The sequence below is a fragment of the Rattus norvegicus genome, chromosome 11 (genome assembly GCF_036323735.1).
Source record: "Rattus norvegicus strain BN/NHsdMcwi chromosome 11, GRCr8, whole genome shotgun sequence".
Taxonomy (NCBI): domain Eukaryota; kingdom Metazoa; phylum Chordata; class Mammalia; order Rodentia; family Muridae; genus Rattus; species Rattus norvegicus.
In genome coordinates this window covers 43,755,992-43,866,811 of record NC_086029.1, presented here as the reverse complement: position 1 = coordinate 43,866,811, position 110,820 = coordinate 43,755,992, and the positions used below count along the sequence as shown (strand labels likewise).

General features: G+C 44.7%; 2 protein-coding genes and 2 long non-coding RNA genes across 12 annotated transcripts; 2 read left to right on the top strand and 2 right to left on the bottom strand.

Moving 5' to 3' along the window:
* Nucleotides 1-3,402: 3,402 nt before the first annotated feature.
* LOC108352305 (uncharacterized) lies at nt 3,403-10,005 on the bottom strand. Of its 2 annotated transcripts, none has more exons than XR_010056257.1 (3): nt 9,688-10,005; nt 5,321-5,414; nt 3,403-3,965 (listed from the first exon to the last, which is right to left on the bottom strand). It is a non-coding gene; the product is annotated as an uncharacterized LOC108352305 (long non-coding RNA). The 2 variants fall into 2 exon arrangements; XR_001840460.3 differs by having other exon boundaries at nt 9,621-10,003.
* Nucleotides 10,006-24,247: 14,242 nt separating this feature from the next.
* LOC102554018 (uncharacterized) lies at nt 24,248-29,893 on the bottom strand. 7 transcript variants are annotated; one of them, XR_010056253.1, is made up of 6 exons: nt 29,563-29,893; nt 28,953-29,156; nt 27,480-27,717; nt 25,709-25,896; nt 25,013-25,227; nt 24,248-24,481 (listed from the first exon to the last, which is right to left on the bottom strand). It is a non-coding gene; the product is annotated as an uncharacterized LOC102554018 (long non-coding RNA). The 7 variants fall into 7 exon arrangements; XR_010056254.1 differs by having other exon boundaries at nt 25,709-27,717; XR_001840458.3 differs by lacking the exon at nt 25,709-25,896 and having other exon boundaries at nt 29,563-29,692.
* Nucleotides 29,894-55,423: 25,530 nt separating this feature from the next.
* On the top strand, nt 55,424-72,888 carry Epcip (exosomal polycystin 1 interacting protein). The gene is made up of 2 exons (NM_001109052.2): nt 55,424-55,543; nt 68,032-72,888. Exon 2 carries the CDS (start codon nt 68,096-68,098, stop codon nt 68,729-68,731), a length of 636 nt encoding a protein of 211 aa, NP_001102522.1. The 5' UTR covers nt 55,424-55,543; nt 68,032-68,095; the 3' UTR covers nt 68,732-72,888.
* A 6,299-nt stretch (nt 72,889-79,187) lies between these two features.
* Paxbp1 (PAX3 and PAX7 binding protein 1) lies at nt 79,188-108,696 on the top strand. Of its 2 annotated transcripts, NM_001426992.1 has the most exons (18): nt 79,270-79,710; nt 81,008-81,136; nt 85,892-86,068; nt 86,955-87,176; nt 87,691-87,794; nt 88,647-88,864; nt 89,373-89,562; nt 93,271-93,394; nt 96,659-96,758; nt 96,840-96,955; nt 98,309-98,508; nt 98,693-98,837; nt 99,841-99,962; nt 100,518-100,594; nt 101,132-101,198; nt 104,010-104,156; nt 105,910-106,064; nt 107,562-108,696. In NM_001426992.1, the coding sequence occupies exons 1-18, from the start codon at nt 79,365-79,367 to the stop codon at nt 107,677-107,679; spliced, it is 2,757 nt and encodes a 918-aa protein (NP_001413921.1). In that variant the 5' UTR covers nt 79,270-79,364; the 3' UTR covers nt 107,680-108,696. The 2 variants fall into 2 exon arrangements, 1 of the variants encoding a protein (NP_001413921.1); XR_005491197.2 differs by lacking the exons at nt 98,309-98,508; nt 98,693-98,837; nt 99,841-99,962; ... (3 more) ...; nt 105,910-106,064; nt 107,562-108,696 and having other exon boundaries at nt 79,188-79,710; nt 93,271-93,411.
* Nucleotides 108,697-110,820: the final 2,124 nt, after the last annotated feature.

The window sequence follows — 110,820 nt, the reverse complement described above, 5'->3', positions numbered from 1 at the left end:
AGTGTTAAAGTCAATGTTGTAAGTTAAACAAATACTGTCCCCATACAGATATGCAGAACTACAGTTCACAGTCACAGGCAGATCGCCAATGGCTGCTCCTGCAGTACGCTTATGTTGCCCATCTAGAGACGTTACCGGGGACGATGCAAATGGACGAGTGCCTCAACATGCACAGATTTGGGATTGACTTGACTGCAGCGAGAACAGAATGAAGAGAGGACAGACACGCAGAAACCTACAGAAATGCTGGAATCTGGTGGGCTATGCGCTGTGACGGAGATGCAGCAACACTGACCAGAAACGCAATGTGTTTATTTCACACATCTGAATGGAGGGGGCAGATTTGCTGTGTCTGGCTGAGCCAGGAGGGCAGGTTTAGCTCCTCTCCGGAGAGATTGTCAGCCTCTGGTTGCAGTCATCTGGTGGGAGAAGCTGTGGTTGGTAGTTTCTGCACACACCGTCAGAATCTGCTCGGGCACCACAGAAAGGCTTTATTATTTTCTGAGTCTGGCTCTGGAAAAGCGTTGTCACTTCTCTGAGTCAGAAGCACTCAGGTCCTTGACATGGCCGAGCTCATATCAACAATATACACTCACACAGGACTTGGCCTGTCCCTCACAGATGAGCCACAGGTACACACGAGGCTACGGAAGCCATTTGCACTAAAAATAGTGTTGTATTCAGGCCCCACTTGGGAGCCACTACATAAGTTTTGTTCTTTCCCCAACCTTCCATTCCAGCCCCCAAATCCCAGGCTCCTGGCAGTTAGATGCTCGGCACCATGGTTTGGATAAAGAATGTGTCTCTTGCCTTGGGCATCTGAACACCTGGTTCTCAGTTGTGTTCTTTGGGAAGTTTTCGAGGTACAGGTTCGCTGGAAGGGCATCACTGTGGGTGGGTAGCCTTTGAGATTAGAAGCCTGGAGCCACTCCCAGGTCACCCTCACTGCTTTTGCTCCTAGCTGAGGATGTTTGCCCCCAGCGCCCTGTTCCTGCTGTGCCTGTCATCATGCATTCCTCTTCCCCTGGAACTGTGAGCCCAAATAAACTCTTCCCTCTATAGGATGTTTTTGCCAATGGCATTTGATCACTGTATCAGAAAACTAACAACCCCAGAGTAATTGCAAGCCATCAGAGACTGGTCCAATAAAGAGCAGTCATGGATTAGAGGGACTGGGGAAGGGAAATTAGAACCCTCCTTAAGGCTGGTTCAGGCTGGCCTCCCTTCCCTCAGATAGCTTCTCCCACAGGAAGAGACACTCACATGTTCTGACATTGTTCTTTCCCTCCATCTTTCTCAAAAATTTTTGGATAGTCAGATGTTCAGACCAAGAAATTCCAAGTATCGACTGATTGTTTAAATGTGGTGCATATCCATGTGGTGTGTGTGTGTGTGTGTGTGTCCGTCCCTTGAACATCACATTGGGTCCTGATCTGGGTCCCCACACATGCTGAGCACATGCTACAGTCCTGAGCCACACCCCCAGTCCCGATGGAATCTTAAGAATCTAGGGGTTGTTTATATTTGGCAGAACATTCTTGGAAAGTTACCAGGGAAAGAAACCATAGCAGCCTCTCATGCTGAACAGCGATGGCTGAAGGAATCGGGAATGGATCTAAATGGAAGGGAAATGAGTTGAGTCGTGTGTTGATCACGTCCAGTCTGAGAGAGTCTTCACAGACGAGATTCTTGAAGGATCCTGGGATGCTATCACACGAGATTTAGAGCAGGACTTGAAACCAGTCACTGCAAGCCTTAGTATACAAGGAGGTAACCTTGTGAAGACAGAGGAGACCAGCTGCACACCAAGCAACAATGATTGTCAGTACCTAGAAGAGGCAGAAAGCATCTCCCCTCACAACCCTTGAAGGAAAGCTCCTTTACCGGTCTAACCTCCAGACCATTTAAGAAACAGGCCATTTCAGACACTTTGTTATGGTGAAGTAGGAAAGTCATAGAGGGGAGTTGAATTCCCACTCAGATGTGGAGGAGGGCTTAAGAAAGAGGCAAAGCCAAAGGCCGTTAGTCACACTGACCTCTGCAGACCCCACTAATGCCTGCCTCACTCCCCAAGACCACAAGTTAAACACTTCCAAGACAGGAAAGTCTCCACGTTCCAATACGACTGATTTTAACTTTGCAGTTTTTCTAACCCCAAATCAATCCTTAGAGATCCCCCTGATGACTGCTTGTCCCTCCCAATGTACATATCAAATCTCACACAAGAAGAGACCTCCTGTGTTCTTTCTCTCCTCCCTTCATCCCTTCCCTTCATCTCTCTCACCACAAGTTTCCTTCCCGTGAGCATCCAAACTCCTCACCCCTTGGACACGCCCATTTCTTTCCTTTTTTTTTTCTTTTCCCACTTTTCATGTGTATGCATATGCACGTTTGCACGTGTTTGAGTACCCACATGTTTGTGTACACGAGTGCACATGTGCGTACATACCTATGGAGGACATTAGAAGCCATCCTCAAATGCTCTCTCGCCTTACTCAGTGACATAAGCGCTTTAATCAAACCCAAAACTTTCTGACGTGGCTAGTCTCCTAACTAGCTAGCTCTGGAGATCTCGCCCCTCCTGAGGCTGGAATTGAAGGTAGCCACCAGGAATTAGGTTCTGGTAACCCAAACTCCAGTCCCTAGGCTTGCTTGGTGTGTGCTTGATAACTAAGCCATCCCTAGCCTGTGTTCATTCTACTCCAGGCATGGCTTGACCTCCATGGGGTGAGAAGGGGTGGGGGCGGGGTTTGAGCCATTCCACTTCCCCTGAGACTCACGGTGGCCTGCATGTATATGAGCAGAGTGCCCTGAGGGTTCTGCACTAGTAACTTTTCCTATTGCTTCCCCGAAATTCTCACACCAAATCACCTTAAAGAAGGAAAGGTTGGTTCTGACTCGTACTTCAACGGTGTTGTCCATTAGGAAGGGAGGCAAGGTGGCAGGAGCTTGAGGCGGACGGTCACATGCAGCCAGGGAGCAGAGGTGATGGGTCCCTGCCCAGCTTGCTCTCTCCTTCTTTAGTCCCCACCCACCCCCACCCATGGAATGCCTCTCTCACCAAGGCTGCATCTTTCTGCCTCCATCAACCATCCAGAAAACACTTCACAGACTTACACAGAGATTGGTCTTCCAGGTGATTCTAGAGCCCAGGATGCTGACGATCAGGATTAACCAGCATGGAATCCATCCAGTTCCCAGAGGCAGCTAGCTTAGCAATCGTGGGACTCTGCCATTTAGGCAGAAGACAGCCTAGAGTGGAATCCCCCAGGGTAGGCAGGGAGAGTGAAAGGACCAGACCAGGGTTCCAGGGCTCCATGACAACTCGGGACTAGAAGGGTATTGTTTTATGCTCACCAAAGGAGAAGAGAGACCCCCTAATTCCCCTAGAAGGGGAATAAAAATTTAATTGAAATAAGTCTGAAATCATTTATACAGTTTGGAATCTTCTCAAACAGGTGCTTGGATAGAGAAAATATAATAGTGTTGATGCTAAGCCCCGTCTTAACCAAGACCAGACTCTGTAATTGCCAGAGAGTCTTTCCCCCTAACCCTGTATGTGTCCTTAAACAGGGAAAAGTAAGTCCTTGGCGATGGGCACCAATAGTCACCTGGCATTCATCCACAGTGAGCTCTCCAGTGAGGCTTCTGTTCACTCATGGTGTTTCCTACCGAGTTGTGTTTTGTTTGGTGCAGGCCGGATTAGAGGGTAGTGGAGATCCTTGTTGGCTCAGCTCTTCGGTCTCCGTTTGCCTGCTGTTTGTGGCGACTGTCCTTGCCAATGGCTTTTATACAGTTTGGGGGGGGGGGGCAGGGGAATGGATTATAAACGCAGTGGCAGGGAGCCATGGGATGAGCTATGCTGGATCCTGTCGGTCCGTTTCAACAGTGGTGTTGATTCCTGTCTTCATCGCCGCGTCCGCTTACCAAGTGGAATCTAGTTCTGATTCCCTCCGGCGCCTGACCTGGGGATGCAGAGAGACAAAGACAGAGACATAGCTCTCATCAATCCATGTGGAAATAAAAAAAGATCAGGCTGCCCAGGCCCTGAGGACCCTAGGAAAATGACAGAAATAAGCGTCGTTTTGTGCATCTGGTTTTCTAGAGGTGGGGGGTGCGGGTGGAGATAAAGCCTTAAGTCTTTAATAAGGCTAGAAATTAAACTGGGATTAACAGCAAGATGAAGCATCTCCAAGAAACTGCACAAGGACACACCTGCTTGGGGCTTTTTGGCCTGGTTTCCAGAACATTCTCTATTATTTTAACTCCAGCTTTTCCCTGGTTGAAAAATTAGTCATTGCCCATCGGTTCCAGGTTCACAGCCCGTTCTGCAGATGGGCTCCGCTTGCTTCCAGGGGGTGCCGCTTCAAAAGCAGCCATTCTGGGCTGGTTCCAGTTTCTGCAGTTTCACCAGCCTTGACCTGTTAACTGAGGAGGCTTCTCACAGAAGGTGAGCGAGGACCCACACAAGCCCTGGGCTGGTGGGAGAGGTGCAAAGCGGAAGGGTGAACACTGTGCTTCGATTTTCTCAAAGTTTCTGAAGCCGGAAGTCCAAGAGCAGGGTCCAAGTGAGGTGGATTTCATTCTGAGACCTCTTGGTTACATACGCTACCTTTTCACTGGAGGGACAGCGGGCAGGAGAAGGGAGGGGGAGGGAGAGAGGGAGGGAGGGAGCGGGTACACAAGAGAGGCTGAATTTACATCTCTTCTCTCAAGGGTGCTGAGAAGGTTGTTACCAGGACTGTCTGTACTCTGTGGCCTCATTTTAACCTGAACTCTTGCTTCTCCAAGCACTAGAGGCCGCAGCTTCTCTGTAAGGAATTCTTACTCAAACATCTAGTTCACAGCAGGCAGTGAGTTGGAGTAGGACTTAAAAGCAAGTTTAGGTCCATCATAGAAAAGCAAACATTCTGGCTACATCTAGTGCCTAGCTGATAAAACCGAGGCACTGCCAGACCGGGTGGCCTATCTCTGCAATCCCATTAATTGGGAAGCTGAAGCAGGAGGCTGAAGACCAGCCTGGATTACACAGCAAGACCTTGGCTCAAAAAAAAAAAAAAAAAAAAAAAAAACAGAAACGACAATCCCCAAACCCAGCACCTGATGAAACACATAAATATCATATCGTAGATCGTGTATTATTTTTTATATTTGGCATGGTTTTATTTTATAATAGAGATAACACTAAAAACATAGACTTGCTATCATCTATCAAGAGTAGGCAAATAAATAAATAAATAAATAAATAAATAAATAAATAAATAAATAAGAAATAGTAAGCCTGGGCCAGAAAGATGGCTCAGCGGGTAAAGGTGCTTACAAGCCTGAGGTCCCCTTCCCCTGGGAGCCACGTGGTGGAGGAAGAGAACTGACCCCTGCAAGTTGTCATCTGACCTTCACGTGTGCGCTGTGATCTGTGGATAAAAAATAAAAGAAAGAAATAAGCAACAACAAAGAAAGAACAGGAGACGCGGGAGAAGGGGGATTAGCCTCTTCCTTACTGGTTGTCTAATGTGGAGTCAGTCTTGAAGCCAACAGCAAACATGAGCTCTGACAGGATGTGCTTGTGTGTGCGTATGTGTGTGTGTGTGTGTGCGCGCACGAACGCACATATATACATATATAATATATGATATATATCATACACTATATTATATGTCATATATAGATATATACATATATCTATGATCGTAACAAAAGTAATCAATGATAAAGAGGCTATCTGAGAATGGGGGGACATGGTTAAAGTCTAAGGAAGGACAGCTGGGAGGGGCTGGAAGGAGGAACACACACATACACACAATCTGTAAAACAAATGAAAATTATCGATTGTGATAAAATCCAATGGGCAATGTCTTTCTCATTGTTGTTGATACCTGTTATGATTTTATTTTCTTTTTCTGTCTTCTTTCTTGTTTGTTTGTTTGTAGGAGAAAGGATCTTAGCACTGGAGCAGCCTCGAATGGCCTGGAACTCTCTATGTAGACCAGGCTGTCCAGGCCAACCTTGAATTTGTAGAGATCTCCTGACTGGGATTAAGGGCCTGTACCACCTTACACAGCTTTATTCTGATTCTCTGAGCAGTCTTTTCCTGATCTCAATAAAGAAAACATTCTCCTTTGTGTTCAGCACTCAAATTCAAATCGACTTATGTGTGTTTCGAGTAGATGTCCAGGTTACCTTTTTCTATACTGATATCCAGTTTTGTTTTGTTTTTTTTCGGAGCTGGGGACCGAACCCAGGTCCTTGCGCTTGCTAGGCAAGCGCTCTACCACTGAGCTAAATCCCCAACCCAGATATCCAGTTTTTTACATCACTTTCTTGACACTCACTAACATATGAATTATTTTTCTTTCTAAGTTAGATCGATTTTGCATTTTTGTCACAAGTCGATCTCTGTGTTGTTCAGTATATTACATAGTTCTATTTTAATCTTCATTCCTATTTTATTTGTAAATAAATAGTAAGCACCTATGTATGTATGTGGAATTGGGCATCAGATCATCAGACCCCCTGGAATGCGAGTTAAAGACCACTGTGAGCTTTCTGACATGACTCAGCAACCCACACTCAGATTCTCTGCAATAACAGCAGGTGACCTCAAACACCTTAATCAGTTTTTGATAAGTCTTTTTAAATTTTAAAAGAGACCTTTTTCATGCGATATATTCTGATTATGGTCACCCCTCTACCCAGATTCTCTCAGCTCCTCCCCACCTGTTTTCCCATCTGGATCCATACCCGTTCTGTCTCTCAAAACAAACAGGTATCAGTGTAATAATAATAATAATAATAATAATAATAATAATAATAATAATAAAAAACAAAAGCAAGTTGGAATAGGACAAAACAAAACAAGGAACACATATTTGAACACAGAGAACACATTTGAACACACAGGAATTCCATAAACACACAAACCCTGAAGCTATAATGTAGATTATCTGTGAGGTTAAAAAACAAAATCAAAATCAAAAAAATATTCCTGATGTGACATTATGAGAAAAAGAACCTTTAAAGATGCCGTTGAGCTCAATGCATTATGGAGCCCAGAACTCACAGTGGACTGGGCCCTCCCCTGTTGATCACTAACTGAGAAAATGCCTTAAGCTGGGTCTCATGGAGGCATTTCCTCAGCTGAAGCTCCTTCCTCTCTGATAATCATAACGTGTGTCAAGTTGACAACAAACAGCCCATATATCGGTTCATCATCCATTTTTGCAAAACGTCCTGTCAGGATTGGACATGAAATGGTACTGAACCTACAAACCAATGTGAGGAAAGTTGAAATCTTAATGTTCTCAGCTTTCCAGTGCATGAGCACAGTGTGTCTTCTCGTTCATTTAAGACATTTTTTTTAAAGATTTACTTTATTCATTATATATAAGCATATCGTGGCTGTCTTCAGAGGGCATCAGATCCCATTACAGGTGGTTGTGAGTCACCATGTGGTTGCTGGGATTTGAACTCAGGACCTCTGGAAGAGCAGTCAGTGCTCTTAACCACTGAGCCACCTCTCCAGCCCTTAAGACATATTTTTAATGAATCTAATGGTAGTTTTAACATGTTGGCGTCAGCCAACTTGATTTAAATAATTCCTCATTAAGACTCTTCCCAGAGGATTCTAGATTGTGGCGAGTCGACATTTAAAACTAACCAGCACACCAGACTGAAACCAAGTTTTTCTACTGATGTAACAGATCATATGATCTGCAAGTAAATCAAACAAGATCTCTGCAAACTACCGAGGAGGGGCTTGCATCCCACTTGATGAGCACTGTGGTACATACACAGTCACCAATCACAGCAGCCCCGTGTGGCGGGAAAGCTGGCAGACAGCGTGCAGACGAAAAGATGCAGGTGGAGAACCGGAAGTTGGCTGTGGTGCCGGGGCCTGGGCATTTACTTGAGTAGACTGGGTTAGGCATTTCCCCCTACCTCTCACAGAAACATCCAGTCAGATAGTCTCTGAGGTACTGTGACACAGCAAGAAGGAGTCGTAAGGCTGGTGGAAGACAGACTACGTCTGGCTGTTGACAAGTGGAGCTCTGAAGCAAAAGCCACGGGTGTGGGCTGGTGGAGACAAGCTCTGCAGAGAGGAAACTGCAAGACCCGCAGAAGGGCTGAGACGGCAAGAAGTGGGACAGGGGCTGGGGAAACCAGCAGCTGATGAAAGTGGTCAGTAGGGAAGTCATTGGGGGGTGTCGGGGGAGGGGTGAGGGCTGCAAGGCATCCCACACCCAGCCCAGCCCTGTTACTTCTAAGACAGGAAGGGAAAGAAGAGACACAAGAAGGCAAAAGGCCAAACTGCAGAATGGCTGTGAAGAACCCTCGATGTCTTAGGTAAGGTTTTGGCATTTTGTGGTTAATGTGGAGGGATTCGTGGTTTAGCCAGAGGAATGAGAAGTGGAACATAATCATATTTGCATCCCACAGATGGGACAGATACTTCGGTGGCATGGATGACAGTTGTGGCTGACATACTAAGAGAGGGGTGGAAGACAGCTAGATGGTCAGAAGACAAAGTAGGAGGACAGACCAGGCAAACGGAGATATAGGGTTGCCTCTGTTTCTTTTTCCATTCCTAGGCTTGAACACCCTGACAAAAGCAACATGAGGGAGAAAGTGCTTGCTTTAACTCACAGGTACCGTCCATCATAGCTGGGGCATTAAAGGTGAAGGAACTGGAGCAGAGGTCACGTCTTACCCACGAGTAGCAGCAGTGCACTCTTGGCTCGATTTCTTTACATCATACAGTTCCCCTCCCTGGGAACCGTCCTGCTCACAGTTGAAAACAGGTCTTCCCACATCAACGAACACACTTAAGGCAGCAAAGACAATCCCTCACACTCCCGGAGGCCGATCTTAACCAGAATAATCCCCACAGGTTTGCCCAGATGCCTGTCTGCCCAGTGATTCTCTCACATTGACTGTTCATTAGACATCACATATGATATAGACAGGTGGTTATGAATAACAGGGGGCTGTAAATCAAATGATAGCTTAGTTGGATAGATTATAGATAACAAATTGATAGCTCACAGTGAAGATGGTGCCAGAGAGCCATACAGAAGGACCCACGAGACAAGGATAAGATGGGAGGCGATGGGAGTTTTCCTGCTACTCTACAGATAGATACCTTCGGGCAGTTAGTCCTTGCCGACCCCACACAGTGACCACAGGCTGGAGGAAAGGCATCCCTGACACCTTTCCAAGACTCAAGCCTCCGTCCTAGTCCTGCCCTATTGCTGACATCCCTTCCTGGAAACAAGAGGGCTTTCTTTCCTGAAGTCTAGTCTCAGTCTCCCCTGGTCCCCTCATTGTGACTGCCTGAGAGATGGCTAGGAGGGGACAAATCCCACAGGGAAGTGCCACCTTGTCCATAAAGGCAGTGGCTGGAAAAGCTAAGCCCTTGCTTCCAACTCCAAGCCACCAGGGAGAAAGGATCGAGGTTAAGGTGGGGACTTGGGCATCTCGGTAGCCAAGCGTCTGCCCCACCTTCCTCCTGCTCTCGTGGCTACTTCTCACTGACTAGCAGTCCACAGGCTCTTGGCAAAGACAAAACGGGTAACACAGCCACCACTGGGGTGGGGGAGATTAAAGCCTGAACAGAGCCACACCTCAGATCGACCGCTTCCTACAAGAGGTGCAGTGCTGAGTGGCCAGGGCGCCCCATGGATGACTCACAGAAGAGGTGAAGGTTGCATGCAGGCAGAGACAAGTTTTATGCTGCCCCTCAAATCAGACTCCAATCCTCCCTTCTTGCCCTCCATTTCCCTTTTGTATCAAGAGACCTGGGCTAAGTTCCTAGGTCTCTGCGCTAAGTAACACGCATGCGCGACTCTGGGTGCTAACTGCATGAATTCCCCTACCAGCACCGCTTCCCAACCTGACAGTTCCGCTGCAGTCATTCACGCTGTGCAATCAGCTGTTAAACCATCCCACATGCTCATTTAAACTCGAATTGCTGCCCAATAACACATTAGACTGCCGCATTTACAAATCTATGCCAGGTATTTAGAAATTTAGACGATACAGAACGCACCGTGGAAGCCTCACTGGGGGCCGGTTTAAATTACTTAAGCCTATTTAAGTCAGTCAGCGATTCTTTACACATACTCCTGTTCTCCTGTCTATCCTCCATCAAAACTAATATACGTGCGTGGTTTTTTCCACTCTATTAAACCAATAATCTTCAGGATAGTTCTAAATCGGCAGTTGTCTCAATATGGGTCTTTTTTTTTTTAACTAATCCCTGCTGAATTAATTCTTGCTTCCTTTTGAGACAGATGCAGATAAATGGGGAGTAGGGGGCCCTCTCTGCAGTTTCCATGATAAATAGTAACTTCTAACCAATGATTTGTACATAGCAGGAAGGAAGGGAAAAAATGTTTTCTTTGAATGAGGGTAAGACCTAAGAGATGTACATGGTGCAATCACGTGCCACCTGTCATGGCTAGCTTTAACTGTCACCATGACACAGCCTAGAGTCATCTGAGAAGGGAGTCTCAACTGAGGCGTGTCCAGGATCAGATGGGCTTGTGGGCATATCTGTCGACAATAGTCTTGATTGTTAATTGATGAAGGAGGGACCATGTGGGAGGAGTCATCCTCTGGTCATCACCACCCCCTGCTCTCCCCTACCCCCTCAAACATGCTATGTAAAAAGACTAGCTAAGCACGAGCCTGTGAGGGAGCCAGAAAACAGTGTCCTCCGTGATTTCCACGCATGTTTTTCCTTGAGTTTTGACACTGACTTCCTTCAATGGTTGACTGTGATCTGGAGGTGTCAGTCAGCCAGACAGCCCTTTCCTCCTGGAGGTTGCTTTGGGTCAGGGAGTTTTATCTCTTTGATTGATTGATTTTGGAACTGAGGAGTAAACCCAGGGCTTTGCACCTGCTAGGCAAGCCCTCTACCACTGAGCTAAATCCCCAACCCCAGGGCCTAGGATGTTATCAGTCTATTTCCAGGATTCTGATAATGGGACTGCTGGTCTGGGTACCACATTGGATAGCAAGGTTCTAGATGCCAGGAGTATCCAACTGAGGTGGTTTGAGTGAGAGTGGCCCCCACAGGCTCACATGTTCGAATGTTTGGTTCCCAGTTGGTGGAACTGCTTGGGAAGGATTAGGAGGTGTGGCCTTGATGGAGGAGGTGTGTCACTGCGGATGGGCTTCGAGGTTTCAAAAAGCCCACGCCAACCTCAGGTAACTCTCTGTGTGTCCTTCCCTGAGCATGGGGTTTGGAGGGCAGTAGTGGATGTCCTTCAGTGTCAGAAGCTGTTGGTGGCCTCGTCCCCCAGAGCTGCTTCTCATTGTTTTCCTGCCAGACACGATCTTGACTTTGCTTTTGTTGATCCTGGTCACCTAGGTGTTTCAGCAAAGGCTGGGACCCTTGGGCGTGTGCCACCAGGAACTCTGGTGCTTCTGTGCTGTTCTGTGTTCCTTGCCAGTGACTGGTTCCAGAATAGTTGATGGATGGCTCCTAGGCAGCTCAATTCTATAGGCAATAGGACAGGAAGGCACTGGCTGAGGGGCTTCGAGGAGGAGTCCCCTGCTCATGAAAAGAAACACCAGGGAGGAGGCAAGGGGTGGCTCAGTGGGTAAAGACCTTGTCCTACGAGCATGAGGAACTGAGTTCAATCCCCAACACACACATAAAGAGCCAGACATAGTGACATACTCATGTAACCCTGGTGCTGGGAGGCAGGAACAAAAGGATCTCTGGAGCTGACAGGCCAGCCAGTCTAGTCAAGTAGGTAAGTCATGGCTGGGTCAGTGAGAGACCTGATCTCGGAATGTGGAGATGGGCACAGTGGGGTACATCTTTAATCCAAGCACTCAAGAGGCAGAGGCAGGTATGGAACTCTGTGAGTTTGAGGGCAGCCTTGTCTACATAAGCAAATTCCAGGCTAGCCTGGGTTACAAAACAAACTGGGAACTCAGACAGAGGTTAATCTCTGGCCTCCTTGTGTGCCCATACATACATGACTATGCATCGTGGTGGGGTTGGGGTACGTAGGTGTCTGTCTGCCTACAACATCATCTGTTTGGATGAGACACAGGAATGAGAACTGCCACCCTGACAGCAGACAGAAGATTAATGTGGCTCAGGAAGACAGTGGAGACAAAGAAACACAAGTGGCAAAGTAAAAAGACCAAGCACCCTACCTCCCCATCTCTTCAAGAAGAAAGTGCCCTGTGGGTTAAATGGGCTGGGTGGGAATCGCAAATCACCACCTTAACACATGGTGTGCTTCACAGGTACTCTGAGATTCACTAACTTGCATTCAAGTGCACGGGCTTAGGGGACTCTCTGGGCAGTGTGCCCATGGTCCTCCTGTGAACCACCTCCTGTACAAACAGGTATTTTCCAGCTGGAAAGGTTTCAGGACATGTGTGGTTGTCGTCCATTGGTTTGCTTTATCGAAGGTTTTAGGGCAAAATTTTCTAGGAAATATTTACCAAACCAACTCAAAAACTTCCATTTCGTTTTACCTTTTATAAACGCCTTACCAGAGTGGCATTGAGGGGCAGGCGATGAGAATGGGCTGGTGCTCTTCCTGAACAGTGACCATGCAGCAGAAGTCACAGGTCTGCCTCACAGGCGCTGTTGCTGCGATACAGTTCCTACAAGCTTTTCCTTTACAATGTGATGCTTTGATTTGAGAAGTTCATATGCCCAAGTGTGCAATATATTTTGACCATATACCTCCCGACCCTCCAACTCCTCCTAGGTTCCCAAGGAGTTCGATTTGTACTGCTCATATATTCTTGGATGTGAGACCACACCCTGGAGCAATGTCTACCCACCAGGGACCATACCCTTAAAGATGACTTCCTCCCAGGAGCCATCAGCTGCCAATAGCTCCCCAGTTAGGGGCGGGGTCTCACAAGCTCCTCCCCTCCTCCGTGCTGGACCATTGACTGGCTGGATCTAGTATGGACATCCACCACAACTGTGAGTTCCCGAGTGCAGCCGCCCAGTTGTGTCCAAAAGCCACTGTTCCCACTCCAGGCTTCCTCAACCTCTGGCCCAAACAGTCTTTCCGTCCTTGTGATGGTCTCTGAGCTGTGAAGGAGAAGGTGTGATAGAAGTGTCCCATTTGTCACTGGCCACTCCCCCAACTCTTACACTGCACTTTGACCACTTTCCACCCTGAAGAAACAGGGGCACAGAAAGTCTGAGTTGCTTGCCCAAAGTCACGCTGTTTATGTCACAGACCACTCAACTTAAAACCTGAGCAGTTGGCGCCTACCATTTGTGCTCTACGGTTACACTGTGGTTAGACACACTGTAGTATCCCCAGCGGAAGAACGCAGTGCAGCCTCTACCGGATGGTCAGGAAAGAGTTCAGGAAGTAGTCAAGTTGGCTCAGGACTCAGCCCGTGGTACCTGTCTACTATCAGCCCAACAGTGCATGCTAGTGAATAGTCCAAACGTTTCTCACAGCCCAGAGGCTCTACTTCTGCCCTCTGTTCCACCCCTGCGCCCTGCCCCCACCCCGGGAGCTGGACGCCCCTGCTTCTCTGGCCTCTCCATCCCATCACACCTTTGCAGCTCTTCGCCTCTCCTGTCCTTTAGCTCTGAGTCAGCATTTTCTCCACCTCCTCAGACAGATGGAACAGACACAGACACCCCTCACTCACCACCTCTTGCTTCTAGATAATTTCTGTTTGTGCTCCAAGCATCTCTTTAGAGGGTCCTGTGCTGTCAGTCTAAATTGCTTTCTCCCCTTGCTGGCCCTCTCTTGTTATTTCCTGGGATCCTACGGGCCCAGTGTGGAGCTTACAACACAACTTTCTTCCACCCACCCACATGGGTACCCAGGATGGGACTCAGGTCATCAGGCTTGGCAGTGAGTGCTTTTATCCACCATCATGCACACACCCGCGGGCACACACAGCCCCATCACCCCCCCACATTTTTTGCACATGTAGGTACACTCGTACAGCCACTCACGCACACATGCATGCACACATGTGCATACCTTGTCGTCCTCCTCCTGCATTTTTGCTCATGCATGCCACATGCATGTACACACACACACACACCCGCACACACATGTGCATGCATAGGCACATCGTCCCCCCACATCTTTGCTGTGACATTTATCAGAATTTATCGCTTTATGTGGTTATGTGCTTGGCCTCTGTCCTCCCCACGGACAGGGTCAGCTCCGTATGTGTGGAACCGTGGCTGCTGTCGCCACCGTATCTGCAATGACAGGTGCATCATAGCAATAGTGAAATAGTCACAGGAAGGAAGAAGGAAGGGAAAAAAGAAGCTGAGGGGAAGGAAAGTCAGAATGAAGGTGGGGAAGGAAAGCCAGGCAAGGGAGCAAGGAAGTGAGGGAGAAGAAAAGGAAGGGGAGGAGGAAGTGGAGGCACCCATGAGTTTCCAGCCACAGGGAGGTTTTTCTGATAGAAACTTCCTCCCCTGGGCAGCCTGAACGGACAAATGAGACCTTTCTTGGACAGCTTGCTCTTGTGCTGTCTGGCTCCCTCCTCCTCCCAACGTTCTTTCTTCTTATTTCTTTCTTCTTTTTAATGTTTATAAAAACCTGATGATTCAATAAAAGCAGTGTTTAAAAATTAAATTATCCTTCAAATCTAAAGTGAAGCATGTGCGCTTTGGATATGGTTTCCATTGCTGGTGCCCTGGGCCAGCCAGATACATACGGTTTCTGTTGCTGGACGGAGGGCCACAGGCGCCCCCAGTCCCCCATGCCTTCACCTTCTCAAACATTTGAATGGACCCCTCAACCCTCTGTGTCCTGACGTGGCCTCACTCACCAAACCACAGAGCTAGACATTCCAATCCTAGAAACACCAGCTAGGCAAGTACATGGATTTTCCTCTTGGGGTTAAGTGCCTATAAAGTCATATTGTGGATTCAAGAGATTCCCACTCAAATGGTTTGTTTGTTTGTAAGTGACTTAAGAAAGAACTGGAAATATCTGTGCAAGTAGTGAACTAATTTACACTGAGAACCAGTAAAGTATGAAAGCGCTGGGGAAACAGCAAAGCTCACTGAACTTGGTGTTTAAGAATAAACACGGTTGGGGCTGGGGTTGGGGCTCTATGACAAAGGCACTTGTTCTGTAAGAATGACTGGACAAGCTTCATTCAGGACCCATGAGCCCACATAAAAAGGCAGATGGAACCTTGCAAGGTCTGTAATCCCAGCACACCCCTCTAGGAGGATAAGGGGCAGAGACAAGAGAGTCCCCAGCTGGTCTTACACAGAGGTGAAGAGACCCTGCCCCAAATGAGATGGGAAGGGGAGGTACCACACTGAAGGTTGTCCCCAGACCTCCAGGCATGTGCCATGGCCTAGCTGGCACCTCCCCCGCCCATGAACAAGAACACATACACACAGAGACAAAAATGATGAAATAAAATGCTAAACAATCTTTTCAGTCCTCCCCCTCTGACTTTGTAAAATAATGGTAAATCATAATATCATTGCACAGCAAGTCCAGCTGCTTAGGCAATGGGACTGTATTCAATACGGTGTCCTGAGATTTATCCTGGAGAGCATTGCCTTAGGGGATATAAAACTAAGATGATATCCATTGACAAAATTCTAGTGTTGCAACCTAAGTATGTACTCAAGCTCCCCCAGGTAGACACAGTATTACAGACTAAGTAACGGATGAACCAGGAAATGCCTTGGCTGACCTCCGAACTAATACTATCATCCATTCATAAAATTATGCCACCTCCTCCCCCTCCTCCTCCCGCTCTTCCTCCTCTTCCTCCTCTTCACTATTCCTCAAATAGTTCTGGAAGTTTCCACTTGGGATCATTTTTGCTGTGGCAGTTTCTGGGCCATTTGTTAAACAAATGTCACATACCCTAATGAAAGTTCGGGCTAAGGGAAACTTAGAGGTCACTGAGCATCTACTCTATGAATAAAGGAGGAAGGTGAGGGTCATATCATTTAGGACACTGGGGAAAGTCACAACGTTTTCAATCACTTAATCACTAAGGAAGCAAGAAAGGGGTTTCCATCAGTTCTACACCCACTCAGTCCAAGTAGATTTATCATTCTTTTTTTTCCCATTGGGTTTCTTCATTTCATCCATCCATCCATGCATCCATCCACCCATCCATCCATCCATGCATTCATGCCACAGCGGCTGACCGAGTGAGTGCCCAGTAAGTGCCAGGTACTGTCATGGAGATGGTGAAGGAAAAACAGACAGAGATTACCACCTTCACAGAGTTTATGCGCCAGGAACTCAGAATAAATAGAATTCCTAATTCTACTTCCCATTTAAGGTTTTTGTTTGTTTAAACAATTCTCAGAAACTGCTTAATTAAAATCAAGGTGCTGAGCAAGTGTCCCAGACACAATTTGATGAGTGTGGCGACTATAAATATAGCTGGGCAGTTGCTTCCACAGAGAAATGGAAGTGTCTGGCACATCCACGATATTTTAAAGACAGAGACTAAGCCCCACGAGAAAGCAGTATCTTAGCACACGGCCCAGATTCAACAGGCTCATCTCCTGAAACAGAGAAGGTGTTAGAAGCAAGACAAGACAGGTTTTCTGGTAGGCGAAGGCTGGACCCTCATGCACTCTGCCTGCAAGTGGTTAGCACCCCGCTGTGGGAAATGAAGAATGTCAAAATACAGCAGCTGAGAATCAAGGCGCTCACATCAAAGCTGCGGGGAGAACCCAAGGGTTAAAACAGATCCCCAGAGCACAGGGGAAGCTGCCAGAAAGGAGATTCGGAACCACGTGGAAGACCTCGTGGTTTGATGTCACAGCCTGGCCGCAAATGATCTCCAGCATTTGGAAACACAGGTAGAACAAGAAGTCCACTTCTTATAAAGTTTTGCTCTCATCTTTGTTTCTCTTGTGGTGCCTCTTTTATTCGTTAATAAAATCATGGAAAATGTTCCCTATTGGCTTCCTTCACCTTGCTTCTTTCTGAAGCCAAATTTTATAATTATGACACCAGTAAAAAGAGTTGCTTTAAAGGAGACTGAACCATATAGAAATTTTGGAAGAAAATGTAATACATTTTAAGTCTAGACTAGTAATTTTTTTGCTTTGTCTCATAAAGCATTTCTTTTCTATTGTTGAATATTGCAAAAAGCAAAAAATTTAGATATAGATCAACAGCTTGAATCCCCTTTGAAAATAAATAGCTTGTGAGATGCCTCAGTGGTTCGGACTTACTGCCTGAGCTTGGTCATCAGGACTCACATGAAAGGAGAGAATGAACACCCACATGTTGTGCTGTCTGTCTGTCTGTCTGTCTTACATGCACATTAAGTAAATAGATATAAAAATTACAACAGCATGTATTTTATACTTTGTTTGAAAAATGAAACCTAATTTTAAAGTACCATAAACCTTGTAATTTTTTTAAAATTGAAGAGAGTACATTAACTAGATTTAGAATATTTAGTAGAAAAGAATTAACTATCTCAGTAGTCCCATTAACTATTATATAATATTGGAATATTTATGCCCACTCTAGTTAAAAAAATACTTTCTCATAATCACACATTTTATACTATTTAAGTAGAAGGATATATTTTTAAAAAATAGTATTTTAAAGGCTGGAGAGATGGCTCAGTGGTTAAGAGCACTGACTGCTCTCCCAGGAGTCCTGAGTTCAAATCCCAAAAACCACACATTGGCTTACAAACAGCTATAGTGTACTTATATATAATACATATTCTTTTTAAAAATAGTATTTTAAAAGGCAGTTATTTTGAAAGATTGTAAGTTTCTTTGTTTCCTTGGTTCAAGCGAAAGACTTGTGTTCCAGCCACATGCATATGGCAGAGCTTTGAGGGAACCTTTTCTTACAAGAGTGCAGGGTAGCCTTATAAATGAGGTGTCGGGGGAGGTGCCATAACCATAGGCTGTCTCCTTTTCCTAATTCATCTTTTTCCCCATACGTAAATACATTTTATTTTGATCAGGTCCACCCCTCCACTACCTCCACACCCCATCCCAGCTTCATGCACACGTTCTTTCCACATATATATGACCAGTGAGTCCTAATAGTATTGCCCACACTCACACATGGGAGGAGGGCTGTCCACCGTCACATGGACAACCTATCAAAGTCCCACTCCTGATGAAAACTGACCCCCTCCTTCAGCAGCCTCTCAAGTAGGGCTGGGGCCCTGAGAGGGCCTTCAGCCATTCTGGGATGTCACTCAGTATGGCTTTGTGCAGACCGTGGGCAAGCGGCTGTGTCATGTCCAGAAGATATGTTTCACAGCTGTCCTGAATCTCTGGTTCTTATGATCTTGTCCACCTTCCTTCCATGATGTTCTCTGAGTCTTAGGGAGAAGGGATCTGATATAGCTGTCCCATTTGGGGATGAACCATCTATCTGTGTTTTGACCATGTGTTGACTTCCTCCCATTGTCAACAGAAAGCTTCTCTGGTGAGGCGTGAGCCAGTCTAATCTATGAAGGTAGTTACCGTGTCAGTTAGCAAGATGACAGTAGTAGGCTCTCCCCTTGCGTCTATGACCTCCTAGCCATGGATTCTCCACCAGGCTAATTACAGCAGGCATGAGTTCCTTCCTGTTGAGCATGTCTTTCAGACAACTGTTGGCTATTCCCAAGACATTGGTGCCACGACTGTTATCACTGGGCACTGATACCTTTCTGGGAGAGTTATTAATGTAGCTTTCTGGGTTCACTGTTGGTACCCTTTCTCTCCTGGCAGTAAGACTAGCTCTTATAACACTGTGATAGGTAACCAACAGAGAGAAGGGTTCCAGTTCAATGTCACTTTGATTTCTCCAGGTTCTATTACCAGGATGCATCTTCAGTGACAGTGTCTGAATCTCTTCGGTAGTTTAAATGGCCCCTATAGGTGCATGAGTGCTTTGGTTGGAATAGTGTCATTTTCAGTTTGTTTCTCTCGGCATCCTGCTTGTGGATTAAGCTGTGAGCATTCAGCTGCTCCAGTCATCTATCACCACACCTACACTCCACCATCATGAGCTCTAACCCTCTGGAACCTTGTCTTAGTCAGGGCTTCTATTCCTGCACAAACACCATGACCAAGAAGCAAGTCGGAGAGGAAAGGGTTTATTCAGCTTCTACTTGGATGTTGCTGTTCATCGCCAAAGGAAGTCAGGACTGGAACTCAAGCAGGTCAGGAAGCAGGAGCTGATGCAGAGGCCATGGAGGGATGTTTCTTACCAGCTTGATTCCCCTGCCTTGCTCAATGGTCTGGGTCCTCCCACCTTGATCACTAATTGTGAAAATGCCTTACAGCTGGATCTCATGGAGGCGTTTCCTCAAGGGAGGCTCCTTTCTCTGTGGTACCCCAGCTTGTCTCAAGTTGACACACAAAACCAGCCAGCACAAACCTTAAGTCTGATTAAATGTCTTCTTTTCATGAGTTACCTTTGCCATAGTGTGGGCAACTAAGTGTACTGGCCATAGTCTGTACTGTGTTAAGGGTGTCTTGGAAGCCCTTCTAATTGTGTGTGCACACGAATGCCTGTGTGTGCGTGTGTTCACATATGTAGGTGTTTCTGTCTGTGGAAGCCAGAAACAAACCTCAGGTGATTTTCCTCAGGAGCATCCACCTTGTTCTTAAGTTGAGGCTCACAGATCAGGCTGGCTGGCTGGCTGGCTGGCTGGCAAGCCTCCCTCAGGGTTTTGCCTATTTCTGTCTCCCTCGGTGCTAAGACGACAAGCATACTGTCATGTCCAACTCTTCCTTGTGGGAGCTGGGGAGCCAACCCAGGTCCTCATGCTTGTATGGTAAGCACTTTATTGACTAAGTGTAGTGGTTTGAATGAGATGCCCCCCCCCCCCCCCAGTCTCAGGCATTTGAATGTGGTCAGTTGGCGGAACTGTTTGGGAAGGATTGGAGGGAGGGTTGACTGTAGGTAGGAGACTTAGTCTTTCATCCTGTCGGAAGCTGCTTGACATTCCACATTCTTCATGGATGGAAACTCTAGGGGAGAACTGGGGAAGACCAGTGTGACAGCCAAGGCAGACCCCTGGAAGGGGCCGTGGGGAGGGGCTGCGGGGAAGGAGGGATGATGGTTAAGTGATGCTGATGCAAGGAGGGAGCTGAAGCAGCTTATGGAAGGGGGAGAGGCTGTGACCGTGCAGAATTTCCACAAGATTAGGCAGGCTCTCTGCTTGCCAGTTTGCCCGAGATGGTGTGTCCTCATTATTATTCATGGAATTCTTGGCACAGCAGATCATAGCGGACCACTGGCGCAGTCAACCAGCAAGGTGTTTTGTTTTGTGGCGTGTTTTTGGTTAGCCTAGAACCTGTCAGCAGCAGCAAACATCAAGCTAATTTTCTCAAAAACATGCCAGTCTTTGAAGGTGGGGAATTGTTCCTAGTCCCCTAAGTATCTTAATTGATGGTTGCATTCAGCACTCAGATACAGCACATTTCTCTCTATTTCTTAAAGGGGGGGGGGGGCTGGAGAGATGGCTCTGTGGCTACAAACGCTGGCTGCTCTTTCAGAGACCAGGGTTCTATTCCTAGCACTCACTCACATGGAAACTGGGAATCCATAATTCCGGGTCCAGTGACTCTGGCGCCCTCTTCTGGCACATAAGTGGCAGACAGTTATATCTTCAGGCAAAATACCCATACACATAAGATGAAAATAACCATCGAAAGGGTGAAAAGACACACAATGGGGGCACCTCTCACTGTAACGCGAGTCCCTCGGAAGAGCACACCCCCCTTTGAGATCACCCTCAGCAGAGACCTGCAAGGCACACAGCCTCAGCAGGTACTGACAACCCGAGGCAGATCCCCAAAGGCACATATGTGTGGGATGAGAAAATCACAGACACACACACACACACACACACACACACACACACACACACACACATTTTTTTTTAACGTTTGGGAATTCTCAGAAACCAAAAATGAAAGTAACTACTAAGAAGTATAAACAGGAGAGTTAGTCAAACCTAATGTGCAAAATTAAGTATTTGTAAAAAATAGAAAACACGGGGCTATAATTTTAATTTAAAAATGAAAACAGAAGCATTTGCAAGAAGAAATAAAAAAAATAAAATAAAAGGACGTTGTAACACTCCAGAGGCAGGACGGGGAAGCATCTGGGTGCTAATGGCCGCCATGCCTGAGAAAATATTCTCTGCAAAGCTGGTGGACATAGCAAGCAACATCAAGACAATTAACTTCCCAAAGATGTCCATCTCGGTCCCGAGGCACTGCTCAGCGTTTCAAAAATAGCTTCCATCCCTAAGTCAAAATGCACAATAGAGAAACCCCGCCCAACACTTACCAAAGGAAAATGTCTTCTGATTTACCCCAAAGAGTTCTAATGTAAAGGTATAAGACACCCTGGTTCTCAGAGGCCTTCTCTAGCTGATCATTTTAAAGACTTCTAAACTTCAAAGGCTTCACATTGGGTTTACAAGCCCCGCCGAATTAAACATGAAGTGCCCAAAGAAGTTTAAAAGACAAAAAGAAGTGGAAAAGGTAAGAAAACCAGGCTGCAGGCAACGAAGTGTCCCGGAACATTTGAGGCTGCTTAAACTGTTCAGAACATCTCAAAATGAAAGCAAGCATGGGGTTAGGCCATGTTTGATGTTGCAACATTGATTTTCTATCGTGCACTTTGAGTTAACACAGAGATACAACTTAATACCGTAAGCATGGCCTCCCCCTTTAGGGTTGCAAAATCAGAAGAAATACTACACACTGGCTACTTGGTTTGAATTAGCAGCAATGGACAGATAGGATGTTGAGAGACTGAGTTGTTCTGTGACCATTTGCTGCTTAGTTTCCCCCACTTAACAGGATCCATACACTGGCTACGTTTAAAATGAGTGTTCTGTACAGGGAAGGGGAGGGGGAGGGGTTTTTATTGTATAATCTTCAAAGTGTTTAATTTGTATTAAAGCTAAATCCAGGGCCTCTGAAACCTCAGGAACTCTTGATGTGGATTTTGGGACTGGTTCACACACCTTGAGACAAAGACTTATAGTTAAGATATGGAGAAAAAGGCACTGTGTGTGTGTGTGTGTGTGTGTGTGTGTGTGTGTGTGTGTGTGGCATGAGTGAGTGTGAGATGCCGGGCAAATTTACTCTGAGGCAGGCGGGAATGGGCTTCAGAAAAAAGGACAGAGTGTCTTCCTGAAGAAAGGCCTCTAAGTAAACGCCACTGCCATTCAGAAGATTTGCTCTGACGCTTACCAAGTGGTGCTGGGAGAAAGGAAAATCTGTTGTCAGGTTTGGGGTGTTTATCAGCTCCCCCGTGAGACACTTGACCTAATGCTGTGCTCCCCCCCCCCACCTAATCCGCTGATCTGCATGCTGTGGCCTCCCAAGCCTCAGCCCACAACCGCTGGCAAAATTGCCTGGGACACTTATCCCGACGCATTGATCCCTTGGTATATTGTGCACAACTCACCTACTCCCCCCTTTCCTCCCACCCCCCTCTCACGCCTCCCCCGAAATTTAATTCTGCTCACAAATTGTGAAATAAGTTGTTTGGGCTGGATGTGTGGAGTGAATTGTCTCATTAATGAAACAGTCTGTTCATTATACGGTTGAAGGAGGGAAGACTTAGCGCTCCCATACCCCGGGACCCAGGCAGGTTAACGTTTTTAGACTGACAGTTGACAAAGGCGTGAATAGCTCTCTGCTGTCAAATCAGGCTTACAAACAGCTTGGCATACAAACAGTTACCGCTTGTGTGCATGCGGATTTAGGGTCCCCGGTCTGCTAATGCCCCAGATTTGTAAGTACAAATTGGTTAGTCTTCAAACTGTTTGCGAAAGGAATAAAATGACCAAAAATTAGTTTGTTTTTAGCCTTGTCCCCTCCCCTCCCTGCTCCTGAAAGTGAAACAAGAAGAAAGAAAGAAAAAGAAAAACCCGAAAAGACCAGGGTAAACTGTGTGTAATGGTCTGGTGGGATATGGTTGGGTTTTTTGCTGAAGGCGTTAAATTAAACAGGACTATTGTTTAGCAGGGAAACATTGTGTCTGCCCAGCACCCTGCTCCTCAGAAAGCAGCTGAAAATGAACAGGACTCTTTGGAGATGTGAGAGTTTAGCAGCAGAGCAGAGAGGGGGATCAAAAAACCTCGTCTCTATCCATTTTAATACCTGTTGCTTCCCCACTTTTAAATTGCCTAATTTAGACGTTGTCTAAAGTGCATCATTTAGATTTCTGAAACATTTCATAGGCAAATATGCTTAAATTCAATAAAGTTTATCTTTTAAGAAGTTTGGTGAGCAAATGAACACCAAAGCATCCAGGGATAGCACTCCGATGAAATTTTCTTTCCTTTTCTGTTTTTTTCTTTCCCCTGCATAAGTTTTAGTCTGAATGAGATGAAATAAGTTCTGTGTTAATTTATAGAGAAAACCACCAGGGTGATGATTAAAAGTTCCATTGCCTTCAAGGTTGTTCTAAGTCTCTCACTTAAGAATTCCTTTCTTCCTGGCCACAGGGGTTTGGCCAGGATGGCCACATTCCTTGTCATCCTAGAGTTTCTTCCCACATGTCATTAAGTACATTGCTACATTTTGCACTGCACCCTCAACACAGTCTTTTAAAAACCAGAACTTTGGGGAACTCTGCGAGCAGCAATTGTGAATTAACTCAAATGTCCTTCCAGACATGTCCCTGTCTGTGACTGGCCCTGGCGCTGGCATTTTGCAGCACAGAGAGACCAACAACAGTAACTTACGAATGTGCAAGGCCAAAGGCTATATACGCTATCTGAGTAAAGCAAGGGCCTTGGGCTGTAGGAGAGGGATCTGCGTCCCTCATCCCAAATAGGACCTGGCTTGTTTTTCTTAACGAAGCCATCTGAGCTACAGAATACGGGGCACCTGTAGACTTGTACACAGCCTCAGCCCCAAAAACTTTTTTTTCATAAAGTTATCAATTAGGCTATAACCACAGACTTTCATAGAGTCTTTAAACACGTCTGAAGATTGTAGCCTTCTTTTCTGTTGGGCCAGTTAAGCTGAGGAGAGTTGCACGACTTAATGACCTATTCAACACCGTGGCTCCGAGGGCCAGACCCCGTGGTCCCTGTTTCCCACCTCTCTCCTACTCTCAGAATCCCGCAGCCATCGCCTTTGTCGTGTCATTCCTTTTGTATCAAACCCAAGACTTTTTTTTTCCCCTACTTCATCACAATATCTCAGGCATTTCAATGTCAGAGACGGTAACTTCTGAACTGTGTTCTAAGAAAATACAGACACTTAGTAAAACGGCAAAAAGAGAGAGGCGTTTCCCTACGGGTTTTATAAAGCAGCGAGTGGCTGCCTTGTCAGGGAAAGCTTCCAGAGAATGTAGGTGTCTGCATCTTCCATGGCTGTGGAGACAGACACAAAGGTTGGAAAGGCGTGGCCGAACACCTACGCCTGCGCCTGCGTACTGTCTTGTTCTGAGGAATTGGAGCTGACAACCGGGAGCAGTGCTTAACAGCAAGCAGTATCTAAAACAACTGAAGAAAAGTTCTGAAGTAAAAAAAAAAAAAAAAAAAAAAGCTGCATCAGTAACAGGGACAAGCTTGGTGGGCAAGTCTGCGCAGAAGGAAGTGTCTTTTCACCTGAGACCCATTTCCAGAATGTCATTTTCCAGAATGGCAAAGCCTCCCTTGACCTTAGTTGGTCTCTGAGTTACATGAGCGCCTTCTCTCTGTCCCATCTATAAAATGGGAACCATGGCGTCTCTCGCAATTCTTGTGATGAATAATTAATTGTAACATAGTGCCTGCTCGCTTGTCCAGGAATCAAATACAAATATGCTTTCTTGTTACAAAGGAAGTATTTATGTGTAAACACACACACACACACACACACACACACAGAGACAGAGACAGAGACAGATGCATACACACATGTACTCTCCCCTATATCTGAAAGCTCAACCCCAGATTTAACCAACTTTGGACTGAAGATATTCAGAAAATGTCACCAGTACTGAGCACGGACACTCTTTCTTGTCATCTCTATACATCCGTGTCTAATAGTAGCATTAACAGTTACCTAGGCAGGCCTTTGAGTATGCAGGACAATGTCCACAGGTTCTTTGTATATACTGTGCCATTCTGTACAAGCGACCTGAACAGCCACATATCTCGGGATCCCCTTGCAGATGCTGAAGGATTCTTGTGTGTAACGTTCTGTGGTTTGTGAGCAATCTCAAGTGGGGACAGCAGGGGAAAAAAGACCTGACATATCTTGAAGTATCTAAAGGCTCGCTGGAAAACAGAGGTGAAGACTGTAACTCAGTAAATAACCTTATGGAAAATAAAATGTTGGGGCTGGAAAGGTGACCCGGAGGTTACACTGTGAGAACTGCTCATTGGAGAGGGTCTGAGTTTGGCCCCTTGCACTCAGGATCGGTGGCTCACGACAGGCCACAACTCCAGTTCCAGGGGAATCAGACATCTCTGGTTTCCCGAAGCACCTTCCCGTTCTCCTCATCCTCTGGCATACACAAAATCAAAAATATTAAATCTTTTTTTTAAAAATAAAATGTGTATGTCGACACATAACACACATATACCTGAATTTACGAGCTGTCTGTCCTCTATGCTGGAACCTTGGATTTGCCAGCGTAGAAGAGAAATGCCCACAGGTGTTTGCTTGGGTTGGATGTTTAGGGACAAGGCTGGACCTGAAGGGATCAGATTTCAATGGAGCGAGTCCCCGGCCTCCGACTCCCTGTAACACACTCACCTGAGAGGAGAGGCCGTTGCACAGCTGCAGCCATGCTTTCACCGGAACATGTGATTCTGAGTCCACGTGTGATTCCACGTGTAGAAACGACCATCTGGGTGAGCGTTACATGGCTTGGAGCTGTGCCTGTGAGCCTGTGACATTGCTCTTAGAAGCATCCCCTCAGTTGAATGCCCTGGTGGGGCCGTCTTACTCATGAATTATGGTTCATGAGGGGGAAAAAAAAAACAACTACTGGTCACGTTAACGCTTTTAAAAAATGTAACTGCAAAAAACATATCTTCCTTATGAAAATAGACTGAATTGGTAAATGTCTTAGGGTTTCCATGGCTGTGAAGACACACCATGACCAAGGTAACTCTTATAAAGGACATGTAATTGGGGCTGGCTTACAATGTTAGAAACTCAGTCCATTATCGTCACTGTGGGAAGCATGGTGGCATGCAGGCAAACATGATGCAGGAGGAGCTGAGAGTTCTACGCCATGATCCGAAGGCAGCAGGAGACTGCTCCACTGGCTATGGCTTGAGCATATGTAAGACCCCAAAGCCGACCTCTACAGTGACACACTTACTCTCCAACGAGGCCACACCCACCCAACAAAGCCACACCCACTCCAACAAGGCCACACCTCCTAATAGTATCATTCCCTATGGGCCTACGGGTGCCAATTACAAACTACCACAGGAAAACTACATGTAACCATGGCCTGAGGGTAAGACAGCAAGCAGACCAACTGCAACAGTTACGAAAACCATTCTACCTTCACTGGGACTTCCAGGAAGCTCTAAGGCCAGAAGCCTCTAGAAAGTGTTCAATTGTTTTACCCTTCGCTGTTATCCTTCTGGGAAGACAGGAGAGTTTCATTCAGATCACCTGTAGCACGAAGGGTCAAGGGGGCTGAGATATGACCAGACAGGGTTTGGGTTTAGATTATACCAGCTCAAGGCAATGGCTACATGTTGCTTTGATTCATGACTTCTTCTGAATTTCAATTATCATCAGCATCCCAGTATGGCTGAGATCTTCTTCTAGAGAAAAGGCTATAGAAACAGGGAGCTAGAGTCCATGGGATGAGTGGTAATTTGGCCCAAGAAGTGTCCCGAAGTCCCCATTCATTGAGACAGGGCCAGAGATCTGTTCCGCTGTTTGAAAGGACTTGGTGTGATGCTGAAAACAACCAGGATGATGCAACATACATGCACGGAATGTCATCATGAATCCTCTTGTCATGTGGAATAAATATGCACTAGTATAAAACTTTTTAAAAAAGCAGCAGGAGCAAAGAATCAAGCAGCTCTTATAGTTTCATGCCCATTGCTGTGATGAATTATCCTGACCAAATGTACCTTGGGGGAGGGAAGGGGTTCATTTCTGTTTTCAGTTCCAGGCTGCCTTTCTTTACTGAGGAGAAATCAAGACAGGGATTTAAAACAGCTATCCACACATACAAAGTTAATGTCAGAGAGAGCAAATGTCCTTGTGCTGCCCGCTTGCTTTCTCTAGCTTTCTCCTGTCCCATGTAGTTCAGGACTCCCTGCCTAAGGGATAAGTGCCGCCCACAGTGGGCTGTGTCTGTCAACACCAGTTAACAAACAAGACAATCCCCAGGACCTGCCCAGAGTCCAACCTAATCTAGGCAATCCCTCTCTCCTCAGTAGATTCTATGTCACCCAAGTCGGCATTTACAAAGTCATCAAAACAGTCGAAAGGACATGGGTTTGAAGTTTAACTACTTCTTACAGGCCGCATGACTTCCCTCATTACTTACTTTGTACAAGGCTGTCTTCTCCCTTCATGAATTCTAAGGAAGAGATTAAACAGATGACCGTATAAAACACAGGTACAGTTTCGGCAGCACAGTGGTTGTTTCTAGTTAAGAAGTGTCAGCTGCTGTTATTGGCTGCTGTCAGGTTTGTCTAGCACTTGGCTGTCTCGAATGTGCTCCTTGTGTGGACCAGTGGCCTCAGTGTCTCCTAGTTAACATATCTGGTCTGTGCCCCCACTCCCTAGACAGGAGGAAACAGAATTCTCATTTTAGTAAGGTCTCCTGACTCATGTAGCCATTAAACTACACTGGCTTCAGACACACTTTACACTTCTCCGGATGTCCCGGCCTCATCCCTCGAGGCCTTGGCTGAGTGTCGTGTGTGTGTGTGTGTGTGTGTGTGTGTGTGTGTGTGTGTGTGTGTGTGTGTGGTGTGTGTGTGTGTGAACTTCGAGTCTTCGGTCTGGATTCCTCCATATGCCAGCGTTCTGCCCAGCAGTGGGTGCTGCCAGGCTGGTTGTCTAATGAGTCTTATGATACATTAAATCTTCCAGACCTCACGGCAATTTGACCAATAGAGAAATAACTTTTTTTTAAAGGTAGCCCAAAACAAGCCAACTCAGGCGAGTAATGGGATTAGCATGGCGAACTTGGGGTTGGACCATGCGAGTGGCCCTCCATCCACCACGGCTGCTGTCCTCACAGCTGATTGTGACGCATTGTTTCATCAAATTAAGCACCAAAGGGATGTTGTAAGGGCAGCATATGGCCCCCTTTCAGAAGTAGTTAGCTTGGCACTGCGCAAGCAGCCTGTCAGGCTCCCCTGAAGCCTTCTAAATCCACACAGGGAAGCCATTTACTTTTGCAAACACTGTCTCATAAAAGTAGCTGCCTTTCTCTGCGGGCTGGCCATTGTTGCAAGGAAGGCCAGGACGTGGGCCTCAGTAGATTCGGGGAGGACAGGAAAAGGACCCATTACGTCCCTTTTCTCCTTCCCCCATCCTGGCAGAACGATCACTCATAGTAGAGGCTACACACTCATTCCTCCCACTGAAAAGACTCTGGATGCTGGCAAATCCATTGTCCCTCCTCTCTAAAGAGCAGAAGTGGTTGAGGTTAGGTTTAAAAACGAAGACAGGACTAACTTCCCGTGGTTAAGAGATCTGTTGTGAGGGGCAGTAGTTTGTCTAGCAATCAGGGGTGGACGTAGGGGAGGCTTTGTGAAGGAGCCAGGTGAAGGCACCAGGGTAAGCTGAGATGGAACCTGGCCTATGATGCACAGAAGCGCGGGTCTGGACGCCTGGAGAAGAGTCATTAGGCTTCTTCAGGAGCACTGTTTGGTTGCTATTTTGTACTGATGTGGCTTCCCTTCCCTCCAAGGAGCAAGGTGCTCACCAAGGTGTAATTAGCAAATAGCGATCCTCACAACACCCGCCCCCCCACTGGGATGAGGCGGGGCTGCAAAGGTACCATTACCTCCTCTCTCAAAGTGTCCCCCAAGTAAGACAGGTCCAGCAACCTCTCAGTGCAGGAGCTGGAGACTGCCATTGGGCGCTTTCCATCTTCCTTTGTGACTTCTGGTCACCCAGTTATCACCAGCCCCGGGGGAAGAAGTGACAGATTCAAAGTCTTCTTCTATCACTACTCAAAGTGGGATAGAACCAATAGCCCAAGGGCGACCTGAAACCAAAGTTGTTGTTGTAGTCATTGTTGTTAGAAAGCAGGGCAGGATCTGCTTTTTAACGGTTTAAAAAGATAGTTCTTAAAAGGTGAAAGTCACCGCAATTGATATCTTACCAATTGCCCAATAGTAACCACTAGTATTGGCATGTTGCCTCCCTGGGAACTTATCTTCCCAGGAACTGATCTTGGTATCTGATGGGCTTCCCGGTGGATACTGGGATCTTCTGGATGGTGCTGAGAATGACCCCAAATCCCCCTGATCCTTCATCGAGCCGGAACATCTGACAACCGACACGCTGCCATTGCTCTAATCGCTGGGGGACACCGACTTTACCCTGACTCATTGGCTTGCCTCTGCTAGGATCATTCAGTTTCAGGTTATTTTGTCCTTCATAAAGTGTACCTACGAGAGTCCTATGGTGGGAAGAAGTGGCAGCAAACAGCAAGCATGGCCTCAGGAACTGGATGCTGAGAGTTCAGGTCTCGAATGGTTACGCACAGGGCAGGGAGAATGAACCGGAAGTGGCGGAGACTGTTTACTCTCAGAGCCCGCCCCCAGTGACGTAACTTCCTCCAGCAAGGTTGTGTCACCTGAACCTCCCGAAACAGCACAACCGACTAGGGGAAGATCAATTGTCAAATGCTCAAGACAATGGGGGACCATTTCTAGTTTCAACTACTACAGTATTCACGGGTGTTTTTAAAGAAATACAATTTTAAGAAACTCAACTCACACTGAGTTAGAAATGCCAGCATGAAGAGATGTCGTGATCAAATAAGAGGAGCTTTTACCCCCAGCTTGAATAATGTGGGCGTTTTAAAGGAAAATATGTGTCTTGGAGAGGAAGCTGGGAATATATTATGAGTCTCTACCCGTTTCACTTTGTAGTAACCTAGTGTCCAGGATGCTTCTGGGGTAGATTCTGCCAGGTTGGTGCACACACACAGTCTTTACCAGTGGGCTGAAACGCCAGCTACACTTAGCGCTTAGCCGATTTAAATGACCTTAATCAACTCATAACCCTGACACCCTGGCCACTTTGGGACCTACTGGAAGTGAAGCTCAGCAAACAAGCCACCTGCCTGGGGAACACACCTGGAGCGAGCTATTTTTTTGGTATCAATTTAAGCCCAAACACTGATGCAATTTGGCCCTCTTTAGAGCCGGGCTTCATCAGCCACTCTCCGGTTAATTAGCTGGAGCTATAAGATGTTGCTAATAGCCACACAGCTTGTAAACATGTTGCACAGGCCCTGCCCCTGAAGATCCCCAGCTGGTAAGTGGTATCTCAGCTGGGGCTGGCAGAGTTTGGCTGTCCACCAGGGAGCAGCCACAAGGCACAGCCTCCGTTCAGAATCAAAACAGTGCACCCAGAGGGTTCCTTTTTTGTCTGCCTTCCCTGTAGCTCTGTGGCTAGGATAAAGAAGTAGCAAGGCCGCGTGGCTATGGCTCCAGGTCTTTGCTAACTCTATGTTTCTACCTTGTGTTCAGTCTTTGCAACTAGTGATCTGTTGGGACGGTGTGTTAGCCAGGATTCTTTAGAGAAACAGCATCAGTAGCCGGCTGTTACTTATGTAAAGGGGAATTTATTAGGCCGAATTACACAACTGGAGGCTGGGTAGTCCATCAGTGGGTGTCAGCACCAAGTACCTTCACAGTGTCTGATGCTGGAAGCCTTAGAACAAGAGAGAGCAGTGAGGCAGCCCCAGTCCAACTCTCAGGACTTGGAAGCTCCCTGGAGAACCACTGCTGTGTAAATATGTCAGAAGGCTGAGGAATGGAGTCTGTCCATGGGCAATGGGAGCGGTGATGGACACACAGTGGAAGGCTAGTGGGATAGCTGGTTAAAGAACTCACCACCAAGCCTGGTGCCATGAATTCAATTCCTGGAAACCACACGGTGGAAGGAGAGAACTGAGTCCCACAAAACCTGTAATCTCCAGGTGCATAGTGTGACACACACACACACACACACACACACACACACACACACACACGTAAATGCATAAATAATGTAATTCTTTTAAAAACGTAGAGCTTGGGGCTGGACACATAGGTACAGTCTGGTCACATGGGTCAAATCACCAAAACGCCTAAGTGCGAACCTGTCATACGACAAAGGACTGGCTCCAGAGTGAGACAGTGTCGTCGCTGGATGGAATAAACGTGACTCCCACTGCCAGGTACTAGACAACACCGATGTCACCCATCTGAACGATAGGATTTCATGGAGCAGTGTTATACCATCTAAGAGGTGAGGAAACCAGCTCACTGAGACCAAAGGAGTGGTCTGTGACATTGCACAAAGTGAGTCGTAAAGACAGGTTCCTCTTTCCAGAGAGCCCTTCACAGTGATCCAGAGCCGACAGCACATTACAAGTGCCTCCTGCTTCCAGCACTTGAAGAGTAGCAGCTAAAACAGGGTTTCCTCCCCTTCATGCAGGGGCATGATTGACAGCTGAGGGGCGGTACCTAGCCTCATGGCTAACCAAGCAGTTAGATTGCAGACACACAGGAGTTCTCCTTTCTAAGTTGCCTGTGTCTTGTTTCCACCAGAATCAGAATATGAACCCACAAGGGCAGAGATACTGTTCAGTACTCTAAGCCCGGGGCATAAATAGCTAACCCGTAATAGGTTTTCATTATATGTTTGTTAAATGAGGACGGTGAGGCAAGCAAGGGGGAGGAGGAGGGCATCCAAAATACCAAATAGAAGTGTTAAGTAATTTATATATTTTAATTTTGTGGTTTATGTAAAACAACCCAAATCCAGCTGAGGAGGAGGGAGCAAAAGGGGAATGAAGAGTTGCATCTGTCACAAAACTTTTAACTGGAAGAATGATTGGACAGGCTCCTAAGTAAATCTATACTTAGACTTTTGACAAATTAAATTCCCTTAGTTAGACTAATGGAGTGTGTTTTGTAAAGGATACTTTTGTGGTTCCTTTAACGAAATTCTTAGAAAAGCCATAGTGACCATGAAATCTTTTTTTTATTTCAAAACCGTTTGCAGACTGATAACGTAATGATGGTGCACTAGTCCAATCCACGTTCTCTCCTTCTTTGTGGATGTGGTTAATATGATGTCAAAAGCTCAAAACAAAATGGTTTTCAAAAGTAATGTATTAATTGCTGGTTTTGTTTCTTAAATTTCTTCAAATACTGATTGTGAAATTAATGCCAAATCACTCAGATTAATCACTTTGGTATTAATCTCGATGCTGATTTTCAGAATACATCTTTAGACTCATTTGAAAGGCATCAATATTTTGTTAAATTAAAAGCTTTTGTAGATGTGTCTCTGTTTGGTCAGCTTATATCACAAATGTTACTTTTTAATGTCATCAAACACAGCCTTAGTCCTTACAGCCCATTTTAAATAAAAAGTGAAGCATTGCACATCACAAGGCAACAGGCTGGATCTAGTAGCAGGTCAGAAGGGAAGCTTGCCACATGGAGTTTGAGTATAAACTTAATGATCCAAGAAGTAACTCCCTGCTCAAATGGTCCTGCCCTCCATGCTAGATGAGCTATTAAAACAATGATCAAATAGCTTCTTTTTATGGTTTCAAGAGGTTGAATACCACGAAGAACTGGTTAAATCTGTGACTGTTTCAAGACAAACAGAACCTTAAATAGCCATGCTGCCATTGGGGAAATGTGTCTAAGCCAGGTTAACAGATACACGAAGCCATAGGAACTCTGCCTCTCTGGGCTAGTCTCTATATCTCTCTAGAACTATGGCCAATCCTCTTGATTTGAACAACATGGCTTGTTTGACACACATGGCTCAAACAGAACAGGCACACGCTTAGTTCCTGCCAGCAGGTAATCGAAGCTACGAAAAAAAGAATTGCCCTGCTCCAAGCCACGACTTCGACTGATCCAAGAGAATCCTTCCTGCTGCAGTGCACTGCTCAGAGGCAGGAAGTGATCTAGCATACGGTGGGGTGTGGGGGAAGGGGAACAGTCATCTAGTGAATAAGGCTGAGAAACGACCTGCTTTATTTTGTATTCATATGCAGGAAACCTATTGGTAACTTTGTAACCAGGCATTTTTATTTAGGTTAGTTCCTAACATCTTTTCAATAAGCCTTTATGAATGTCAGGGATTTATAATGTTATCGTCTATAAGTAATTATCTGCCCACAGCTGTGGTGGGTTTCACTTGTCCAGCTGCAATGAACAGTACTTGTAGAACAACATCCAGCAGTCTCCACGGTGGCCAGTTTTATCTGACTAAAAGCATTTTCAATTCAATATGAAACACTGTAATACTTTTTTAATCAGTGTGTTTCCATGTGACTGTGCAGTGTCTATTCCTAATTGAAACATTTAAAATAAAACAAAGGACTATTGGGTTTGACCAAACAGCTATTTAATATATATAATATATTAATATATAATAATGAGATTTTCTAAGAAGGTGAGCGTCAGTGACAGATTTCACAATACTAAACAATTCTTGCACTCCTATGTTTTTTTTTTAAACAAACTTCTGACCAGTGTGCTTCTAGTATTTTATTTTTTTTCCTCTACTTGCAAATGCATAGTATGAAGACACAACAGAAGCGGTACCTCTCGGTGGTAGCAGGGGAATGCTGTGAAGAAGCCTCCCGAGTTTGCTGTAGGTACAGCTCACAAGCACCAAGCATCCTATGCCAGATGCTAACTGCAGTTCCGCATATGCAATGACCTTCATCCTCAGCATACCTGTAGGAGGCAAGTTCTCTTGTCTGTCATCATCTCATCGTTCAGTTAGGGGAATGGACCTTGTCAAGGCCATTCAGGCAGCAAGTGGCAGAGTCCAGGCAATCTAGCAGGACCACTCATACTCTGATTCCCTAAGTCACTCATTTGTCTGAGTACAACTATGTCCAGTGGCTGCTGCCTACTTTGAAAACACTACACGGTATTTTCCTTTTAAACCCCCAGTGAATACTTGGAAGATCAGTTTAGGAGAGTCATGGGAAGCATATGTCTCACGCTCTGGTAGCCTCAGCTCCAGGCACTATTTCAAAACAGGTTTCTTCCCAGCCTTCCAACATCCCTATCCAACTCACCATGATCCAGGATGTTAGACTATGGAGATCATAAATGTATCTCAAGGCGCTAACTTGATGTGATAGCATTCGGGAGGACTCGATATGACTGTGCCTGCAAAGGAACAAAGGACCAAAGAGGTGCTAACATCCATATGGGTTTGATGGTGAAGGCAGTGACACCACTGGGCCAAAGGGTCATGACTGGAAAAGAAAGAACACTAGTCATACTACCATGTGTAGCAAGACATAGCATGCTCTCTCAGCAGAAGCTAGAGGTCAGTGACAAGTGCCAGCCAAGACCCTGGGAGAGAAGCCACGATCTGGGGGGCAGGTTTCACACCATTCCTCCCTCGCCCTCAACCCAGAGCCCCTGTGGCCTCTTAGAAAGATTGGGCCTCAATTTCTCCCATTCCCTGGATTTTGCTAAATCCCCAAAGCCTCTTTGTGTGGGGTTGCAATGTCAGCTGTGAGAACAGTGGCTAGAGGCACCCCAGTTGCTACTTTTTGGAAGGAGCCTTGGGAATGCCCATGATGAGCTAAGACCAGGGATGGAGCAGCTGGGAAGAGGGAAGGGAAGTCTCCTCTGAGCTAGCATACAGTCTCTGGTGCAGAGAATGGTGGCAGATCCCCAGGGCCCAGAACCTCCAGCTGGCAAGCCCTCCTTTGTCAACCTCAGAAGGGAAGGCCATCTCCCAGGGCTTCACACAAGGTTGGCTTCCCAAGAACCACTAAGATGGTCCAAGCAGGATGTGGGCTGAGATGGGGGGGGGGGGGTTGGAGGGCAGCCTCTGCACCCAATGCCCATCTTTCATGGGCCTTTGTTAATCTACAGAGCCATAATCCTAGGGGGAATCTCTTAGTATCATGATTAGGTACTTTTAGAATTCTCACAGTGAGTAGACCCAAGTACACTTAACCCTGGAAAGCAATAATTCTAAAGGCTAAAGGGCATTAGGTGGCTCCCAGCAGTATGGAACTCTGAGCCCAAAGGCACCAAAGTAAAAGAAGGCTGCTCAGTTGCCTTTATCCCCGCCCTTCTAGTCCTCAACCCACACTGCCTTAGAGTCTGTAATAATTACAGCAAAGATGGGATCTTTTTGGGTGTGGTTTTTAATCTTAAACGTTTACTATTATTTAATCATTTTCATGTGTGTGGATGTCTTGCTCTTACGTATGTTTTGCCATGTGCACGCTTGGTGATCTCAGTGGTCAAAAGAAGACCAATAGGATCCCCTGGGACTGAAGTTGCAGATGGTTGTGTGCTGCCATGTGCGTGCTGGGATTTGAACCCAGGACCTCTGCAAGAGCAGCCAGTGCTCATATATATTGTTATCTCTCCATCCCAGCCCCCAAGTCTGTCTGTCTCTATCTCTCCGTGATTCTCTGTCTCTGTCCATCTGTCTCTGTCTGCCTGTCTGCCTGTCTGCCTGTCTGCCTGTCTGTCTGTCTCTATCTGTCTCAATGTTGTGTTACTTTTTGTAATGATTACTTTGAAGGGTACATCTTCATTTCATCAAGTTCATACAGTTAGCCTTTGCCCTACTGGTGGTGAATGTAAAAAGAACATGCAACACACACACACTCATACACACTCACACACTCACACACACTCATACACTTACACACACTCATACACACACTCTCATACACATACACACACTCACACTCACACATACACACTCATACACACACACTCACACTCACACATACACACTCACACTCTCATACACACACACTCACACACATACACACTCACACTCTCATACACACACTCATACACACACACTCATATACACTCACACTCACACACACTCATACACACACGCGCACGCACACACACACACACACACACACACACACACACACACACACACACACGGGCAGGGGGATAGCACAGCTTTGGGTATGAGAGAACTTGGAATTCTGTTCTGCTTTCTCCCCAAGAATGTGCTCTGTGTCCCTTAACTACTCTGAGCAGGAGCCTCTGGGTCTACAAAGTATGGGTGAGAGCAGCTACCTCTTGGGCCGCCACAAATCAAAAGAACTGTTGAGACAACTGATTCTGAATTGCTGAAACCATACAAATGGTACTTATCATTAAGCCTGTTTCCAAATTTCCAAGAATAAAAATTTTAGTGAGTATTTTCAGATCCATAGCATTCTGTGTCTTTGGATTCTGGCCAGGGCATCACTGATATTGTACTCGAGCTCAGCCAAAGGCCCGGAAGAGATGCCAGGAGATTACTAAACCAAAAAGCAAACATTTTTACGGTTCTTAGATCCAAATTTCTACTTGATTTTCAAATGGATTGAACTGATTTACATCACCACTGTCTGCATGTGGATGGAGCACTTTGCAAAAGATTCTCCAGGCCCCCTCTGGCAAGATCTCGGCATAAAACATGTCATCTAATTATATACATTTGGTCAGAGAAGTCTGAATATTGTGTTTCCTCATGAAAAATAAGTGAGCTTTTATACAGCATCAAGTTTACTCTTAAAAGAGGGCAACTTGCTGGGCAGTGGTGGCTCTCGCCTTTAGTCCCAGAACTTGGGAGGCAGAGGCAGGCAGATCTTTGTGAGGCCAGCCTGGTCTACAGTTCCATTATAGCCAAGGCTACACAAAGGAACCCAGTCTCAGAAAAGGAGAGTGGGGAGCAACTTTCCAAAGGTTGAGAGAAAATGCCACTCATGCACGAAACATTTACAGGGCTCTAGACCTGATGAGCTCTCAAAAGAAAGCATCTGAGTTCCGGCTTCTGGGTTGGGAACACATCTTTGTGGTACCATGCAGGACTCTGGCTTCAGTTCTGAGAGAGAGAGAGAGAGAGAGAGAGAGAGAGAGAGAGAGAGAGAGAGAGAGAGAGAGAGAGAGAGAGAACACAAAACCAAAATGCTTCTTGTCAAGTTTCAGAGTCTGCTCTGAAGTATATCCAGGCACAACGGTTTACACAGATCTTCCCATCTTTGATCTTCTTGTCGTGTGGATAATAGCTTCTGAAGAATCTGGAGACTGATATTGTTCCCATGAGAAGCTAAGGTTTAAAGGAGGAGGGGACTAGATTTCATCAGCATTAATGAGGAGAATTTATTGTTTTAAACTTTTGCTGTTCTCGGATTTTCCTCTCAGAGGAAACAGATGAGCTCATCAATCAATGACAGGAGCCCATCATTGGACAGAGGACATGCTTCAAATCTGGTGATGCAACCTCTGAGTGCCCAGGGAGATGAAGGAGTGCAGGACTGTGTGCCTGACTGGACTGAAGACGAAACCCTTTAAAGACGATGCAAAACGTGTCCTGTCTAGAAACAATGACGGCAGAGACGGGTGAACGGGCTGGGCCCTGTCACTGTGCACAGTGGCAGGAACTGATTTACAGAGGCCTGACTCGGAGGTACACGGTGGCAAGTCACAGAGCAAGGCATAACTGTAAGCAAGCACTCTTGAAAGAGAAATCAAGCTGGAACTGAGCTAGAAGCTTCCTCCTTGTTGGCTAGCTTTCACAGTACCACAGAAGGCGCTGTAGAGACTGGGCGGGATAGGGGGAGTCATCCGTGGTCTCACCCATCTGTCAGCTTTGAGCTCTAATACCAGCCCACCAGGCAAGGTAAGGTGTGCCTATTTGTGTAATGGTGGCAAGACTGTGTGTGGGGTGGCCAAGTGCGCTCTTGGACTTGTATGAGGATAGTGTTATTGTTACCACAGCTGAGTATTTGAAATTTTGGGTGGTTTCTGAGTGTGACAGAATGGAAGGTAAAGACCAGTAGCTTAGCACGGTTTTTGAGTGTGGCACTAAGATTGTGTAGCCTTCGAGCCTTGGCAGTTAGGTATTCTCAGAAGCAGCACCAGAATGAGAACACTTGGCTCGGGCCTCCACTCTATGACTCCGCCTTAACTTACTCCGCCTCAGCTACATCGCTTGTGGGAGTGCAGGATCTCCTTCCTTACCAGGCTAATGTGAGAAACAGAGCTTGTCAGCAGGTCTAACGCTGCACTTAATGCCTCAGAGAAATTTCAGTGTTCTTTTCTTTTTACTCTGCTTTGTTCCTTTTAAAAATAGAATTTCTTTTAACCGTGTGCACGCGTGCTTGTCTGGGTGTGGACGTGTGGACGTAGTGCAGGTGCCCCTGGAGGCTGGAGCCAGTGGATCCTCCTGGAGCAGGACTCACAAGTGGTTGTGAGCCGCCCCACGTGGGTGCTGAGAATCAAACCCGGGCTCTCCACAAGAGCAGTATGTGCTCTTGACCACTGAGCAATCTTTCCAGCCCCTTGAAAATAATTGTTTAATTTAACCCACAAAGTAATGGGTCTCGTTATAGCATTTTTCATAGATATGTCATGCACACAGGTCATTATATCTCATCGTTATTTGTCTCCTGCTGGTCTCCCGTACTCGACACCTTTTTCTTGATGGGGTCTTAATGAATCATCTTGCATGTAGAAATACAGAAGCCTTGGATGACCGAGTTCATGCTAATGGTGTTAGACCCCCGAGATCATCGAAGTCTACAAACGTGGGACCATATTTTGTAGGTGCAAAGATGGCTAAACAATGTCAGTTATTTTCCTTACATCTCACGTGACCCTCTAGGCCAGCGTTTCTCAACCTTCCTCGTGCTGCGACCCTTTAACACAGTTCCACATTTGTGGTGATGCCCCCCCAAATCATAACATTATTCTTGTTGCTATTTCAAAACTAATTTTGATACTGCCGTGAATCACACTGTAAATATGTGTCTTCTGATGGTCTTGGGTGACCCCTGCGAATGGGTCGTTTGACCTCCCATAGGTGAAATACCATGACCAAGGGGAAGGGGTTAAAGGCTTATCTTTCCATCTCTGTCGTCCATCACTGAAGGAAGCCAAGCCAAGAACTCAAACAGCAGGAACCTGGAGGCAGGAGCTGATGCAGAGGAGTGCTGCTTAGTGACTTGCTCAGATTGATATAAAATAAAAATTATATATATATATATAATTTTATAATTATATATAATACAAAGTATCTATAATGAAAGCATTTACAATAAAATTATGTATAATAAAAGTATATACATATACACGTACACATCAACATCATATACATATACATATACAAGTTTTCGAGGCAAGGTCTCACTATATAGCTCTGGGTGTCCTGGAACTCACCATGTAGGTCGTGCTGGCCTCAAACTCACAGAGATCCTCCTGCCTCTGCCTGCCAAGTCCTGGGATTAAAGGTGTGTACAACTATGCTCAGCTCTAGCCTGACTTCTTAAAGAACTCAAGACTGTCAGCTCAGAGATAGCCCCACCCACAATGAGCTGGATGTGCCCTCATCAATTGCGAATTAAGAAAGTGCCCTACAGCTGAATCTTACGGAGGCATTTTCTCAATTGGGCTTCCTTCCTTTCAGATAACTCTAGCTTGTGTCGAGTTGACAGAAAACTAGCCCGGCACTAGGACTCATAACTGGTCACGGTGTTTCGAATAAGTAACTGTTAAGTGTTTGGCTCTATCACCCACTTCGAGGCTCAGAGAACAACCGGAAGAGGAAGTAGAAGAGACAGTGAGGTGGGAGGATGGACCCAGTGCTGGCTTCTAGTCAGGGTGTGGCTGCTGCACTCATCCAATCAGCAGCAGCTGGATTCCCCGCGGAAGTGCTGCGCAAGGTGGATGGGGCAGGAGCTCCTGGGCCCTCCTCTCCTTGAAGAACCCTTGCCTTTCCTCAGTGGTGTAGCCGCTGGTAACTTGCTTCATGAGCTCCAGTAAACATCCCCAACCAGGGTTCATACAAGCAACCCTGATTGATTTCCGTGGGTCGCGGAAAACTAAAGAAGCAAAGCAAACAAGCAAGCAAGCAAGAGACACAAAAAATAGGAAAGGAAACCTTCTGGGAAGAAGAGAGAATATAGATGAGTTGAAAGAGGTTCGGGTGTGTGTGCGTGCGCGCGCGCATGTGTGTGTGTGTGTGTGTGTGTGTGAAGTTATCAAAATACACTCTATGAAAATGGTCAGAGGATTTTTTAAACACGTGACTTGTTTAAAAGGCGCTTCATACCCTCACCCGGTTTCACATTAGTTCGTGTTCTTCTAAAACTATGTGGCGATATCCTATGATCGGGAATCTTCCAGGCAAGCAGAGTATGTTTTGTTGTTGATAGATATTTCCGTACAGTATTAAGAAGGTCCTATTTGAGCTATGATTCTACATAGACACTTACTAGCCATGTGATTTAGAGCTTTTTCAAAACAGTTCCATGAGGGTTTTTTACATTTTTTTTTATTTTATATGCGTCCATGTGTGTCTGGGTACTGTATGCAGTACCTTTCCCACAGAAACGGAAGAGAGTGTCAGATCGCCCGAGACTAAAGTTCTGGGCAGTTGTGAGCTGACATGAGGATTCTGGAAACCAAACCTAAGTCCTCTGCATGAGCTGCAAGTGCTCTTGACCACTGGGCCAGCCCTCCAGCTCCACGCTCACGTTTCCAAAAGATGCCTTTGCCTCCTTACTTATCCCTGTGAGATGAGAGGCTCTCTCTGCACCGTACAAAGAGGAAACAAGAGTTAGAGCAAAGGAATTGGGAATGCGTTTACAGTGCAGGTTTTTATCTTATTTCTACCCCGCCCCTGAGTTTTGCCATCTCACTCTGATATTTCTCAAATCCTCTATAGCACAAGAGCCCTGCTGCTGCTCAGCCTGATTCTTAGATCCGCCAAGGCCAGTTGGTTCCACTAGTTACTTCATTAACAGAGCAAACTACGGCGTGCACGGCAATCCGACCTGTGCATGTGTGACTAGCTTCCAGTAAACAGGTAAAGATAGCAGAGAAGATTTAGACGTCTTTGCACCAGGACGAGGATATGAAGACAGCTTTAAAGCAGATGTCTTACATTTCCAACCACCACTGGAAGAGCATGCGCGCGGGGACAGGAGAGGACAGCCCCGAAGCCTACTCGGAGCAGCGAGATGCTCAGAAACATGTGGGGAGTTGGAAACAACGGATTGCTTACAGTCCAAACTTCTTTCCTCATACTTCAAGCGACATCGAATCACATAGAAAATAACAACAGCCTGTCAAGAAGAAGCTGGGCCATGCATGGGCATGTCACTCGAAAGACCTCGGGCTGGTTGCTGGGGCTCTGTGGGGGAAAGGTGGGAGTGCCTGTGTGTAATTACAGCCATATTGACAGCACTGGCAACAAAGCTCAAATACGAGAGCGAGAGCGTCCCTGAGCCCTCTAGGGAGAAATCAGAGCCCGAAGGGCAATCTCTCTTGCCAGCACGAGCTCTGCCAGGCTCACTCAGATCATTTGGCATGGAGCCCTTTCTATCCTCTGCCAAGAGGGGACTTGGCTTTCTGGTCCAGCTCTAGAGCTGGGATGGCGCTGAAGGACAAGCAACAGGTAAATGAGGTGATAATTTGCCTAGCTGTTAGACCTCCCCTGCTCCTGACAAATCTTTGATCTGGTATGCTCATGCCTAAATACCTTCCTGCCATTTTAAATAGGACTGCCCTTCTGTTACCTGTTCACGCCTTCTCTCTTACTTAAGCACTGAGTGCCTGCGGTTATGGCCCACCGGAAAAATCAAGGGGACAGGGATGGGCAAAGTAGCCACCCACTCTTACACCAAGCCTAACGCCTAATGGCATCCCAGGAGGGCTTCAGGGCCCTCCAAGAGTTAGTGCTGGGGTTGGGGATTTAGCTCAGTGGTAGAGCACTTGCCTAGAAAGCGCAAGGCCCTGGGTTCAGTCCCCAGCTCTGGGGGGGTGGGGGGGGGAGTCAGTGCCAAGGCCTTTGGCCTTCAGTTTTTGTCCTTGAGGCTTAGGCTCAGGACCAGGACTACTGCTGTTCTGCTGGTGAGTACTGGGCAGCACCAGATCCCAGATCCGTCTCCAGGGACAGTGACCCCTCTTTGTAGTGAACTAAAATCAGTTGCTTCTCTGGGGATTTCCTAGCGGTCACAGCTACTGCAAAATTCGAAGTGACCCCAAGCATGCGGTGGACGGAGGGACTTCTGGTTCCTTCTGAGTAACTGCAGGCCTCACGGAACTGGAGTGGAAATAGCTTTTCAGAGGGATGCTTCTGGAACTGTCTGCACTTCCGCCTCCCCTAGAATTAGAACATGGCCGTCATTTCCTCCGAAGCCTTACACTACGCCCCGCCCATCCTTGTTTATTTAACTTACTTCTTAATGCTTAGCTTCCTTGCCCATCTGGCCCAGTTGCAAAGTCCTCGTATTTATGTGAATCAATGGGGACCAACGTGAGGACCCCAATGTCATTTTCTGTTAAAAATCTGGTGAAGAAAAAAATTTATAAAATACTAATGCAATTAATTATCTTTCAGTTAATAAAAACTGTGTTTTAACATATGATGGGTTGGAGAGATGGCTCAGCGGTTAAGAGCACTGACTGCTCTTCCAGAGGTCCTGAGTTCAAATCCCAGCAACCACATGGTGGCTCACAACCATCTGTAATGGGATCTGGTGCCCTCTTCTGGTGTGTCTGAGGACAGCGATGGTGTACTCACATACATTAAATAAACCTTTAAAAAAAATAAGCGGCAAACAATAAAGTAAACTATGTTCTATGGCCCTACATAGATTAATTTTTAAAAAGCGTTACCCCCAAATCAGATCATGTCTGGGTTGTGACATCCTCTTTGGTAGTGAGGTTACACGTGGTTGTTTCCAGATGTTTGTTTTACTGCTATTTGGTGTTTGGGATGAGGCCTCACTAGACAGTACAGATGGATCTCAAGCTCATGATCCTCCTGCCTCTGCCTCTCAAGGGGCTGGGCTTGTGTGCATGCAGCCCTGGTCAGATGGACTTTTTACATTAGTTAACTTGTTTGCTTGTTCTGGTCAGAGGTCGATGTCAGAACGACTTTCCTTATTTGCTTCTCCACATCATTTTTTGAGACAGGGCCTCTCACTGAACCCAAAGCAGTGTGTTGACTATAGACTGGCTACTCCTCAGGGCCCTCCCGTGTCTGCCCCTCAGTACTGCCTCAGGCTGCTATGCCAGCTTTTATGTAGGTGCTGGGAGTCTGAATTCAAGTCCTCCCTCTTACCTACACAGTAACCGATTTATCCACAGAGCCATCTCTCCAGCCCCTCTGTTCTCAGCTTTATTTCTTGATATTTTCCAAATTTTCTAAGAACAAATGATTTCATAGTACGGGGAAGTGTTTGATTGATAATGATGACAGTAGAAAAACTAATCTTTGTGGAGATTTTTTTTTTCTCTCTGTGGTGCTAGGGATCGAACCTCAGGTCTTGTGAACACTAAACAGGGTTTTACCATGGAGTCACCCCTCCGAGGCAGTTCCTAGGTGCTTGGTTTTGTAGCAGACACACAGGAGACATTATCTCCCAACCAAGGCTACGAGGTAGGGCTTTATTACTTTACTTCTGCTGTGCAAATAAAGGAGCAAGCTCTTGGGCAGCTGAGACAGGAGGATCAGGAATTTGGCTACACAGGGAGACTCTGTGTTATAAAACAAACAGAAGAACCAAAGCCCAATGTTAGATACAGAAATCAAATCAGGCAGTCCTGCTGCAGGGTTTACTAATTTAAAGACCATTATTGATAAAGCAGAAATGTTCCCGGTAATTAATAACTAATTTTTCATGCTGAGAAAGAAAATTAGTACTAAAATGGTAGCTAGTGGCTGTGTTTGGGGATGGAATTGGAGGTTGTTTGTTTTTTTTTAATTTCTCCAATAACCATAGATTACCAGAATAATAAAAGAAAATAATCAAACGGGCAGTGATGTTTTGGATTAATTAAGAAAGCTAACAATCACATAAAATATTTTCGTTCTCAAAAAAATAAGGGCTAGAGATGGCTCAGTAGTAGGCCAGTTGGGAGGTCCTGGGTTCAATCTCCCCCCTTTCCCCCTCCCACGGGAATAGTAGGAGAAGGACACGGGAACTGAACACTACAAGCCTTCCTATACAGGCTGGCGGTGCCATTTTTGTTGTGTTAGGACTGGCTGTGGTGGCACACACCTTTAGTTCCAACACTTGGGAACCAGAGGCAGGCAGATCTCTAAGTTTCAGGCCAGCCATGGCTACACAGTGAGATCACCTATGTATGTATGTATGTATGTATGTATGTATGTATGTATGTAGTATGAAGCAGTGTAATGCACTTTTTCAGCACCACTGAAGGCTTCTGTATACACACAACAAGATCCCAGCACGCTTTTGAAAGCAGTGTTGTCTCCATAGATTCTGAGTGATGAAGGTGGCCTTGCCAAAGCGATGCTCTGCAAAGTTGGCTTCTCCCTCTCCTTCGTGTGTTTAAAGGAGAGGCAAGATGGCACTCTGTGAGGGTGAATGGCCCTCAGATCCTCGCTGAATCTCACTCAAACCTGCAGCAGTAATGCACATCCATCACAATCCAGATAGTTCGAGACGAATGCACGAAGAAATGCGCCGCTATCTTTTACCCTTAGAAAGTTAGATACACCCTTGGAGGGGCACCTCTCCCAGGACTATTCACTGAGTTATTCTCCTTTAAAATCTTACCCTACGCTTACGGCCACTCTCAGCTGCCCTAGTTGTACCTCAGTCTCGAGGCTCAGGGACCAACTTCCAGATAAAGGGAAGCTGCACGGGTTCTCATTTGGCTGCTTGAGTGGACGACGCATCAGGTGCCCTACGTCTGGAGCCTGCCATCTTGCCTGGGAGCCTGCACGGCAGGTTTGATTCGCAGAAAAATACTGCCATCTAGTGGTAGAAAGCAGAACTTCGACTACGTCTATTCTTGAGGTTGATCTCTCTCTGAATTACATTTGCGCTTTAATCTTCTTTCTATTTCAAAGGCTGCACTTCAACGAACCTAAGGAATTGTAACTGGATACTAATCTCATATGAAAATTTAAAAAACCTAAGTTATGCAGAGAAGCCTGTCTCCTTTTGATTGCCTTAGGACCAAGACGTAGAACTCTTGGCTCCTTCAGCACCATGTCTGCCTACACAGTGCCATGATTCCTGCCATGAGGATGATGGACTGAACCTCTGAACCTGTAAGTCAGCCCGAATTAAGCGTTGTCCTTATAAGAGTTGCCTTGGTCATGGTGTCTGTTCACAGCAGTAAAACCATAACTAAGGCAGAAGTTGGTACCAGGGAGTGGGGTACTGCTGTGATAGGCCTGGCCACGCTTCTGTTTGGAGGAACGTGGATTTGGAGACTTTGGAAAGCAGTGAAATGCTGTAAGTGTGTGTCTTAGGATTTTACTGCTGTGAACAGACACCATGACCAAGGCAACTCTCATAAGGACAACATTTAATTGGGGCTGGCTTACAGGTTCAGAGGTTCAGTCCAGTGTCATCAAGGCAGGAGCATGGCAGCGTCCAGGCAGGCATGGTGCAGGAGGAGCTGAGAGGTCTACATCTTGTTCCAAAGGCAAACAGGAGAAGACTGACTTCCACATAACTAGGAGGAGGGTCTCAAAGCCCACCCCCACACACTTCCTTCAACAAGGCCACACCTCCTAATAGTGCCACCCCCTGGGCCAAGCATAATGAAACCACCCATTCCACTCCATGGCCCCCATAGAATTGTTCAAATACAGGAGTCTGTGGGGGCCGCACCCGAACATAGCATAATGGAAAATGATACGTTTAGTCCAACCTCAAAAGTCTCCATAACCTATAGAGAGCTCACAGTGTTAAAAGTCCGAAGTTCAAAGTCTGTTCTGAGGTTCAATCACTTAACTGTAATCCCCTATAAAGTCAAATTCAAAAGGCAACTCACACATTCCAACATCATTCAGGATATACGTTGCCATTCCAAAACCTCATAGTGAGGAAATTCTGGACCAAACAGACAGGAGAAAAAAAAAAACAGAGTCTGGCCAACTCCAACTCTGCATTCAGGAAGTCCTCAGGTCTCCACCTCCTTTCATCTGCTAACTGCAACTAACTTCTTTCCTCTGGGCTGGTTCTACTACCTGCTAGCAGGTGTGTCGTGACTCTGGCATCTCAAACATCTTGGGGTCTCCAAGACAACTTCAATGTTACAGATTCTTATTCCAATGTCTGGAATCCACACATGATCTTCTGGGCTCCTCCAAAGGGCTGGCATCACTTCTCCAGCTCTGCCCTCTGCAATGCTCTGAGCTCAGGTTGATCCACTCCACTGCTGCTGCTGTTCTTGGTGGTCATCCCATGGTACTGGCATCTCCAATACACTGGGGACTTCCACTTAACTAGGCTTCACCAATAGCCTCTCACGGACTCTCTTCACGGTGCCAAGCCTCAACATCTTCGCATGGCCCCTTCAGTCCTGGGCCATCAACTACAACTGAGGCTGCACCTTCAATGGCCTCTCCTGGCCTCTCACAGTGCCCAGCCTCAGCTGCTCTCCATGACCCCTTCATGTCTTCAAAACCAGTACCACCTGGGTGATGCTTACACATTACCAAGTACAGCTGCAGTGTGAGGTACAAGCTTGGTTATCTCTAGAACACAGTTTCTCTGTACTCTTCGAACAGGCTTTCCAGAAGATTTCACCTCAGTGATCTCTTCTTAATCACTGCTAATTTCTTAGCTCCAGCTGACCAACATCAATTGTCCTCGTAGTCCCTTCTATTCTTTAATCTAAAGCCAGAGTTATGTGGCTGAAGCTGCCGAGCTTTGCCGCTTGCTGGAGCTGGAACATGGCCCCCTTGTCCTATTACATTATCACCAGCTTTCTGGATTGTAGTTCATTCCAGATTAAAAATCCAAACTACTCCTTGTTCAACTGCAAACAGGAACACTAAGCTTAGCTGGGTGGGATCTTGCCCTGAGATCACTACTCCCTTAATCTCTTTATCTCCTTGAACACAGGATTCAGCTCTGTTTCACTTCCGTGCCCCTTTACTATTACTTGAACAATACATTTTATATTTTTTTCTTTCTAAGCTTGCTATGCTCAGTCAGAATGCTCTTCATGAGACTAAACCAGAGAACTAAGTCTCTGATGTGCTTCTTTGAGACTTCCTTCATCAATGCAGTTAATATAAATCTCTTTATCTTAGCCTCAGACAGACTCTTCAGACAGGGGCAAAAAGCAGTCACATTCTTCACCAAAATACCATGAGAACAGTCTCTAGGCCACATACTGAAATTCTTCTCCTCTGAAACCTCTTGGGCCAGCTCTACACAGCACACCTAAATCGTAATTAATAACAAATAGATTAAAACTCAAACATGAAAACTCAAACTCTGAGACTTTGGAGGAAAATGTGAAAACCACCCATCCAACTTCACAGAATGGAAGGGCACTGTGGCTGCACAGCCTAGGTCCAACCTCAGCTCCATGGTTTGCTCGCCTCACGAATTTGAACAAATTATAATCAGTTCTATGGCTTCCATGGCTGGAAATTAAAAATCATAGTCATATAGGAGTCATGGCTAGTTTCCACCAACTTGGCACAAGCTAGGGTTGTCTTCAAAGGAGGAAACTTCAATTGAGGAAATGCCTCCATAAGATCCGGCTGGAGGACATTATCTTAATTAATGATGGGGGAGGGCCCGGACCATTGTGGTCATGGGTTGGTGGTCCTGGGTTCTATAAGAAAGCAGGCTGGGCAAGCCATGTGGAGCAAGCCAGTAAGCAGCACTCCTCCAGGTTCCTGCCCTGTGTGAGTTCCTGTCCTGACTTCCTTTGCTGATGAACAGCAATTTGGAAGTGTAAGCTGAATAAACTCTTCCCTCCTCAGCTTGATAACTAGTACCAGACTCTTAGCAAGTCCTGTAGGGTTCTGTCATTTCCTTGGTATGAGCAGTTGATCTGCGATAACAAATCCACCTGGCTACAGTGAGCAGAGGCCCTTGGGGTGGTGGACATCGTCTAAAACATTCAACAATTCTATGAACCAAGGGGAGAAAACAATGTCCAATGTTAGAGGATGCAGAGAAGAAAAACATCAGAAAAAATATGAATGACAAATTAAGAGTCCACGTTTTGGGGTTGGGGATTTAGCTCAGTGGTAGAGCGTTTGCCTAGCAAGCGCAAGGCCCTGGGTAAAGTCCCCAGCTCCGAAAAAAAAAAAGAAAAAAGAAAAGGAAAAAAAAAGAGTCCACATGTCCTCCTATCAAAACTCAAGAGTGGCTGGGCATGGTGGCGTGTACCCTAACTCCGGCACTCAGGGTGCAGAGGCAGGGCAGTCAGATCTCTATGTATTTGAGGCCAACTGAGATTACACAGAGAGACTCTATCTCAAAAACAGATGTAAAAATCACCCATCTGTAACTGAGTTGAATGACTTTTTAGTTCAATCATTTTATCTATGTATGCATATTCTACTAACCCCTAAATCTCCAATAACTATACTAAGTATACTAAGTATACTAAGTATACTAAGTATACTAACTATACTAACTCCTAAGTGTATAGGACTCTGCTCTTGTCTCTGCTTTCCAAAGCAGAAATGTTGTTTCGTGGGTGACCAGAAAACACCAATGGATCAGGGAGAAGGCAGGGTCTCATGGTATACATCTGGCTGACTTAGAACTCACTATGTAGACCAGGGCGGCATTGAACTCACTGAGATCCACATGCCGGTGCCTTGTGAGTGCTGAGATTAAAGGTATGAGCCCACACACCAGGCCCACACTTGACTTTTTACACAGGCACGGGGTGTCAAACTCAGATTCTCCTGCATGTATGATAACTCTCTACCACCAGAGCTGCCTCCCTGGCCTCTAGGCTCCTTGCCTGTTCATTCATCTTTTATGAGTTTTCATGGACATTGTAGTTTTTAAAATTTAGTGCTTTACGTCCATAGTACCTTGTCTTTGTGTTTTCCTCTGAGTAACAGCAGCATGTGGGAGTGTTATTCATCTTCCATAACATATGACGCTTCTGCAGATGCATCGTGTTTTTACAAGGAGGATGTGGTTTCCTCAGCAGCAAATAGCGCTATTTCCTCTCCTTCACCTCTTGACTTTATCAGCCAGCTTCACACAGTTGCACCAGCTCCTGCTTTTGCAACTGCCATTTTGCATGCGGAAGGGTCAGGGTGTTTGGATTCAGTGGATGTTAACCCTGGATTCTACCTCCAGTGAGTCACTGAGCAAAGGTGCTGAGCTCTTTCAGCCACCTAAAGCCAGAAGGCTTGCCTGCACTTGTACAATTGCTACCTTGGACAAGTTGTAAAAATGACAGATGCATGAAATGTCCAGGGTTTGCTACTTTCTTTCTCAGACAACAAAACCTTTTTAAATTGTTACATATTGCTTATACACAGTAATGATATTCGTTATTATACTTCTGTGCATATGCATAATGTATTTTTATCTCTCCATTATATATACATGCATGTAAGTAATATATGTTGATATATGTAATACAATACATGATAATAAGTATAACAAGTTTTAGTCTCTCTGTTATACATACATGCATATAGATTACATATGTGTGCTTTGATCTCTCCCTCTTACCTCCCTCACCCCTTCCCATTCCTTTTAATCCTAATCCCCTTCCTCTTCCCAACTATGTTCCTTCTTTGTACTTTTGTGTCTGGTGTGTGTATATGTGCATATGTGTGTGTGTCTGTGTGTATATGTATGTGTATGTATATGTATGGGTGTATGTTTATGTATGTATGTGTTGTGTGTGTGTATATCTGCCCTGATGAGTAGATCTGCTTACAAGAACATAGATGTAGATTTGTTTACAAAAAATGGGCTACACTACTGAAGAAAATGTCTCTCCATCCCCCATCACCTGTTACCTGTGTATAAATCCACAGAGTAGGGCCCATGAGCCTGTGCCCTATTCCTGACAAGAGTTTTGACAATCTGGATCCTGTGGAGATCGAGTGCAGAGGGTCACACTACTCCCCTCCCTCCCTGCAGCTCTTACATTTATTCCAGCTCTTACTCTCCATACTCCCTGAGCTGCAGAGGGGGGTAGCACAGATGTCCCAGTAAGGGATGGTTTTAAAGAGTGATTCATCCTCAATACTTTGGCCAGTTATGGGGCTCCGCAATCACAGCTGACAGATGCCAAAGCTTCTCTGAGAAAAGCTGAGAGCAGTATCAACCTCTTGGCACAAACGCGGTTATTTGAAAGGCAACTGGACAGGCACATCATGTCCACTTAGTAGAACAGCAGCAGCAGCAGCTTCCACACCAGGGCCTGTGACCTCTCCAGCAACAAGTAGCCCTTTTCCCCGACAGGCCCATTTTGACTACAGCATAGTTGCCTACAGCACGCATACCTGAGGAAAACTTACATGACAATTTTTAGCAGCCTGAACGGTACACTCCGGCATCATGAAACTTAGCCACCATGGAGGGTATGTGCTATTCTTTTTTTTTAAAGATCTGTTACATTTTTATGTATACATAGGTATGCGTATGTGTATGTGTATGTATACATGCATGTATGGGTGCCCTTGGAGGCAACCAATGGCAGCCGCCATTGCCTGTATTAGAAAACCAAACCTCTGACTTGAAGGCAGCTTCTCAGGAGAGATTGGGTCAGTTGGCTCTTTTCTGCCACACTTCTGCATGGCAGATGCCACTCACTAAGACAAGAAGCCGAGCCTTGTGTCTGGTTATATCACATCGGAATTCCACTTATGGCAAAAAAAACTTCCAGTGTTTTGTGGATAGCACCTGTCACAAGATTCAGCATTTCTGCTAACACTTGAGAATGTCCAGTAGCATAGGCTACAAGTGCGTGGACATCCACATCACAGCAAGGAAGCAAGCAAGGCCATCAAGCTATTGGGCACCAGGGTTTGTCTGATGGAGAGAATCAAGTATCACCAGTAGGTGGCAGACTTGGTCAGACATTCACAGTCCCTCTGGGGCTGGGACCTTGGCGTGTGATTTGAGACACACACACACACACACACACGCTGAGGTTTGAAGCAGAATCTGAGAATCTGAGGGGATGGTCATGGGCCAGGTAGTTTGGTACATATCAGGGTGTGTATATTTAACTAGGTGAGACGTAAAGATAACTGAAAATGGGAGACTTTAAGTGAGGGGCACAGCCCCCACACACAAGGCTATAGTTTCTCTCTTGGGAGATGGAGTTTCATTATGACACTTTCACAGTTGTACACATTTTGATCTTCTCATTAACTGAGTTCTTGCTGTTCACCTTTGTGGTCACCTGGGCCAGGAGTTTTGTCACTCAGCAGGCTGAGGCCCCCAGAACACACCACACTTGGCTGAACTACAATCTGATGAATTTTCAGGAACTGAGTTCAGTGGCCTGCCCTGTTGTTGGCCTTCCGTAGATGAATCTGTCTATCCTGTTACACTGGTTGATGAAAGCCTGAGCAGTTTGTCTCTCAAGTCTCCTACTGCCCCCTCTTGGACAAATATTTACAAACTGAGGCTTCTGCACAGAAGGGGTTCATGAGCTAACAGCTAGCTGGCAAAGGGGTACAGGTTAGTGTTCTTTACAGGTTGGGGCATCATTAGACTCATAGTACTGTAAGAAATACCTGAGATTGGGGCTGGGGATTTAGCTCAGTGGTAGAGCTCTTACCTAGGAAGCGCAAGGCCCTGGGTTCGGTCCCCAGCTCCGGAAAAAAAGAACCAAAAAAAAAAAAAAAAATACCTGAGATAATCAATGTGTAAAAGGGAAAGTCGGCTTTTTATTCAGTGTTGGAGGTGTTTCGTTTATAGTTGTTGGCCCTTAAGGTTTGAGGTCTGGGATAAACAATGTATCATAGTGATGTCTGGGAGAAACGATGTATCATAGTGAGGTCTGTAATGAACAATGTATCATATGAGGTCTGTAATGAACAATGTATCATAGTGAGGTCTGTAATGAACAATGTACCACTGTAGGGAATCTGTGGCAAAGCTAAGTGGTTCACAGCATGCGGCGAGGAACAGTGTGGGGGAGGGGAGAGACACCCATTTAGAGACCTCCACTCAGGTGAAGGTGACCTTGGCCACACCATGGGAAAGAATTTCAGGATGAGTCAGCGTGAAGCAGGACTTGGTTTGTAGAGACCTGAGAGTCAGATTTAAACCTGAATGTTCAGAAAGGCATCTTTAGGCGTCCTCCCAAAAGCTACGTATGGATTCTGTGGTTTTGAAGCTTCATTGATCTGAACAAAGTTGACAATAATTCCTATACTCAGGAGGCAGAGACACACAGATCTCTGTGAGTTCAAGACCAGGCAGGGCTATATAGTGAGATCCTGTCTCAAAAGAAGAAAGTTGGGCCAGCAAGAAGACTTAGTGGGTAAAGGTACTTGGCGCTCTTAGCTCAATACCTAAATCCTACATGGAAGACGCAGAGAACTGACTCCACCACCCAAAAGGTGCTCTTTGCCCTCCAAGCAAGTACTGTGGCACACACACACACACACACACACGGGGGGGGGGGAGATATTAACATTTAAGTAAAACATATGAAATGTGATCTATCTTCTTTGCCAACCTGGATTCAAAATCACAATGGAATCGCCTCTGAGTAGGAGTAGGTGTCAATAAAAAGACAACGAAGGAGGAAAAAGGGAGGGAGAACCATTCTGGCTAGATGAGGTCTCAGCCTCATGAATAATAGAGAAGAAAGGAGAAAGGGAAAAAAACAGCTGAGCATGTCTGCTTCTTGCCTGCAGATTCAGTGTAAGAGCTGGCTCCCACTCCAGCCACCATGACTCCCACTCCCACCATCATGGCTTCCCGATACTGGGAGTCAGAAGGAGCGAATGAAGTTTTCAAACCTGTCTAAAACGGTGATGCTCTACTATGCTTGTAGAACAGTGTGTGTTTGCTTAGCTGAGATTTGTGTGACAGACTCCATGGTAAGATAAACTTTACCCCTGACTACTTACTCCAGAAAGAGAACCCACAACAGACCAAAGTAACAAGTACACTGGTATCCAAATGTTGAACCTGAATTTTCATCAGGGTTACTGACAGGAATAGAAGTGAGGGCTACTTATAAGGCACAGGGGTGACACAAAAGGGCCTGCATCACAGAAAAGCCCAGAGCAGCACAGTGGATGTGAAAGCTGCAACCTAGGTTCTCCATAACCCGCAGCAGCTCACGGTCTGGCCAGTTGCTTCCCAGTGGTTGTTCACTGCTTTTATACTGCGCGGAGGTGCCCTGGAGCATCCTCCAAGTTCCTGTTCTTCCAGATGCATGGCCTTCCCTTTACCTCCCAAGTCTCCCCTCCCTCCTGGGGCTGGTGTTGCTGTAAGGAGGAAACTACTTTCAACGGGATTATAAATCAAGAGTAAACGAGTCAGGTCTCTTTGTCTTAACTGTGATTCGCTGGTTTTCAGAGCCACTCACTAGGCTCAGAAACTCAGAGAGACTCTGCTGTCTCTGAACCTTTGTTCTAGCCGTCTGCTTAGTTGTTTGAGTTCCTAGATCCCCTGGGACACAGGACTGAGTCAGGAGAAGAAGAAGAAAGAAGAAGAAGAAGAAGAAGAAGAAGAAGAAGAAGAAGAAGAAGAAGAAGAAGAAGAAGAAGAAGAAGAAGAAGAAGAAGAAGAAGAAGGGGAGGAGGAGGAGGAGGAGGAGGAGGAGGAGGAGGAGGAGGAGGAGGAGGAGGAGGAGGAGGAGGAGACAATGCTTGTCATGTGAGTCTGAGCCTGAGTAGTTCAATTCCCCGGAGCACACTTAGAGCCAGCTGTGGTGTTCATACACCTGTCATGTCAGTGCTCCTACAGAAGGATGAGGCAAAACCACAGGAGTACACAGGAGGAGGAAGGGAGGGAGGGAGGGAAGGAGGGAGGGAGGGAGGGAGAGGAGGAGGGAGGGAGGGAGGGAGGGAGGGAGGGAGGGAGGGAAGCTCAATGTAGAAGGTAAAAACCAACACCTGAGGCTGTCTGCTGACCTCCACATAGGTGCCACAGCCCCCATAAGGATTTGTTTATCCCCATTCATACACCACTCAATAAGGTGTCATTGTCCTGTTTTCCTGTGTCTGACTCACTCCACTCCTGGCCATCTTTTATGTACCCTGGCCAAAATGCTACCACTCAGAAACCTTCAGTATCCCTGGCGAAAGGTGGCCCCATCATCTCTAAGACGGGCATCTATTATTGTTGTTCCTTCCTTTACACAATCACTCCTGTTTACCTTTGTCCATCAAACCTCCTGGCACAGCATTCCTGTGGTAAGGACCTGTGTGTGGATGGGTGGGTGGATGGGTGGGTGATGGGTGGGTGGGTGATGGGTGGGTGGGTGATGGGTGGGTGGATGGGTGGGTGGATGGGTGGGTGGATGGGTGGGTGAGTGGGTGATGGATGGGGTGGATGGGTGGATGGATGGGTGGATGGGTGGGTGGATGGGTGGATGGATATCCAGAGTAAGGTGCTATTTCTGTGGAATAGTGTTACCCCATATCCAAGTGATCATACATCCATTTCTCTGGTTCCACAATGTTTCACATCAGTGAGACCTTACTCCATCCACCAGATTCCTCCTATATTTAGTAAGCATCTATTAGTCACTGAAGACTGGGTGTTAGGTCACAAGATTGGAACCTTCACAAACGAAATTAGTAGCCATAGAAAGGGCTATGATGGCATGCCTAGCAGGGGATGGAGCCAGGAAGTGCCCCTCCTCATCCAGCACTTGAATAGAAGACACTTAGATTTCCCTGTCTCCAGAAGACTAAGAAATACATATGTTGTTTTAAGCCACCTAGCTTAGGACATTTTATAGCCAAATAGACTAAGCCACCACTTAATTGGCACAGGGTTTTTTGGGGTGTTGTTGTTGTTTTCATGTTTATTTATTTTCTGGCTTCTAGCATTTAAAAATGAGTTTATGAGAGAGGAGAAACTGGGACTACGTCTCAGAAAGTGAAATGAATTCATGTTCTCTTTGGAACAATCACAGTCGAATGGGGTTTTTGTTCTTTTTCTTTTCACCATCTGAGGCCCTTACCATAAGTAACAATTCATCAGGCCAAAAAGAGAGGGGAACAAATCATGGATGTAAAAGTGTTGACGAGGCGTCTCCCTATCCACAGTCAATCCATCCAGTCTCCTACTGCAGTAGAATCTCTTCCACTTGCGTCTCTGTCTCTCCTTTGCGGTCAGTCGGTCAGTCTACGGCAGCAGTATGCTTGGTTACTTCTGGAAATTTGCCGGCTTACAGCCCCATAGACACAGGTTCTCTCTTACTGGTTAATAAAACCGGTAGGCCAGCCAGCTTCCTTCTGGTTGCTAAGGAAACCACCAGGCCACTGGCCCTCTGGAAACGGAAAAGAAAAGCAAGTGAGAGACCAGGAGACCATGCATTCCACCCGGCTTGCAGATTAAAGCAGCTGTCAGGCCAGGGGGAAGGCACGGTGGCCAGGGAAGAGCCCCGAGGTCTACAGATTGGGCAGACAGGCCCTGCCGTGGGGCCGCAAGATGTAAGTAGCGACTCTGCTCTGTTTAAAACCGCCCGTCAGCTCAACGGACGGACGTTCTGCTGTATGACTAGAGCGTTCCGGGATGACTGGAGGGGCTCCATCAGGGTAACTTCCGGGAACTGCCACATCTCCTGAATATGTGACTGAAGGATGGTGATTGCCACCAAACACCCTTTGGGCTTCTAAGCAACTGGGTAGCTTTCTCTGCCTTGAAAAGGAAACACTTCTCAGGGCACTAAGCTAAGAGTGGAGTGGTCTTTTCATTTAGACCCTAAAGAGATAGGCATCTGAACTTGTTCCTATTTTTAGTCTCTCCTGCTAGTCTTTAATACCAATCAGATCCAGGTCCTGTCTCTTTCTGTAGTGAATCGCAAAGAGACTCGAGGACTCTGAAGTACATTGCCTACGATGTACTGGGGCCTTCCTTTTATCCTTCAGTGGCGTCTACAGCCCACCTACATGCCAGGGGTCAGAGTGTTTACTCCGCAGAGAACTGGAAATGAAAAACAAGCAGTAAACTTCTTAAATAAGCATTAAAAGGCAGATTGGGTTTTAAAAACGTCGATGTTTTCATGTGGGGGGGGGGATAAATAATGAACAAAATGCATGTTTTAATACAAGTCCAGTCATCCGTATACACTCTTACATCAATTTTATTGTTTTATAAACAATGAAAAAATAAAAAAGATTTTAGCAAAAAATATGTTGGTATACATGGTGGCAGGAGGAGTGTTTCAAAAATCATTGTATGTAATATTTATGGGGAAAAGGGTCCTTATAAAATACTGAAAAGCCAGACTTCAATAATTTGCAAACTGCTTTTGTGTGTGTGTGTGTGTGTGTGTGTGTGTGTGTGTGTGTGTGTGTGTGTGTATGAAAAGAGTGAGTCTTAAGTTTTTAACCTTTTTTTTTAGAATGAACAATGAGAGGACACTTTTTTCATTAATTTTATTTTATGATATAAATAGGGCACTTTTGGAAACTGACAGCTTCTGTAAAGTGTTTATGGAAATTGGTGCTTTTCAACAACTAACTCGTACTTTCCAACTTCCTTTTCCACACCAGTTTTTCATTGCTTAAAACTGGCGGACGATCGGCGTTAAGAATCTGGTGCCCAGGGGTGGCTGTCTGTGCCTTTAAGAGACAAGAGGAGAGGAGTCAGTATGACTTGGGGAGGACACTGTCTAGCTGGCAGCCAGGCAAAACCATGGGTCAAATATTAGTGAGTAAATCATCTCAGTAGATTCCAGGTTGCTCCAGGCAGAAACTTGAAGGTTTTGCTCACTGCCAGGTTCTCCATGTCCAGAGGAAGGAGAGGTACTGCACAGTTTACTTAGGGATTCCTGGGGCTCTCTCTGATGAGTTTCCCATCAGGTTCCACACCTATATTAACTGAAGCAGCACTCGGTTTCCATTAACTTCTCTTCTAACGATGAACTTGTTAACTAAGTTATACCTGTTTCTTTTTCAAAGACTGTTTCTGAAGAGTTTATGTATAACAGAAGCCACTTGATTTATCTCCTTAAGCATAAGATTTCCATAGATGGCTCGCTTAGAGCTCGCTTAGTAGTCTATCTAGCAATGGTTATAAGGTGTGGGACCTCAATGGAGTCTGCATTTCCCCTGGGTCCTCTTTTTTTTTTTTTTTTTTTTTTGTTCTTTTTTTTTTTTTTTCCGGAGCTGGGGACCGAACCCAGGGCCTTGCGCTTCCTAGGTAAGTGCTCTACCACTGAGCTAAATCCCCAGCCCCCCTCCCTGGGTCCTCTTATGGTGTGCTGGGCTGTCTGATTTAAAGTCTGAGCCATTCCTAACTAGATCTGGGATCTTTGACAGATTACTTTATGTTTCCATTTTGTTTAATATGATGGTGAGAGTGCTTTTAGGGTTATTACAAGTAGTCAATGGCCTAAAACATTCATTATCTGGAACAGTATCTGGCACAAAGATGTACCTATTCCATGTAAATGTTACTAGGTAAGGCCGGGTGTGTACCTGCAATGCCAGCCGCTCCTGTGGAAGGATCCCTTGAGCTCAGGAGCTCAAGCCCAGCCAGAGCAGCATAGTGAGACTTATTCTAAGACAAAAACCAACAATTTCATGAATAGAATACATGGAGAATTCCTGGCCTGATTTCAGTCACCATTAGCATGGCAGAGGCTTTCCCTTGGTTAAGGACACTACCCTCTACTGATGCCCCTTTTCTTCTTTGTACCCATTGGTGTTTGTTCTTCTTGTTGTGTTCGTTATCTCTGAGAATTTCTTATAATATGTTTGATCATATTAACCCTCCTCCCGGAGTTCCTCCAGATCCACCTCCTTCCCTACCCACCCAACGTTGTACCCTTTAAAAAAGGTGCGGCCCATGTATAGTACAATGTGTGTCTTCCACTGGAGTATGGTTGGCTGACCAGGAGCTAAACTGACTCTCCCCCCCTCCCCCTCCCCCCTCCCTCCCTCTCTCAGCAGTTTGCAATTGCCAAGAGCTCCTCAGCTAAGGACTTGCTGCCTACCCTCCCCCTCTCCCCGTGCTGGGATTAAGTCTGGCTTGAGCTTGCAAAGATCTTGTGCATAGAGTCACCACACTTGTGAGTCATATGTGTGACAGCCCTGATGTATCTGAGAAGCATTGTTCCTTTGCAGTCATCTGTTGCCTCTAACTCTTAGAATCTTCCTGGCCCCTCCTCTGCAACGATCTCTGAGCCTTGGGAAGAAGGTGCGTGTGATACAGGTGTGACACCAATGTTTCATTTAGGGCTGAGCCACACTCCACAGTCTTATTTTCTACAGTTTGACCAATTGTAGGTCTCTGTGTCAACTGCTATCTAATGGTATCTAACTGCTTCTCTGATGATGAAGCTTGGCAATGCCCTAATCCATGTGTGTAAGAAATCATTAGGGGTCTGTTTGGCCAATAGGCTCAAGCACTCTGTTTTCTCTATGAGACTCAGGGAGGCAGGTCTTACGCTGAAGTGTTTTACCCACCGTGAGTTGGGTTTTGTTGCAGAGCGAGAGACAAGGATCCAATTTTGTTCTTCATGGAGCTGCCCAATTCAACCATCAGCATTTATTGGAGATGCTGTCTCCTCCCTGTTGTGATTTGTTGATCTCTTGTTAAAAAACCAGTTATCTATGGGGGTGTGGACCTACCCGGGGGCCTCAGTTTCGTTCCATGGACCGAGGTGTCTGTCTGTGTGCCAGTACCATGTGGTTTCTAATTACGATAACGCTGTAGTATGACTGTAAATCCAGGCCAGTGATATCTCCAGGAATTTCTCTTCATTGCTCAGGATTGGGTATCCTAGGCCTTTTGTATTTCCATATAAAATAAAAACTTTCTCAGTTACATACTTTTTGATTTCTGTGAGGAACTTTTGTTTTGGCAGGGATCCCTACCTCTGTACACACTAAATTACTCAAGGTAAAGTTAGGAAAAATAAATGCTGTATGGTATCTGTACTTTCACAATTCCGTTAGCCATTCCACACACAGCTGCTCCCGTAGATGTGGGAACTGGACAATGAACCCATCCATTCCCAGGTTAGCTCCCTGACCATGTCAGAACTCCCCACTGCCACAATTGGTTGTAAAGCTGACTTGACTTGTTACAGGGAACTATCAAAGAGGGGAGCTTTCTACTGAGTCTGTTCTTGGATTGAAATGTTGGTACAGATTCAGCAAATGAGCCAGTTACTTCCGACTTTGAAGTGGCTTCTGGCTATGTCCTGACGGGGCATGCAGATACAGTCCCAATACCCACTGTGGTTCTGGCACTGGGGAACTCTGCAGTTGGTAAGCAGAGCTTAGTGGTAGAATGCACTGTGCACAGCAGTAATGGTGCTTAGGAACAGAACTGGTGCATTTACTTTGCTCTGCCTCCAGCCTGTGTGGGAAGATTATCATACGGCACTACACTGAGAGACATGAAACTCAGAATGGCTCTCAGGCTGGCCCAACAATAAGGTGAAGGTGATAGTCATAAAGACATTTTAAACTGAGTTTAATAATGATCCAAATTGTATGCTTGAGGCTAATTTTGTCTAGGTTCTAATTTCGGAGACGTATATTTTTGCCTTCCTTTTTCCACACCAAGAACTTTGGGAGATGCTTGCGAATAGTTTACTAAATCAACCAAGAGGCAGACTGCATCAAAATGATGGCACACTCGAGGCCTGCCTTACTGCGAACTCTGAAAGTTACAGAGATATACATGATCTTTGCCCACAGAGGGGTGACTCAGAGCCTGGCACTTGGAAAACCGTGTGAGAATTCAGTGGTTCATCCCGTGTGCTGTTGTGGGATATGAAGAAGAAAGGACATCAGGAGGGTCCACGTTCACTAACTCTGCGCTACGAGCTCTGAAGTGTTAAGCAGCGAGGACATAGCCCTCCCTTTAATATCTTTGCACCCTGTTCGTCTCTCTCCTGCCCCCTGCAGGGCAGTTCTGGAACACAGCCAAAGGACAGAAAAGTGCTAAAAACTTGAAAGTTTTTTAAGATCCCACACTAAAGCATCCATTGCTGTAATGTGAGCTTTTCCTGGGGAGACAGGAACCAACGTCTACTCACCCCAGTAGGGCACTGATGACAAAGTGCCACCTCGCCCAAGGCTGGTTTGGTGAAGTACAGAACCTACTGGGTTGGCTCACAGGTTTCACGCATTTATTCTGGAGCCACATCTGAGGGACCATGGCCTGGGAACACAGAATTAGGTTATCCCAACTTCCATGTTCCATTGTGGTAATGGTCTGATGTAACTATAGTAACAGAACAGAGGCGGCCATGCGTCAAGGCAGTTTTCAACTTCCTTGGAAACACACAGCAGGTGGTGACAGCATGGTGGAAATGTATGTCACAGGCCTCAGATGCCATCTGATGCCTTCTTGGTGGTGGAAGTTAGTGGTCTGTTACCACATTCCAAAGGCTTTACCTGTTAGTCACAGGATGTTAGGTCAGATACAGAATGCGGACAAGAAATCTATGAAGGAGGCTGAGAATAGCCCAAGGTGAATTGTAATTAGGGTCTGAACCGGCAGCCTCCTCACGGGCTATAGGCGTGCTCTTGTTGCGTGCAGGTGCGCCTTACGGTGAACTTGGTAAGCCTCGGTGAAAGAGTTCTTCTCATCGGCTAATCAGCCTCGTGAAAGGTTCAGGGCAGAGCGTGGCTCTTCCCAGGGGCTTCTGTTCACAGAGCATGGGCTCCAAGGAGTTACCTACAGGGGTAGCACCACTGAAAAGTCCCACGCCACATGTAGAACACCCTCGGAGCTGCATAGATAGACTCTCTGCTTCACTTAGCCTTCCACACTCTGACTCTAGGGCCTCCTGAGACTGAGACCCTGAGCGGCTCAGGCAGAACTGTACATAGCAGCCCGGCCTGACTGAACTCTCAGATGAGGTCTGATGGCCTTTCCCACACACCCTCTCAACCAAAGCACGTCGATGGACCCAAGTGTGAGGGTCTCGTGAGCAGTGGGAATTGCTTCTGATGAGGATGGAGGTGGCTGCTCTGCTCAGAGAGCGGTAGTAGATAATAGTCACGTGACAATGGTCACATGACAGCATACCCAGCCTTCCTCTCTAGCTTGGCGGTAGGAAAGGATGATGGCAGTCATGGATAAGTAGGATAGCAGAGCTGAGGCAGGTGGCCCCTCGTTTGAGAGCCTAAGGGTAGTGTCTTCACCCCTCATCCCTCCCCTGTGCTCCACTGAACCCTTGCTTTTCCTCTAACATGGTCAAGGCAGGATAATGAGTAACCTACGAGTACCTTTGGACACAAATATTTTAGTTTCAGGTCCTCCCAAAAGCTGGTCCTGCACACAGAGAGGGGGTTCTCAGCGCTGGGTACCTGCAAGGGATGGGTGAGGGATGCTTAAGGAGTTAAGAGGAGGGAACATCAGGGGAGAGCAAGGATGGGAAAGATGCTTGACAATAGCTGGTCCTCATTAATAGCTTGGCTTGCTGCCCACTCAACAAACTTCCCAGAGCCTCCTGCCTCTTAGAGAATTGAGCTCTGCCCTCCTCTTGGCTACATGTAACCAGAACATGTTATATTGAGATATTAAGAACAAGAAGATGAGTGGCTTCCGATCCCCAGTTGGACTCTCTTGCTTCCTATGCTACTGGTTCCCTTTGAGGGATTCAGGTAGGTGTATCAAGCACACGCCTAGAGGAGGGAGCAGCCTCATCTTCAGGCTTCCTCCTAAACCTTGCTCCTTTGGGGCTGTTCACCTCAGGAAAGCCAGGTACTAAACAGATGCCAGGTACGGAATAGATCTAACTAGAGCGTTTGGAGGTAAGAGTCAGAAAACAGAGATGTAAACCTTAAACACACACATGCGCGCACGCACACACCCTTCCTTGGGACACATCCCTTAGTTCAATCTCTTTAGCTGCCTTCCTTAAACACATATCTTTCCTCTGCTACAAATCTTACAGGTCTGTATTTGCCTCTTCCAGAGAAGCTCAAATGGGTGTGGACACTGAGGAAGGTGCACAGGCCAAGCCAGAGTGGTACAACAGCTGGAGGTATGAAAACTTTTTTCTTTTAAACCTCAGTTTTTAAACATTCTGATTGAGTACTGCTTACAGTGTGGACAATATATGTATGATCTTGATAAATAAATTATCTATTGGAGAAGAATTTCCAACTATTTTTACTGATGAGAGGATCTTAGACTAGTTTGGGAACTAAACTGCTTCAGCATAAAGCCTAAGTCTCTCAACTAGGTCCTGTCCAGACCTGGCCTAAGTCTCTAGCTGGCCAGCTAGGTCCTGTCCAGACCAGCTCTGCCACATGTTCTCAGCTCACCGGTCCAGGACATCTGACATGGACTCCGAACACACCAAGCACTTGAGTGTTTCTCCACACTACATGTCTCTCCTAAGCCAGCCCCCTTTCTTCCCAAACTCCAGAGCCCACCCTCCAGGGCTTCATCTGTGTCTTTAACCAGTGCTGCCAAAGGCATTGTCTTCTCATTGGCCGCCTGGCTGTTGTTTCCTCAAGTGCATTGTCCCTTGGGGAACCTCAGGATCAGTGAAAGACAGTGGTGCCTTCTTTCCTTCTAACTCCCATGATTTAGACTATGTCATTATCAGCCCTGTAGTGACCGATGCCCTCTAAATGCTGACTCAGGGTCATCTGTTGAGGAAAGACGATGTAAGCTGTAAACATTACCACTACCAACCGGCGCCATATCTGGTCTGTTTATAAGATGATGCCTGTGCACAAACACACAAACCTCTAAACGCCAATGGCTTATAGCACTTCCCTTCCATCACAGCCTGGTGACGTTTAAGGGGTGTGCTCCTCTCCATACAGTCATTCTGAGACTCAATTTTTTCCTGGTGGTTTTGACATCTTTCAGGGCTCCCAGGTCTTCCACAGAACACTCTGGCCTATCCCAGTGGTGGTAAGTCAGTCACATAGGTCCATATGCTAAAGGAAATGCAGTCATGGAGTCAAGCAGTGTGCCAAGTGGGGGGAGAGGAGCTGAGGTGCCGGCGGGAACAGGGCATTTCTGATATACCTGGGTCAGAAGGCACTGAAGTGGCTTTGTGGAGGGAGGACAAACACTCAGCGCCAGCAGACCTGAAACTTTGCAGCAAAACAATAAAAACTATGTCCACTGATGGGATCTGAGGTTTAAACCTCTGATCAGATTTTGAAGCCAGAGGTACGACTGAGACTTAGTTAGCTAAGGAACTCTCAGTAGTAACTAATATGGGAGACAAGCATCGTGAAGGCGAAGACTTCTTTTGAATTAAGTAGACTAGACACAGACATCAGCTGCTTCAGTACAAATTCCACAGAGATTCCTCCTCAATCTAGGGTTACACCCAACGTTTAGATCATAGTTATACTTGGCTCTAAAAGGACTGTCTCAGACTGGATGAGTTGTGTTTGTAAGGAGATAGTATTCATAAGGAGATACTGTGTCCGAGGGAGGAGAGCATTTGGACCATGCACCCCAAACACACTTGAAATGTCCTAGACAATGATGTTTTGAATTCTGTAAACTTAATGCAGAGGGCAAAAATATGACCAGAAAAATGTGGCAGTCTTCAAATCATTGAGGTGATTAAAAATCCAACGTGATTTTAAAATTTAATTCGGAAGTTATTTAATTTGAACTCAGAAGGGATTTTTATTCAAAAATGGTAAAGCAATTAGGGAAATGACCCCAGTAAAGAAAATGGGGAAACACAAGAGCTAGCGGTGATAAGGGCTCCGGTAAGAAGTGAACTGTCTCAGGTCTAAGCCGTAACTGTTACATTACAAAGGTAAGGGCAGAAGGTAGGCAGTCCCAGCTCCGACCCCCAAACACATTGTGAAGCCAGTATTTGGGGAGCCAGCAAAGAAGTCTATTACAAGTCCAGCACCCCAAGTGTTACTGCAAAAATATTTGAAGATTCTGAGGAGAGAATAAAGGGCCATGCAATAAAGAGGACACTAAATATATCCCACAAAATTACTATATCAGTTTGTTTTCTGTTATTGTAATGACATATCTGAGGCTGAGAGGTTTATAAAGAAAAAATAAGGTTTCTTTACCTTACAGATCGGAAGGCTAAATTTACAAATAGCACTGCACTAGCTCTCGGGAGGGCCCCGTGGCAACTTGGCCTCGTGGTGGAAGCTGAGAAAGAAAGCCAGAACTCAGAGGGGGTCAGACTTATTCCCTTTCAATGGCCCCCTCGCCGGAACCAATCAGAATCCTACAAGAACTGCATCAATATCCTTGGTGGCCTAATGATCCCTTAGTTGGCTCTGCCGGGAAAGGGTCCCCACCATCTCTAACTTCGCCACACTGCAGCCCCAGCTTCTGAGACTTGAACTCAGAGAGGAACCACGGATGAGCATGGGGCATGTTTATGTGCAGAGTCGGTGGGAGCGCATTCTCTCAGTGTTTGCTGAGATTTCAGGGGTAAGGAGGTCAGTTCACACAGGAGCTTTGAGCATACAAGGTCTGCCTGCCTTGCCTTCTCTGCTAGTGTTCTTTGCCTTCCCCTTGTGCAGTGTCCCCACCCCAGTCTGCTGCCTCCTGAGTCCCTTGTCCTACTCCTGGCCCCAGGGTTAAGTGTCTGACCCAGGAGGACAATGCATTTTTGTCTCTATCTATTGGGAAACTGGAAAAAAAAGTGTGGTGAGGGCAGGTTTCTTTAACTTATGGTTTGTAGACTAAAAGTACAAATTCCTCTGGAGGTTGCTCAGCTAGAAGAAAACCTGTGTAGACCAAGATCATCTTGTCCCCGGGAGGTATGAGACTGTCTGAGAGTCCAGCCCACTGAGGAGGAAGAAGACTTAAGAAATAACTTGATAACCTGTCTTTCTTCAGCAGCAAGACCAAGACATGCTTAAAATGCTTCCAAAAGTCTTCAGACATTAAACCAATTACTTTTTGCTCAAGATGCTAGTGAGCTGACTGCCCGCAGCTGACGTTTGCCGAGCTGTGCTTTTACGCTCAGTCAACAGAACTGGTCAAGTTCTTGTTGGATGCAAGACACCGTGCTAGAAACAAATCACAAAACCGAACAAGAGCCCCTCCATCACTAGCTTGTCGCAATTCCTTCAGCCACTATTCGCACGCCATAGTAAGTCTGTGCCTAACCACCCTTTGGGTTTGAAGGTGTCAAGCTTCACTGCAGAGGTAATATTTAAGAAAAGGACTATTCTTTTCTTTAAAATAAAAATCTTCTGAAGCATGCTACTCTTAACATTGTGCCTCTGCAATCCCCATAAATCTAAGAGAAGACATTTTAAATGGTAATGTTTTCCTAATGTAATTATGCTGCTTTTATAAGTCACGGTAGCTGGGTGTGGTGGTGCACAGCTTTGCTAGCACTTGGGAGGAAGAGGCAGGTGGATCTCTGCAAGTTCCAGGGCAGTCTGGTCCACCACAGCCAGGGCTGTCTCAGAAAAGCAAAACAACCAGAAAACTAAATAGATCATGGTACATATTGATTATACACAATGGGTTTGTGACACGTGCATGTACAAACACATGCACACTTGTTTTTGTTTTTGTTGGTTTTTACAACCCCCCCTTGTCCCTTCCTATTCTGAGGTGGGGCGTATTTCTAAAGTGGGGAAAAAGGGTGAAATACCCATATATTTAGAATAGAATGACAAGAATTTGGAAAAACCTCAAAGAGGACAGAGAAGACTGAGCCTGTGTGGCAGTAAGGGATGGAGACAGAAGGGAGAGCCTAGAGGTCCTGTTGGTCTGGAACCCTCTGACCTATCTTGACAGGATCCATTTTTCTCTCAGGCTCCCACCTTTTCTTGTGCCCCATGGTGGAGCATCTGTCCCTCTGCTACTACTGTGAAGCGTAGGTGACATAGCTCGTGTGTACCCGTCCAGTTTAGAGCATGGGTACAAGTTAGTGAGCATGCAGTGAAGCCGGGCGTTCAATGTCTGTGTTTAACAGACCTGCGGAAACTAATTCATGGCAAACTGAAGGGGGGAATGTTGAAATGGAATAAAATGGCGAGCAGGACATTTGTCCCAACTTGTAGACCCTTCGTGAAGCTTCCAGCAGCTGGCCTCCCTATTCTGGCTTTGGGGCTCCCTAATGTCCAGTGGGTAGGGACTGATTTCCAGTCAGGACCTTAACTATTGGAAAGAGGCTGTCAAATTTCTTTGGAAACTTCTAGTGTCCTTGTTCCAGCAAACAAACATGCTTTCCCATCCTGTCCCTCCTCCTTCCTGCATGCCCTGAACACTTTCAGCACCTGAAGACTGGGGCTGACACTTTCTCCCGGGTCGAAGCTGGTGCTATACTCTCACCACTGGTCCCTGTCACCTTCTTTTTCAGGCAGGAGTCAGAGAGAGCTAGTGACATTCACAGTATTCCTAGTGTTGGGAACACAAAGCCACTGGGACGTGAAGTCCCAGAAACCTGATAGAATCTGGGACAACTGATTGTCTAAAATTATCCTGTAGTTGATGAATTCCCTCCTGTTCCTTACAAAGTGGGGTAGTCAGTCACCTATGCCTTCCAATGCCACTTAAAACAGGCGAACTTCTTGTTCATGAAGCAAAACTGCCCCGGCCCCAAGTTTCACGAAGCTCTTCTCTCTTACAAATATACCAGCTAATAGACTTGTTAAGACTCTCGAACCAACAGGAGATGCTATAAAAACCGTATCCAGCCCTCCAGTAACTCAGTCCGTCTTTCTCCTGCATCTTTATAAGCCTCCTGTGTGCTCGTACCTAGTCTCTCTTCAGCAATGTTCATCTTCCACCGGGATGCAGCGTGGAAGGCGGCAGCACACAGCACACAGCACACAGCTTTATCCTCCCCCTGCCCTGGCTGTGGGAGCATTTTCAGCTCTGCCTCCTTCTCGTTTCTCGGTGCCTGTGGCCTCCCTCACCTTGCAATCAGCGTGTCCTTCCTGCTGGCATTTTAACCTTTGCACCTATATTGAACACCGCAGAATACCCTTTTCTTCCTTGCCCATCCTATGGGGGCCCTGCCCATAACCCTGCCCATCCCAGATGTGGGCTCTCCCGATCCCTAAGGTGTCCAGCAAACACAGATGTTTGGTTTGTCTTTAATCCTCAGGTTAGGCCACGAGAAACTTCAACTGTTTTTGCCAAACTGAAGTCCAATGGCTTCTGCTACAGTGCTTGTTTTCCCCCAGACACGAGGGCACAGCTCGTCTGTTATATGCCTAGTCAGCCAGTCTTTCCCCCAGTGACTCTGTAAGTGCTTCCCATTTCCCCGCTACAGTATACTTTTCAGTGCTTATATATTGCATAGATCGGGGGCCTCACAAGAAACTTGAGAAAATTGATTCATAAAATTTGTTGTGGGCTGGAGGCAGATACATTCAGAGAGCAGATTAAAATTTGAGGTGCTAATCCTTTCATGGTCCTGTCAGAGTTACAATTGACTCTGGTACACAAGTGCATTTGTGGGAGCAGAGGAAGCAGTGCTGTGCTGGAGGGGCGGGGAGTGGAGGGGACTTATCTAGTACGGAAGCTTACGGTTAAACGCTTCATGGCTGCTCACACTGTGCTGGTTAGCCAGCTCGAGTAGGTGGGGAGTTGACTCCTACAAGGAACGGCTTGTCTTTGGATTCCAGGAAGTCAGATGCAGAGTGGGAGGAGGGCATGTGCTTGCTCGGGGCTGTACATGTGCAGGTAGGCAGTAACTGGATGTCGGCAGGGTGTGCTTACTGAAGTAAGTAACTCCAAGTCCCTGAGGGTAGGTAGGATGTGGTAGCCCCTCTGCTGACATCGCCCTAGCTCTCTTGGCATGGCAGCCTTGCTGTTAGCACACACCACTGGGAATTTTAGGCTTCAGCCGAGCAGAGTTCAGAAGTCTCGCTTCTGCTTCTCATGAAGTGCCAAGGTAAAAGTACGACCTGCCTCAATTAGAAATGCAAAGCAGGGACGTTTACAATTGCTTTTTGGGGGGCATCATTCAAACGGGGTGCGTGCTTCTAAGGAGGCAGTGGCAATAAAGCTTCCGGTTTCCTTTCAGGTGACTTGCAACGGACTGGCTCAGGAAGGAGAAATAGGAGCACACTAGTCCACACCGGGCCACAATGACAGCGCCTTCCAGCTTCTGCCTTCTGCTAGGAGCGCTAGGTATCTTTGCCCTTGGCCGCTTCGCGGAGGGTCAGAGCAGGACACTGATTTTCACAAAGGGAAACACCATTCGTAACTGCAGCTGCCCCGCAGACATCCGGGACTGTGACTACAGTTTGGCCAACCTGATGTGCAGCTGTAAGTCTGTCCTGCCTCTGGCCATGGAGCAAACCAGCTATCATGGCCACCTCACCATCTGGTTCACAGATATATCCACGTTGGGCCACCTGCTGAAGTTCACTCTGGTCCAAGACTTGAAGCTTTCCCTGTGTGGTTCCAACACCTTCCCCACCAAGTACCTGGCTGTCTGTGGCCTGAAGAGGCTTCACATCAATACTGAGGCCAAGCATCCCTCCGGGGAGCAGAGCATACTCATCCACAACGGGAGGGAAGGCAGTTCCTTGTACAAGGGCTGGCAAACGCGTGTGTTCATCTCACTCTTAGACGTGGCTCTTTTCAACAGAGACTCTTCTCTAAAGTCATATAGTATTGATGACATTTCTAGCCTCACCGGTGACTTTCCTGACTTTTCTTACTTTATAACTTTCCCAGTGCCAAACAACCGAAGCTACCTTGTCACCGTTATTTATTAGCATCCTGTGTCCATCCACCAGGACCTCTGAGAAAATAAATGGAGCCTCTGAGCAAGGCGTCTGGGAATGCGGTCATGAGATAGCTGTCTCTGTTCCCTCTCTGAGCCTCCATCTACAGCAAACACACACCAGAGAGCAGCCGGTTCCACTTTCACTGTTCCACTTTCAATCTAAGAGCAACCTGACCCCTGAACTATGTCCCAAGGGCCAGCTAGAAGCTTGGTCTTTGCAGCTGGTAGCCTGTGGAGAGCTGTCAGGTTAGAAGGGGATCGGGGAGTGCATACCAGAGACTGTTTAGTGGAGCTCGGTATACTCATGGCCCCAAGGAAGAGATTTTTCTTTCAGAATGCAGTAATTCTTCCTTATGTGTGTGTGTACATTCCAAGACTCTGAGGACACCTGAATGAGCAAACAATACTAGACCCTATGCATACTGTGTTTTCCCTATAGAGACTTTTGATACAGTCTAACTTATAAGTTAAGATCACTGTGGGATTAAAACCTGTAACACACTGTAAGAAAGTTGTGCCAATATGTGCTTGCTCTTCCCGTGGCGATGGCGCTCTTTGGCATAGCCACATTTCCAGCGTTGCTACTTTTTACATGATGGCTATCATGGAATAAAATATATGTTTATTGGATCATAACATGGTCAGTCTGACAACAGAGACCAGTCACTAAGGGGCTCATGGGTGGTAGTGTATTTAGTGTTTATGAACAGGCATGGGACAGGCATGTCCCATGGGACAGGTTCGTGTCCCAGGTAGAATCAGGCAGGACCACATTCTTCACACTCCCTAGAACAACTTGAAGTTTAAAACTTCTGATTTATAAATGAAACTGCACATTGGGGACCATGGTACCCCTTCTCTTTTTCTTTTCTTTTTCATTTTGTGACATGGTCTGGAATTGTGATTCAAAAATGACAGATTTCAGAAGTCTGGGGACCTAAATTCCTCTAAACGACAGGTTTGCCCAGACTGATAGTTTCCAGATAGTTGTGAAGAGCAAATGCATTGAGAAGTTGGAATTTAAAAGTGAATTTATGGACTTGGCAAGGTTATGTGGGACTATAACACTACCTGAAGGCATTGGGGTTCCGAGAGATGGGCACAGGAGTGAAAACACACGCCCATACATTTAGCCTCAAATTTATGCACGGAGTACTGCTCTGTGGGGAAGTTCTTTTCTGGTCTTTCTTCACTTTCACAGAGTAGCCGGCAAGGCTCTCCTGGGCCTTCCCTTCCCTTTCCTCTGCTCTATTCCAGTGTCTTCATTCCCTCTGTCCCCGACTCCTATGTCTTGTTATTGCTCCCCACCCTTCTCCCCTCTTGCTCCTGATTCAGGACTTAGATTGCTGTCAGCAGACTATTAAGCCACACAGGGGGCAAGCCGGGGAATCTAACAATCTCTTCAAACTTGGTGTTCAAATTTCAAAGAGTTCATTTTAAAATGAAATTTTGGTCCTTATTCCTTTTGGAATTTTAAGATGAGAAAGTTAAAGATACTTCATAGCAGGTAGTTAACACAAAATTGTACTAGACATGTTGATAAAAGGAACCAAAGCAAGTATTTAAAAAACGATTTATTAAATTGTTCACCATTACATAAAGGAACGTTCCCCCATAATAAAGACCAAATTTAGCATTAATGTGCAATACTTTTAAAACCCATGTGAGGAGGAGGGAGAGACAGCTCAAAGCTCAGGAGCACTTGCTGTTCCTCACCCAGCGCCCGCGTCTGTTTGCTCACAGCCATCTGGAGCTCCAACTCAGAGCTCTTTTCTGGCCTTCATGCGAACTTGTACATATGTGGCATGCACACCATACATATGAATAAAACCCCAAACTAAAATGTAAAACCCATGCCAGCTGTGACACAAATGTCTAAACTTAAAATAAAATGAAGTTGAAACATTTAATTCATGATACCATGATGGTGAGAAATAATATCATAAAATCACGGGTTAGCCACATCATATTTTTAATCTTAACATTATTGCATTTGCATAACTGACAGGGGATTTGGTCATTCAGACTAATTAACTCGGGTCCACAGTGTCAGCATCTAAATTAGGACAAAACGAAGTCCAAACTATGAATTTTAATAGAAAAGGTAACAGCCTCATTACTGATATAGTTCAGAGGTTAAAGTGAGAAAAAGACAAGGAGTTGGGTGCCAGGGGTAAGAGAAAGCAAGAAAGACTTAAGTCAAAAGATAAATTATGTTATTAACCATCATTACTGCATACATCACAAACTGAATTTTGATGGAAACCTATTGTTTTAAAAGAGTGATGTTAGAGATTCTATGTGCCTGTAAATACCTTCCATCTGGTAGCTGGTGCTGGCTCGAGAGCTTTGCACACATGGCTTATGTGATTCTTAGGATAAACTGTAGTGGGCCGTCCGGCTTGGGCCAGCAGTTTGTCACCTGTGGCCAGCTGGTGAAAGTAGGTATCATTTCAAAGAGGAGGAGGAAGACATATATCTTTCTCACACCCACAAGGGGTTATATAAAGATCGCGAAGCACACGGCATATGAATAATAACAATAAATATTGTCCTTTATTCTAAGTTCTGTAAATTCTCAAATAATGTGTTGCTATATTTTCACCAAGTTCTTGCACTAAAGGTTGGGAGGATGAGAAGATAAGGCTGACAGACAGACAGTTTGATGCTCTCATGTATGTTAGGGATTCACGTAACATCATGATGCAAATATACATAGAAATGGCCCTCGTTGGCCAAGCATATAAATACTTTCTACAGAATCGAAAAGTATTTTCAAATGCTACAGGGATTTCCTTAACTTGGGATACTATTCGCAATGTAAAGGTTATAGACACGACACATTTTATAAGTTCATATGCACTTCTCTATCATATCCAACAAAATAAAAACTAAGACCAGTATATGCAGCTCCTTGCAGTTTTAGTGACGCTAATACTGCGACTATGGTGAGTTTCAAGCTATGAAGAGAACAGAGCTGAGAAAAGATACAATGTGCTGATAGTACAGCTCAACAGGAGAGAGCTTACCCAGCATACACGCGTGCCGGAAATAAATTCCCAGCACAACACACACATACATAGTGCACACCCTTCTGGATGCCATTGCCACGTACGGCTTCAAGAGCTCGAGTAACAGTGTCAGAGAATAAGATAACCGCAAGCCATGGACTCTGCTGCAAGTGATACGGTCCTCTCCCAGGACATCCAGAACTGATGAAGGAGCAGGCAAGAAGAGGCAGACAGTAGAAAGTGCTGGGTTCACTGGAGGTAGAGCAGGAGGACTGGGCAGGCAGAGGTGCTGTGGCTACTGGGGAGGACTTGGTAACTCCCAGGAACCTGGGTCAGGTATGTGGCTGGAGTGGAGAGTCGTGAGGAGTGGTTTAGGCAATCCAGGGTGTGAGGAGGTCCCCCTGGAATACTGGTGGGGCTGAGAGTAAGTGAAAGAATATTCAGGATGGTTCTAGAAGGAAACGCACCTCCACCTATAGCTGTGATGAGGAGGGTGTTGTTCCATCCTCTCAGCTTTTCAAATGCGGGCAATGCTTTCGGTCCACTTACAGATGAAATGGGCCCAAAGCTCTGCCCCACTCTCCCTGGGCTCATGTTATGACACTGCTGCATAGCTCTGCTGGCTTCTGGTAAAACTCAAAATGTACACATGCAAAAGAAGTACTAATTCTTTGTGTTTTATACCTTTAGGGGATGTTTATAACCTCATTGTCTTAAAATATCTGTGCTTTAAAATTCTCCCAGGGGGTGGTTACTGTGCAGATGGCAGTACGAGAACACAGACCATAGGTTGGTTCCTTTAAGAAAGGATGCACTGATAATTTTGCTTTTGCACTGGCCATTCATGCATTTAAAGTGTATGTTGTGAATTAGGTTATATTTGATATATTTATGTCATACTGCATATAATCTATATGAAAGGGGTTCTGAGGCACATTCTTGTACAAAGAGGTGGGAGAGGTGAGATACTCAACTGGATAAAGTGCCTGTAGCTGCTTCTTTTCTGTGACGGGTCCAGTAGTTCACTCTAGGAGCTGACACTCTGGAGCTATTGTTAATTGTCCTGCAGGACGATGTCCTGTCTTCATTCTGAAAACCCCTACACGTTTTATGACAATAAAGATACTTAATGTCCGCTGGCGCGTGTATTAATTTAAAATGATGAAAATCTCTCCAGATGTTTATAGCCTGGGTCAGGTCACTATTAATGGATCAATGAAGACTATTAGTTCACTGAACTAGAATAAATAGCCAAACGCCCTGCCATTGGGCCACACACTACCTAGGAGCTTCTAATTTCCTAAGTTCGGACATCAGCACATTCTACCAGTCATGTGCTACAGACAGAGGTACTTGTCTCTTCACAAGCTGCCTCCAACAGCTGTGTGTCAAGCGCATTTTTACCTGAGGAAAGGGTGTGTCTGAAACACTATTCAGCTAGTAAACTTTTAAAAGATTTTTATAATTGAAGAGATTAAAACATAACGCAGGAATGTAAAGACTCTCTTATTTCGTTAGACTTTGTTGGTTGGGAGGTTGGTGTGCTTGTTGTTGTTCAGGCTCTCACTCTGCAGTCCTGACTGGCCTAGAACTTACAATTTAGACCAACTGACCTGGACCTCGCAGAGATCCACCTGCATCTGCTTGGCTTCTAAGCTTTTATAATTTGGTATATTCTAACTTTTTTTTTAAATTTTATTTATCTAATGTATATTACAGATGGTTGTGAGCCACCATGTGGTTGCTGGGATTTGAACTCAGAACCTCTGGAAGAGCAATCAGTACTCTTAACCACTGAGCCATCTCTCCAGCCCAATTTGGTATATTCTAAATAAGTTCACACAACAAAATAAAATGTTAATAATAACAACATTAAAATGGAAATCATAAGGGTTCCAGGGCACCCGAGACTATCCATCCAACTCCAGGGAGTCCCGAGGACAGAGCGGTCTCTCCCATGCTCCCATGCCTGTTCCTCCTCTCATGCTACACTGGCTAGTTCTTTGCAAGTTTCCATGGTGTAACACTCAGTGTTCTAGAGCCACAGAACTTATGGAAAGGGGATTTATTGAAAGGCTTACAGGCTGCAGTCCAGCTAATCCCACAATGACTAGTTGTAAACAAAGGGTCTAAGAATCCATGAGTTGCTTAGTCACACAAGGCTGCATGTCTCAGCTGGTCTCCTGCAAACACAGGGATCCTGAAGAAGTAGGCTTTAATGCCAGTGACAAAATGGATGTGCTAGCCAGCGGAGGACATCAGGTAAAGAGCAAAAGCTCTTTCTTCCATGTCTTTGTCGACTTCCAGGAGAAGGTGTGTCTTCGTGCCTCAAGATCTGGATCATAGGTGTATGCTGCTCACCAGAAAAGTCTAGACCAGAAGTAGATTCACTCACTTCAAACCTAACAGAAAAGTTCTCACGGGTACCCTCCACTTCTGGATTGTAGTTTATTCCAGATGTAGTCAAGCTGACAAGCAGGCATAGCCACCACAGGTAGTAATTTCCAGATGTTCTATAGCTTCTGAGTTTACTATGGGCCCAGGTACTGCCTCTGTTTCAAGTGGGAAAGCTTGGAGAAACCTCGATGGTTCACTTCGGGTCAGTCAGGACAAAGTTACCCCTTTGGGGAAACCTCATTGGTTCACTTTGGATCAGTCCACTTCTCATCAGGACAATGTGCCCAGTCTTTCTGTTATCTGCATTATTTTTCTTTGGAGAGGAAGTTACCAGAGGTAAAGGGAAACTATCTATAATTATTTTAAGAACCTATCAACTTTGGTAGCTTGTAACAAATACATTGATATGTTTTGGTATTAAGATATTTAAGATATAGAAATGATATCAACACAAAGTAGAATATTGCCACCAGGGAACAGAATATATGCCAAATGCCTACAATGACAAATGCTACTTTAGCTCCTACAAAGACAGCAGTAAATGAAATAGTATCTCTTCTGCTCCTGCAGCTCCAGCTCCTCACACGGAGACGGAACTGAAACATAACAACAACAAAACCCTTTCCCACACAACTCAATGCTGTCAGTGAGGTAAGATATGGAAATGTTTAATTAAATATAACTGGATCCATTTCTATTTTCTAGATTAGAATCATTAAGCCTAGTAGTGGTGGTGCACTACTCTTATCCCAGCACTTGAGCAGGCAGGTCTCTGAGTCTGAGGCTAGCCTTGTCCAGGATAGTCAGGTCTACACAGAGAACTTTTGTCTCAAAAAAACCCAAAAGAACAGCAACAACAAAACAAAACAAACAGAACCAAACAGCCAAACCAAAAAGAATAGAATTAATATTAAGATTTCCATAGTTGGGCAGCATAGTAGAACACATACACACACACACACACACACACACACACACACACACACACACACACACAGAGAGAGAGAGGGGGGGGGAGAGAGAGAGAGGAGAGAGGAGAGAGAGAGAGAGAGAGAGAGAGAGAGAGAGAGAGAGAGAGCGCACTTGTGTAGGCATGACATTGGTAGCAGGTGAGCGAGCCTTGAGGGCATGAGCACAGGCGAGCCAGCCCTGCTTGTCTGCAGTGCCAGTGGCATGGGCAAGGGAGAGATGCCCCCCTCCTTACCCCTTTGCCAGATCTAAAGCTACGGGATTGCCAGGACACAAGGCAACAGCAGGACATCCAATGGGGACCCAGTGGGGTTCCAGGATTTGTTGTGTAGCAGAAGCCAGAGGCCTCAAATCAGACCAATGAGTCACCACAACCAACATTTACAAACAAACAAACAAAAAAAGAGACTGTGGACAACGGGGTATACTGGGGGACACACTGTGACACACTGCAGCTTCCATAGAGAGATTATTTCTTTTTCTTTTGCAGGGGAGGTTGCAAGGGCGGAAAGGGCGTAGGGCAGGTACGAGGGGGTAGGGAAAATGAGTGGGATTGTGGTGCAATTCACAAAGAACCAGTATAAAGTTAAGAAAAATATTTCCAGAACTACATAAAAGAAACAGAGGAAGAAAATGAGGGCCATCAGTTCCTGTAATATTAGATTTTACCTGCTGGGTAAAAGCACAGAAAGTGTGGAAGGACTGAGCCGGGTTGGAGCCCGAAGCACACCCAGCACCACAGCGGCATCACTGCTGACAGGACTGTCTGGTCCAGCAGCAAACATTCTGCTATGTCACAGGAACTGACAGTCCCTGCCACACACACCTGACACTGACTGACATTTGGTAAACGCTGGTCTCCATTTCAGGGGCTAAGGCTGAGTCAGCAAATCAAACGGACCTATTCTGTCAGAACTTATGAGTCAATTAACTCATGTGACATGACAATCTACCCCAAATTGGTATAGTTGCCTGCAAAAGCCACTTAAGAACTAATTGTTTTAAACCAAAGAGTTGGTTTAACAGTCCTATAGAAACAATGGATGATGAAATGGTGCAGCAGCATTGATAAATGAATCAGTAGATCACATACTCAAAACATAACAGTGCTTTTCCAAATAATTCCTTTCTGACATGCAATTCAAGCAGCTAGTAGGGCTCCAGAATTGACGTTCCCCCAGGCCTATAGTATCTTGTAGAGGGAACTTTGGCCTACTCAGGCAGCGAGATAATGCTTGTTTAACTTTGCCCTTCTACTGCCTGGATAGGCAGAATGGAAAACCTATAAACATCTTCCTTACCTTTAATGTTTGAAATGACCAGTGTTTTCCCTTCTATACATGTCCAGTTAGCAGGTTGACAATGTCTTTTTAAAACTTCAGGATGACAGTTCAATATACCTTATCCTTTCCTTTTCCCTTGAGGTCCTGGGGAACCAAACAGGCCCTTGCACATGGCAGGTGGGTGTCCTCACCCATCTACTGCTTATGGGCCTTAACTTTGCTGTCTGTTTACTGCGAATATATTTCAGGGCGCAGGGCAGGTGTCTGGAAGCTGACCAGGCACAACTGGATCTTTTGTTATGGAGAATGGGGGTTCAGTCTCACCAAGCATGCTCGGATGAGAACTCCAGCAATGCTGAGCAGTCAGAATATAAGCAGCAGGAGTAATAGGAGGAGAGTAGAAGTCACATAACACTAACTTTCCCGTTCATGGAGAAAATGGTTGGAGAGGGTGCTTTCAGCTGCACATCTGGGTCCTAGGAGGGCAGATCTCAAGTCTAACCAAAGGGAACTGGAAAGGAAAAACCCAAAGTATATGAAACAGAAAAGTGGGATCTCCTACTTCAATGTGGAATTTAAATCTCAGTGAAAATCTGAGGGTATGGTGTAGGCTAAAAGATGAAGTCATGTCTGTTGATACAAGTACAAACTGTAAACGTTCTACACAGGGTGAGCTAGGATCAACAAAATAAAAAAAGATGCTACCTGGGGCCCCAGCAATTCCAATCTAGCCTCATAGATGTGACAATTCTTCAAAGCTCTTCACAGCAGCATTGACTATTATGGTATAAGGAGATAGAGTTCCACTCTTAGGAGTTTCCATAATTTTGTAAAATAAACCAACAGTCACAGATTAATACAGATACACTAGTGTCCCATAAAATACGAGACTCAAAGGAGGAGATGAAACTTTAAGAACATGTGAGTACAGAGACGATGGGAGTTGAGGCTCTGGGAGACAGGTGGGGGCTGGGGGCAGATGGGTAAAGCAGGCAACAGTATGGTGGATAATGCTCATCTCGACACGTGGTACGTCTCTTGGGGGACATAAGTCATGTTGAAGTATCCCATAGGTGCCTGGAATCCAATTGGCCTCCTCTCTGGTGTTAACATTCCCTAGTTGATGAGATTCCCAGGGCTGGGGCTGGGGCAGGGGGTGGTGGTGGTGGTGGTGCTTATACAATTGTGTTTCCTTTTTTGGGAACTCTATCTTCAGGTCAAATGGAGAACTTCAGGGGAAACCTCTCTCTGTAGTTGTTAAAGAGGCAAGTGAGGTGATGAAAAGGGCTTAGTTCTCCTTTAAAGTACTCAACAAGCCCAAAGCCCTATAGTTTTGAGGTTTAGGGATTTTTGTTTTTAAAGATGTATCTTAGGCTGGTCTCCAACCGGAGGATACATGACCTTCCTGCTCCACTTTCTAGTGCTGGGATTACGTCAATTAACTGGATAATTTTAATGTTTTTGTTTTATTCTTTATGTATATCGGCCCACATGCTTTGTATGTGAACTCTGTGTGTGCCTAGCCCACGAGGAAGCCAGAGAGGGTTTAGGACCTCCTAGAACTGAGTTAGTTATAGTTGTAAGCTGCCATGTGCTGAAAACCAAATCCAGGTCCTCTGCAAGAGCAGCAAAGTGCTCTTAACTGCTGTGCCATCTCTCCAGCCACTAACTGTACATTTTAAAACCGTCTCCCTTTTTACAGATGATGTGCAAACATCATGCTAGACAATACAGCCGGGCGCTACACGCATGCAGAGGCCAGAAGAGGGTGTCAGATTCCTGGAACCGAAGTTGTGAGGGTTTCTGTGGGCGTGGGTACTGGGACTCCAGCTTGGGTCCTCTGGTTCTAAACTGCAGATTCACCTCTCCGATTTTTTTTTTTTTTTGGGCGGGTTTTGAAACACGTAATTAAGTTGACAAACACTTCTACCCACGCACCTTGATATGCTAAAGGGAAAGATAAGATAATCAACTTTGGTAATGAACCTCGTAACCTGTGTTAGCTCAACCCCATGCAATCGCCTTAAGACCTCCAAGGTTCAGATTTTTTTCCCTTGTGACAGTGTGAAAAGACACATTTTCCTTCCGTTTGTTTCAGAAATTCACTCTGCTTCGTAAAATAGTTCTATTATTGCTAGCTAACTTGGCTTTCTTACTAAGCCACCCCAAAACACTTTGTTCTCCTGGAAATGTCTCTTGTCTTTATTTGGTTTTCCCCAGACAGGATTTCCCTACATAGCCTTGGTCATTGGAATTCCTTATGTTCCTCATGCTGGCCCCGAATTCAGAGGTCGGTTTGCCTCGAACTCCCCCAGTGCTGCTGGGATTAAACGTGTGCGTCCTCACGCCGGCTTTTTCTCATGGAAGAGAGCCAATGCCTTTGAGAGTGTGTGCGTAGATAAAGCTGTAGGAATTGAAAGTATTAATAGAGTTACTGATCTGCAGACCTACCTGGTAGCATCACCTCGCATTAGTAATAGGAATACTAACCATAGGGATACACTTTGCCCTCCCAAGCCCAGGTTAACTGACTCGTCCTTTCGCTTCTCCCCGGCCTCTCGCCTCTGTTTACCCTGCAAGCGCTGCGTGGGAGGCTTCCACACGTAACGGCTCGGTGTAAGCTCAGCCGACGTATTGCAGCAACACGCTCAGCGACCACAGACTACACTCTTTCCTCTCATCTCGATGATCCTCTTTGTGACCTGTGGAACAACTCTGGAGTCGGAGGGTTCCGTGCCAACAGTCCCCCGCGTCGCTAGAGGGCAGTGCAAAGAGACTCCGCCCAGGTATTGGGCGCGAGGAGAGCGTATGCGCATGCGCGCTCGGCGTTGCGCCGTACCTAGCTAGAGCCGCGACGACCCGGCTGGAGCTCTCGCGACTGCGCGTGCGCGGTGGTGGTCTCCGCGCTCCCTCGTCCTCTCAGTCTGCGAGCGGCTGTGAAAGCGCGGTGACGGCGGCTGGGATGTTCCGAAAGGCCCGGCGGGTGAACGTGCGCAAGCGGAATGACTCGGAGGAGGAGGAGCGGGAGCGAGATGAAGAGCAGGAGCCGCCGCCGTTGCTACCGCCGCCGGCCTCGGGCGAAGAGCCTGGCCCTGGCGGCGGCGACAGGGCCCCCGCGGGGGAATCGCTCCTGGGCCCGGGGCCGCCGCCGCCGCCCTCCGCGCATACCCCGGGCCTGGGCGCCGAGGCTGGGGGCGGCATCCCTGGTGGCGCGGAGCCCGGCAACGGGCTGAAGCAGCGCAAGAGGCCTCGCGAGAACAAAGAGGTGCCCAGGGCCAGCCTGCTGAGCTTCCAGGACGAGGAGGAAGGTGAGCCCCCGCTCGGCCCACGCGGACTCCGAGCCCATGCTCACCCTAGTGCCGCGCCCCTTTCCCCACCTCCGGCCTTCTGTTCTGCCTGGGGTTGCATTCCCGCGCTGCCACCAGCCGGGTGTACGACCTGTGCCGTCCCTCCTCCCACTGTTAGAGCTCTCATCAGCCATCCTGAGTGGAAGAGACGGCCCGATGCTCCGTGGACCCGTCTCCTACCTTGGGAGTTGCAGACCGCATGAGTCCCTCGGTTAACTGCCTGCTCGCAGTTCTTTGCAGGCCTCTGTACCTGAGGCTTGTTGGCGCCTTGGTTTAGGCATCCTTGGTTAAGAGGGCCTTGGTTAAGAGGAGGACCGAAACCGGGGCTGGGAACAAATCTGGAGCTGCAGCCCTGGTTCCGAGTGACCTTGATCCAATACGTCCCTTGCTGTTGTCCAGTCTTGTTTCTCTGTAGAAGTAACTGGGCGGAGCAGATGTCCTCTGTAGTAGTGTTGGCTCTTGAAGCAGAGGAGGGACCAGGGTGCAGGGATTTAGATTTTACTTGTACCCCAATATCATGCTACGAAAAATGGGATAAGTTTCGAAAGTCTTGCGTCATGATTTCAAATGCTTTCATGTTTCTAGAAAGATGGGTGATTTATCTTTGGCCTCCCAGGTGCTTGATGATACATGGGCTGTTTGAAATGTTTTGTTCTTGACTTGGATTTTCAAATCAAAGATGAGTGATAAGTCACTCAAACTTAGTTTTGCAAAATGATTTACTTTAGGCACAGTTTTGAAATAACTGTTACTGTGACCAGAGTTATTCAGACGTAGCAGAACTTTGTAATCTGGGGTATATTGTTTTAGGTTTCCTGACTTAATTATTTTAAGGAAACATCGTAAGTATTTTTTTATCCTGAGATAGATGAAATAAGCCAAAAATTAACAATTTTGAAGTTCCTTGGTTACTCATTAAATTTTTCATTTAATTTCTAGAATCGATACTATTTTTTGTTTGTTTTTGTTTTTATTTTGTTTTGTTGAAACAGAGTCTCTATATTATAGCCCATAGACCAGGCTGATCTCACATTCAGAGATCTGCCTGCCTCCACCTCCCCAGTCCTGGGGTCCCAAGCGTTTGCCGCCAAGCCGGGCAATATCAGTTTTTGAGTCTACGATAGATTGAAATACATTTCAAATTTTGTAATGACTTTTGTGTGTGAAAATCTTTTGGGAGAACTCAAGCAGCATGAAGGCATGAGAAAGGAGCATTTTCTGAGTTTGTGTCTTACAAATTCGTTCTGTTTCTCTTAAGAAAATGAAGAAGTGTTCAAGGTAAAGAAATCAAGTTACAGCAAAAAGATAGTTAAATTGCTTAAGAAAGAATATAAAGAAGACCTTGAAAAATCAAAGATCAAGACAGAACTCAGCGCAGCGGCTGACAGTAAGTATTAGATAATTCTTTCAAGTGAATGACAAATATGTCTTTCCCACAGTGCGAATCGTGAACACCTGCTAACCGGTGTCCACACTGAGGTCCAGTACTGTCTATAATGGGTTGTTGCTCCTGAGTTCTTGCTGATATAGAGACTGTTGTGTGGAGAGGGAGCAGAGATTCCCGCTTCAGACACGGAGACAGATTTTTCTGTTTAAAAGTTTTGTACTGTTATTTCACAGAGACAGACGTTTGAGTTCTGGTAGTATTATAAATAACTCTTAAAGAATTTGTAGGAAGTTAATGTTGATAATACCAGTATTCAGCAGCCTTATTTGATACTAAGAGACTGGGGACATTGTCCTCTCAAAACTCAAGTTTAAATCTTTCTCTCACCTCACTTTTTCTCTTTTGCTGGAGGCAAACATTCTAGCAATAAACCAGTCCCAAGGTTTAAATGTTTCAAGCAGTTACTGTACATGGATAATGTTTGTATTCATTATAATTTAAGTTACTCTTATACCCATGTTTCAGAGAGACCTTTATTTCAAAGGCTTAAAGAGAGTATTTCTCAGATTCTCAGCTACAGGCATAACTTGAATAAGAATGCTATTATATATCAAATTACAAGTAAGCAATGGATACTGTTTTGTAAGTATTCAACAGAAGTGTTAGCAGAAAGTCCAGAATGTAGGTCAAAGTTTAACTACACATTTTCAGAAAAGGGGGAACAGCTTTGTAGTAAAGTGGGATGTGAAGCTGGATAGTCGATGATTAGAATTCCCCAAATAGAAAGTGTGGGAATACCACCAAGGAGCAAGTACTTTTGACTAGCTCTGTGTGACGTGAATAGTTCAGTGTTTGAAAGTAAAGAAGTTGTTGACATGTGACGGATTTATAAAATGCAGTCAGGAGTTGCTGTCTGTAGTGGCTTGCCAAGACACGACATAATAAATAGCTTTTGAAACTATAACCTGTTGACAGGTGTCCTGAATTGCTATCAGGAGAGATTGGAGTCCTAAAACAGCTGAAACACGGTAGCCAACTTTGATCCACAGTGCCTTAGAAGGCTGAATAAGGTTGACACTTTCCCTGGCCCTGGGAAGTTGTGGATGTGTTAAAGGTGATAACTGTTGGCACTCGGGAGGCCGAGGAGGGTGGGTCTTGTGAGATTGAGGCCAACCTAGTCTCTAGTCGAGTTCCAGGACAGCCAAGGCATGGGGAGGCGGGGTCAGAGGGGGTAGAAGGTGTGGGAGGGGGGGTTTGCAGAAACCAGCTTATTTGAGAACCATACCTAAGAAAAATTGAAACACTTCATGTGTGCTTTGCTGTTAGAAACAGCAGACAAATTGAAGCTTTGTGCAGGGTAAATGAGAAGTGTGCGTTATGTTGTGGTAGGGAGGGCCGTGGGATGAAGAGTATTTTAGAGAACAGAGCTATTTCTGCATCTTGGGAACTGCTCCGCTCCTTGAGTTGTTGAGAACTGTGTACAGTGCCTCAGAGGGGTGCAGAGTGGAAATTAAGAAAGGCCTGGGAGTGTGCTTACCACTCATTGCGGGGTTCAGATTGAAGTCAGGAAGTTCTTAAGGCCATTTTTTGTGAACTTCCTGTGTCCTACCATTACTGGGTTCTGTACTCATGAGGGAATTCAGTGTTTTCTCCAGAAGTAGAACTTCTGTTGGTAGGTACCACAGGTTGTCCTTGCTGTTCTTGAAGCAACAGTCCTGGAAGTGTTGTTAACACATCATCCAGGACTCTGTACCTCTGAGTACTTTGGGAGGCAAAAATGACTTAACTTAAAAGCAGCATTGATGAAATTCTGACTTTGTGGTATTCCTAAATTAAACTGAAGGGCTTGGTGGAGCCTTGTCAAGGCAGGCTCTAATATGTGCCAGGCTGGGCTCAACCCACACACGCAGGGGTAGCCTTGAGTTTGATCATCTTGCTTCTGCCTCCTTATAGCTGTGGGCCCCCATGCCCAGTTCATGTGCACCTGGGGATCAAACGTAGGGCTTCATGTACTCTAATAACTGAGTTACGTTCTTCTAGAGCGTAACATATGCCTAAGTTTGTGCAGCACTCAACGTGCATACATTTGAGGCGCAGTACTGAAAGAAAAAAATACATATATACACACATACATGTGTAATAACTTTTAAGTGAGAATATACTGGGGTTGTTTACTCCTATATACCCATGAAGATGCCTGTGTTTTACAAATGAAGGAAAACCCCTCAGGAATATAGCAAATGTTGACAATATAAAGGAACTAGAATATTTCTGCACTATTGGTGAGGAAGGTGAAGAGCAAATACTGTTTGATTTGATTTGATAATCGTTGATATTTAGAACAGTCAGAATGAATAGCTAGGGTCGTTGCTAGGACCTGGGCAGAGGCAGAGATGAGTATGTGAATAGACCAGAAGACTCAGGACTGACGCTTGTGACAGACACAATTCGAGAAGAAACAAAGGCAAGCTCCTGAGGGATTGTGTACGCCTATTCATAGCACTCACAGCAGCTAACACATGGAACAGCATGTCCATCTGCAGGTGAGCAGCTTGGTGTGGCGTGTGCATACATGCAGTACAATACAATACTGAAGCTTGGGAGGAAGCTGACACAGGCCATAATTGAGAAAATCTGGGGACATTAGACCAAAGCAGCTAGGTAATTGCCAACAAATGCAGTATGGTTCCAGTCACAGAAGACTAAATAGGCCAAAGGCCACAGCTGGCCCAAGGGCTTCAGGGGCCTGGGCAGAAGGAGGAGGAGGGTGGGCACAAGATATTACTGCTGACAAATGTAAATTTGTGAGTAAATGAGCGGTGCTGATGGCCACACAGTATGTGAGTGGATTTAACACCGAATGGAAACTCCAAAGAGACTGTGCATGCACATGTCACGAGGGGAGGTCAGAGGACAGTTTGCAGGAACCACTTCTTGCCTTCTACCATATGGGTAGTGGGCATGAAGCTCAGGCCAACAGGCTCGTAAGACACTTCTCTCTGCTGAGCCCTCTTCATATGGTACATTTCAAGTTTATTTTACCGCCGTAATAAACTTCGAATAGTGACCTGAGAGGATTAAAATATCTATAGAATCCTTCATCCTCTGAGCACATCAGATCTGTTTTCAGTCTGAAAGGCCACTGGACGTAGAGTGGGGCTGGCTAATTTGTTCAGTGGATAAAAGTGCTCATTGCCAAGCCTGACCATTTTAGTTCCGCTCCCACAAATCCATAACGAGAAGGTGAGAATTGACTCTTGAAGGTTGTCCTTTGACCTCTATATATATGCTGTGAGACCATGTGATGACACATGTAAATAAGTATGAAAATAATTTTCAAGTAAAAAGGTACTTCATGTAGCCATGTGACTGAACTGATTTTTAAAGCCTCAGGCTTCAGTGTGCACTTAGGGGGATGTTGGTGACAGGCACTTGCAAGCAACGGAAGGTCACACTGTAACGAACAGCACCCTGACAAATCAGAACGAGGGTGGTCTGAGTTTTCTTAGCCCAGGGCTGCTGTGTGTGGCATGGTCTGAGGAGGTGACCCCCTGAGGAGACAGACTGTCTTTCTCTTTTTTTTTTTTTTTTTTTTTTTTTTCTTTTCTTTTTTTTGGAGCTGGGGACCGAGCCAGGGCCTCGCGCTTGCTAGGCATGTCTTTCACTTTAGAAGGAAGTTTTGCTCTTCTCTTTCAATTGTCCTCGTTGCACCCCCAACGAGCATTATCCACGTGAGTGGGCCAAGGTCAGACACTTAGGATTTTCTTTTTTTTTTTTTTCTTTCTCTTTCTTTCTTTTTTTTGCCTAGAACAAGTAATAGCAGAGATAAAGTTAACAAGGACAGTTTATCACAAAGTACTCATAGTGGAAATATATTCTTAGGTCAGCCTTCAACTCAGACTGGAACTAATAGTTTGAAAATTCTATGCATTAGAATGTGGCCATTTCTGAGCTTCCAGTCAATATTCCCAGTGTCTTTATAATAATTTATCTTTATTATAAATAATTTGTCTTTATTATAATTTATAATTTGTCTCTGTCTCACTTCTAGGCTTGCAGATCTATCAGGTTTTCTATGTTTCATGCTCCGTACTTCAATGTTGAGTTGTGACAGGGTCAGGATTGTACAGTGTAGATGTAATTGTTGGGATCTCTTCACCCTGATGATAGGTGAAAGGTTATATTTGTACAGTCATTCAACCACCAAATATTTAGCTCTCAACAGAAAACTGTCTTAAATGCATGCAGTGTTTAGTCAAGCACCAATGTAAAGTGGAAAGTGAAATAAAAATTTGCGACTAGGCAGTGCAGACTTGTCTCACCAGTAAATAAAAGTGTGTGAGCAGGCCGTGCAGGGGTGGCTCACTTTCTAGCACCTACATGGGGTGACTTAAAACAGCCTGTAACTTCAGCTCTGGGGGATTCATGGCATCTGGCCTCCAAGGACCCCTGTGCACATGTGCACGCACCTACACGCCACATAGTCCTGCACACCTGCTCAGAATCACTTAGATTTTGATAAATTTACTAAATTTTTTACAAAGTTAACTAAAATGTCATTTTATCCCTGTTTTCTCTCTATTAACCTCACCCAGTACTACCTACTGTGCTATTTCATATTTAGGTTTGAGGTTTTTAAGTACTAGAAATAATGTCAGTTTTAGTGGATTGAGCTCAAGATTTAATAAAAAGTAACTTGATAGTTTATGACTTTCTATTTTAAACATATTTTAATTGGTCTTTTCAAAATTGCAGGTGACCAGCCTCTGGACAAAATGTGTCATGCTAAGGACACAAATCCAGAAGATGGTGTTGTCATTAGCGAGCACGGTGAAGACGAGATGGACATGGAGAGCGAGAAGGAGGAGGAGAAGCCCAAGGCTGGGGGTGCCTTCTCCAATGCTCTGTCTTCCCTGAACGTGCTCCGCCCAGGTGTGTGCTTACAGGGATCACCTAGCCTGGCCTAGGGGAACCACCACAGAAGTGCTGTTTGTAATTAGTACATCTTTGTAAGGCGAGCTTCTGTGCTTCCAGATGTACAAATACAAGAACCAAAAGCTTCTCAGTTTTCCAGTTTCTTATTGCTTAAAAAAATACCTTAAAAATTGTGTGTGTGTGTGTGTGTGTGTGTGTGTGTGTGTGTGTGTGTGTTTGTGGGTATGTTCATGTAAATGCAGGTTCCTGAGGAGGCAGAAGAGTGTGTTGGTTTCCCTGGAGCTGGAGCTACAGGTGGTTGTGAGCCAGCCTCCTGATGTGGGTGACAGGACTGTCTTTGAAGAACAACCGTTTCTCCAGCCCTCCTTAATCGAAACAAATGGGCTTCAAGGAGCCAGCATAGTCCTGAAGGTTTCTCTATCTCAGGCTGTATCTCCCTCAGCCCTCTACCAGATTAAAGACTTTTAACTCTTTATACAACAGCTACAAAACCACAACTAATTGCTATACTTTTATTTTCTTACTTCCTTCTCCTATTTCTTGTAGGAAATAGTTTGTGAATCTATATACCAGTTGTGAATCTATATACTAGCTAAGCAGTTTGAAAATCAGTGCTTTTAAGTGGGCAAATTTAAACTGTGAATGAATACACTGATGTTTGTGAACAGTTAAAGATGTCTCTGCTGGGCTGGGGAGTTGTGACTCAACCCGTTGACAGCTCGGTAGTTGGATTGCATGTAGAGTTTAGGAAGAGGCCAGTGCCATTGTCAAGCACCATGCTCACAAGACTGTCTTGGATTATTCTCTTCTTCCTGTTTTGAAGAAAGTACACTTCATAACCCAGGTACTTAAGTTTTTTATAATTCTGACAATTTGTTTCCAGGAGAAATTCCAGATGCAGCTTTTATCCATGCTGCAAGAAAAAAGCGCCAACTGGCCCGGGAACTGGGAGACTTCACTCCTCATGACAGTGAGCCTGGTAAAGGCCGCCTTGTCCGAGAGGATGAGAATGATGCCAGCGATGATGAGGATGATGATGAGAAACGCCGGATCGTTTTTTCTGTGAAGGAAAAGTCACAAAGACAAAAGATCGCTGAGGAGATAGGTAACTTGATGGACTTGACAGCAAGCGCACTGCATTGCAGTAAATTGATCCTACACTGTAGCAGCTTTGCCTACACGGCTGTTCTTCCCCAGCTCTTACTTCTTCAGTACTTCTGGGTGCGAGTACTAAGGACTTCCTGTGCATCAATTTGCACAGCTCTCTAAGGGCTCTGAAGCCATGCGTTTCGTGCTTCCCATTATAGAGTTGATGGTAAGCTTAAAAGAAACTAAGAAACTGGGGCTGGGGATTTAGCTCAGTGGTAGAGCGCTTACCTAGGAAGCGCAAGGCCCTGGGTTCGGTCCCCAGCTCCGAAAAAAAGAACCAAAAAAAAAAAAAAAGAAACTAAGAAACCAAAGATTGCAAGAGAAACATTAAATACTATTTTAGCATTAAAGATGGTTGCCATTATTAAAACAGGAAAAGTCAGGAGAATGAACCAGACCAAGCGGACATGTTAGCACAGGGCCTCCTCCTCCCTGCTGTTGGATGCTGATCTCTCTTGTTATGGCCTCAGGTATTGAGGGGAGTGACGATGATGCCTTAGTAACTGGAGAGCAAGACGAAGAGCTCAGCCGCTGGGAGCAGGAACAGATTAGAAAGGGAATTAACATCCCTCAGGTAAGAAGACACTTCAAGAGTGAAAACAAGCAGACTGGATTTGTTGTTGTTGTTAAAGTGGAGAGGACCACAGTGAGTCTCTCCTCTCGGTCAGGTGTCACAGTTGGAATTGGCGTGTGGTCCTATATTCATCGGGTTGTAGAAGAAACTATGTCAAAGTTTGCTTTTTATAGTCAGACTGGTGGACCAATGTCCAGTTTCTCCAGCTAGTTCTCAGCAGCAGGGTGGGGAATCCCCTTTTAAGGTACAGAGGAGCGAGAAGGTGGAGGTTGGGCCCAGCACTCACTTAGCAAGTTTTCCAGGTGATTCTGTCACATGCTGAAGCTTGAGAAGGCTACCTTGAACCACATGTTTGTGTTTTTGTTGTTGATGTTTTAATTTTGAAGATGGGTTTCCTGGGTATGCAAACAAAGAGTTTGATAAAACCCCCTACCAAGATAGTTCCAGTGACGTGTTCTGTAGCAGCATGGAGAAAGAGCATAATGTGAGCATTTTTATATGTAGTGTTGGTAGTGTCGGTAGCAGACTGACTGTAACGAACTTTGGAGTGGCTGAAAGAGTCCTGGTTGTAAACCAAGTCACTTTTCCTGATAACACCTTACCTGGATCCTAAACTTTTTTCCATTTCTAAACTCTGAGAGACTATTTTTCTGAAAATCATTAGAAATAAAATGAGTGATTTTACCAGGACCCAAGAATTATACAACCCTATGTTTATTTGATTTTGAAGAGTATTGCAGTTATTATCTTAATTCCTTTCTGGGAACTGGATATAATTTTTGCTGTTTGTGTTCATAACTAAAGGCATTTATTTTTTAAATTAGTTTTCTTATACATTCACTTTTTTTTCAGGTTCAAGCAAGTCAGCCCACTGAAGTGAATATGTACTACCAGAACACTTACCAGACAATGCCTTATGGTGCATCCTATGGCGTACCTTATAGTTATACAGCCTATGGATCATCAGATGCCAAGTCTCAAAAATCAGATAACACAGTCCCTTTCAAAACTCCCAGTAACGAGGCGGCTCCCATTACTATTGATTTGGTAAAGAAACAGCTTAAAGACAGGTAGGGCAGATCAACTTCTTAAAGACCTGTCTGCTAGCTTTCTGGTCCCTCAGGCAACCTGTAGTCTGGGTAGCAGATGCAGAATGCCGGCAAAGAAGACTCACTGGCCTATCTTCACAAGCTAATCAGAAGATGACTTCATGCTCTGCTCTGCTACCTTCAGGAGTACTTCTGTGGAAGCCTCAGCGTTATTAAAATGCTGCTCCCTGAGCTTGTCGAAGACAGTGCTGAGTTTTCACCTCTTGGACTCTGAAAGTGTAGCCAAGAGATGGGGGGAGACCCAAAGCAGAAGATTTTGGTTAGCCCACCAAATAACTATTGGAAGTCTAAACTGCCTTTTTAAATTTATTTTTTATTTTTATAAGAAAAGCAGTACAGACAAAAAGATGCATTCCAAGTATTTTCATGTTCTAATACTGGAACTAAAATGCATATAATATTGCAAGAGTCCTGACAGCATTGAATTCTAGATGTAAATGTGCTATATTTATCCTTTTGTGTTCTGAAGGTTGGACTCCATGAAAGAATTGCACAAAACCAATCGACAGCAGCATGAAAAACACCTGCAAAGCCGAGTGGACTCCACCAGGGCCATTGAGAGACTAGAAGGGTCTTCTGGGGGCATTGGTGAACGGTATAAATTTTTGCAAGAAATGCGAGGGTATGTCCAAGACTTGCTTGAGTGTTTCAGTGAAAAGGTAAGAATGCAAAAATAATAATCTCTTTGAATAAGGCAAAAATAGGGAGACCTAGACGGCCTTTCATAGAGCATCTTATAGTTCCCAGAAAAGAATGCACCCAGCTTTAGAAGTGCTGAAGTCATGCTCCATTTTCTTTACATCATAGTTGAGGGCAACACAGTGAGTGCTTCAAACAAATAGAGAGAGACTGTCTCAGAGTGCATGTTTTCACACTGACAAGTCCTGTCTCAGTACCATGTTAGTTGCTGGTCTGCACTGGATTGATAGAATAAAAGGGATTCACCTAATAGTGTTTTGTTTTTATGATTCAGGTCTAATTTCACTTCTACACTATTTTTTAGTAGTTCTAAACATTTATAAGTAGTGCACTATATGACAGGTTTTTGCTAGTTAGTTCTGCTTTTTATGGTGGTATTTCTGTTAGTTTTTGTCTAAGCCAACGCTTCATTCATTTCAGAAGCCATTCATTATGTTTTTATTCATTGAACATTTCTCATTTCTGAATTCACTGCTCTAGTATGACAATTGACAAAATCTTTTGAGTATATTTAAAAACGAGTTGCATACGCTAACTTCTCAAGTAACTTCCTGTTTGTTCTAAGATAATTCTCCATACATATCATGCACAGATATATAACATAATAATTTAACATTAGAAGGTGGGAGAAAGAGCGGCAAGATGGCTGAACAGGTAAAGGTGCTTGCTGTTGAAGCACCCTGTGAAGTGGGAGGAGAGAGTGGGCCCTCCTTCCACCTAGGTGTCCTCTCACCTCCACACACAGGCAGAGGCATGAGCACCCCATACATCATGCTTACACACCATCATAGGTAAAACTTAAGGAAAAGTAGATATCTAGCTTGATGGGCTGGTTTATAAGCATTAGTTGGTGTATTTCACCTCAGCTTTAAAAAATATTAAAAGTATGGTCCTTACATTTTTTTTTCCAGAATCTTGGCTAGGAAGGCAATTTTTCTTTATTATTAACTAGGTGGTTGTTGTTGTTTCTTTTGTTTCAGTAGAATCTATAGAAAGTATGGTTGGATGTTGGCTTCAATACAATAAAGCCAAAGGTTAAGGAAAGTGCAGTTAGACTTGTCTTCCTGATGGGTCTTGGTTCAGTTGTGTGTGGTCAGATGGGACCATTCGTCATAGCCTCCCCAGCACTTTGCATGGTGTGAAGTATTGTCCAGTGCCCGATGCACCTGCAGTTGTCATATCGGTTAGTTGCTTGGGGCCAGGAAGGAAACATGAGTTTAGATGTTTCAGCAAGACTGGAAGTAGGGCCTACGTGTCAGAGCACCAGAATAAGGTCCTTTCCTTAAACAGTGCTGTATGTGTGGGCATGGGCTCTGGGACCTGCTTCTGTAAGTGTCTTGGCTTTGGCTTTATAGAACTTACAAACGTAAGCAGTCAGGGTTGCAAGTGTGATGCTAAAGTGGATAGCACTGCTAGCTATGCTACCCTAGATTAAGAAGAGTTAGGACACAGTGTCTGCTTCTGTTACTGGTTCATTACTGTGCTTCCTCTTCTGCATACCGTGTTCCTGAAGAAGTCTACTTCAGATAGTTCTAGTTGGCTATAGAGTCACTTAGATATGTTGTACCAGATCTGAACCCTTACATATTGAATATATTTTCAGGAAAAGGAGCAGATAGTCCTGTATTTCAGAGATGTGTACTTCATTCTTACACCTTCACATGCATAGAGTCAGTTGTGTGTGCTTCTGATGAAAATGTCATGAGTTGTCACCCTTATGATGTTTAAGATAACAATTTTAAATTAGGGATAATTGGATAGGTATGAATGTTATGTTTAGTTATGCTGAAATACTCTTTCAGAGTAAGTTAAATATTCTCCTCTTTGTGAAGTTAGAGTGCTTTTTAAACTGAAGTTGTCTGTTGGTCATTTTAACTTGCACAGCTTAGTTTCCCTGTCAGTCATCTCTTTTTTTCATTTACATTTGCTCCTAAATAAGTTTAGTGATAGCTTGTAGTTTTTAAAGGCTAAAGAAACTGTCATGGCAGACTCTTTAGATAAATCCATGTTGTGAACTTTGAAAGAGATAAAAAATTGAAACTTAAGCTTTAGTTCCCAGAGTTGTCTTCTGAGTTTTAAAAAAAGGCACTCCAAGTTCCTAAATGAGATAATTCTTTACAGTACCAGGACAGGCTCGAGCCTGTAGGGAATGCTTTATCTATGACTAAGGACACATTTCAGTACCTTCGAATTTACTCTTGCAGGATTTCAAGAAGAACATTACTAGTTATAGATGTGCAGTCCAAGCCACAGTGATAACAGCAGCAATTGGGAAATAAACATTTCAGATTAGGTAGTGACTTTGGACTACAGAATAATCATTGCCGACTGGGGACATGCTTGCCCATGGTCTGGCATATTAAAGAACAGAGGACCTCCTGCAGCCTGACCTTTCTGTGAACATTTGCCACACTGGCAGTGGAGTTCTGCAAGAATGAAAGCTTTTCTTACAGGCATCTGTGTATCTTACCTGGCTTTTTATTTCCCAGCTACGGGCTGTCTGGTCTAGGAAAATGCTGTAACACTTGGTGCCAGTTTTCTAAACGCTGATTAGTGTCTTTTCCCAATTACCAACCGCCAGGAAACATGAATTTCTGGTTTCCTTGGGTTACATATAGTGGTCCTCTGTGTTTTGTGGAAGTTTCATAGCATTTGGTTGTTTAGTAAGGTATTTATAAAGAAAGATGTTCTGGTTTTTGAAATTTTAGATGCCATGTTCTGAAGTCTTTGTATTCATTTTGTACTAAGTAAACTAGATAAGTATATTAAGTTAGAAAATTTTGTTGACCTTGAAAGCTTATAATTTATTTGAAGATTTTATTATAAAATAAAAACTCAAACATTTGCTAGGAAGAGAAATTTCAGTTTGATTTCAGACTGGCTAGCAATAGCTAGACGTTTTATTTACCTTTTTAGTTTAATTGTAAGATGTACAATAACGTTGCAGAATAGTGTAATACTATTGTAGGGTATGTTGTATGAGTGAGTGGCTGAACAACTTTTTTTTTTTTTTTTTGGGGGGGGTTCTTTTTTTCGGAGCTGGGGACCAAACCCAGGGCCTTGCACTTCCTAGGCAAGCGCTCTACCACTGAGCTAAATCCCCAACCCTGGCTGAACAACTTAAAATAGACTAGTTAATAGCTCAACAGTCCTTTAAACCAGGAAGTTTACTAAATGTGGTGTGTGTCTGGAATTGCATCAGTCAGGAGGAAGAGTCAGGAAGCCAGCTAGGGCTCATATCGCCCTAGATCAGGTGAAACTACATAGACTTCATCTTCAAAACAGAAAGAGAAACCTATAAAATTTGCCATGTGGATCATGTTGCTGGATAATTAAAATATAAATTTGTAAGATATATAAATACTCACATTTTTCTAACCATAAAGCCTGATCTCTCTACCTGTTGTTCTTATTAACACAGAAGCCTTACATTTATTAAGTTAACTTTTGCTCCGATAACCAGGCACTGGACATTTTGCTTTGTACGTGGGTTGAAAAAGTATTGCTTCCTGACTTAGAGTGACTTGCTGTTCTGCTCTTGTTGGGGACGCCTGCTTATTTTGTCCATAGAGAGAGTACTTTTTCAGAAAAGCGGAAATAGCATGGAACCCTCAAATGCGGACATGGCTGAGGAGTTTGGTGTTACGGAGTGTGTTGTATTTTTACAGGTGCCGCTGATTAATGAACTTGAATCAGCAATACATCAGCTGTACAAACAGCGAGCTTCCCGCCTTGTCCAAAGACGACAAGATGATATTAAAGATGAATCTTCGGAGTTTTCAAGCCATTCAAGTCAGTCCATCTTGAAGGTTTTTATTTTTCATTAAACAACCTTGTTTACTTAGTGCAGCCTAATTGAAAATTACAGACCTTTTTCTTTTAAAAATTTTCCTTGTTCATAAGTTAGGTAGATCTAAAAATTGTAATGCATGTACTTGGGTTATGTTTAAGAAAGTATGACCTAACCAAGGAGCCAAATACTGTACTAATATTCTATCCGTCTCCTCTTCCCTGGATGTGCTTTTCAGTCAGCCCTTAGAACACACAAACACATGGTCAGCATTATCCTAAAGCCACTATCTCTCTGGCCCTAATTGACAGCCCACCCCCACCCCAATTGCATTCTGCTCATGACACTGATAAATACTGTTTTGATCACAGCAAGAGATACTGAATTTAGGGATTTGGAAGTTTCGGGGAAAGGAGCAGGGAGGAGGTTGTGTTGTGTGACACGTGATAGCTTCAAAATCAGAGGAGTTGTTGCCACCCTGGGTAAAGCAAATGCTTTTGTATTTCTTTTAAAAGTGCTTTGTTTCTAGTTCGCTGTATATTACATGTTGTATATATACAGTTCTGGAAATTTTGTGAAAATTGTAGAAATTGAATTGCATTGTTACTTATGACATGAATTAAGGGAAAAAAAAAAACACCAAAATTAATGGAAACCTTTTCAATTCCTGTAGTTGAGATTCTTCAGCCAGATGCCTTAGAAACCCTTTTAATCATCTCCCTCATTGCATTCCATATCCTTGGGTGGTTTGGTGGGAATTTTCTTAGTGAAGGTTCCTCGTGCTTTCTTTTGTCCTTTCTTTGTCCCTGTGCTAGCAGTCTCCATATGTATCATACTCCATATGTATCTGACGTGCTCATTTAAAATGCAGATCTTCTGGTCCCATACCTGGAGATTCTTCCTAGGGCCTTCCTACCCAGAAATCTGCATGTTAAACAACTGCTCCTAGTGATTGATAAAGGAGCGTTGTGCTGTTCTTAGAACAGTGCATAGCCTGTCTTCCCCGTCAGCTACTGGATCCATGGCAAGCATTCTCCTGATGTCTGATGGGGTGTGAGAGAGGCATAAAGAGAAAATACTGCGGCACTCAGATCTGACCCCTGCAGATTCAGCTGTAAGCCATATGAATGGCTTTGGCCTGGTTTTGCTGTAAAAGTTTTAAGTTACATCATTGACTTCGGGCACGCACCTAAATGACTAATGCATGCCTCCCAGATCCCTTTAGATTCAGAGAGCCAGATATCGGGGGCAGATTACAGGTAACCATTGTACATTTAAACGTACGTTGTACGTTTCCTTTTAAGTTTAGTGCTGTGAGCTCTGTAGCACATTGACTGTCCTCACTGTTTACAATTTATTCTTCATAGTGTGGGGCTGGGTAGTTACCTGGGATTTGAAGTGATAGTTACATGATGCATGTTAATTAGACTGAAAAATGGGAAGCATTGACAGAAAAGTGAAAAACCCAGTGTTTTTGAGGGATATAGTTGACAAAAATGTTAAGAAAATTATATGAGATATGAAGGAATCAATTCAGTGTTCCTTTTAAAAGAACGGTGTCAGGCTTATCTGTTTAGAGTGTAAGCTCTTATCTGCAGTTATTTTTGTATAGTTGTAGCAGGAATGAAGGAAACCACATTTTGTTTTTGTTTTTGTTTTTTTTGTTGTGGTTTTTTTTTTTTTTAATTTTTCATCAAGCGTGTAAGCAGTGGAGTATCAATTTAATGCCAGCTATTTAAGGGAAAAATAAGGACTCATGAGCTCTGGAGTAGTTTGGACAGAACAGAATTTAGGGCTTGTTTTTTTGTTGCTTATTTCAGTAGCAAAAATCTACATGAAAAAAATCTGCATGAGCTTCAAGTGGCACCATTTGTTGTGTACATGCATGCCGCCTGCCAGTGTTTGTTTTGCTTTTCAATAACTAGTCTGTATTTTCCAAAATGTTTTAAGTAGAAATGGGGGACTTGTAGAAGACAGTTTTCTCTTCACCCCATAGTCTAAGCAAGTCTGTAGAGCCACTGACACCCGGGACCTCTAAAAGAGCTGTCCTTTTATCAGTGATATGTGGAAGCGCCTCTTAGTTGTCTTAGATGCAAAGACAGCTCCATATTTACTTCTCCTTTTAAAAAAGTTTTGTTATTGTTTTTAAAATAATGTGGATTTGAGTGTGTCTGGGTGTGGGTATGTGTAGCTAGTGCAGGTGCCCTTGGAGGGCAGAGATATAGAACCCCATAGCTGGAGTTAACAGGCAATTGTGAACACCCCAATGTGGGTACTGGGACCCAAACTTTGGTCTTCTGTAAGAGTAGTGTGAACTTTTAACTGCTAGGCCATCTCTCTTGCCCCAATCTTATGTCTTTTACATGAACAAGCACTTAACAATCACCAGAAAGGCCAATACTAGTAATAGACCAGAGAGACAGAGATGGGGGACCTCAGAGCTAATTAGAGCTTCAGGGAGATAGTTTATGAGGTTTCCCCCTTTTAGATGTGCTGGGGACTGGATCCAGGACTTCTTACCCGGGGCCCAGCACTGCCAGCTGATCTGTAGGCTTAGCCTAGGTAAGTCCCAGGGTGGGGAGTTGTGACAGAAGTAGCAAGAACCACATCTTTGAAACTAAAACTGTGGTGCTGGAACACAAACAGGAGGGAGTTGGAAACTAAAGGTAGAGCGTGACCACGGAGGGGATATTCAGAGGAGAACTGGACTGTTATCATAGAAGTTAAAAGGTGCAAGGGATGACGCATGATGTGAAAGGTTTCCTACTCAGCAAACATCAGGTTTCCCTATGCACAGTATCGCCTGCCCTAAGAGTAGTGTTAAATAAACTTAAACTTCATAGGCTAGGAGAGCATAAGTTAAAGCCTTGGCTCCAGAGCTGCGAGGGCTTCCCACAGGTTTCTCTGCTGTCCTCATCCATCCTGCAGCCTCCTTCATGAAACACTGTTTTTCCTTTGCATGGGGAATATAGATTCTTCACTTGTTTGTTGATTGCAATAGAATCAGCTGGTCCTGTTATTCAGACAGACAATAAGCCCTGCAGTAGTCGTGTGCTCTAGAAGTCGCTGTTTTAATTCTCGTACTTTCTCATGGAGACTCAATAATTCCATGATTTGCTCTGTACTAAACCTGTCTGGGTCACCAGTCATTGCAGAGCCTCGCTGTTGGAGTTAGCAAGCAGTCTGTTAACGGCTTGTTCTGTGCACATTCTTTCCTCAAGACAGTGAAGGAAGACTGCTGATTTTAACTGTTTGTTGTCTTACAGATAAAGCTCTGATGGCACCAAATCTTGATTCCTTTGGACGTGATCGGGCACTTTATCAAGAACATGCGAAACGTCGGATTGCAGAGCGGGAAGCCAGGAGGTGATTCTGAAAATACTTGATGTGTCTTATTAGGGAAGCAGGAATCCCTTATCTAAATCCACCAATCAATCTGTTATCTAGGACTCGCCGTCGGCAAGCCAGAGAGCAAACCGGCCAGATGGCAGATCACCTTGAAGGCCTGTCCAGCGATGATGAAGAGACGTCTACAGACATTACCAATTTCAATCTGGAGAGAGGTCAGACTTTTATCTGCAAATGAGACTCGTCAAACTGATCTCTGCGTGGGGTGCTTTTTAAAAACTCTACTTTTTTCTAAAATGTATATTTACTTATTTGTGGGTGTGTCTGCGTTCCACTGTGGGCTTGGGGAGGCCAGGGCAGCTACAGAGAGTTGGTTCTCTCCTTCACCATGGAGTCGCCAGGGATTGAGATCAGGCTGTCAGGCTCGCAGCAAGAGAAGAAGAGCTCTTGGTCTTGTGTCTTTAATCATGAAATGGTCAGACTTTCGTGTCTTCTGCAATAAGTGAGGTGCTGTTTGTTTGACGGACTTACAGTCTTCAAAAATAAGAGTTAACACTTTGGAGATTTAATTAATACTTGTATAATGATTTTAGTCTTCAGAACTAGAATTTTGAAGGAACAGAACCATGCATTGGCCCTGTGGTCTACTCTACTGAAGCAATCTGGTCTGAAAGTTAAGGCTGTAGCAAGTTAGCTCTCAGTCTGGAAAGAGCCTCCTGGAGAGTAGTGTGTAATTCCAACCAAGAGTAGCAGTTGGTGCAAGTCTGTGCTAGGCCTTTCTAGAATGCTCCCTAAGTAAGTTTTCTTCCTTCCGTTCGTTGGCTGTGCTCATTTGGGATTATATTGAGAATAGTCTATTAAAGAACCTTATTTCAGCTGTGACTTCCCCCGTCACCCACTCCACTCCACCCCATTAAATTTAAGTTCCACTGAGCTATAGTCTCAGCCTTTTAAAAATACATTTTAAGACAGTTTGTCTCAATTACCCAGACTGCCCTTGAACTTGTGATCCTCTGGTCTCTGCTTTCCTGTGATGCCAGACCCAATTTCTCTGACTTCTGGATTTTTGAAACAGGGTCTCATAGCCCAGGCTAGCTTCAGCTCTTTTTGTGCCCAAGTTGACTTTCAACTTGTTCCTACTCAAGGATGTGCTTGAGCTCCTGGCCTTCTTGCCTCCACTTCCTAAATACTAGGATTCCAGGCATAACTTCCAGCTTTTTATATTGAGCATTTTGGACATGTGGGAAATTGGAAGGCGTGATGCCCAATACTGGTCCATGGTCCAGACTGGAGATGCTGATATTTTCCGCTTCTCTTTGTCTTTGTGTGTACATGTATTTCTCTCTAGACATCGTGACACTTTACCCATAAAGACCTGGAAATTCAATGTCTGCATGTGGGTTCTGAGGATTGCTCCCAGAGAGTTAGGTGTGGGAGCGAGCACCATTCTTGCTGAGCCATTTCACCAGTGAAATAGTAAATTGCTGTGTCCTGTGAACATAGTAGTATTCTGCTGCTGGGGTTCTGCTGCTTTTAACTTTGTCCGTTTGTTTGGAAATGTTTTCTAGACCGAATTTTGAAAGAGTCCAGCAAAGTTTTTGAAGATGTCCTTGAGAGTTTCTGTTCAATTGACTGCATTAAAGCACAGTTTGAAGCGTGGCGTTCAAAATACTACATGTCCTATAAGGATGCGTACATTGGTCTTTGTTTGCCAAAACTGTTCAACCCTCTCATCAGACTTCAGCTCCTCACCTGGACTCCTCTTGAGGTGGGTGGCTCTTCCCAGTGTTCCAAAGCAAATGGAGGATTTGGGTGCTTTATTCCTTAAAAGCTAGAGAGGGAGATACAGCATAAACTGTATCTGATACCAATCTGTTTTAAACAAGGTTTTTTTAAAAAATTACTCCTCCAAAAGTTGTAAATGCTTGAGTAACGTTTGTAATGTGTTTTAGGCAAAATGCCGTGACTTTGAAAATATGCTGTGGTTTGAATCTCTGCTGTTCTATGGTTGTGAAGAGCGAGAACAAGAGAAGGATGATGTTGACGTAGCTCTGCTGCCCACCATTGTGGAGAAGGTCATTCTTCCCAAGCTGACAGGTAGGGATAGGAGGACCTCAGCACGCTGGGCTTCCTAGATGTGCTTAGTGTTCTTAGACCAGTGGCCATTTTATCTCCGATGTAGCATAGCCAAGGTTGGGTCTCACCTGGTCCAAGGATGTCAAGAGGATGGAGGAGGATTAGCTCGAGGCTTGAAGGCCTCTTCGCAAGGGACCTACACTTGGGAGCAATAAGTGATCAATAGGTTGGTTTCAGAGATTCAAGATTGCTTGATGCCAAACCGAATAGATATTTTGGGAGAGTCCTATACATCTCTTTTGCTCGTTTTCTTGAAGATTAGAATTTACTGATATAGAAACCTATTTTAAACTAAAAAAGTAAAAATGAAATTTAAATAGCAATTTTGGTTGTCTAAATAAGATCTGGGATGAAGGGAACCTGCTCCCTATCTCTTTTCACTGAGTACATAGACTGTCTTACTGCCTCTCCCCGTTTCCCCTCAGAATCCTCAGTTAACTGGACAAAGATGAGGAGGCACAGCGCTGCCCACGGCAAGGCAAGCACTGGTGCCGATTGAGGGCCGCTTGGGCTTCACGAAACCCTGGTCTTTTTATTGTAAAAGACAAATTCCGAAGTTTATGTTACAAAGCACAAAATAAATACTGGTATTTATAACAAAGAACTATCTGACATTATAAGTAAGCTTCAGGGCTGGAGAGATGGCTCTGAGGTTAAGAGCACTGGTGGCTCTTCCAGAGGACCCGAGTTGGATTCCTAGCAACCACGTGTGGCTCACAGCCATCTGTAATGGGATCTGATGTCCTCTTCTGGCCTGCAGGTGTACACGCAGGCAAAACACTGTTTACGTAATTGATCAATCTTTTAAAAAATGTAAGCTGCCATTTTTCTACTTTTTTTTTTTTTTTGAGCTGGGGACTGAACCCAGGGCCTTGTGCTTTCTAGGCTAGCGCTCTACCACTGAGCTAAATCCCCAGCCCCATTTTTCTACATTTTTAATATCTTGTCTTTTGTTTCTTAATAGTGATAGCTGAGAACATGTGGGATCCCTTTTCCACAACGCAGACGTCGAGAATGGTCGGAATCACTCTGAAGTTAATAAATGGCTATCCTTCAGTAGTCAATGCAGAGAATAAGAACACACAGGTACTTCAGCTCCTATGCTTGGCAAGGTTTTCCTTTTCCTTCTTTTGAAAATGAGCCAGAGTTTAAGAGAATGAATGGTTATTCTGAAACAACCAGGTCTCTGATTCTCCTAGTTAGGTGATCTGGGCTGTAAAAGCCTGCAGTGTGTACAGCTAGGCTGCTCGTTTTCAGTTGTACAGACTTCTATGGGAGACAGATACCATTATTAGTCTACTCAGTAGCACAGCCCACTTCCAAAAAAGTAAAAATCACTGGATGAGTTCATAGTTGATAATTGGGATGTGAATAGCATATTTAAAAATGTCCAGATACTCTTATAGTTAGCCCCAGTGTAAAATCACTGCTTTCATTGAGCTGAGTGGGAAAGTCTTTTATCATTGTTGAATTTCAACTAACCTTATTTTGAAGTAAAATGTGTTGATTTTTAAATCTTCATATAATAGATTTGGAATTTTTAAATTGGTAAATGACTATGATTACTAATTGTTTAAAGATTATCTGGTAGAATTTTTAAAAAATTAACATAATTCAGATGTAATTTTTTTAACTCTGTAGGTTTACCTTAAAGCACTTTTATTGAGGATGAGAAGAACTTTGGATGATGATGTATTCATGCCTCTGTATCCCAAAAAGTAAGTAAGCAGACAAACATTAAGTGTAATAGTCTGTATTTGCTTTCAGGGTCTAACCTGGAAAAGTAGAGGTGGCTCGACATAAAAGCTGTGCCTGTGTGATATAAAATGACCCAGAGCGACCGGAGGGGAGACATTGTGTTGGTCAGAGTAGAGCAAGTGATGCTTCGTTCTTTCTCAGTATCTCAAAGTGGAGTTTGTCCTTTAATTCCTTGGGTGTGCTTGCTTTCGTAGGACTTCAGACTCACTCCTTCCTCTCTTTCTCTCTTCCCGCTTTTTGCACCTCCCTTTCCTTTCTTCTCTCTGACTTCTCTTCTATCCCTCTCCCCTTCTCTTTTCTTTCCCCCTTTCCCTGTCCCCTACTCCCTCCCTCTCTATATCCCAGCCCGTATGTCGCTTCTGAGGAAGATGCTGAGCAAGCACTGCCCAGGGCCTCCCCAGCCGTACCTGACCCTGTTTCCTGTGGACATTCTTGTGGGTAGAGATGAAGTGGCATTTACTTATAAAATACTTGATTGTGCTTTCTTTCTCTTGTAGTGTTTTAGAAAATAAAAATTCTGGGCCTTACTTATTTTTTCAACGACAGTTTTGGTCTTCTGTCAAGGTATGTAATTATAGACTATCTAAAAATATATCATTTTTGGACTTCATGTAGTATACTTTGAGACAGTTTTTGTTTTTTATTAACGCTCAGGCTTATATCTCTGAGACATACACACACCTTCTTCTTCCAAATATTATTTCAAACTTTTGTTTCAGTTTGATATTTTCATGGAAAGTTTGAAAGTAAGGTTCATGCAGTCTCATAAACTGCTCAGGTATATGTCACAGCGTAGTGAACACACAAAGCACTGTGTTTAGCAGCTGCAGCACCAGCTTCTCCCGAGTCCGTGCTGCAGCATGGCTGGGACAGCAGCCTTGTATGAGGATCACAGCACAGCACAGTTTGCAGGTATACAGTCCACAGAGGATAAAGGGCCCTGGGGAGCCCCGGCGGGCAGCTCTAGTGTTGCACTAGGAGATCCTCTCCTCCCCAGGGAGTGATCCTGAGAGTGTAGCTGAAGGGAGTTAAGTAGACTCCAGGTAAAGGAGAGCATCGGCCTTTGGTGAAGGTGAAGACGAGTTCAGGGGGCCAGGATTAGGGAAGTCATGGGGAAGCTTGTCTTTACCCTAAAGGCCATAGGAAGCTATCAGGTTCTGTCTGTGCATCTCTCCTTTGCCGTAATTTACACATATTCACTCCAGTCCTGTGCCTTTTATAAAGTGTATTCATCACCACTATCAAGACGAAAGACAGAGTCGTTCCAAAATTCCCCTTTGTAGTTTAGCCCACTTGTGAAGACCTCCCAACCTGTGTGTGTTCCAGTTATGTTAGAGGAGTTATACAGAAGGCTGGCCCTTCTCCTTGGGGGTGTTCGACATTCACTTGCATTTGCTGTTAGCAGTAGTTTGCTGCTTTTTCTGCTGAGGGAGGCATAAGAGTTCAGTTTTCCTTTGTTTAATTCATTTCCTAATTATGAGGACTTGAAATGGTTTCAGTTGGAGTAATGAGGAGAGAGATGCCTTGAGGACCTTCTCAGTCTGTGTTCTCATTTCACCCCACTGAGTGAAACCAGGAGAGACCATTTGTTGTGTCTGTTCCCCACAACACATGAGGGAGGCTCTGTTCCTCCCGCGCTTTCCACTTGCTGCGTTGATAGTGGTGTTGAGCCCTGTTTGTGCACTCACCCCACCTCGATTTTTCTCAGGACTTTGTTCATGTTTTAAATTGACCATTTTCTCCTTGTGCTTAAAGAGTTCAAAATTCAGGAGAAAAAATAATGGAGATGAGTTTTAAACTTTTGTCTGGTTTGTTTGTTAGTTTTTCATTTATTTCAAGGGTAAAGGTTTTCGTGGGTTTTGTCATTGCTAAATTGAGGTCCCATGTAGCCCAGGCCCACTTCAGGCTTGTACGAAGCCAGGGATGGTCTTGAACTCCTGTCTTCCTCCTCATTGAAGGAGTTGAAGCTGCAGCAGTCATGATGGTGCTGCACACTGGGCACTGGACCCAACTGGTTGTGCCTGAGCAGAATTCTCAGCACTGCACGTTGGATTTGTCTGCTTCTGCTAGGGTTCTTTGTGCTCTAGAAGTCATACTTAGAAATGTTTTCCTAATGGAGAACCATGAAGGTTTTCTCCTGTACCTAGAAGTTTCATAGTTTTAGGTTTTACATTTAGCTGTGTCATCTGTTTATATTTCAACTTTAGGGGCTAAAAAGATGGCTCTGGAGTTAAGAGCACTGAGGATCTGGGCATCCATGTGGAGCTTCATAGCTGCCTGTAATCTCTGTTCTAGGGGATCCAGTCTGGCCTCCTCGGGCACCACACACACGTGGTGCACAGACATGCATGCAGAATATCCATATACACAAAATGAAATTAAATAAAAATGCACTTCTATTTTAGATGTGAGGCATGGATTAAATCCTTCTTTATTTCAGCAATATTTGTTGTCAAGACAGCCTTTCTGCTTTGAATTGCTTTACCCTAATTGAAAGTTACTTGAGTGTAGATATGAGAGTCATGGGTTATTTTTGGCATGGAAAGGATATAGACTAATTGCCACTTTGAAGATGACTTTATATCTGTGTAGAACTAATGGGTTGAAGTAGATTAGGATGGTGATAATGAAAATTGGAACTTTCTTTTGCTCTTTGTTGTGCCACACCCATTATATTGAGACCTTAGAATGACTCTGTCAAGTAGACACTATCACTGTTGTTCCCTGTATAGGTCAGGGAGGCACAGTCTGACCTGCAGTGTCATTCCATTGGTAATACAAGACAGGAATCTAGTTCAGGCCAGTCTGCCTTTGAATAGCTCTTAACATAGTTTGTCAAGAAAATTAATTCTGCATACCCTCAAGCCTCTTTGTTGATTTTTCTCTTAAAGGGGACTAGCTTTGTGTCCTTAAGAAAACTGAGTGGATACTCAGGTCCTGTCTAGGCTTCTTTCTGTTTGGAACTCTGCTCCAGGAAAGGCACTGCACTATTCATCTGGCAGTCACTGCAGGAACTGTGGAGTGGGGAAAAGGACAGCTTGGGTGGAGGTGGAGTCAGAGGACTCCACAAAGATGCAGACAGACCTCTGTGTGCTTCTGGCCTGAGCAATTGGCTACAGAGTGCTGCCTGCTGTTTACTCAGCTGAGAAAGAGTGGGGAACTAGACACTGTTATGGTTGGATCATGACAGTGTCTTTCATTTTATATACGTTGAGCAGGAGTGGCTTTTATTATAGGAGATATTCAGATAGTTCAGAAGTGTTTACTAATACAAAGCATCCATCGTATTTCATTTGGTGTTTTACTATATAGCTATTTTACTTTGTACTAATAATAATTGCTTGATATTGCCTGTCAATATTTTTTTCTTTTTAGCTATTGGGAAATTTTCTTCAGTGGTACGGCATTTTCTCAAACAAAACTCTTCAGGAGTTATCAATAGACGGCTTGTTAAACAGATACATCCTCATGGCTTTTCAGAACTCAGAATACGGAGATGACAGCATCAGAAAAGCCCAAAATGTGAGTTGGGAAACATGTATGTAGATCAGGGCGACTTCAGCTTCTTTGTCTGAAGACTAGGGGAGTTTTATAAAACTCCTTTGACAGTTGGACCTGCTGTAGTTATTAAACTGCCCAGGTAGTCCTAAACATTACATTTTTTTAACCCAAGAAATAGACAGTTGATCTTAACCAAGAGTCCAAGAAATAATGTGTGAAAGTGTATATCTGTCTATATTTGTGATTCTTGTTTTTCTAGATATCAGTGAAATTTTTATTTTAGGAGTAGTTTTCTTCAGGATAGCTATTTTTTTTCCCTCTTTCTTGAATAAGTTAAATGGAGTAAATGGGGGTACCTCATGCCTTTAATCCCAGCACTCAGAAGGCAGAGGCAGGATCTCTGAGTTCAAGGCCAGCCTGGTTTATATAAAATTCCAGGACAGCCAGGGCTACACAGAGAAACCCTGTCTTGAAAAACAAACAAAAATAATTTTAATATTGTTGGGTTTTCTACTTAGAGTTTGATAGTTTTAAATATCTATTTGTAGTAATCATTAATAGCCATAACAATTACTAAATTAAATTAATATAAATCTGCTAGTAACAGGGTTTTTTCTTTTCTTTTCTTTTTTTTTTTTTTTTTGGTTCTTTTTTTTTGGAGCTGGGGACTGAACCCAGGGCCTTGCGCTTCCTAGGCAAGCGCTCTACCACTGAGCTAAATCCCCAACCCTGGTTTTTTCTTTTTTGGTGAGGTTTTTTTTGTTTGTTTATTTGTTTGTTAGGGTTTTGGTTTTTCAGAGACAGGATTTACTTTGTATTTTGGCTATCCTGGACTCACTATGTAGACTAGGCTGGCCTTAAACTCACAGAAATCTGACTGCCTTGGCCACATAAAGTGCTCTAGTCACCTCACCCAGCATGGGGTTTTTTTTGTTTGTTTTATTGTTGTTGTTAAACTTTAGAACCTCATCAAACTAAATCTCTCACACATAGCCTCACTGTCTCAAGTATATGTGTATACATTTTCTACAATCCTGGCTATCCCTCCTCAGGACCAGACCAGAGCCATTAGTATCTGGGCTTCACACTGTCGCTCGACTGTTCCCTAATCCTTAGTGAGCCATCCCAGTGTGCATTTTCAGTCATGTAAAATATTGTTCACTCGCAGAAAAAACACCATTTTATACCTGCTGTGTCCCTGGGATAAGCCATTCCTTTAGTAACCCCTTGTTCTTTTAATGGTGAGCCTTTTTTTACCTGTTTGGAAAATGACTGACCAAAGTAGATTCTCTTTTTGGGGGGAACCAGTCTCCTACTTTTTAAGCTTCTGCACTAAGGCCAGAAGGTTACAGTCCCCTGTTGGCTGCGTTAAGGCTCGTGCTGTGTGCTGGATCTCTTGTATAGATATTCTCTTACTTTGAGCTACCTGGGTTTTTACAAGCCAGCATGCGTCATGCCAGTCACTAAAGTATTCGGGAAGGAAAAGACATAGTACCATAGTCATACAGGTACTTTTACAAGAGGAACTTGGTTTGCTTAAGTCACATTAGATAGCTGAAACCAGTTATCAATTTTATGTCTATTTAAATACTTGGCAAATTAACTTGTTTTGAGTGTGTGGTCCATTATAAGAAATCAGACATATTGGTATAGTTAATAGAAGTCAGGTGTCTTTAAGAAAGATAACTTGTATAGTATTAAGTCAAAGCCATCGCATAGCCTGAGTTATTGACATTTCATCGTCTTAACTACTTGATTTGCATCTTCTGCACAGGTAATCAACTGTTTCCCTAAACAGTGGTTTGTGAATCTGAAAGGAGAAAGAACTATTTCTCAGTTAGAAAATTTTTGTCGATATCTTGTACATTTAGCAGATACAATTTACAGGAACAGTATTGGGTGCTCTGATGTGGAAAAAAGAAATGCAAGGTAATTTGTTTTTTTCTTTTATTATAATTAATGAAATGGTAGTCTAGAGTTTCTTTAGTTCTCAGCCATACTAAGTAATTAAGTGGAGTCATCTTGTTGGTTTCTTTATTGTTTAAACAGTTTCTTTATATTTGTATATTCGCTTTCATTATACATTTATTCAGTGTTACAAACCTACCAAAATGCATACTTTATTTGTACTCCCTCCCTGTCCCCATACATTAAATTTGGGAAGCTTTTAGAGAAAGACTTAAAGTAAGTCTTAGAGCAGTGAATAGTTGCATTTTGTCTCGTGAGGAATTAAGTAGATTCACATGGTTACGATGCAGTGATCCTTGGCCTTTGAGGTGTCATTGTGTAGGTGTAAGACCTAGAAAGAGTGGCCACTGAAAGTCTCGTGTTAAAGCTGAGGCTCTATTTTAATAGAGGCTTCACTCTGTACCTTGACCCATGTTATGGACTAAACCATTTCATGATGTAGTTTTAGAGAGCAACTTATGTCTGGTTTTCATCAAAGTTTTCTAGGAAGGAGATGGCCACAGCTCATGAGGAGGCAGAGTCAGGAGACCCTCAAAAGGTGAAGGACTGCCTGGGCTTCCAAATGAGCTCAGGGGCAGTCTGAGTGCTCTGTAAGCCTTGGTTCACACAGCAGCAGGACAAGTGGAGCTTGATAGACATGCCTTCTGTTTCTCTGTCCTGCATAACCCTGGAGTGGGGCTCCTGTTGTCCCTTAGTCAGTCTCCTGGAGTGGGACTCGGGTGTGTATTTTACTCATCCTTTCCAGAATTCTGATGTTCATATCTCAGGGTTTCTTCAAAGTAAGGCTGAGTGCTTATGGCAGGGATGAGAAAAAGCAGAAATAGGCTTTATTGGATGAATTTTAATGCAGTTGAAGTCTGGCTCTTCATAGGTTGATGATGAAGTAAAATAGAATTTTCTGTTAAGTTGTGCTCCAAAAGGACTTTGACTATATGGTGGGAAGAAAGTAGAGAAAGAGCTCCAAAGGGGCTTGGGATGATATTGGATTTCATTGTAGATATTGATCAAAATCATTTATCGGAATGAAGTTTTCTTGTTTCCGTGTTTAAATGAATTTCCGACCTCTAGCCCAGTCATTTAAATGTGAGGCTTGTTTAATAGGGATAAATAACAGATTACATTTTTTCCTCATACATTTTCTTGTTTTGAGAGTGACAAACAGATCTCTCAGGATGCATGTATGGCAGTCAGGATGGCTTCCAGGATTTGGTTCTCTCCTTCCACCGTGTGCGATCTGGAGATTGACTTTGCATTAGGTTTGGTGGCAAGCATCTTTACGAGTGAACCATCTTGTCAGCCCTGCAGATGTTTTAAGGCATGCTGTAGCTTTCATGTCTTGTTCTCCATATTTAAAAATATATGCTTGGAAAGGTTATTTTGCAGATTCTCTTGTTAGTTGTAAAATCAAGAACAAATTTTATCTCAATATAATATTGCGAATTTTGTTATCTCTTTCAGGGAAAATATAAAACAGATAGTGAAACTCCTTGCAAGTGTTCGGGCTTTGGATCATGCTGTATCTGTTGCAAGTGACCACAATGTGAAAGAAGTCAAGTCTCTGATTGAAGGAAAATAGATCTGAGACCAAAACGTGTTTGCTTTGCTGCCATTCCCAGTGTGTAAATTTTGTATATATGTAAAGTTTCTTAAACTGTACTATACTGATTCTTGTTTTAATACAAAAACATTATATTAATACTGTGTCCTTAAATGTGATTTCTTCAGAATGAAAGGAATTCAGATTATTTCTAGCAGTCTATGGGTGTTTTCCTTACTGCCTGTCATATTTTGTTTATGGAAGTATTTTGTATGGTCATTAAATTAACTTTGTTTGAGTGTCCTCTATGAATGATGTGTTTAGTGTAAATTGTGTAATTATGCGTGTGTGTGTGTGTGTGTGTGTGTGTTGCATATATTTATACCACCCAGGATTTTCATGCTGGGAATCTGCGGTGTTTTCTAACAGCCGACCGTTACCCAGTAGCCGTTGTCTTAGGGAAGCACCGCACTGCTGCAGCAGAAGGGCAGCAGGTGCGGGTCTTCACTTCCACTTGGCTAGTGTCACTGTCACTGTAGCTGTGCTGCCTTAAACTGAAAACTGAAAGATGACTTTGTGATCGAGTGAGTGTGGAACTTCTGTGAGTCAGCCTGGGTGGCAACTGTGGGTTTGCTGTGAGCTCTAGGCAATATATGCAATAGTTTGGGGCAGGATGTCAGTTTAGTCTTTGACAGTAAGCCCACAGACTAACTGCACAGCTTAGCCTGACTGTCCTTGTTATTTCCCTCCCTGCCCGGCCTATAGGTACATGCATTTCTATAGTCTATCTATCCTGTTTTGAATCCCACATATGTGAGTTCTATATGCAATAAAGAACATGCCTTGCTGATTAGACACGCCCAGGCAGTTTACTATCTATGGTATTCTGTAATGTTTATAATACACTGTAAATACTCAGAGAAACTTGTTTTAAGGTTAATGCTTTCTGATTCTGTGATTTTCAGAAGAGGAACTTTTTGGAAATTCAGGACTATTGTTTGATAAATATATATGTAATTAAGCTTTAGCCAAGCATTAAATTAATTTTTAAATACATCTTTTGTTGTATTTTGCTGGTGTCTAAGTTCAGAAAATGCGTACAGTGGTTCATATGGTGAGGTTTTAACAGGCCAGTGTGCTCTTAGATAGGAGAGCGTCATGCTCTCCTTTCTCCCCATCAATTTTGTATGTATCGCAGGAGTATGTCTTATCTCTATGTATTCATTCTGGATGAGGGTTTTCTTGTTAATCTTTGTTGTCTCGTAAATAGAATTAAACATCAGAGCACTCATTCTCATGAATGAAAACAAAAACAAATATGTATTTAGGCCTTAGACTGTGTTTCCAAGCCCATCTGTATGAAATCACTCTTCCTATATCTGGGTTTAGGAATTCTTCAGATAAGCTCTGACTCTGAGGAACAGGCTTCAACACTATCCTAGGAGTCTGGTGTAAGGCGAATAGAGGACAGAACTGCATGTAGAAAGTTCTCTTTATGTCTCAACCAGGCTGTCACTCCCAAATGGGCAAAGAGCACTAAAGATGGAATTCTTCAGTTGCCATAACACTTACATACTAATTGAGTGTCTTAGGACAGTTACTCTCTTAAGTGCGTAAGGCCAAAAATTGGAAATAATTGTCACCAGAATCATGTGTCTTATAAAGGCTCTCAGCTCAACTAGAAGCTTCTGGTGCACCTGGGTTTGTCATAATTTTCCAGTCTTCCATTTGTCTTCATGCCACTACATGAGTACCTGATTTCCCTCTGCCTCCTTTGTAAGGGTACCTGGATTTCATTCAGATCTTTCGCACAACCACAACTATCTACCAGATAACCAAAAGCTTTGTTAGACTGCTTCACCCAGTCCTCTGCCATTTGCTAGCTGCAGGTATCAGGGTGTGAGCATTCTGACACTCACCATTGCTAAGTTTCAGTTGGTACAACATTGGCTTCTCTGCAGAGCTTTAGACTATGTCTATACCACTCAAGTATTTTGAGTTAGCCTACTGTAAAGAGACACTGGTTCGCTAAAATGTGCACCTATTTTGACATGCTGTAACAGTATTAACAGGAAAGGAACAATAAATGTTCGAAGGTCACTAGTATGCTTTTCAAATCTTGGGGTGACTTAATAATTAAAAATGTATTTTTAAAGGACTTGGAAAAGCTAAAACCTAACACTGCTGCTTTAGTTTAATTTGAAGAAAGAAATGGTAATATAGGAAGCTTGCACCTCCACTTTTTTAGTTCAAAAAAGCAAAGAATAGGCAGAAGGCTTGCTTTAGAAAGAGCTTGGTTCCATGATTCCCACCTCGAGAAAGAGTTTATGGTGTGGTCTCACAGGGATTCTTGATGTGAAAAGAATGGTGAGATAAGCGAGTTTGATTACCGCTCCACTTGGGGTGATTTCAGCTGTCATTAAAAGGTACATCCCTAGGGCTGGGATGCCCTCAGCTTGTAGAATGCCTGTCTGGTATGCATGAAGCTTTGGGTTCAGTCTCTGTCACCACATAAACCAGGTACGGTTGGCACACCAGCCTGGGCTCTGTGATACTTTGTCTCAAAAAACAAGTTACCTCCAAGGTACTACAATTCATTGGCCAGCTCTCCTGAATCCTTTTTTGTTGGTGTATGTCATATACAGTCATCACATTTAGGAAAAGTCCCATTCTCAAACATTCCTAGACTGTTCCCACCTCAAATGGACACTTCTTGAGGGAAAATCACTAACCACAGCTCACAGCAAGCAATTACTATTGTAAGCTAGTGGTTACTGTAACCATAGCGAAAAACAAAAGTTGTTCTAAGGAGACTACTAAGTGAAAAAGATCTCAGAACTGAAGCCAAATGTGTTTCTCCTTGGCTGGAGGTGGCTTCTCTCATGTTTAGTTTGCTTTTAATATTTTAGAACCTGGGTGGATTTGTCTTTTCTCAAATAGAGAAATGTTGAGTCACATGATAGCATGTTAGAGGAAATGGTTTTGTGCAATACGTCATATTTAAATTGTGCTTTTGGGAAGAAAGTAAAAAGGGGAAGCGGCTAGGGGAAAGCAACTGGAAATGAAAACATGACTGCTGTGTTCCTCGGATTTTCAATTCCTCTCTAAAGCCCTATTGACTACAATCTCCTCCCATTTTTGTCTCTTAAGTATAAGCAGAATAATTCTGTTGGACACAAA

What these genes read in the sequence shown, in the direction of transcription:
- Paxbp1 (NM_001426992.1), top strand. Translation starts at nt 79,365, where the DNA reads ATGTTCCGAAAGGCCCGGCGGGTGAACGTGCGCAAGCGGAATGACTCG. An exon ending in AGGGAATTAACATCCCTCAG is followed by an intron (nt 87,795 to 88,646) that starts GTAAGAAGACAC and finishes CTTTTTTTTCAG; the next exon opens with GTTCAAGCAAGTCAGCCCAC. An exon ending in TTGAGTGTTTCAGTGAAAAG is followed by an intron (nt 89,563 to 93,270) that starts GTAAGAATGCAA and finishes GTATTTTTACAG; the next exon opens with GTGCCGCTGATTAATGAACT.
- Epcip (NM_001109052.2), top strand. Translation starts at nt 68,096, where the DNA reads ATGACAGCGCCTTCCAGCTTCTGCCTTCTGCTAGGAGCGCTAGGTATC.